General features: G+C 44.8%; 2 protein-coding genes across 6 annotated transcripts; both read left to right on the forward strand.

The window, feature by feature from the left end:
- Positions 1 to 4,995: 4,995 nt before the first annotated feature.
- On the forward strand, positions 4,996 to 118,666 carry XPO6 (exportin 6). 5 transcript variants are annotated; one of them, XM_073362838.2, is made up of 24 exons: positions 4,998 to 6,376; positions 38,376 to 38,466; positions 41,010 to 41,122; positions 45,054 to 45,251; positions 52,811 to 52,970; positions 53,616 to 53,693; positions 59,139 to 59,595; positions 63,418 to 63,544; positions 64,467 to 64,576; positions 75,544 to 75,652; positions 79,692 to 79,781; positions 85,318 to 85,387; positions 87,728 to 87,887; positions 88,663 to 88,755; positions 94,077 to 94,221; positions 94,800 to 94,946; positions 96,457 to 96,646; positions 102,574 to 102,729; positions 104,314 to 104,428; positions 106,324 to 106,495; positions 106,972 to 107,133; positions 110,997 to 111,095; positions 114,249 to 114,479; positions 117,951 to 118,666. In XM_073362838.2, exons 1-24 carry the CDS (start codon positions 6,374 to 6,376, stop codon positions 118,050 to 118,052), a joined length of 3,378 nt encoding a protein of 1,125 aa, XP_073218939.1. In that variant the 5' UTR covers positions 4,998 to 6,373; the 3' UTR covers positions 118,053 to 118,666. The 5 variants fall into 5 exon arrangements, with proteins under 5 accessions (XP_073218941.1, XP_073218940.1, XP_073218939.1 ...); XM_073362837.2 differs by having other exon boundaries at positions 4,999 to 6,376; positions 79,689 to 79,781; XM_073362840.2 differs by lacking the exon at positions 114,249 to 114,479 and having other exon boundaries at positions 4,996 to 6,376; positions 79,689 to 79,781.
- Positions 118,667 to 125,467: 6,801 nt separating this feature from the next.
- On the forward strand, positions 125,468 to 133,561 carry NME4 (NME/NM23 nucleoside diphosphate kinase 4). Its single transcript, XM_073362824.2, has 5 exons — positions 125,468 to 125,828; positions 130,102 to 130,232; positions 131,132 to 131,233; positions 132,396 to 132,508; positions 133,130 to 133,561. Exons 1-5 carry the CDS (start codon positions 125,675 to 125,677, stop codon positions 133,248 to 133,250), a joined length of 621 nt encoding a protein of 206 aa, XP_073218925.1. The 5' UTR covers positions 125,468 to 125,674; the 3' UTR covers positions 133,251 to 133,561.
- Positions 133,562 to 142,147: the final 8,586 nt, after the last annotated feature.

Genomic DNA, 142,147 nt, shown 5'->3' on the forward strand with positions numbered 1-142,147 from the left:
ATGAATGAATAACGAATGCATGACTGTGAAGCAGCAATGACTTTATTGCCTCTGCAAGCGGTGATTAAAGGGAGGAGGGGAGGGTGGTTAGCTTACAGGGAAGTAGAGTGAACCAAGGGGTGGGGGGTTTCATCAAGGAGAAACAAACAGAACTTTCACACCGTAGCCTGGCCAGTCATGAAACTGGTTTTCAAAGCTTCTCTGATGCGTACCGCGCCCTCCTGTGCTCTTCTAACCGCCCTGGTGTCTGGCTGCGCGTAACCAGCAGCTAGGCGATTTGCCTCGGCCTCCCACCCCGCCATAAACGTCTCCCCCTTACTCTCACAGATATTGTGGAGCACACAGCAAGCAGTAATAACAGTGGGAATATTGGTTTCGCTGAGGTCTAAGCGAGTCAGTAAACTGCGCCAGCGCGCCTTTAAACGTCCAAATGCACATTCTACCACCATTCTGCACTTGCTCAGCCTGTAGTTGAACAGCTCCTGACTACTGTCCAGGCTGCCTGTGTACGGCTTCATGAGCCATGGCATTAAGGGGTAGGCTGGGTCCCCAAGGATACATATAGGCATTTCAACATCCCCAACAGTTATTTTCTGGTCTGGGAATAAAGTCCCTTCCTGCAGCTTTTGAAACAGACCAGAGTTCCTGAAGATGCGAGCATCATGCACCTTTCCCGGCCATCCCACGTTGATGTTGGTGAAACGTCCCTTGTGATCCACTAGAGCTTGCAGCACTATCGAAAAGTACCCCTTGCGGTTTATGTACTCGGCGGCTTGGTGCTCCGGTGCCAAGATAGGGATATGGGTTCCGTCTATAGCCCCACCACAGTTAGGGAATCCCATTGCAGCAAAGCCATCCACTATGACCTGCACATTTCCCAGGGTCACTACCCTTGATATCAGCAGATCTTTGATTGCGTGAGCTACTTGCATAACAGCAGCCCCCACAGTAGATTTGCCCACTCCAAATTGATTCCCAACTGACCGGTAGCTGTCTGGCGTTGCAAGCTTCCACAGGGCTATAGCTACTCGCTTCTCAACTGTGAGGGCTGCTCTCATCCTGGTATTCATGCGCTTCAGGGCAGGGGAAAGCAAGTCACAAAGTTCCATGAAAGTGCCCTTACGCATGCGAAAGTTTCGCAGCCACTGGGAATCGTCCCAGACCTGCAACACTATGCGGTCCCACCAGTCTGTGCTTGTTTCCCAAGCCCAGAATCGGCGTTCCACAGCATGAACCTGCCCCATTAGCACCATGATGCATGCATTGTCAGGGCCCATGCTTTCAGAGAAATCTGTGTCCATGTCCTGATCACTCACGGGACCGCGCTGACGTCGCCTCCTCGCCCGGTATTGCGTTGCCATGTTCTGGTGCTGCATATACTGCTGGATAATGCGTGTGGTGGTTGATGTGCTCCTAATTGCCAAAATGAGCTCAGCGGCCTCCATGCTTGCCTTGGTATGGCGTCCGCACAGAAAAAAGGCGCGGAACGATTGTCTGCCGTTGCTCTGACGGAGGGAGGAGCGACTGACGACACGGCTTACAGGGTTGGCTTCAGGGAGCTAAAATCAACAAAGGGTGTGCCTGTACATCAAGGAGTATTTCAGGCAGGACTGCACGAAGGGTTCCAATAAGAAATGGTGCACCTAAGTTATCGTTGTTATTGGAACAAGGAGGTTAGCCTGGCCTCTGATTGATACATGGCTAGATTTACCTCGCTGCACCTTCTCTGTGAGTGACTGCAGTGTGATCTAGACAGGGGAGGAGGCAAATGAGTACAAAACAAATCTGGTCTATTTCTTGTTCTGACCCACTCCATCTATCTTTTACATCTTTGGCTGGCAGCAGACGGTGCAGAAGGACTGCATGCCATCCACATCTCATGGCTGCTTGGCAGAAGATGGTACAGTACGACTGCTAGCCATCTTCATCTCTTGCCTGCCTGGCATAAGATGGTACAATACAACTGCTAGCAATCCTCATCTCTTGCCTGCCTGGCAGAAGATGGTACAGTACGACTGCTAGCAGTCCGTATCGCCTGCCCGCTCACCATAAGACGGTTCAATAGGACTGCAGGACTAAAGAGAATGACCTGGTCAAGTCACTCCAAATTTAGTCCCTGCGCCCATGTCTGCCCAGGCGCTCCCAGCCGACGTGGCCAGGAGCACCTCGGACACGACGAGGACGACTACCAGTCGTATTGCACCGTCTGCTGCCAGAAGGCAATGGGTTGCTGCTACTGTGCAGCAAAGCCGTACCGCGTCTGCCAGCACCCAGGAGACATAGGGTGACGGTTACCTGAGCTGGCTCCATGCTTGCCGTGGTATGGTGTCTGCACAGGTAACTCATGAAAAAAGGCGCGAAACGATTGTCTGCCCTTGCTTTCACGGAGGGAGGGAGGGAACGGGGGCCTGACGACACGTACCCAGAACCACCCGCGACAATGTTTTAGCCCCATCAGAGTGCTCCATTGTGAGTGCTCTGGACAGCACTCTCAGATGCCCGATTGTTTGCCATTGCTCTGACGCTGGGAGGGGCGCTTACAGGGTTGGCTTCAGGGAGCTAAAATCAACAAAGGGGGTGGCTTTACATCAAGGAGTATTTCAGGCAGGACTTCACGGAGGGTTCCAATAAGAAATGGTGCACCTAAGTTATTGTCGTTATTGGAACAAGAAGGTTAGCCTGGCCTCTGATTGATACATGGCTAGATTTACCTCGCTGCACCTTCTCTGTAAGTGACTGCAGTGTGATCTAGAAGAATGAGTCCCCTAGACAGGGGAGGGGGGGAAGCAAATCTGGTCTATTTCTTGTTTTGATCCACTCCATCTATCTTTTACATCTTTGGCTGGCAGCAGACGGTGCAGAAGGACTGCATGCCATCCACATCTCATGGCTGCTTGGCAGAAGATGGTACAAGACTGCTAGCAGTCCGTATCGCCTGCCCGCTCACCATAAGATGGTTCAATAGGACTGACTGCAGGACTAAAGAGAATGACCTGCTCAAGTCACTCCAAATTTAGTCCCTGCGCCCATGTCTGCCCAGGCGCTCCTGATCAACCTCACAGAGGCGACCAGGAGCACCTCAGACATGACGATGACGGCTACCAGTCGTACTGTACCGTCTGCTGCCACAAGGCAAGGGGTTGCTGCTACTGTGTAGCAATGCCGTACCGCGTCTGCCAGCACCCAGGAGACATAGGGTGACGGTTACCTGAGCGGGCTCCATGCTTGCCGTGGTATGGCGTCTGCACAGGTAACTCAGGAAAAAAGGCGCGAAATGATTGTCTGCCCTTGCTTTCATGGGGGGAGGGAGGGAACGGGGGCCTGACGATATGTACCCAGAACCACCCGCGACAATGTTTTAGCCCCATCAGGCATTGGGATATCAACCCAGAATTCCAATGGGCAGCGGAGACTGCGGGAACTGTGGGATAGCTACCCACAGTGCAACGCTCCGGAAGTCGACGCTTGCCTCGGTACTGTGGAAGCGCTCCGCCGAGTTAATGCACTTAATGCACTTAGAGCATTTTCTGTGGGGACACACACACTCGAATATATAAAACCGATTTCTAAAAAACCGACTTCTATAAATTCGACCTAATTTCGTAGTGTAGACATACCCTTAGAGACTAACCAATTTATTTGAGCATAAGCTGTAGCTCACGAAAGCTTATGCTCAAATAAATTGGTTAGTCTCTAAGGTGCCACAAGTACTCCTTTTCTTATTATCTTTGGAGTTCATTATAGTAAATGTAAAAGTTACATATTATTGTGGGCCAGGATGGTCCTATATTGAACAATACGGCAGACAAGAATAATTTTTTAGACAAATATGTGCAAGTTGGATTTCCTGGGAACTAGCTAGGAGGAGGTGAATGGAAATTCCACAGTTCTCCTCACCCGTTATGCAAAAATCCAGCCATTTGAAGCTATGCCCTAAAGAACAGACTGTTGTCTTCTGATTACCTGTTCCTGGAATCTGAAGATCAAAGGCTCAGGTCTGTAAGATGGAAAAACTAACCTGTGCATGGATGTGCTTGTCCTGAACTGAAGGTATTATGAGCTTGTATGAGCCTGGAGGACTGACTCCTACCAGAGACCCTGCTGGAGTTGGAGTGGTCTCTGGTAAACTTATTAGCATGTGTGTAGGTTCTCTTATTATTTTTAATGTTTTCTCTGTAGTGCTTTCACATTAAGAATAAATGTGCTTACTTAGAGAGAGCTGTGTGATCATTTGTAACTGTGGTCAATTATGAAGAGAGCCAGAAAAATGTGGATGCTGGCCTGCTTAGGCCCTCTGGCTTGCTGGGAGTAATTGTGTAGACAGGGAACTGTGCAGCCTGGAAAAAACCTGTTCCGGAGAGAGAGAAACATGGCTCTCCCCCTTAGAGAAGTGACAGCAGAGGAGCCAGGAGTCCAGAGTTGGTTCCCTTGCAAGGCCACAAAGGGGGAATACAGGTGCAGTTGCTCTGAATTGTGACAAGGGGAGCTCCATCAGTCATGCCCTGCAGCAGGAGGGTTTATATCCCTTCTGTTTTGTTAAATCCTCTCATGTTACTGTGGGTGGTCTCATTATCAGTGTAAGTATACAGCCCTTCCTGGAGTCCTGCTAAGCTCTTGGCCTCAGTTATATCTTGTGGCAGTGAGTTCCACTGACTAATTCTGCACAGTGAAATATTTGGGTACAGGTCACTCTAGCCAGCGGTAGCCAGCAGAACAGCCCCTATGGAAGCACCCAACTCGGGGGGGGGAGGGGCTGCCCCTTCACTTGGGGATGGGAAGTGACCACCCCAAGCAAAGGTGAGGTGGCAGCCCCCTTTAGCCCTGCAAAGGAAGGGGGGGAGGGATGGGTGATGGGAAAGGCGGGACTGAGCTCGCGTCACGCGCAGCTCGGGGAACTAGCCTCCCACGCAGCCCGCCCATGCACAGTGCCAGGTAATCGCCTCACTGTCCTTTACCAACATGGCGGTCGAGGCACACCGCCCGCACTCGTGCGCACTGCGTTACGCCCCGACCGGCGGTACCGCTTCCGCCCCTGTCGATTTCGGATTGGTCAGGCCGCCGGCAACCCGGCCAGCCTCGTTGTGAGTCCATAGGTCGCTTCCGGCGGGGAGGGGCGGAGGCTGCCGTGCCCCCAGAGGCGGAGAGGAAGCGAGGAGGAGGAAGGATGCGCCTGGTGCGGGAGCGGCGGTGACTGCGGGGCCAGGGGCAGCGGCAGCGAGGGGGGCTTCGTGCGGGGACAGCAGCGCGCATCGGTCGGGCAGAGAGGCGAGGGCCACCGGCACCGGGATACAGCCCCTAACCCCGGCCAGGGAGGGACACAGGCCTCCCCAACCCCGCTACAGCCCCCCAGCCGCAACTCAAGGGGCCAGGCCTCTCTCGCAGGCTACAAACCCTTCAGCCAGGGAGGGACACGGGCCTTCTCCCCTTACAGCCCACAACCGCCACTGAGGGGAACAGCCCCTCCCCCCGCCAGGGAGGGACACGAGCCTTTCCCTCCCCGGCCCCGGATACAGCCCCCGCCAGGAAGGGACACAGGCTCTCCCCCCAGGATACAGCCCCCCCCCAACCGCCATTGAGGGAGCAGGCCTCCCGCCCCCGATACAGCTCCTCTCCCCTGCCAGGAAGGGACCGAGGCCTTTCCCTCTTCTGATACAGTCTCTACTGCGGGGGGGGTAATAGGCCTCCCCCAATACAGACCTCCCTGCCACTGCGGGGAACAGGCCTCTCCCTCCAGGTTACAGATCTCTCATCCAGGGAGGGACTCTGGCCTTTCCCCCCAGGAGGAGGAACACACTCCCACCTTCTTTATTGCACACCCCCCCCCTTCCTTGACAGGGTCCTTCAACCACAGAAAGGGCTATAAGAACTGTATTCCTTCCCCACACACGCGCACAACCCTAGTAAGGGCACAGGTCTCCTTACATCACTGACTGCCCCCCTCTCTACAGAAAAAAAAACAACCTCAGGGTGGGCCTTGGGACATAGGACTTCCCCCTGCACCAACAAGAATAGGCAGGTCCCTACCCCAAGGCAAGGGCATTGGCCTCTGACTTGTTCTCTCCCAAAGAAAAAAGAAGACCAGGCTTTTAGGTGTCTCCCTCTTTTAATTTAATAATTGCTGTACTCCTGTGGAGGGGAGAACTTTTAATGATTCTGTAACTGGCTCTCTCGGGCTGATGGGTTGCTGAGGCTGTGTGTGGGACAAGAGAGGAAGTGTGGGTCTTAGTGTTATTTTTAGGGAGTACTAGGGGGTAGGTTATTTTTAGTTGAATGGGTGGGGAAGACCTGATAAAACTGCCTCTGACCATGACATGAACTGAGTGAGACAGCCATACCTAAGAACCAAATCACCTGAAACGCCTCCTAAATCACCATGGTAAGTGAGAGCAACATTGGCCAGTGTGAAACACAAATGCAAGGGGTGGGTGTATGGTTTGCCCTGTATGAGTACCCCAAGAGCGAGTGGGGTACTAGGTCCTGGGTGGCTGTGAATGGATTCAGGCAAAATGGAGGATAATGTACCTGTATGGGGATATGCATGTACCTGCCTGCAAGGGAATTAACTGCCACTGGCATGCTTGTGTTTCAAAGGGTGAGTATTGATACAGTCCACTGTCAAAAAGGCTCTTCTTGGGATGGAGAGGTGAAGTGTTTAAAATTGGGCTGTGTTAAAGGTGGAGCATGGATATAGGACACAACCAGAATAGTAGCCTGTAACAAAGAACCTTGTAAGGAGTGAGCACTATAGAAATGCCCCTTTTTTCTGCTTGATCAACTGATTCTAATATCAGTCCATTCTTACTGCAGGATGTCTTGTCGGTATACCAGATAAAATACTCTTTTCCCCGTGTGTGACACATGACTGCTAGGTGTGATGCTCTGTCCCCCTCGTGTGGCACTTAGACCACCTAAAGTATTGGTTCTCAACCTATTTACCATGGTGGGCCGCCTATGCAGCTCTTTCTGTTTTATGCCTGAGAATGTTGCATGGGCTGCAGCAATGTGCTAATTGGGCTGCAAGTTGGCCATGGGTTGAGAACGACTGACTTAGAGATTAATGAGCCTGCTAAGGCCTTAGCTAAAAGCCAAGTGGTTTTAGCTCCCTCAGTAGAAACTCATACACTAAACTTCAGAGGTCCCAGGTTTGATCCTGTCATTATTACATATGCACCTGCTAAAGTATTCAAAAATGCATTCTAAAAATAAACTAAACCATATGGTCTAAATTCGGCAATTGGGATCACACTAATAGATTCTTGTGACCACACAGAGCTTTGGGCTGTGCTGGTCTGAGGTCTATGCATGCAGATCCTGTTGCAGAATCAGCCTCAAGTTGGGATTTTTCTTGTAAGCAATTGCTCACAGATACTTAACGTTTGGCTTTTACTTTCAAAAGGACTGTATAAAAGCAGATTCTTCTTACTCAGCAAATCTAGCGTATATTCAGAATTGTACTGCTTTCTTTAGTGAAAACAATTATTCATTGCTTAGTTGTCAAACGCTATGGAAGAGTGAAATGGGTTCTTTCCTTCCCATACATCATAATGTAACAGAAATATTAACCAAGTTCCAGGTATTAGACTGCCATTGTTCTGCATTTTGCTTTGTCCCTGTGATAATCCTATAGCATTTAATGGCGCTGCAAAGGTATAACATAGTTTGACCTACAGGCCTTCGTTCCTGGTGATGTTGGGCAAAAACCCCCCAAAACCCAGCTTGAGTTTAAGCCTACAGTAAGTTTGTGAGGCTGGCTGTTGGGGGTAAAAATATTCTGTTCAAGTTCTTACATTGTCCTCATCACTGTGTTATTGAAATGGCTTCCAGTAGTGCATTAAATGACATTGCTGGCATCTATCATGGCTAGTTCTTTCGTTCCTCTCTCTGGCAGAAAACTGCATGAGGACTTTTTTTAATGTATGGGGTGCTGTCATTGCGTTGCAAAGACAAGCTCAAAGAAGTATACCTTGAACTTACATGGTAAGTAGTGAGATTTGAGGTAGTTTTTTGATCCTATAGGGGTTCATTCAACTATCGTGGACCAGCTTCCGGGAAAGCTCTGTCTCTTGCACACAAGCTTTATCCTTGCTATAGGAAGTTCCACAGTGCCATAGGTGTGGAGTTCTCAACCACAGTTCTCCTCAAACTTTAGGCAATCTCTTAGACATCCTGAGTCCCATGTCTTTGAGTACCTTGAAGAAAAGACCTGAACTTTTGAATTAGATGTGATATTTTATGAGGAGATGGTGTAGTGAGCCCAGAACAGGTTTGATGTCTTTATTATAGCCTGGTTTTGCTGAGGAGGCTTGCTGCTGCTTCATTCTGCACTTGTTGTAGTTTACTGAGAACTGACTGTTTCATGCCCAAGTAAACTTCAACGCTGTACTCCCTTTGGGAGGTGACAAAGGTGTGTATTACCAAAGAAAGATCCTGATTCACCAGGATGGGAAGTGGTCTTCTAGCTAGCTGTACATGGTAGAACATGTTGCTTGTGGATGTGGCTCTATTAGTGCTTAGCATAAGTGAGGGGTACCGGAGCACTCCTAAACTGCAAACGGACGTGACCAGTTGTGGATGTACATTTTCAGCCAGAGGAGGATGCCCCATGGCTGCAAACATCTCAAAATTGTTTTCCTGTGCCAACCAACATGACCTCAGTTTTGCTTGAGTTTAAGTTCAACCAACTATCCTTCATTCATAAGATGATCTCAGCCAAGCATTGGGATAGTGATGTGATAATAATGGAGTCATATGAATGGATAGATGTCACTTGTGTCTTGTTGACGTTTGAGCCCATGATGTTTCATCAGTTCTCCTGTTGATTCCGTGTAAATGAAGAATAGGACCAGAAAGAGAGTTGATCGTGCAACTTTGGAAGTGAGGGATCTGATGGCAGAGGATTCTACGTCACTGACATTTGTGTGCATCTCTCCAGGAAGAACTCTGATCTTTTCAGTACATTCCCCATGACCCTTGCCTCCTCTCTCAGGTGAAAGCAGTATTTCATGACTTTCTGCCTGACTTCAAGATGTCTACTTGTAAGCTGAGCACATGTAATCTGAGATCAGTAAGGCACCATAAACGTGGAACTCTACAATGTCATTTTTCAGAGTAGAACTGTCACTTAATAGGTGAACAAGTGGACTTGCCATTAAATTAATAGCTAAATACATCTGAAACAAACAAAGATAGTACTGCCCACAGTGGCTACCCAGCCTGGGGAAATCTCTGCTTCAGGAGGTTGGATAAATATCATAGCTGTATTTTTAAGAGGTGGAGTAGTCTTATGATCATTTACTTCTCTTAGCATGCATAACTACAGTTTTTCAGGTTTCATGCTTCAGGGTATAAACTAATCATCCCAGGTGTCAGAAGGGAATTCTCCCCTTCACATGCATGCGGAATTATGCATTTGACTAGATGTATTACAGCTTTGTTTTCCTTTTTTCTGAATCATCAAATATTTGCTGCTGCTGGGGGCAGGATACTTCTTATGAGGGTCATGATAAGGCGTGGTAAAGCCTGTTTATAACTATTAACTTTAAGATTTTCCTTACATTCCTACTTTGTGTATTATTTCATTTATGTAGTACTCACCTTTTGTATCACATCTATTCCCACCCAAAAAAAGGCCTTGAGAAAAGTGGTGGAGAGATGCTGTACCACATAATGGAAACAGACATAAATAAATATATTCCCCTGTTAACATACATCCTAATGAAAACAGGTTACTTAATTGAGGTTTAGTTGGATTGAAATTGAAGGAAATAGGGCCAAGAATGGTCATTCTTAAAGCTATTTTTCTCAAATGTGTTTTAATTTTTTTTTAAATGGGCAGGAATTATGGGAATTTCAAGGTGCAGAACAACTTCCACAGTGTAGTACCCTTCATAGCCAATGGGAGAAACTGAATTCATGCAGTCAGTTCAGAAATACTCTTCAAAGTCTCATAGAGCAAATGCTAACGTAGCTAGACCTAATTCTGTTAATGGCTTTAAAAACTAACGGTACCAATTTAAAGTAATTTTGCTATTTCATCGGTAACTCATCAGAGAGCAATGCTGCTGCATTCTGAACTGCAAGCGATAAAACAGCTCTACCAAGAGCTCTTTTAAACAACTAAAAAATAAAGCTGTTGTGGTAGTGGTGTGAGGTGGTCACAGGACAAACAAATGGGTAGAGCATATCACGTAACTTGAAAATAATTATTGTACCATAAGCTTTCATCCTTGAATGTTAATCCCACATCAGTGACACACAATTGTCCATCAGAACGAATTGATTTCTATCTTCTTTCCAGTTACACCAGCAAAGTCAGTTGATTGCTGAAATAGCAGTCAAAGTCAATTATATTAAAAGTAACTTGGGTCCAGCATGATAGAAACAGTCAGCTGAACCCAAACTAAAACCCGTGCAAGATCATTCATGATCCTGACAAGTGCAGTTTTAACTCAGGTTGGATCCAACCCAGGATCTTAGTGCATTTGTCTTAGAAAATACACTATTTTTTTTAGCATTTATTATGCATGAAACATCATAGTACTAGAACATCTCTTCAACCATCGAATTATGACATTCGACTGACCAAAAATGACAGTTTGGGCTGCTCTACTGGGCACTGCCCTATGATATACCAAAGTGTGATTCCTGGTCCTCTGCTTATGTGGGCAGGAGTGTAGAGGGGGATGTACCTTGGTGTTGTCTGGTAAGTGTATTTTGGTTTGTTTTAAGAACAAAACAGCGAAGGTGGGGGGACTTCCTCCCGGAAAACCTGTTTTCTCTTCCATCATCACCTGCTTTAAATACCTCACTTCAGCCCATCCTTTCAGTCAAAGGACTGGAGGAAGGTTGTCCAAAAATACATTGGTGCCAGTCCTTGTTTGCTTCAAAGTGACGTGAAGCACTCCCTCACTTTGGGCAGGTCTACACTAATGCTGTAAGTTGATCTAAGTTGCATTAGTTCAGGTACATAAGTTACATAACTGAAGTTGATGTAACTTAGGTCAACTTACAGTGGTGTCTACATCGCACTGTGTCGACGGGAGCCGCTCTTCCGCCAACATAGCTTCTGCCTCTCGGAGAGGCATGTCTTCACCAGACCCGCTAAATCGACACCACTGCATCCCTCGCAGCCGTGCTGATTTAGCTGATAGCGTAGCTATGGCATTCATTTTTGGAGCAGAGAACTAAGTTCTGTGCTGCTGCTACTAGACGCCAACAGGACATAGAGAAGTAGGAAGTATACAGTGCAAGCAGCATCAGCATGCAAGTAAACAAAGAATGCCTACATAAAACAGGGGTGCATAGGATAACATACCACAGCTTGTAGAAATCAAAATGGACACTGACTGCTTGAGCCTTTTTCCTAAGCTTTGCAGAGCAGGGATCTGTGTGTGTATTTGTGCATGCTATAAAATAACCTTCCAATTGTTTTTGCAACCATATGTGCTATCACTTCCTCCTTTTAAGTAAAAAACTTACTCTGCAGAAATTGGCTGTGACTTAAGCCCCACGTTTGCCAGGAGATGCTGCCTGATTGCCCCGACAAGTAAATGTTAAGTCCTGGGTATTTTGGTCCCTGTCCAGTCTTGCTGGCCAGCTATACGTTATTTTGTTATATAACTACCGAGGAAACCTGCTGCTGTACTGAGGTAGCCTACAATTGTTGCATAAACAGTGGGCTGCTTTCTGTGTCTTAAAATTTTTCATATTTTAAATCCCTTAGGTCATACATAACCTTAAAAAGAGAGCCTTTTTTTAAACCAGTCTAAGACAATGTGGTCTAGTGGATTGACCAAACAAGTCTAGGAGCTTTAGAGTTCTAGCCCCAGTTCTAAAGCGTTACTTCCTTTTTTGACCTTTGGCAAGTCATTTAACTTTTTGTACCTCCATAGCCCCATTTTAACAGATGAGGGAAATACTCCATGAAGATTGAGACTTAACTAATTAATGGTTGTAAAGTGGTTTGTATATAAAGTTAAATTCCACTTACCTGACTAATTTATACCTGTTCAGTGTTGCAACAAGATTATCTTGTAGACGTGTCCCAGAATGCATCGTTCCATGATGCGACAGAACTGGCTAGCTGGCTATGTCTGATACAATGCAAACTTTGTCAAAATTCTGCCCTGGCATAGGATAAGGCTGTGAGTTTACAGGCACACAAGTTAATTTTGGAAAGTTAGAGGAAAAGAGGATCAGAACTGAGATTGCAATGGAAAATTAGCTTCAACCTTAACTAGCGGGTGGCACATTTATGTAAACTGAGCTTATTCATTGTATCGCTCCATTCCACCGCACAAGCTCACTGTCCTTTCCATCACCATCTATTTTAGAGACTCCCTGCAGCTTCCCCTAATCTTCCTCTGCCAGGGGTTCTGTGCATCCCTTGTTCCGCCTCCTCCTATACCAGGTTCCCCCATTCTTCTCCCATACCAGCTGCTCTGGTGCACTTCTATTCCCCTCTGTGACTCTCTCCCATTCCCCCATCTCCCATAGCAGGGTTTACCCCCATTCTGTCTGTTTTGTAATGTGGTATTTTTTGATTGTTTCATCTGATCAATTCCAGAATTCCAGGGAATATTCTAGGCATTAGTGGCTAGAACCCTATTGATTTGGGGGAAAATTAGTAAACCAAAAGGAGGGAAATGGAGGAAATGTGAAGCCCCTGCCATCTGTTTAGCACCACCACAACCTTAAAGCATCTCTGCATTTGAAATGCCCATCAAGTTAAGTATAAGGTCTTCACAAGCTCTGCCATCATTAAGAAGCTACCATCTCTTCATAATAAAAGCTTTTACTTTTAAAATAAGTTCACTATCTCTATAGTGCCATAGGCATGCTTTGTGAAAATGAAGCAAGGAGTCGAGTTCAATTGGCATGAGAAACATAATGCAAGTAAATGCTCAGTGTATAGAACAAGAAGCATGGTCAAAAAATTAGGAAAAAATACTTCAAACCGAGAGAGTAGTTTTAAAGTACTTTTATAATAATCATGATTAAGGCTAGTCATTTGTCATGTTCAGTTATATAAAACCTTATGGTTTGTTCATGAAAGGTCAGGGAAGAAGAGAACTGTTAATTTTAAGGAAAGCAGTCATGGTTATGTAGTCAAAGTTAAATATTCTTTATTTGGTATTCAACTAATAGTGTAATGTCACTTAAAATCAGTATCCCTGTTAAGCCAGCAGGTATCCTGCAACAGCAGCAGCAACCCCTGCAGATTAGTCCAAATGTGGATTTCTGTTCTCATTGCCTCAAGTACATCCCTGAGATTAGCTTGGCAGTTCTCTCTGTTCTCATAAATTAGTTCAGCTGTTTACCACCTCATCCACAGACCTCCTCTGCCAAAACAAAACTCTCAGAATGTCAGTTATACATCTGTTGTACTGAGAATTTTGCTTCATAACTTTTTTTAATGGTTTGCTGAATTGACCATTCCAACCAATGATGTGTTTTAAGAGTGTGGAGTTAGCAGTCTGGCTGAGAGAGAGACTCAAAAAAAAAAAATGCTCATTCAGGTAATACCATCCAAGAAGCAACTTGATCAGCTGTGCATGCTTTGCTATTTCTTTCTGCAAATTTGAGTTCGATGTTCAAGTGGGTCCTCAAATAAGAGACAGTCTGTTCTCTGAAACACCTGCACTGATGCAAATATCCTTCTCTTAGAATCCTTGAGTAGATGAGCATGTTAAATTTGTTAGGAAAGTGGATTCTACTCACAAGATACCTTTATTTCTCTCTCTTTTCTTTATGAGGTGCTGGGAAAGTGGGATTGTCTTAATTTTATTGCTTAATTTAAATAGGTTTTTATCCAAGTGTCTGATTCTCATTAATTATCCTTAAGGACGGGAAAGGAAGCCTTTTCTTCTCTCACTCCACCAAAAGTCTCTCCTATAGTCTCTTTGAACAGAGCCTCCACAAATTAAAGGTCCCCTTTTCAAGCTGCACAGGCACTTCTTTGTCTAAGAGCTTGTCTACACTACAGAGCTTTTGCTGGTATGCTGATGTAGCCCCTTTGTAGAGATGCAACATACACTGGCAGGCGGAGTTCTTTGGCTGGCCTAGCTAAACCGCCTCTCCAAAAGACATTAGCTTTGCTGACAGAAGCATTCTTCTGTCCGCGTAGTTGCACCTACCCCAGGTGTTATGCCAGCACAGCTAATGTCGGCTAAAGAGGTGATTAGTCAACACTGCTAGCTGACGTAGCTACACTGACAAAACTTTGTAGTATAGACTAACAATTTCTGTCTTTCAAAATTTTCTGAGACCTTTGACTTACGCTCCAATTCTGTGTTTCAACCTCCCCATATTTGTGGCAATATCTACATGTTCGTAGATGCCTGCATCCATTTTGGTGATTTGTTCTACTAGTTCTTCTATGTTTCTAAGATTTTTAATTGTGGCTTGAATTTCATTCTTCATGGATTTTAGTTCAGGAGCAACTTCTTTGTGTCACTTTTGTGGAAAGGGCATGTTTGTCTTTTTCCAATTGATTTTGTGTACTGGCTGATTAGAGAGCCAAATCCAAGTATTGGCAACAGGTGACTTCTGCATCTTATCAGAAAAGTTTTTAAATTTTGGAGGATCTGTCTGACACTTTACGTAGAACTTGTTTTTTTTTTTTCTCCCCTTTTATTTATTTTTGCACCTTCTAAAATAAGAGTTTAACAGTCTAACAAAAGAAGAATGTCCCCTTTTGTTGTAGCAACATCAGAAGACAAGTAAATACTTTCTTCTTGTAGATTGAAGATGGCTTGGACAAAATTCAGCAAGGTTCTCTCTCCTTGAGCAGTCAGGCTCTGACAGGAGTGTTGAGAGCAACTTTTCCAGACCTTCAAAGCAGGTTCCTCAAAATACTGTTTTCCCTTTTCCATTTCTTTGCTTGGGGGGTGGGGGAGAGGGGGTTTTCAGAGTTTTCAGCAGTTCCTGTTGCTAGGGGAAGGAGAATTGAGTTCTTTGCAGCTACTGCTGCTCCATGATGTTTTGGGGTGAGGTAGAAATAACACGATCCAGTGGCTGAAAATTGAAGCTTAGACATATTCAGACTGGAAATAAAGCATACACTTTTAATAGTGAAAGTAATTAACCATTGGAACAATTTATCAAGGGTCGTGGTGGGTTCTTGGTCACTGATTATTTTTAAATCAAGATTGGTTAGAATTATTTTGGGAAAGTTCTATGGGCCTGTGTTTATGCAGGAGGTCAGACAATGGTCGCTTCTCACCTTGGAATCTGAGTCTGAGATGCTCCATAGCAAGGACTCTCCTACTCTTATGACTGGAAGTCCCCAAGTTTCAAGCTCCCCTCTGTGGGCAGCTGCAGGATCAGGAGAGTGAGGTTGATCTCTGTGCTGGGGGAGAAAAAGGAAACTGCCTTGCAGGAGCTTTTCCCCAAGGCTCTGGCATCTGCTTGTTGCTTCTCAGTGGTGGTGATCAAGTGGTGGACTGGAGTGCATCAACTCAGGCTGATCCATACCTAGTCATATATTGGCCACTTTGTTATACTTCCTGTTCCTCTAGTTCAGGGGTTCTCAAACGGGGGTTGAGGTTATTACATGGGGGGTCGCAAGCTGTCAACTCCACACATGGTGGGGCTCAGGCTGACAGCCACAGCCCCTCCAGCCCAGCTCCACCCCCAACCCCCTTTGCCACCAGCATTTAAAATAGTGTTAAATATAAAAAAAAAAAAAAATTAATTTATAAGGAGGGTTGCACTTAGAGGCTTGCTGTGTTAAAGGGGTTGCCCATACAAAAAGTTTGAGAACCCTGTTCTAGTTGAAATGTGGGAGGTCAGCCCTTCACTTGTACATGCATTCCACACATAGTGGGTCCCATCTGCAACTGAAGGAGGATTCAGGTGAATGAGTCCTTCTGTATTTAAAGGGATATTTCCATGGCATTTTTTCTTTGCTTCATCAGTGGACTAGGTACTTACTCTGATTTTGCTGCTCTTGGAACAAATTTTTACAAAAAGAGGAAATAGACGTTTTCCTTGGTAGAGCTCCTTCCATAAGGTGAGGTGGTAGCCATCTTGGGGCTTAATATTAGCCACCAACTCCCTGTATATCATCTCAAGACTCTTACTTGGGGCAGGAGTTAAATTAAACAGCCTTAGCATTCCTTCATCCTTTCTCTGACACCCCTCCTCTGCAAAAACGTGGTACTGTAATAGTATTATTACTTATCTTGAACCAACTTCTTTAGAAATAAATTAAGTGCAGCCAACGTGTTTGTTGCTGTACAAGTCATAGAACTCTCAGTTCCTGCCCAGAGGATCTTATAATCTAAACATTCCAGTCTGTAGTTCTGTGCCAATAGTGCTCTGTGTGTGGCAGCATGACAAGAGCTTCTGCCCAAGGTGGTAGGTTTGACTCTTAACAGGAATGGATGCCAGAGAACTACCTGGAGAATGTGAAATTGGGATTCCCAGATGCAATTAAAGCTCCAGCATTCATTGCCTTTTGCAAGCTGAATTGATCAGATACTGGATTGTGCTTAAATTGGCAGTTCTCTTCAGGGGAATGTGCTGTACTGTTAGTTTCTTCTTCTATTCAATTTCCATTTGTATTAATGACAGGTTTCAGAGGAACAGCCGTGTTAGTCTGTATTCGCAAAAAGAAAAGGAGGACTTGTGGCACCTTAGAGACTAACCAATTTATTTGAGCATGAGCTCACGAAAGCTCATGCTCAAATAAATTGGTTAGTCTCTAAGGTGCCACAAGTCCTCCTTTTCTATTTGTATTAATGGAAAGCTTTATCTAGTAAATAGGTAGGTGTGTATTTTTAGGGCTCTGTAGGCTTGGATTACAATCAAATGCAAATTAGAGTCCTTGTTTGCTTGTTACTGTGAGAATTGTTTGTGTTGTGTGTTCAGCCAACTTATTTTTTGTCTGTGTAGCTCTCAGTTCAGATTTGTGTTTGCAAAATTGTAGGCTCTAAAGTGTTCAGACTCGTGCTCTTGAAAACGCACTAAAGCAGATTGTACAGTTTGGTACAGGTAGGCAAATGTGATACTGTTAACTCTTCTGCCACCCTCAGACTCTGAACAAAAGAGAGATGTAGCTACTACAGTAGAATAGCTCATTAGAGAGAATCTTCTTTAAAAGCAGTTTAAAATGTGATGTCTTTGTGCTGATGAGGAGGTGGAGCAGTGTTCTGTTTTGAATGTTCAGTCAAAAGCTTTACACACACAAAAATGCTCAGCTGCTGATGACTTTAAATACAAAGCTGGGAGAGTTTGTTTGTTGCGATTCCTCACCTAATTCACATTGTGTACTGTCACTCTGCATTGTTCATATAATCTTCTGTGCCAATCGTGGTGGTTCATCGGGAAAACAAAGATTCCAGACTTTACATTAAAAATCCTTTTTCAATGGCCAAAATATTGGCGATCTTCGGATACATGATGATCTTTGGATACTCTGAACCATTCTTCCCCTTTCTGTTGAATATGGTTTCCTGCCTCTGAGAACTTTCACTTATTTATTCACTCAAAATTCCAATGGACTTGATAAGCTAGAAATGGAAACTAGTTGTACACATTTGTTTGGCCTGTTGTGTGATCTTGTTTGTGCATTTTAGATGTGCTTATCTAGGTAAAGGGGAAATGATCTCAAGCTGTGGTGACTGACTTCTATCACAGATTGACTTCCTATATTAACGTTTCATTTTTTTTATGGCACCCAGAAGTGTGCTCTGATGCTTTACAGGACAAATAGACAAGGTTCCTGTCTCCAGGATCTTTCCATTCTTATTTTAGGTCTGACACGATGATTTGGGGTAACAAGTAGTAGGGAGGATGTGCAATGAAGGGCAGAACTGCCAAGTTGTTTGATTTAGGCATATGAACTTCCAGATTTAATTAACAGGATTTTAATTGTTGAGTCACTATTCGCAGGTACTGAGGAAAAAGCAAGTCATCTGTGTAGTATCTCACCATCCATAAACTGGCAACTGGGTTAACCACACTGGGCAGGTATTTGGCTTTGTTCAGTGTCTGCTGAGCTCTAAAGAGCATACATCTATTTTACTTTTTCTTGGGTTAACTAATTTGATCCATGCCGTTCATCTGTGATAGCTAGAAAGAAGCAGTTCCACTTGTTGCAAAGAGCTCCTTATCCCATTTACACACTGAAGAAATGTGTAGTGGTTGGAGCTGGACTGTGGGTTCTAGTATTAACTCTATTTACTTTAACCTTGGGCAGGTCATGCAATCTCTGTGCCTCAGCTTATCTATAAAATGATATAGTACCGGGGTCTTCAATCTCTCATAGTGTAGAATACATCTTAATAGTGTTTGTCTTGGACACTTCCCCTCTCATTTAGGATCACACAACATCCTTGTGGCAGCTATAGCAATTGTTCACATGGGAAAGTAATGTATTTTATAATCCTCTCTTAATGCAGCTGGAATCAAGGAGGAAAGTCAGTATCCTGTAACCAGCCAGCACCCCACAGACCACCAAGGGCCTACAGCAGGGGTCGGCAACCTTTCAGAAGTGGTGTGCCGAGTCTTCATTTATTCACTCTAATTTAAGGTTTCACGTGCCAGTAAAGCATTTTAACGTTTTCGGAAGGTTTCTTTCTATAAGTCTTTAATATATAACTAAACTATTGTTGTATGTAAAGTAAATGTTTAAGAAGCTTCATTTAAAATTAAATTAAAATGCAAAGCTCCCTGGACCAGGGGCCAGGACCCGGGCAGTGTGAGTGCCACTGAAAATCAGCTTGCTTATCGCCTTTGGCACGGGTGCCATTGGTTGCCTACCCCTGGCCTACAGATCACAATCTGAGAATGGCTGATGTAAAACTCATTTCATAGGGGGGGTGGCTTATGCTTAATGTTTGTAAAGGTGCCATATAAAAACTTATTTTGTAAATCCATATGCCACTTAGTGTCATTATTCCAGCTCTTCTAGCTTCATTTGGCAGGTTTCTCGAAGAAAATGTGGACCCTGAATATAGCACTTTAGGTGGGGTCTATGAGCGAACACAGATGTTCTTAAAGAGCAATGCAAGGTTTACTGTGCCAGCGCTGTTCAGATGGAGGAGGAGGAGCAGGCAACTCCCAAAAGGCAGCTGGATTGTATTTACCATTGGCCCTAATGCAATCATCAGTGAAGATAGAATTTGATCCTGAACATTTGAGCCTTTTTTTTTTTTTTTTCAAAACATGGCTTTAGGTTTAATTAACTGTGTTTCCAACTATGTCTGTACAGGAAGGTTTGAAAAACATGACACCCCCCGCCACACACACACACACACACACACACACCCCGCCCCTGGTCAGGGGTAGTTAAGATGCTTTTGAATGGACTGTGAAATCTTTATTTATTTATTACCATTATTATTATTGCCATGTGAAAAATGTTTCTCTGGAGTCTGAACCTTGACTATACCTTGGCCAAGAAATTTGGGCCTTGACAAAAAATAATTGATTACCCTAGATATTTTAAAAGCTGGTCGTGCTGGCTTGAGCACTTATGCGTATCAGAAGATGGTATTTTTTTACTTAATAGTGACAAATTTCTTGCATGTGAGAGAGATTTCCATAGCACAGTCCACTCCAGAAGTGGCCAGTCTGTGGCCACTTTTATTCCTTAGGTGACTGCTAAGAAAATGTGTGTTTATTTTTTTTTAACAGAAAATGAGCTGTGCCCTGGGACTTTTAAATGGAAGTGGTGTTAAATTCCTGGAGCAATTCTAATATGACAGAGCATTCCAAATAGCTGCTGTGTGGCTGCTTAGCAGCTCACATGCTGGCCATCTTGCTATGTCGCAGGTTGGGAGGGAGAAGAGAGTAGCTCTGGTTGCTCCTTCCTCACCTGATGTGTTTAACTTTTGTTGTTGTGAGATACAGGAATAGTTCTTCATAATTTTCTGCAGTGGGTTTTGTCTTAAATAATGGTGTGGAGATAAGTCAGTTTTGCAGATGGGGTGCCATGCTGATGAATTGCTGAAGCTCTGGCTGTTAACATGAATGGAGCAGATCACCAGATTGTGTTTGCAGTCTGCTCATCTATTCAGATATACCGTGCGTGTTAGCTGTTTCTGAACATAAAATGAAGCTTCCTCTAGTTTCGATTCGTTAAACCACAAAGTGCTTGAAGTACAAAAAGGAAATTCAGAATGAAGCCTGAAGAACTCCTTTAATTTGCCAATAGTACATCAGTAATTTAGTACATATAATATAGGGATTATTCTGCTGGTGTATGCACTGTTTCAGACTTGTAACAGGAGACTTGCATTTGAGCATTGTAGATATTTCTCCCACTGTTAAGGAGACCCTTTCAGCATAGTGTCAGCGTCTAGTATTGCATTGTAGACCCATACTGTCTAATGGTATTAGTCATTCCAAAAATGACTAAAAGGTAACATCTAAGTGCCGATTTTAATACTGGTTGTTCCTCTTACAATTCTGCCTCCATGTAGTGCATTTTGACCTTTCTAGAGATGGGGAATTTGGTGCGTAAGAATTTTGCATGCTTGTTACGCTTCATGATCCTACCTTTCATCAATAAATGGTGCAAATTCAGGGGCTATGCTTTAGTTGTATCACAAATTACTGTTTAAAACTGCCATTATCAATAAACTTGCTTCATAATTTGCTCAACTGCATCTAGGGAACTAAAAGTCTGTGAGGGTTTGGCTGGGTTATTAACAAACCTTAACACTAAAGGTCACCTGAGGAAAGTTTATTTAAAAGATGAGATTAAAGTGACCCTTCTAATTTTTTCTGGTTCTAATAGCTTCTTTGGAGTTGTTCATATCCTTGTATTGCCTTCAAGTTCTAAAGGGATCACCTGAAGATTTCCCACCAGTTCTTAATATAAATTGGTTGAGGTGAATAATTTTCATGGTATTTTAATACATTCGATATTTACCTTCAATTGAGTATTCTTAAAAGTGAGCTGCAAAGTGGGTGGTCAGTTGTTGTTGTCTTTTAAATAGCTGTAACATTCAATAAGGAGAAATAATATGGCTGTTAAAATGTATGAGAAATCAGAGCTGTGGCCGTCCTGGTTTCTCCACTAGTGGGTGATGTCTCAAACACCAAAAATGCTATTTTAATAAATAAAATTGATAAATGTTTAAGTTGCATTCATTACATAGTACCCAAAGGCCCAGGCCAACATCAGGGCCCCATTGTGGCTGGTGCTGTCCAAACCCCACAGAAGGCACTCTCTGTGTTGAAGAACTTAATCTAGTTTGTGTGACCATTGGAAAGAAAACTGAAAAGATGGAGAGGGTGATGGGTAAGAAAATGCTTTTACATAGGCTTGGAATAGTTCCATGGTTCTGAATCACTGTTTTAAAAAATCAGCAGTCCCCAGTGGCTTTCTGTGTGGCCATTATCAATTTACTTCTTATGGGCAGTACAGAAATAGATGTTGGGGAGGAATTTGGAGGAGACGGTAGTGCTTCACAAGCTGTTTCACTTCAGTGTTCCATATATAAGGGGGCTGTGTGGAAGAATGCACAAAGGAGAGAAATGAGGCAGCCAGTGGTTCAGGCTGGCACAATTGTATAAAGTCGAATGCATGCGTCCACACTAAACACATTAATTCGGCGGTGTGCGTCCACAGTACTGTGGCATGCGTCGACATTCCGAGTGGTGCACTGTGGGTAGCTATCCCACAGTTCCCGCAGTCCCCACTGTCCTTTGGAATTCTGGGCTGAGCTCCCATGTCTGATGGGGCCAAATGTTTGTCGTGGGTGGTTATGGGCAAATGTCATCAGTCAACCTTTCCTCCCTCTGTGAAAGCAACGGCAGATAATCATTTCATGCCCTTTTCCCTGGATTGCCCGAGCAGATGCCATAGCACAGCAAGCATGGAGCCCGTTCAGCTCATGGCAGCAGTTATGACCATTGTAAACACCTCGCATGTGATTGTGAAGTTTATGCACAACAATCACCTGAAAAACCAGGTGAGGAGGCGACAGCAGCGCGGTGATGAGGACATGAACGCAAATTTCTCTAAAACCACGGTCCCCAGCAATTTGGAGATCATGGTGTTACTGGGGCAGGCTCATGCTGTGGAACGCCGATTCTGGGCCCGGGAAACAAGCACAGTGTGGTGGGACCGCATAGTGTTGCAGGTTTGGGATGATTCCTAGTGGCTCCGAAACTTTCGCATGCGTATGGGCACTTTAATGGAACTTTGACTTGCTTTCCCCTGCCCTGAAGCGCAAGAATACCAAGATGAGAGCAGCCCTCACAGTTCACAAGTAAGTGGCAATAGTCCTGTGGAAGCTTGCAATGCCAGACAGCTACTGGTCAGTCGGTAATCAGTTTGGAGCAGGCAAATCTACTGTGGGGGTTGCTGTGCTGCAAGTAGCCAATGCAATCATTGAGCTGCCTCTATCAAAGGTAGTGACTCTGGGAAATGTGCAGGTCATACTAGATGGCTTTGCTGCAATGGGATTCCCTGACTGTGGAACCACCAGGGCAGCCAGTACATAAACCGCAAAGGGTACTCTTCAATGGTGCTGCAAGCACTGATGGATCACAAGGGACGTTACACCAACATCAACGTGGGATGGCCGGGAAAGGTTCGTGACGCTAGTGTCTTCAGGAACTCTGGTCTGTTTAAACGGCTGCAGGAAGGGATTTGCTTCCCAGTCCAGAAAATAACCATTGGGGATGTTGAAATGCCTATAGTTATCCTTGGGGACCCAGCCTACCCCTTAATATCCTGGCTCATGAAGCCGTACACAGGCACTCTGGACAGTAGTAAGGAGCTATTCAACTATAGGCTGAGCAAGTGCAGAATGGTGGTAGAGTGTGCATTTGGATGTTTAAAGGATCGGTGGCGCAGTTTACTGACTCGCTCAGACCTCAGCGAAACCAATATTCTCATTGTTATTGCTGCTTGCTGTGTCTCCACAATCTCTGTGAGAGTAAGGGGGAGACGTTTATGGCGGGGGGGAGGTTGATGCAAATGGCCTGGCCGCTGAATACGCGCAGCCAGACACCAGGGCGGTTAGAAGAGCACAGCAGGAAGCACTGTGCATCAGAGAAGCTTTGAAAACCAGTTTCATGACTGGCCAGGGTACTGTGTGACACTTCTGTTTGTTTCTCCTTCATGAAAACCCGCCCCCTTGTTGCCTCTAAATTCCCTGTAAGCCACCCGCCCTCCCCCCTTCGATCACGGCTTGCTTGCAAAGGAAGTAAAGTCACTATCGTTTAAAAAATGTGTTCTTTATTAATTGATTATAAAAAGAGGGAGATAACTCACAAGGTAGCCCGGGTGGGGTGTGGGAGGAGGGAAGGAAAAGGCCACTTTAAAATTGTTGAATGACAGCCTTCTGTTCCTTGGGCTGTCCACTGGGGTAGAGTGGTTGGATGCCCGGAGCCTCCCCCCACCCCGCATTCTTGGGTCTCTGGGTGAGGAGGCTATGGAATATGGGGAGGAGGGCGGGCGGGCAGTTAAACAGGGGCTGCAGAGGCAGTCTGTGATCTTGCTGCTGTTCATGAACCTCCACCAGACGCCGGAGCATGTCCGTTTGATCCCGCAATAGCCCTGGCTTTGCATCATGCCTCCTCTGATCTTCCTGCCGCCACCTCTCCTTACGTTCATTGGCCGCTTTCCTGTAGTCTGCTGTTGTGTCCCTCCACACGTTCTGCTGAGCTCTGTCAGTGCCGGACAACTGCATGAGGTCAGAGAACATTTCATTGCGCGTGCGTTTTTTTTTGCCACCTTATCTGAGGTAGCCTTTAGGACGGAGGAGGGAGGCTTGAAACATTTGCAGGTGGAGGAAAAAAAGAGAGTGAAGTATTTAAAAGGTACGTTTTACAGAAAAATGGCTATACTCTTTCATGGTGAACAACACTATTCACATTACATAGCACATGTGATTTTTGGTACAAGGTCACATTTTGCATCTTATATTGAGTGCCTGCGGCTTTGGTGTTAGATTACACACTCAGTGCTGGCAACAGAATTCGGCTTGCAGGCGGCCATGGTAAGCCATAGTCTTTCGGTTTCTGCAACCTTCATAACAGCAGCGCCCTCCTCTCCCATACCAAGCAAAGCACATTGAGTGGGCCATTTAGTGCTGCGGTTTTCCTGTTAATGTGCAGCAGCAGAAACAAACTACCTCCCACCCCCCCCCTCACCCCCATTCTCTGGGATGATCGCTTTACCCCTCACCCCGCCGCGTGGCTGGTATCAGGGAACATTCTTGCTAGCCAAACGCAAACAGCTCAGCACCAATGCCCCCACCCCCACCACGGTGGCTAACTGCGGGGAGGATTTCTTTTCTGCCATAGGCAAACAGCCCAGTAGGAACGGCCACCACCTCTGAATGCCAGCAAACATCAGGACTGTACGCTGCCAAGCTTTGTCATACAATGATACCAGATTATTTGCTACTAGCATGGTGTGGTAAAGTGTCCTACCATGGTAGGACACAATAAGGCTGCTCTCCCCAGAAACCTTCTGCAAAGGCTTTTAGAGTACCTCCAGGAGAGCTTCATGGAAATGTTCCTGGAGGATTTCTGCTCCATCCCCAGACATGTTAACAGCCTTTTCCAGTAGCTGTACTGGCCACGAATTCATCCCAAGTCCTCATGGCTACTTAATCATTAAAAAACGCTTGCTTTTATAACATGTATTATATTTTAAAAGGTCCACTCACCAGAGGTCCCTTCTCCAGCTTGGTTGGGTCGGGAGGGTATTTCAGTCAGGGTGATAAAAAGATCTTGGCTGTCGGGGAAAACGGTGTGCTCTCCTCAAGCTCGTCCTCCCCCTCCTCATCTTCCCCATCCACAAAATCCTCAGCCATGGTGGAGAGTCCACAGAGTCCATCGGAGTCCACGGATGGGGTGGGGTAGCGGTGGCTGCCCCCGCTAGAATTGTATGCAGCTCAGCGTAGAAGCGGCATGTATGGGGCTCTGTCCCAGAGCATCTGTTTGATTCTTTGGTTTTCTGGGACGCTTTTCTGAGCTCCTCTAAGTTTCACGCAGCACTGTGTTGCATCCCTGCTGTAGCCTCTGTCCCTCATGGCCTTGGAGATTTTTTTGAAATGTTTTTGGCATTTCATCTTTTGGAACGTAGTTCTGATAGCACGGATTTCTCTCCCCATACAGCGATCAGGTTTGGTCCATGCTGGAGCTCTTTTTCGATTCTGGGACTGCATGGTCGCCTGTGCTGATGAGCTTGCCTGGCCACACAGGAAATGAGATTCAGAAGTTCCCGGGGCTTTTTCTGTACACCTGGCCAGTGCATCAGAGTTCGGAGTGCTGTCCAAAGCAGTCACAATGGTGCACAGTGGGATAGCTCCTGGAGGCCAATACCTTCGAATTGCGTCCACACTAACCCTAATTCGAAACAGCAATGTCAGTTTCAGTGCTAATCCACTCCTTGGGGAGGAGTACAGAAATCAGTTTTAAGAGCCATTTATGTCAACAAAAATGGCTTCGTTGTGTGGATGGGTGCAGGGTTAATTCGATTTAATGCTGCTAAATCTAACATAAACTTGTAGTGTAGACCAGGTCCAAGGGGGCGGGGGGCAGGAGGGAGGTGACATAAGAATGATGTCCAAGATCCTAGTGGTTGCATTTTTAATACACTGGGTTTAGTCCTCTGACTAGTAGGTGGCTAAAATTTCTCAATGCTTGTTAATTTACAGTATATGGTGCGGCCGTTTACCCAACACTCACTAGCCCAAGGAATAAGTCTAGTTGCCTCTGAAAAATATCTCTGCTGTCATAACCTCTCAACACATGATGGTATTAAACAAGGCTGGAAGAGTCAAAACAAAGGAATGGGTGTTTGGATTCAAAATGTTACTAGAGTAGGGGTAGGGGCAGATTACTTAACGAGAGATTTTGTCCTTTAGCTTCATTTTGAGAGGGAAGATACCATCAGTATTGTGCCACAAAACACTGGATGAACTGTAACATTCAAGGTGTGTGATATGCAGGGTATAAAACCATTCTCAAATGTCAGAGGAAACTGCCCCAGCTCTGTCTGACACACAGCTGAAGTTGTATTTGTGGATGCAGTTAATATTTTGTAAGAACACTTAGCTTTTAGTAGGTTTATCTGTTTTTTTTTCTTACCGGGATATGCATGTTTTCAAATTCATACCTAAGGAAAGCAACAAGAGACACCAGCTTCCTCTTAAAAATGTTTGGCATCAGCTTGTAGGCACCGTATTTAGTGCATAGTTCTTGTCCTGATCAATATTCTATCCTGAGCTGTTAATAGCAAACATTAAAAGGTTAACAGCTTGTGTTAGTATGGGAAATCATTAGAGACAAGCTTTTAAAAATATTCACTTCCTTTTAAAAAGCATTAAATCTTGAGAGCAAAACCTGAATAATTCAGTCATCTCTATAGGAACAATGTTTTTTGGGGTAGAGGAACTGAAAGCCTAATATCTAGGTTTAGTTTCGAATTTGTGAAAATTTAGTTAAGCTTTTTACAATGTGAAATGAAGGAAGAAGGTGATACTGGGGAAACAAAACCCAAAAACATTTAGAATGGAAAAGCCTCCCGGGGAACACTTTAAATTGTTTATAGAGTAATAAGTCGTTTCTAATTTTTTCTCAGCCACCGTAGTTTCTTTACTTGGGGAAATAAAAGGGTACTCTCTATCTTGATTGCATCTGAAACAAACTCATATTTAGGATAAATCTGATTCTTTCAAATTCTAAAGCTTTAGACCTTTTTAAGTGGATTCATGCAATGTTGTTGTAGCCATGTTCATCCCAGGATTTTAGAGAGACAAGGTGGGTGAGGTAATATCTTATATCGGAATAACTTGTATTACTGAGAGAGACAAGCTTTTGAGACTACACCAGGGGTCGGCTACCTTCTGCACACGGCCCATCAGAGTAAGCTGCGAGACATTTTGTTTACGTTGATCATCTGCAGGCACGGCCCCTCCACAGCCCCCTGTGGCCATGGTTCACCTTTCCCAGGCCATGTGCTGAGGGTTGCCAACCCCTGGCCTACACAAAGCTCAGCTTCAGGTCTGGGAAACATACTTAGTGTCTCTGACTAACAGCAACTGGTCCAATGAAAGCTATCATGTCACTCACCTTGTCTGCTTAATTGAATATAGGCAGTTTTTGGTGTTCCACTGGATGGTGGTGTAATTCAAATATGAAGGCTCAAATGTTTGCCTGTATTTCGCATCTTGGCATACTTTACTGAAAATGCTGTAAACAGTTTGATTCATAATTAGTTGTCAGTCCCACACTGTCTGTAGCTTTAACCTATAATAATTCATATTATTACTAAAACAATACACTATATATTGCAGTAAAATACCGAATGTGGCTTTTAAATATTAAAAATGTCAGTGACATTATAAGCTACAATAAATCAGGGTTTACAAAATCTGAGCTGTCAATTTTTGGCAAATCTTAATCCTCTGTTGACCTAGAAAATAACTAGAGGTTGGATATGCAGTTAATTGCTGTCAAGCCTTAAAATAAAATGAAAGAATGATAGCGCTGAAATTAGCCTACATACCTAGTTTACTTGAATGCCTGGAAGCTTTTGCGGATGGATGGTCAGTGTTCTAGACTTCACAACTACTTGGTGCCAAACTATAACTTTTATTTCTTTGAAGTAAAGGAGGGAATTATGCTTTTCTGTAACTATGAATCAGTTGTTTTCTAGTCATATAGGTTGAAGACTTTGGATTAGCAGATAACTAGTCTGCGTAAATATCTACACACCTCTAAAAAAATCCTTATAAAACTATCTATGGTAAACTTCATAAGATAATGAAAAGGGAAGGGAGTAGGAATTAAAGAAATGATTCACATTCTTATCACATTTTAATATGGTGTTTTAAGAGGTGTTCTAAATAGGGCTGTCAAATGATTAAAAAAATTAATCGCGCTGTTAAACAATAGAATACCATTTATTTAAATATTTTGGATGTTTTCTACGTTTTCAAATATATTGAATTCTGTTACAACAAAATACAAACTATACATTCAATTTATTTTTGAGTACAAATATTTGCACTGTAAACAAAATAAATTGTATTTTTCAATTCTACCATTACAAGTAGTGTAGTACAATCTCTCATCATGAAAGCTGAATTTACAAATGTAGAATTATGTGCAAAAAAACCCCTGCATTCAAAAAATAAAACCATGTAAAACTTTAGAGCCTACAAATCCACTCAGTCCTATTTCTTATTCAGCCAATTGCTCAGACAAACAAGTTTGTTTACATTTGCATGATGTTTACATTTGTGATGCTGTTTACATTTGTGATACTGCTGCTCTCTTCTTTTTTACAATATTACCTGAAAGGGAGAACAGGCTTTCTTATGGCACTGTCATACCCAGTGTCGCAAGATATTTACTTGCCAGATGGGCTAAAGATTCATATGTCCCTTCTTGCTTCAACCACCATTCCAGAGGACATGCATCCATGCTGATGATGGGTTCTGCTTGATAACTATCCAAAACAGTGTGAACCAGTGCATGTTCATTTCATCATCTGAGTCAGATGCCACCAGCAGCAGATTGATTTTCTTTTTTGGTGGTTCAGGTTCTGTAGTTTCTGCATCGGAGTGTTGCTCTTTTAAGACATCTGAAAGCATGCTCCACACCTTGTCCCTCTCAGATTTTGGAAGGTACCTCAGGTTCTTAAACCTTAAGTAGAGTGCTGTAGCTATCTTTAGAAATCTCACGTTGGTACCTTCTTTGCATTTTGTCAAATCTTCAGTGAAAGTATTCTTAAAAATGAACAACATGTGCTGAGTCATCATCTGAGACAGCTATAACATGAAATATATGACAGAATGTGCGTAAAGCAAGAGCCGGAGACATAATTCTCCCCGAAGGAGTTCAGTCACAAATTTAATTCACGTATTACTTTTTAAATGAGCATCATCAGCGTGGAAGCATGTTCTCTGGAATGGTGGCCGAAGCATGAAGGGGCATATGAATATTTAGCATATCTGGCACATAAATACCTTGCAATGCCAGATACAAAAGTGCCATGTGAACGTCTGTTCTCACTTTCAGGTGATGAAATAAGAAGCGGGCAGCATTATCTCCCATAAATGTAAACAAACTTGTTTGTCTTAGCGGTTGGCTGGACAAGAAGTAGGACTGAGTGGACTTGTAGGCGCTAAAGTTTTATGTTTGTTTTTGTTTTTGAGAGCAGTTATGTAACACACAAATTCTACATTTGTAAATTGCACTTTCATGATAAAGATTGCACTCCAGTACTTGTATGAGGTGAACTGAAAAATACTACTTTTATAATTTTTAAAGTGCACATATTTGTAATAAAAAATAAAGTGAGCACTGTACACTTTGTATTCTGTGTAATTGAAGTCAATATATTTTAAAATGTAGAAAAACATCTAAAATATTTAATAAATTTCAGTTGGGATTCTATTGATCATTGTGATAAATTGCAATTAATTTTTTTAATCACAATTAAATTTTTTTAGTTAATCGCATGAGTTAACTGCGATTAATCGACAGCCCTAGTTCTAAACACTCTCCTTCTAACTTGTATTGCTCAACACTATTATAGTCTGATTACTACTACCCCACAAAGTAGTCAAGGTGGACCAGCTGTGACGAACCTCTCCATAAGACGTGGATCCTACTAGATTCAAACGTTCTCTGGGATCAGTGTGTGGATGTCATGGTGAGATACAGCAATCTGTTTGACTACCAGTGTCCTTGTTCCTAAACACCTCTTGTCAATTGTCCTTTCAGGGCACCATTGTTAACTGGTCAGCTACAATTTATGAAGCAGGGGAATAGGGGGATGAAACATCTTTTGCAAAAAGTTTGGTGTGCTGAATCTGCCTGCCCACCTTATAAATAATTTGTGTACTCTTATGCTGTGGTGAGGCTGAGGCTGGTCACACCTCTGTTGTAGTATCTGGGAAGTTCCAACCAATGGAACTATCTTGGGTGTTCTGTATGCTTTGCAAACAGGATTGATTGGATGTCGAACTTTTTTCCCCCCGGACTGAGATTGCAGGAGGGAACAAGTGTTCTTCCCTAAAAGTTCTAACCAGTTTCTCAATTAGAGATATCTGATACACTGTGGAAGCGTAAGGCTCTTATCCCCTTTGCAGTTAGTGAAAGTGCGTGAGGAATACTTTGGTTCTTTATTGATGGGGATTTTTAATGCCTCCCCCATGGTAAAGTGAATTGCCAGCTTCTACAGAGAATAACTGGAAATCTTGCCAGTTGCAGCCCAGTCTCAAGTCTTTCTGGGGAAGGTCATCGAGGTGAGAGTTGGAGGCTATCTTCAGGAGCACCTGGTGGTCTCTAGTTGTTTGGGGTTCAAACAACAAGACCAGACAAAAGTATGGCAAGGAAATTAGTTTCAGCAGTTTGTCTCCTCAGGGCAGTGCCCAGATTCCATTACTCAGCCTTGAGAAGGGAGTGTATTCTTTCTTATGTCTTGGTGACCCATGTGTGGAAATCATTGCAGCACACTATGTGGAGCTAACCTTGAAAGATACCCAGAAACATTAGCAAATGCAGAATACTGCTGCCCACTTAAGTAGACCTGACTGGCAAGGGTGAATTACACTTGTACTGTCTACCTACTGACAGCTCACTTCTGGAGAAATTCAGGATGCTGGTTTCTGTCTGCAAAGCCCTTAATGGTCTAGGTTCCAGTTAACCTAGGCCATTTCTGCCATGCCACCTTCCTTTGAGAGAAACTTTGAGCTTTGTGTATCTTTCAAGCTGGGGAGTATAACAGTCACGCTGGGGGGTCCTTGTTTTTTTCTGTCCCAAATGTATCTTAGTCTGAGTAACTTTAGAGCACACTTTGAAGTAAATTTTTGTTGGGACTTTCCATAAAATGCAATTCTGAGGAGCCTTGTTGTCCAGTGTGTGGTACTTGCAGGAAGGGAAGATTTTGAGGGGGATACTGCATTGTTTGTTCCTGGTTTGTCCTGTACTATTTCAAACCTATGAATAGAGTACCCATATCCTATAGCAACTGTCCACATGATGAATACATAGATAGCCATGGATGGGATTGCTAAAACTAGCTTTCTCAAAACAAATGTTAACACTAAATCTGTGTTGTATTCTTCAGGTTTTTTATAATGAAAGCATAGATTGAGATTTAAAGAAGGAAAACAAAAAAAGGTGCAGAGAGTTAAGCTCTTGAATATGTGAACTGACTTTCCAAAACTGCAAAGTGCCCAGTATCCCCCATTAGTCATTGGATAAGCTGCCAAGTCCTCAGTACTTTAAAAAAAAAAAAAAAAAAAAAGTAACTAGGAGCCTAACTTCAAGCATCTGTTTTCTTAAATTGTCCATTGTGCATTAACAATTCTTAAGACGGGAAGAGCTATCAAGAAGCTTGAAAAGCGTAGAATTGATTGTACCAAAACAATGCAAGTCCTGATGCTCCTGGATGAATATTAGCACTTTTGTGGGTGGGTGGATGCAGTGTAATCTTCTTGTGAGAGACCTTCCTTATTCATTTGGGCAGTGGGATAGGAAGAAAAACACTTCTGCTGTGGAGGAAATTGGCTGCTTCATATTGCTGTGGTCAGAGTTTGACAACTCACAATTCATTCTTCCCTATTTGACATCTGAAGCAGGTATTGAGATGTAAAGTTTGCCCTTCAGTAGCAAGGGATGAATTGCAAGAGTGTACACTAAAGTGCTGAATTTGTACATTCAAATCTAATCGGGTAGCACGTAGGAGAGGGAAGAATATAAAACACTCTACAGAGAGAAAGGAATGTGTGGAAATGTCATTGTGGATATATTATGTAATCAACTTTGATTATTTTCAAAAAAAAAAAAAGAAAAGGAGTACTTGTGGCACCTTAGAGACTAACCAATTTATTTGAGCATAAGCTTTCGTGAGCTACAGCTCACTTCATCAGATGCATGCCAGTGAAGTGAGCTGTAGCTCACAAAAGCTTAAGCTCAAATAAATTAGTTTCTAAGGTGCCACAAGTACTCCTTTTCTTTTTGCCGATACAAAATACTAACATGGCTGCTACTCTGAAACCTTTGATTATTGTGGAATTTTTAAAAAATTGAATCCTCAGACTGAGACTTTATGCCAGGGTGGATTTGATTTAATTTAATGGGGGGAGGGATAGCTCAGTGGTTTGAGCATTGGTGTGCTAAACCCAGGGTTGTGAGTTCAATCCTTGAGGGGGCCATTTAGGGATCTGGGGCAAAAATTGGGGATTAGTCCTGCTTTGAGCAGGGGGTTGGACTAGATGACCTCCTGAGGTCCCTTCCAACCCTGATATTCTATGATTCTGTGAAATCATGATTTAAATCACTAGTCAGGAAGACTCAATTTAATCATGGATTTCTACATAAAAGTGCATTCTTGTTGGTTATTATAACCTTAATCCATATTCTTCACAACTCAGATAGATGTAGATTTCATTTTTAGAAGGTACACATTATACATTTTTAAAGTGATTTATTTTGAAAACTTTTCAGACTAGTTTTACAGCTATATCGGAAAATGAATAATTGTTTGGTTATTTCATTTACTGAAGGTAATTGAAGCAGATATTTATGAAGTCATTGGGAGGTGAACTATCTCCAGTTCAACATGTTAATTATTAATATTTGGAGGATTTTCTTGCCATGTTGTAGTAGGAGGAGAACATCACCAGACAGACATTTAATTTGTTTTATTTAACTAAAACAACAACGTTGTATATTCTGGATTTTTTTCTTCAACAGCAAACATACAATATTTTAACAAAACAAGCATATGAATTTTTGAATTTAGTTAAACATTCAAGTTTTTTAAAATCAGGTTTGTTTTTGTTAAAATTGTTTTTAACTAAAATAGTTAAATGAAATATTAAAAAAAACAACAACAACAACCCAACTATGTCAGCCAGGTCAACTTAAAATATTTGCTTCTGCAGCTAACTCATTTGTCTTCACCTTCATTTTCCTGTTTGTTCATAATCTGGAAAAGAAAAAGAAGCTTTCTTGCTTTGTCAGGTCCCAAACAGTTTCTCAATTTGGAATGAATTAGTCCAAAGGAAGAAAATATTCTTTGTACGCTGCAGAAGAAGCTACTGCTGTTAAAAGTGAGATTATCACTTCAACAGTCTCTGAATCCAAGTGCTTAAGTGACTTCCACCAGTTCACTGGTGTGACTTTCTTTAAAACATCATCAGCAAACATATATTTCTTGAATGGTTCACCCTTAGCTCTCTGAAGTTTATTATAGTTGGCATTATGGAGGGATGATTGCTCGATGTCCATGTCGTAGCCAATTCCTCTTCTTCAGCACTTAAGGTTTGACCCTGGTACCGAATATTGAGAATATTTGCAAGAAAATGAGCTGGAGATAGTGCTTGTCCCAAATGAGCTGGAGATAGTGCTTGTCCCACTCTTTTTTTAAATGCTTGTAATTTAACTCTGTCATTGCATATTTCTCTTTAAGATCTCACTCGGTTCCTTCCAAATTTCAACAGCGTCAGAAATAAAACAGCTGTTTCCCTGCAATTTGTTCAAGGCTACAGAAATAGGCTTCAGGGTGCTCAGCATGTGTTCAACCTTTCTCTTAAGCTCCATGTTGAGAACTTCGTCTGTGACAGTGCCATCTATTTTTTGACGATTTTGTTCACAAACTGTCATCAGATTAGGCCAGTTCTTGATCTAGTGCTCAAAACAGTCCACTACTGAGTTCCATCGCACATCTTGTGGGAGAGTTAGCTTGGTTCCTCCCACTTTTTCAGAGCAGCTACTGCAAAGTAGTTGTTACTGAAGTATTTTGCAATTTCAACAACATTAGCCTTTATTTCTGGAACACTGAAGTCTTTGGCTAGGAGGTGCATCAAATGAGCACTGCAACCGTATGTTGTTAGCTTGGGACTCTCTTCTAAATTTCTTCTCATCTTGGATACATTTGCAGCATTGCCTGTCACCAAGCTGCGTACTAGACATTTGATTTTATTTTATCAGTTTGTTATAGCTTTTACTGCTGCTACTTGTAAGTATTCTGCTGTGTGTGCATTTCCTGACGTTATCAGGTGTTTCTGTAAGGAAGACATCCCCTTCTGTTGTCACATAAGCACATACAACAGGATCATTCTGGACCTTGCTGCACCCATCAAGACTCAGATAAACAATTTTACCCTCTAGACCTTTTGCACACTGCTCAGTTTCTTTCATACACTTCATCCAGCAATTTGCCTGTGACGTGTGTGCTCTGTTGGGTGGACTGTATCCTGGTCTTAATGACTGATGAAAAAATTGCCTGGCTTGTTTATGCAACAAACTCTCCTTTCCATATGTTTGAAAACCCACGCTTCATTAACATGGTTCAAGTACCTCTTTTTGTAATCTGCTGGTTCTTATCACAAACTTATCTATGGTTGTTTCTGGATGATGGAGATTTTTTTTTTCTTTTTGCTACAGGTGATAGCCATATATATGTGACATACATGATGTGACAAACACTATCCTTGGCAGATAACTCTGAAACTATAGAAAATGATGGTGAACTTGAAGGTGGATAGTCTTCAGAATCCTGTATGTTGAGGATGGATTCTCCTAAACAAAATAAATCAATGCAGTTATTTAATTATTATTACCATACTGCTCATTTAGTATTACTCATTGCATTCACTGACGCTCAGATCTACTTTAAAGGTGAAATTGTAAAACGATGATCTGCCTATTTCAGCTATTTATTTTTTATCCCAACTGCATCTAAAATGATAGTACCATAGAGTAACAACTATATTTTTTGCTCAAACATGAGAATTCAAGAATGTTCCAGAAGGAAGACAGGCGGTCCTTAGGAAAGAAGTATGAAATAAAAAAGCTTACCAACCTGAAGATCCTGCATGTTCAGATATGTTCCTTTTATCATCTTCAACACAGCTTCCTCCTGAGAGGGAACACTTCTCATGATGTTTCGTTTGGGCAACCTTACATTTCTTTGTTGCACTGTTTGCATTTTGCATGCATGCCTGTCTTACCCACAGGTAGAGGAACTTCATCAAAATATTCCCAAACTGGGTCTCTTTTACGGCCTGTTGCCATTATAGGTTTTCCCTTCTAGTGAGAGAATGATATGGTAGATCTCAAATCAATGAAGGCTACACTCGGAAAGACCTCAAGCCTTCTGGAATACGCTGTTCAAACAGTTTCACTTTTGTTTCTACTGCCTGTCCCTCCCTTCTCACATTTATCTCTAGACAACTTCTCCTTGTCCAGATCTATTCCGCCCCCAACAATCTTCTATTCATTGAACTTTCTGAAACTTTTCACTTTTAGAGAGAGGTAAGGGATTGACTCTGTACATGAATTTGCAGAGGGACAATAGGGTTGAGGTCTGTTATTTCTCACCCCTCTCTCTCTCTCTCTCTTCATTTAAACACTTTTGCTGTTAAGAAGCATGTTATCTCTGGAGACACAAATCCACAGTTTGAGAACTGCAAAACTAAGCATCTCAGATGGTATTTTCTAGACTGAGCACTGAGTCCCATTGGGTAGATGAAAAGATTAACCTAAATCTATACAGAAGCCCCTGGAACCTTATAAGATTGGGGTCCCTATTGGAACTGATTTACAAAGGTTTTCTTAAACATTACATGAATATATTGTCTCATACTATAGAATTCTAATTTATAATCCCTATTCCATGATATCTTTCAGCTATAATGTATCTTAGCTTTAACTATCTTTAGATAGGTTTTTTCCTCAAAAATCATTTTATCAAAAAAAATCCATTTTTTAAAAAATCATTGATTTTTATCCATAGATTCATAGATACTAAGGTCAGAAGGGACCATTATGATCATCTAGTCTGACCTCCTGCACAGCGCAGGCCACAGAATTTCACCCACCCACTCCTGCGAAAAACCTCTCGCCTATGTCTGAGCTATTGAAGTCCTCAAATCGTGGTTTAAAGACTTCAATGAGCAGAGAATCCTCCAGCAAGTGACCCATGCCCTATGCTACAGAGGAAGGTGAAAAACCTCCTGGGCCTCTTCCAATCTGCCCTGGAGGAAAATTCCTTCCTGACCCCAAATATGGCGATCAGCTAAACCCTGAGCATATGGGCAAGATTCGCCAGCCAGATACTACAGAAAATTCTTTCCTGGGTAACTCAGATCCCACCCCAGCTAACATTCCATCACAGGCCATTAGGTGTATTTACCATGAATATTTAATTACCAAAACCATGTTTTCCCATCATACCATCTCCTCCATTAACTTATCAAGATTAATCTTAAAGCCAGATAGATCTTTTGCCCCCACTGCTTCCCTTGGAAGGCTATTCCAAAACTTCGCTCAAACTCCATCCTGCTTTATGCATAAGTATTGCTGCTGTAACCTAGTAAGGGGAGACAGATGGAAAAAGTGGGGTAGCAGTTGGAAGGAACAACTTGAAGATGAAGTTTATTGTGCATGCAACTTTTTTGCAAAGAAGCAAATCTGTATGGATTTAGAAAAACAATAATGGCCTGTGCAGTTGCTTAAAATGGAAAAATGTGATCTACAGCTTGATTGTGTTTAAGTTTTTAAATATCATTGTTCACCATCAGGATGGCTTTCACAATCACAAGTGGCTTTTTCTATGGAGCATACCAATTTTGAATTACATGGAGGAAGGACAACAGGAAAATGTGTATTTTCTGTTTAGCAGCAGAATGCTAAGTCTTATTAGGTATCCATTATCAGTTGCTAGGAGAACAGTTGTATTTTTCTTAATCTCTTTTTAAATGATTGGTTCTCATTGTGTGAATAAATCTAAATCCAACTTAGTATGTGGGTGGGGTAGCTTAAAACTATCCTCTCCAACTTGATTCTGCAGTGGCGCTCTAGGACAACTGGATGCCTTGTGTGGAGCATGTGGAATTGGGCTTTTGCAGTAGAGAAATTCATACTGCTTCTGTAGGTGGTGCAAACTGATCTTCTCCCAGAAGACTACCTGTAACAGTGCTAGTCTGCCTAAGACTTTGTCTACATTACACAGCTTTTAGCGACAGGGCCGTGTCACTAAGAGTCAGGCAATGTAAATGCTGTTTGTCTGCACTTTTGTTGACAAAATACTTCCACCCCCTATGAGCAGGGTTTGTGTTGTCGACAGGAGTGTGCTCCTGCCAACAACGAGCCATTTACACTGCCACTTGCCATGGCAAAACTTTTGTCTTTTGGGGCTGAGGGGCTTTTTTAAGCACCTGAAAGACAAAACTTTTGTCATTCACAATTGGCACTGTAGGCAAAGCCTTGGTTTATGTGTAATTTTTTTGTGCCTGGCATAGGATTGAACAGTAGATGCCTACCTGTGCCACTACCCTTTGTATAGTCCCGAGGAAGGTCTGGGCTTAAGTCTGTGCTCTTATTAGTGAAAGAGCAATGCGTTAGCTGAAAATATTGGAGAAATGATGAATGGCACGTCTCTTCCATAACAACAAAATCTTAGTGATAAAACTAAAGGATATCCATTATAAGAGTTAGACGAGAAGGGCAAGCACAGTGCCTCCATACTGGTTGGGTCAAGTATCGTCCTAACTCTGGCTCAACGCAATCGTTCCATCTCCAGACATTGCAAAAAAAAGGAATTAGTCCCATTCTCTCGAGGTGGCCTCGAGAGAAATAAAGCTCTAGCTACCTTGTAACTGCTCCATATTGAGCCAGTGTCTTTGAAGTCTTCTAAAAGCCAAGCTGCAGCTGATTGGTGCTGGCAAAAAAGGAAAAGAAATTAGGCAACTCATCCTCCCTGAATCAAATTATTAAGCATTTGTATAGCACTCAGTTGTCAAAGCTCTGTACGAACATTAATCCTTTAAATCCCCCTATTTCCCTATGCCAAGTGGAGTACGTCGGTGGCCCTTTTTTTTTTTACATATGAGCAGACTGAAGCAAAGAGGTGGTAAACTGACCATGGCCACGTGTTGAGCCAGGGAATAGAGTTTAGGATTTTTAGCATCTAGTCTTATGTTCAATTTGCAATTCCTTAATACCTCTGAATTTCTGAAGTATGTTAATCTGAAGCTGATGTTCATGTAAGAATTATTCTGATGGATGAACTAACATTTGTAAAGAGAACAAGTATCTGTAATTAGAAGGGAGGGGAACTTGCTTTATAAAGTATTGCTCTCATTAACAAGCTTGACTGAAAAATTGAGACTTTAAAATAACCTCTGAGGCTTTTTACTCATCCTGGACATATTCTCTGTCAGTAGCTGTTGACTCCTTTCTACAGTTTGTGGATTCCATATTAAATTTCACCCTGTAATATGCTGCTCTTTTGTTTGGTTTCTGAGACTGCTCATCCAGCATGCATTATATGGACCCCTTAGCACTTTGTCTTATAAGGAAGTAAACTTTACTTATAATTGAATATAAACCAGAGGCACTTTCTAACCTACTTTTCCTTTAAATGTCATTGTCAGGCTTCAGAAGAGGCCTCCCTGCGCGCTTTGGAGAGTCTAATGACAGAGTTTTTCCACAATTGCACAACCAATGAACGGAAACGTGAGATAGGTAAGTTCAGACAAACTTAAGGAATGGTCCCTTTTACTTCCCTCAACATTTTTTGGGTTAGATATGTAATCTCCAAGCAACAGCAGCAGAAAACTCCATAGTTCGGTTGTCTGCTCAAGGTGGAAATGGTGAGAAGGGAACTTGTTTCCCAGGCTGATGGAAACTTAGCTAGTTGTGAGGGTGGATACCAACTTCTCTGCCTATAAACTGCTGCACTTCATGAAGAGCCTGTGAAGGAGACTGCTGTGTGACAAGTGATAGAGCAAATACATGACACTTTTTCTGTACTATGAGAGGAATGAGAAAGATGTAGGAGAGCAGATCCAAAAGAGGAGGCATACATTACCCACACTGACACATTTGGGGTAGCTACTTGGTAGTGCAGAATGGCAGGTGGAAATATATTTGTGTTCCATACTGGTGGATCTGAGCAGATCCATGCTTATGAAGACCAGTAGAAATAACTTGCATAATATGGCAGCAGGATGGATGAATCAGGCCTGCAATACACTGAAAAATGAGGGGATTACACAGTCTTCTGGTTCCTTTCTGTGAGGACAGGCTATGGATTTATAACCTGGGACTTCAGTAATGTAGCCTGTATTCCCTTCAGGTTCACTATACTTGAAAATATATTCTCAGCATGTAAGCACGCTGTCTTCACCTGAAATTTCACTGTCTGGCCAAAAAGGGTGGTGATGACTCCCCCACCCCCGCACATACCCAGTCATTGGAGGAAAGGAGATCGTTGGCAGACTCTTGGGTTTGATGTACTTGTAGAACACAAACCCATGCAGCTTTTCCCCAAGGCCAAACTTTTACAAAAAGAGAAATTGGATGTGGTCGTCCTAGAAACAGAATCTCTCCGAGCATTTAAGAGAAATTGTAAAAGATGGGGGATTATAATGCTCCACATCAGTGGTATATGCAGCTCTAAGAACAATTAGCATTAAAACAAAGAGAACTTTACTGCAGAATGTCAGTATGAGGGCAATATGTGGTTTACGTGGACACTTTAGTTTTGTGGCAAGCTCAACTGTGAATCTATCCCGGGCTAGCCTGCCACAGACTGTCCGTGTAGGCTGTATGCATTAACAAATTCATCTAGTCCTCTTTGAAATGGGATTAGGTGAAAACTCCTTAAACTGTTAATGCTTGTCAGCAGCGTCCACATGGACAGTCAGTCTGTGGCTGGCAAGTGCAAGATAGATTCATGCCCCAGCTTGCTGCAAACCGTTCCTGTAGACAAACCCTTAAATTCTACCCAGTCCGTTTTCAAGTGAACCAGTATCCCAACTTTTGCAATTTGTTTTTCTTATTTGTTAGAGGCAGAGCTGGTAGCACTGGTTCTCATTACGGTTTGTCTGACACTTCCCAATATAAGGTGCAGTTTTCAGTTGCTCAGAACTTCGCCAAACTTCAGCTATTAAGCTTGAAATTTTGCAAGCTGGGTGTCTGCCTCAGATTTTCTTTTTTGAAAATGTGAGCAAAAAACAGTTCAGCAATATCTGAAAACATGGCAAATACATTGGCTTGGGCATGTTTTTTAAGAAAGTTCATTAGAGATTTTAGCTTGGCAGCTAAATTCAGAAGATTCCTTCTGCATTGATTAGTCAACCCTCGGGCTGAGGAGGACGTTTCCTGCAACTGCTGCTCCTGGGTGCTGTGAGCTGCGAAGGTGCTGGGCACTGGAGTTGAGAGCAGGGAGACACTCGCCTGTAGTCTTAGTGCTCCCCTACTCCTCTCTGCCCCTTCTCCCGACTTCCAGGCAGCATAGTGAAGGAGAAAGCTGTCTGACTACAATGCAGAGGGGACAAGGAGTCTGAGGTGGAGGAAAGGCTGGGAAGAGGGCTTGGGAATATACTGGAACTGGCTGGGCAAGGAAAGGAGACTGGAACAAGGAGTTGGTAGAAGTGGTGCTGGGGCAGGAGGACTTGGACAAGAAGCCAGAAGTGATGGAAAGGAACAGGCTGAAGAACACAGGTAGAAAAATCTGTGCCCCCCCAGAGCACATTCTTCTACAGAACCTGCAACTGAAACCAAGATTCCTGAATCCAAGTGTTGTTGACAGCAAAGGAATTATCTGTAAAGACCCCTGGCAAAGTAGATCCACCCTTTCTAGTGGCTGGTCCACATAGTGTGACAACCTACTGCTGCTATCTCATCTTACTGCTATCCGTGTCTTATCTTAGGTGACAGAGATCTGTGCTGTGGATCTAAAGGTTCCATTAATTTCAAACTAATCTAACCCAAGTCTGTTGTTACATTATGCTTTTGGGAATGTTAAAATCATACACAACAAATTCTGATACTACGCACCTAGTCATTTGGTTGCATTAAAGGTTTTAGGTAACTTTTGTGGCTGTTTTTGAAGTAGCTCAGGTTGTCTGAGCATTATTAAACTGATAGTTGATAAATCAGATTTGAAAAATATGTGAAGTTCCATTCAGTTTTATGGCGCTGTGGAAACAAATATTGTCTTGGGTCTGAAGACAGCTTATGAATATTAATGCACGTGTTTTGTTGATACTTGATTTTCCCAGAGGAGCTTCTGAATAACTTTGCCCAGCAGATAGGCTCCTGGAGATTCTGCCTCTATTTCCTGTCAAGCACAAGAAACGACTACGTAATGATGTACAGTTTGACAGTGTTTGAGGTGAGACATAAGAAAAAAGGGTAAACTTATCCAGAACACCATTATTGCCTAATTAGTGGATTCTTCTGCATTAACTCTTATTTGGTGTGATTTGTGTTTGAAATAGTTCATATTAACTACGTTTTTTAAGATTAAAGTGGGAACCAACTGAAGTGCACATGGCTTGCTTTTATAGTTCTCTTGCAAAGGGAATTTTTTAAAGTGCAGTTTGAGAGGAAATAAAATGGAATATGAATCCTTGCGTACAGATTGAGAAAGTTGCTTATTGCTGACTTCAAATAGTTAGGAATTGTCTAGAATTTAGGACATCATCTTAGATTTTGGTATAATTCACAGAATTATGAATGGATCCTTCACAGAATAGATCCTTCATATCCTTTACAGATCATAAATGCTAACTCGGTTATGTATAGCTAGATACCACAAACTAGTATAAAGGGTACGACAAAATTCCTTTTATTTTATGGGATCTAAGAGATCTGGTTGACAGCTCATTCTGCTTTGCCTATGAATTAATCAAAGATGTAAAATCACTCTGCTGGAAGACCACATCCCACTTTTTACCTAGCTATGAAAGAGAACTAAGTGAAAGTTTAAAAACCCAAACACTGACTTGTGTGTAAATATCTGATAACTGTTCACAGAATACAATCAACTGATATATCAGTAAGCATGTGAAGTGTCTTGTTCTACCATATTATTCTGCATCCTTACTTTTAGGTCCTCTATAAAATAGTGGTGCAAAGAATCTATTTATTGAATTGCAGTGTCATAGTCTTTACATACTTTACATTAGTTCACTTAAAGCAGTTTTGTCTTGCTCATCTGTCACATTCTTAGCTGTGTTGATCATTCGTGCTCTGAGTCTGATCCCAGGAAATGCAACAGGGGATGGTTGACACAGCTCAGAGTAAGGAAAACTGCTCCTCAGTAGGCAAAGGAGTAGCATCCCACCGGCTTCTACTGACATCATTGTGGACAAACCACTTAGGGCAGCCATACCATAAACTTTTACTATGATTAAAAAGAAACTCCCTTACAACTCTTGCTGCAGGTGTACTTTAAGTTTAAGCAGGGGAAAAAGAGTGCTAAGAAAATGAAGCACACTAGGGGTACATTGAAAGTTTTCCCTCAAAACAGCTACCCCAATAAATAAAAAAACTATTCTGGTGATGTCAGATGTGTAGCAATTCCAAATGTTTCCAAAAGGTATAAGGACACAGATAATACATACTAAAGAGATCAAACAAAAAATAATTGAGCAGTGGGGCTGAAAGCTGCATGCTAACTTGCAACTGTCACTTTATGGGATGAACCTTTGCTCCATGGCAACTGTGAGCCTTGTGATGGAGGAGGAAATCTGGAGCTAAGAGGACATGTACAAAAGTTATAGGCCATTGGGATAAAGCAGACTGGGCCATGCCCAAAACGGGGCTTAGTGCTGACCAACTGCCGTCAGTGGCTGGTCTCTCTTAGGTTCTTATACACCTCTCATTACCATAGTATAGTGAGCATTTCACAATATTAAATGTATTTATCCTCACAATTCCACGGTGAAGTAGGGAAGTGCTATTATGCCTTTTTTACAGAGCCAGAGCCTGAGCAACTTGCTTCCTGCATGAAGTCTGTGGTAGAACAGAGGATTGAATCAGAGTCTCCCATGTCCCAGTCCACCACCCTAACCACTGGCACATCCTTCGTCTTAGGAGAAGTAACTAAGACAAAAATAGGGGGACCATACTATTGTCTAAAGAGGAATTTTATGGAGCTACATATTCCAGCAATTTGAATTATTTTCATGGGTTTGGCAACCTAGCTTGATTCCTGCCCCTTTCTGCCTTACTGAAAAATGTAACTCTGAAAAATAATTTTGTCCAGAGCCTAGTAGAACAAATAAATCACTGTCCAGTGCATAAACTCTAAGGAAATAAACTCCAGGTTAGAGATTCAGATCTTTCTATTTAGAACCTGGAATTTCTAAAATTAATTCCAGCTATTGTAGTCCTGTTTGATCAGTTATATGAGAACAGTGAACTTATCAGCAAAAGCAGGACAGTAAACCCAAAACTTATTCTAGGAGGTTTATGGGGTATGATATTTTCTGAAAGAGGTGGAAAAATGAGAAAGTTTTAATGAAATTCTTCCTTCTCTCCCCCCGCCCGTGCCCACTCATCTCTCCTTTCAAATGGAGGCTGCTAGTTGATCTTCTGGGAAAGGGGAACTTGTTACCAGAGACATTGGGCAGGTAGAGGAAGTTACCACTTTAAAATCTCATTTACATGGGAGAAATTTCATGTATACACAGTACACTTCTGGAATTACTCTTAATACGGATTTTTTGTGAGGGTCCTCAGTGTTGTGGGTTTTGTCAGTGCCCTGTATTCTTCCTATAAGCAATTCCTTTGTCACTGTTAACCTGCAGCTCTGGACATTGGCTCCCTACCATAAAATTTTGACCTCTTTAGGAGACTTCATGGTGGCTTCAAGTCTAAATTGCATTGAAGCCTGAATACTGTGAATTGGCTTTGTCATGCCGTGAGTAAAGCTTCCCAGCTTTTATAATGATCCTCCTGACTGTATAAGCTATTTGTCTTTAATTTATGCCTGCCGTGTGCTTGAAACTGGGTAGAGCTATTGCCTCAGAAGCAGGCTTCCTGAATCTATTATCCTCAAACATCTACTTAACAGGCTCAGCTACTAATAGCCACTAATGTTCTAGAGCTTCTAAATGGGGTTTCAGCATTGCAGGAAAAATACTTCACAACTCTGCCTTCTTATGGATTTTTGCCATTAAGTGAGTTAAAACTCCTGTATTTTCCACTGAATGCATCCGATGAGGTGAACTGTAGCGCACGAAAGCTTATGCTCAGATAAATTTGTTCGTCTCTGAGGTGCCACAAGTACTCCTTTTCTTTTTACTAAAGTTAGCACTCTTCCATTAAAGGCCTATTGACTTGGACTTTCTAGATTTAAAAGCTTCAGAAGGCCCACACTTCATCCAAAGCAGAACTTGGTTCTCATTCTGCCTTGAAGGAGCTATGATGATTCTCTATTTACTATGATGTTACCCTTCTTAAAAGAGGAAACCTAGCTGTCCTAGGGTTCAGAGGGCACTGAGACTTTATATGCAAAAATCAGGCCTGCTCCAGCCTGAATTGTTTATACTGAGACTCGCCAACCAGTGACTGTTTTACAGATTCTTAAAAACACTGATTCATTCAAGCCATGCTTGTAGAAAAATGATACTAGAATAATGGAAATTGCCTATATTTTTCAGGATAGAAAATTGTTAGTGTACTGTGATGTGAAGCAGTATATGAAAAGGGAAGAACTCCATAAATTTGACATTTGGTCTTTGAGCTTCTCTTAAAATCAACTTGTCTACCTTTAGAGTTCCCTATGTTCTATTTAACACATAATGCTGCTTACATTCAAAGCACTTTACAAATGTTAAGCAATACATCCTCCAATTTTGTAAGGGATATATCCCGCTAACTCCTACCTCAGTTTCTTTATCTGTAGATGTGCCCAGGGCCACACAGAATCACTTTCAAGGTCCAGATTAAGTTCTTGTGCTCTAGATTCTAATTACTTTGATCATTCTATCACGTCTGTTGCAACACTTACCAATAGTTATCTGGTTTTGGCAGTAAATTAAAGTAGCAATACTTGCAACTGCGTCACTTTACTGATTAAGGGTAGTTTTTCACCCATGCACTAGTTGAGGATAACAAACTTGTTGTAAAACTCTGCAAATGAAATGTATTGAAACACTAAATTTTTCCCAAAGCTACTTGCCTGATAACAGATATCTGCTCCTCCATCTGGCTCTCCAGACATCGTGTCTAACCACTGATTGTAATGTTGCACTAAAACCAGTTCTCTTTGTGCTTTTTAAGATCTGCTAAATCAGGATGTGCCTCTCTTTCAGAACCTGATCAATAAGATGTGGCTTGGGGTCCCATCTCAAGATAAAATGGAGATACGCAGCTGCCTTCCCAAACTCCTACTAGCTCACCACAAAACTCTACCTTATTTTATCAGGAACAAGCTCTGCAAAGTCATTGTGGACATTGGCCGACAAGACTGGCCTATGTTCTACCATGACTTCTTCACAAACATCTTACAGGTAAGGATGTCTTTGGGAAACTGTGATGAAATCAGGAAATCTTTGGTGCCACTTCATGGAACACTTTTGTCTAAATTAAAGGCTACGTTTATTGGGAAGACGGAGTGGTCGAGTAAAACCTTTAAGTATCTTATGAATTTATTCATCATTTTTCTTTTGGAGAAAGCTGAAGAGGAAGTAAAATTGCTTTTCATTTCCACCTCCCTTACTTTGACAAATAGTCAGCCATTAGTCTCCTGCATAAATTCCTAGATTCCAAGACCAGAAGGGACCATCATGACCATCTAGTCTGACATCCTGTATAATGCATGCCATAGAACTTTCCCAAAGTAATTCCTTTTATAAAAACATCCAATCCTGATTTAAAAATTCAGTGATGGAGAATCCACCACAACCTTTGGTAAATTATTTCCAATGGTTAACTATGCTCACCGTGAAAAATGTATGTCTTATTTCCAGTCTGAATTTGTCTAGCTTCAACTTCCAGCCATTGGATCATGTTAGACCTTTCTCTTCTAGATTAAAGAGCCTATTTTTAAATATTTGTTTCCCATGTAGGTACTTATAGACCAGGGGTGGGCAGGCTTTTTGGCCCGAGGGCCACATCAGGGTTGCAAAATGTATGGAGGGCCGGGTAGGGAAGGCTGTGCCTCCCCAAATAGCCTGGCCCCCGCCCCCCATCCGCCCCCTCCCACTTCCCGCCTCCTGACTGCCCCCCTCAGGACCCCCGACCCATCCAAACTGCCCTGCTCCTTGTCCCCTGACCGCCCCCTCCTGGGACCTCTGCCCCAACCACCCCCTGGGACCCCACCCCCTATCCAAGCCCCACTTCTCACTGTCCCTTGACACCGCCCCTCCAGAACCTCAGCCTCATCCAATCTCCCCCTGCTCCCCAACCTCCCCTTTTCCCCCTAACTGCCCCCCGGGACCCCACCTCCTATCCAATCCCCCCTGTTCTCTGTCCCCTGACTGCCCCAATCCCTATCCACACCCCTGCCCCCTGCCAGCCCCTCCCTCCCCCCGGGACTCCCATGCCCTATCCAACCACTCCCTCTCCCCTGACTGCCCCCCGGAACCCCCTGCCCCTTATTCACCCCCACCCCCTTACTATGCTGCTCAGAGCAGCAGGAGCTTGCAGCCCTGCTGCCCAGCCGGAGCCAGCCATGCCACCCACGCTGCCCAGGCCAGAGTGCTGGTGGCATGGCGTGCTGAGGCTGCGGGGGACAACAGGGGATGGGACAGGGGCTAGCCTCCCCAGCTGGGAGCTCGGGCCAGGCAGGACAGTCCTGCGGGCTGGATGTGGCCAGCGGACCGTAGTTTGCCACGTCTGTTATAGACGGTGATTAAGTTACCCCTTAACCTTCTCTTTGTTAAATAAGCTCCTGAGTCTACTCTATCACTATCAGGCAGGTTTTCTAATCCTTTGATCATTCCCATGGCTCTTCTTTTAACCCTCTCCAATTTATCAACATCCTTCTTGAATTGTGGACAGCAGAACTGGACATAATTCCAGAAGCAGTCACATAAGTGCTAAATAGAGGTAAAATAAACTCTCTACACCTACTCGAGATTCCATTGTTTATGCATCCCAGGATCACATTAGCGCTTCGGCCACTGTGTCACATTGGGTCCTCATGTTCCACATAAAACTACAAAAAACTAGAATACAATGTAATTCAGTGCATCCCTCTTGACTTTTGGCAACAACTCCTGTTGCCATATTGATTGTGTTGGGAAAATAAGGAGAGGGATTTGGTAGCGTAGCGTGGCTGATTCTGAGCAACACTAAGGTCCTTTTACATCCACTTTTAGGCCCCTTTCCATTGATAGAATGATGTCAAGGAGCCTTAGTGTAAATGTGAAATTCAGGCCTATATAAGAACATAGTAACGGCCATACTGGGTCAGACCAATGATCCATCTAGCCCGGTGTCCTGTCTTCTGACAGTGGCCAATGTCATGTGTTTCAGAGTGAATGAACAGAACAGGTAATCAAGTGATCCATCCCCTGTTGCCCATTCCCAGCTTCTTGAAAACAGAGGCTAGGGATACTTCAAAGCATGGTTTTGCATCCCTGCCCATCCTGGCTAATAGCGGTGCCTGTACTCAATAAGCTTCAGTTAGTGAAGGAGCTTTAAGAATTATCTTCTGGGTTTGTTTCAGAACCTTTAATCATCTTTGGTGCACTTTAATCTAGATTAATCTTGTAGGTATTCTGAAAATGTTGAGTAACCATTTGTAAATTAACTGTTTAAATGTAGTTTTTTCAAGATTTACTTTGGGTAAGGCTAATAGAACTGAGAGGATAGTGAGAATTTTTATCAGTGCTCTAGAGATTTCTAAATATTTTCATTTGACCGTGTTTGAAACTTGCTTGCATTTTGTGGGGGTTTTCACAAACCGAACTGGTTCACAAAGTAAATTTTAGGACTGTAGCTCATACTAGTTAAAAACTAAATCTAAGCTGATTTTGAGGAAGCAGTCGTTTCATAAAGTCTTGTTCATCCTGTCGGTGAACAGGAACTATGTGAATTAAATGATGATCACAGCTGAAATACAGAATAGTTGGAGCCAGCAATGCACAGGGTGAAATTTGTGAGCAGTTTTGTGTATTTGCAAGTAGCAAACAAATACGTAAATCTGGATGCTTCACAAATATGAGAGGTCTGAATTCAGCTGTTACAGATTGTTCACCTAATAGCTAAAGAAAAGCTTAAATCATTCAGTTTCTACAAGGATCTCCATCTTCTTTATCACTGAATTATAGTTGGCCCTCCAAAACTAATAGAGAAGGTTGCTAGTAGATACACTTATTACTGTAGAATCTAAGCACCTGCTGTAATAGACAGAGTTGCTGCTTTGAACGTGGCTGGTGTTTTAAGACTTTGTCAGCCCATGTGGGAAGGCGGGATAATTGTAATAATGTTATAGTTTAGATTATACCAACACTTCTTTAGTCACAATTCAACAATTTTCAAGCAACTTTATAGTCAGTTTCCCTGGCATGTGTTAAGTCTAAATGTATTATATAACTTAGGGGGTCATTTTTGTTTTTAAATTAACCCTTGTCATATTTAGGAAAAATACAAACCTAAGTATAAACGTACTCTTTCAGTGATTATAATTGAGGCTTGATAAAATACTTTGTCAATAAGTAATAATACTGTAATGGGATTAGTTACACTAGATCATATATGAGATTTCTGAAGTGTTGTGTACACACAAACTTGCACAGGCTTAATTAAGCCAGTGCAAAGCCTCTGTGTGGTCACTCTTAAACGTAGGGTATGTCTACGCTGCCCATGTTACAGTGCAGCCGCAGCAGCGCTGTGACGTGGGCAGTGTAGTCATGCTTTATCGCTGGGGGAGAGCTCTCCCGGTGATGATAAATAACCACCCCGAATGAGGGGTGGTAGCTTTCTTGCCGGGAGCTGGCTCCTGGCGATAAAGCGCTGTCTGTACTGGTGCTTTTCAGCACTAAAACTTTTGTCCCCCGGGGGTGATTTCGCACACCCCTGAACAACTAAAGTTTCAGCGCTGAAAGTAGCAGTGTAGACACAGCCTTAGTCTACACTAGGAACTTATGTTTGTATAACTACGTTGCTCAAAGGTGTGGAAAATCCACACCCCGAGTGACATAGTTGTACTGGCATAAGTTCCTAGCGTAGACACTGTGATGTTGATGGGAAGGCTTCTCCTGTCGACATAGCTTCCACCTCTTGGGAAGGTGAAGTACCTGTGGCAACAGAAGAAGCAGCACTGTAAGTGTAGACAATCCCTTATTTTGATTGAAGAGTAGTTTATTTGGATTATTTTAAAATTTATTAATTGATTTAAGATAAACCAAAATGAGCCTAATTTAAACTGAAGTGTCCACACAGTCGTCCTGTCCACTGATGTGACTAAATTAATTTAAAATCACATTTTTAGTCAAACTGCTCTTCATGTAGACAAGTCCCACTCCAGTTCTTTAAATCAATTCGCACCTCACCCCTAAAAGTCAAGAGCTCACGTGTTACCACAAATGTATTTTACATTACTTGTCACATTGAGAAATACCAACTCTTCATACACGGTTTCAGTTACTGATGGAAGTCATCTGTTTGCACAATAGCCTCTTTGGTGGTGAAAATAAAACTTATATCCTTTCCAGAAACTGACTTGCCATGTCTTGAATAAACAGCGTTAGACAGCTGTGCACAATTAGAGCTTTGATTTTTGTGACTTATGAGCAGGCTTTACCTAGGTTTCAATTACAATGCTCTCTGAACAGGTACTGATTTTTGCAATATATTGTGGGATATCTAAGTGACGAGAGAGCCTATTTTGCATATTTTATTTTGTTTCTCACGTATTCTCTTTTGCTGGGACATGGGGAGTGCTCCCCCATTCTCTCTAGTTTATAGTACAAATCCTTAAAAGAAATATTCAAAGAGAAGTGTATGTGTAGAAAAAAATTATGCTAGACTTTGAAGTACCCAAAAGTGATAAAGTACCTAAAAGGGGTTCTCATCACAATCGTGTTAGGCCACAGCTTTTAGTTGCTTTTTGAACTACTGATAAATTGTTCTATCCACTGTTTCCTCCTCTTTTGATATATTATTTGACCCAATGTTGTCTGCCATTCAAGCCTTAAAATCATATTTGGAATCTGCAGAAGTCTCTAACCTACTTCTTTTTCAGGGAAAGTTTTTTAAGTAGTGGAGAAAAGCAATACATTGTATTAAATGGTACTAAGACCCTTGCAGATGATTTTGCTTAAGGATAGTACAGTTCTTCATAGAAAGCTTGATATATTTGTGAAAGTATTAATTCACGTACTGTTAGGATATTGGGTCTCAGCAGTTGCATGCCACTGGTTTTCAATAAACTTCACTGACATCTGAAACTATTCTAGGAAGAAATTTTAAACCATCTTTGAAGTTGACTAAAGCTGTCCAGGTCCCATTTAAATTTTCTCCTCTAGTTTCTGCTTCTCTGTGCCACACACTTGCTTCAGATAACTAATAATGTAAGATCATGTCTGAAGTATGAAGAAGTAGTATATAACTTACACAAAAATCTTCTTTATCTAGAGCTACACAAATGCACAGAAGTTGTTGGTGCTTAAATCTGAATTCTTGTTAATTGGTATAGCTTCATCAATAGAAGAAGCTTGTCACTTTTGATCTTTTTGTAGGTTATATGAAGAGGGTCTATTCAGACTATACTAAGAACACACAACTGTGAAAAAAGAATTGATACACTATAATAAGTTAACTTTTACATGAGCTAATTATAAAAATGTAGGGCTTGAGAGGCCATCTAGTCCATTCCCCTGCACTGAGGGCAGGACTGGTGGTTTTGCCTAATCTGTTGGTAAAAATCTCCAGTGGTGGGGATTTTGCAACCTCCATTGGTGGCCTGTTCCAGAGCTTAACTACCTGTGTAGTTAGAAAGGTGGGGTTTATTGTTTTTGTTTTTTTATATCTAAGCAAAATCTCCCTTGCTCTAGATTGTCTATTACTACTTGTTCTGTCTTCAGTGGACATGAGAACAATTGATCACAGTCCTCTTTATAACAGCCTGTAACATATTTGAAGACCATTATCAGGTCCCCTTTCAGTCATCTTGTCTCAATACTAAACATACCTGGTTTTTTAACCTTTCTCCTAGGTCAGGTTTTCTAAACCTTTTATCACTTTTGTTGTTGCTCTCTGGACTCTCCCCAGTTTGTCCACGTCTTTTTAAAAATGGTTTGTCCAGAACTCAGGCCTCACTAGCGCTGAGTATAGCAAAACAGCTGCCTCACGTGTCTTAAATACGACACTCCTGTTAACACATCCTAGAATGTTAGCCTTTTTTTTTTTTTTTTTTTGCAACTGCATCACATTGTTGACTCATTCAATTTGGGATCCACTATAACTCTCAGATCCTTTTCAGCTGTACTGTTACCTAGCCTGTTCCCCGTTTTGTAGTTGTGCATTTTATTTTTCCTTCCTAAATGCAGAGTACTGCACTTGTCTTTATTGAATTTCATCCTGTTCATGTCAGACCAATGCTCTAATTTGTCAAGGCTGTTTTGAATTCTAATCTTGTCCTCCAAAATGCTTGCAACCCTTACCAGCTTGCTGTCATCTGTGAACTTTAAGCATACTCTCCACTCCATTATTAAAGTCATTAAAGTCATTAATGAAAATATTGACGAATACTGGACCGAGGACAAACAACTGTGGAGCCCCATTAGGTACGCCCTCCCAGTTTGACAGCGTTCCATTGATAGCTACTCTGAGTACAGTTTTTTTTAACCAGTGTGTATCCACCATATAGTAGTTTCATCCGATCAGTGATGTCATGATACAAGTGTATGAGATGTCAGTCTAACTCACGTGAGTAAAATGGAGTTGCTTTGATATCTTGTGATGCATCATGATCCACTTGGAAGTTGGCTGCAATTAATCTTTACCACCAACACAAACTAGAACATAAAAAACGTGCCAGCCTGACTGTTGCCCTGTTTGACAGGCCATAATCACTACCACGAGGGTGCTTAGTTTCCAAAAATCAAACTCTTCTACAGTTGCCGTTAGGTTCCATCTGCACTGGCTCTTTTTCACATGCTTAAAGTGTTAAATTGTTTTAATACATATCAGGCTAAATTAGTTTATGATCAGGTCTGGCAAGCTAATATGAATGGAGCAAAAACTACATAAAGCAGATTGACTTATGACTCCCAAAGATTACCCTATTATTGTGCTTTTCTTTAGCTATACTTCAAGAGAGAAGTGAATATCTGGTGTCTGATATTCTAGGCTAGAAGTAAAGGTACCTTTAAGTTTTGAAAACAGTTTGAGGTTCAACACATTCCCCAGTCTCTCACCTCCTCAGTTCTTGAATTTATTTAAATTTAATATGTCAAGGTATCTAAACCAGGCTTTAGATACCTTGAAAACATGAAATGTACAGTAGTGTAATGTACTCTCTCTGGACCCACTTTGTTCTCTTCTGCACCCGTTGGGGAAAGGAAACTTCTCACTTAAAGTAAATGTGATTTACAATAGTATTGAAATGAGTATGCCAGGAGAGACTAGAAAATCCTTAATTACTGTTTCTTTTGATGTAATTTTGGCTGCAGTTAACTTATGATCTAAATTTCCACTGGTGTAGCTGCTTGGCTGGTGGCATACGTTCCTAGTATGAGAGAACTACTTCAGGAGCAGCCTGTCATTTAGAGTGGTCTGTGATGCAGTCCTAATGACGAGCGACTTCCACAAAGGGAGAGGAAACTTGTGAACATGTTGGAGCAGGGAACATGTGTGACGGCATGAAAGCTCTATTGAGATCCCAAGGATTCCCATGCTACTAGGATTGGTACATCGTGATGATCATAAACTGGTGTTTCAGGAAAACAACAATCCATAGTTATATTCCCCCAAAGTATATTGCAAAAAATGATTTAGTGATGAGCATGGCCCCAGAAACTTGGGAGTGTCCATAAAGACTGATCTTGTGGGTTTCTGTAACACTTAATCAATGAACAAAATGCTAGTGACATTGTTCATATCTTGTTTGTTCTTCCAGTTGATTCAGTCCCCTGTGACCACTCCTCTTGGGCTGATCATGCTGAAGACTACATCGGAAGAGTTGGCGTGCCCCAGGGAGGATCTTAGCGTGGCACGGAAAGAAGAGTTACGCAAACTGCTCCTGGATCAGGTACAAACGGTACTTGGGCTTCTCACAGGTAAGTATAACTGCACTTGTGGGGTTAGAACAAATATCTGTCCCCTGCCCCTTTCTGCAACAGTGTGTGAATATGTAAAATGCTGGCAGACTTGCAGCTGTGAAGCTGATCATTCAGTGAAACAAGAACCCCACTAGTTATGTAGTGACTGCTTCCTGGTGGCTGAGTTCTTAATTCTGCTGTGTAAATAGCTTTTTGAATAGCTTATGATGAAATCTGATGACTCAAACTAGATTATGCAGCACAGTAGCTGTAATAGCTGTGCTTGGTCGTCATTGTTTATAAAGATGGACTTGGACCAAGCAGATATGCTCCCATGCATGAGAACTTAGTGTTGTCTTTAACTCTTTATAAATTAAGAGCACTACAAGTTTTATTATGAAGTGCTGTACAAGTTCTAATCTCCACAGCCGCCTGTGAGGATACTTAATTTCTTGTGCTGTCGCTGCAGTAAAAAGGAATAAAGATCTAACCTATACATCTGGAAGTGTCTAGCTCAGATGCACTTAGGTTTCCCAGGTCAATTGCATGTACCTTGAGGTGGCTATCCTAAATTAAGGAAGTTTGGGATAAGGATAGTAGCCCTGTATGAAGTGTCTATGAACCTAGCTGGGCTCACAGCAGTCTCTTCCTCTTTCTTGGCAGGTATTTTAGAGAGCATCTGGGACAAACATAGTGTTACTTCTGCCACTCCACCACCATCCCCATCTTCAGGAGAAAATGGTATGGATTACTAAAATTTAATACTTAATTTGTATGTATTGGACATAGATTTTGGTTACCCACATAAACCAAAATCGCTAAGGTACCCACAGTACATAGCACAGATCTATCCCTGTCGTAACATTTCCTTCCCAAATAGCGATCCATAGTCAGACAAATGTTTGACTGGAAAGATATGCCTTGTGCTGTGCTCTGAAAGTCAGCAGATTTAGGTGGACAAGGAAGCCTGCAAAAATAGGGGGACCAACCAATCATGACAGGCCAAATTTGACTGGTGTTGCAAGCCTGTGTGCTAGATAGGAATGCCACTCACTCAAATTCAGCCCAGCCGCTCCTTTGCCATACCAATAGGGAAGGGGCTCTACCATTACACCAGCCAACTCCAGTCAGCGCTGTTCCCACCTGTCGCGTCCTTGCCACATTCAGATTCTCAAAAGTGGGGTGTGTGGCGCCGTCTTAAAAAGTATGGGGGCTTGGGGGCAAGGCCCTTTTGCTGGCTTCCCCTGTCTCCTGCACGTATGGGTCCAGTAGAGGAAGCAATCTTTAGGGCTGGGGACTCTCCACTGAAAATGTGCTACTTCCATTCAAGACTGCTTATGTGGCATCTAAGCTGTCAGTGCCTTTCCTGTTGCGGTGGTGCAAAGGAGGAAAGGCTGTTGAAAAATAGCCAGTTCCTAAACTGTGTCTGACATCAGTGTTGGCTTTCATCTATGAATTGCAGCTGTAAGTGCATGGGAAGCCAGGAAAGACTGCAGTCTTAGCTGATTCATAGATTCCAAGGCCAGAAGGGACCACTGTGATCCAGTCTGACCTTTAACTTCTAATATACAGCTGTGGCTTTCAACATATTGGCTATCAATAACATATTCAAAAGATAATTTAAACACATACTCTCTACCCACTGCCCCCTCTGACTACATACACAGCTGCTTGCACAGCACCATTAGGACAAGTAACTGCCTTTAGAGCTTGGCTATGCATCTGCTTTACAGCTGATTCATATACTTGTCTCTCTTCACTAGCTTTGAAAATGGAGTGTGCACATTGCTTAAATGACTAAGATGATGTGCATGTTATAGATAGTTACGCTTTTGCAATTTGGAGGAAAGGGAACTTGTAGATCCAGGAGATTGAACAGGAGTAAATCCCACCCCATTGTTCTGAGGACCATCAGTTTCCTTGCTGTCTCATGTATCAAATGATCCGAGTTCAACTAGGCTTCTTTCTGCAACAACTAAAGAGCCGTAGCCCTTTCTTCCTCCCTTGTTCTGAGAAACAAGAACAAATATTGTGATGCAATTTCCCATCTAGTTGTATAGAGTTTAATTGAAACAGCTGTTAAATTAAAAACCTCTCCGAAGTTGTCTCTACCCTCCACAGAAAAATTTCACAAACTTGTGCTAGTTAAGGACTTTTAAATCTAAAATGTCAAGTCTCATAGAGAAAAGAGGAAATTCTTCTACCAAAACAGTGACTTATTTCTTCACACTAGTGTTGACATGCAGTTACAGTAAAAGCTTCTAGATCACATAATGCATCCTGTGAATTAATACAGTTCTTCCGCTGTAGTAAAACTGAAGATGTGTGTTGGAACAGATTCCACTTTTCTTCTCACTTGCCATTAAGAACAACTACCCTGATGAACTGGTACAGATCACTTCTCTTTGCTCAATCTGCTCTAGTCCGTTTACTTAGGCTGAGTAACTCCAAAGGTTATCAAACCAATTGAAAGAACCAAAACTTACAGTGCAGCAGCTTTGGGGACTGCACATGTTAGGATATTAGTGTATGTATCTGAAACTCCTCTAGAAGAACAGTGGTACCTAGTTGTCAAGGGAAAAATTCTTTAACCTTGTTGCAGGTTAAGTATTTGAAGAATCTGAGTATTAACAAAATAAAACAGTACAAAATAGCGTATTGCAAGAATGAACTGCATTGTTTGGTCTAGATTGGTTCCCTGTGTGTAGCTTGACACTGATATGGGCATGTCTTCCTTACACTGCTGTTCAACTAGTATATTTTTGTAGTGCAGTATTGATTTACCAAGATTGTCTTTGGAAAAACACTTGATTAATGCTAGTTTGGCATTGCTAGTAGCAAATGACTCAAAAGATTGGAGTGATAAATAACGTGGACAGGGCATTCATACAGAGTAGCATGGATTGCTTGGTAAATCAAGCCCAGTGAAAATGTGTTTTAGTACAGCCAAAGCAAGGCCATGCAGATAAGAACAAAGAAGGCAGACCATGCCTATAGAATGGGGGACTGTATCCTGAATAGCCGTGGTTCTGAAAAGACCTCCATGGGAGTCATAGGATTGAGCAATTCACCATGAGCTTCTGTGCAGTACTGTGGCAAGAAAGGGCTAAGGTGATCCTTGGATGTTTAAACAGGGGAGTAGGAAGGTTTTTTTTACCTGTGTGTGTGATGTTGGTGAGACTGATACTGGAATAGTGTGTCCAGTTCTGGTGTCCATATTTTATAAAGAAGGTTGAAAATTAGAGAGGGTGCAGAAAAGAACCAGAAAAATGATTTGATGGCTGGAGAAAATGCCTCAGTGAGAGACGTAAGGAGTCCAATGTTTATCTTATCAATCAAAAGAAGATTGAGAAGTGATGTGATTAGTGTACAAGTACCTCCATTGGGAGAAAATACCAGGTACTAAAGTGTTAGCGCAGAAAGGTGTAACCAGAACCAGTGGCTGGAAGTTAAAGCCAGATAAAGTCAAACTAGACTCAGATTCCCAGGCTAGAAGGGACCATTGTCATTATCTAGTCTGACCTACTGTATAATGCAGGCCAGAGAATGTCCCAGAATAATTCCTACAGCAGACCTTTTAGAAAAACATCTAATCTTGAATTAGAAATACAGCACAAGTTTTAACTCTACAGGGTATTAACCATTAGAACAAACTACCAAGGGGGAGTGGTGGATTCTGTCTCTTGTCTACAAATAAGGCTGGATGCCTTTCTGGAAGATATGCTTTAGTCAGATGCAAGTTATTGGGCTCAATACAGGGACAACTGGGTGAAGTTCTGTGGCCTGTGCTTCATAGGAGGTCAAGATTGGATAATTTACTGGTCCCTTTTGGCCTGAATCTTTGAATCTCTAAAACTATGAGATCAAGTACTTAAGCTTGTCAGGTCACATGTGATTCCAGTTCATATAATAAAGCATCTGTGTTTTACTAATGAGACATACAGAGCCTTTAACTTTGATTTTCTATTAGCATAGATGGCCCTTGGCACTTTCCTCTTTTTTTATAAGTTTGAATGTAATTAACTATATACTTAGGTATGAAACTTTCAAACAGGCACGATAAGGGCTGGGATCCTGTATTTAAGCTCTATAAATATGTAACAGCTGTATTTACAGCCAGAACTCTTTTTTAGAACTTAAGTCTGCAGTGTTTCCATGTTTTTCTAGGAAAAGCAGAGAGAGAGAGTTAAGAGCCCTTAAATCTGTTTAAGTGGCATTTATGTACTGTAGTAGCTTCACATTTTCCATACTTAGGGTGTGTCTACACAGCTGCTGGTAAAGCGCAGCCCGTTAAAGCGCTGTGTAGTCGCAGCTCCAGTGCTGGGGGAGAGCTCTCCCAGCACTGTAATAAAACCACTTCTGCGAGGGGAATAGCTATCAGCGCTGGGAGCGCGGCACCATCTACACTGCCACTTTACACCACTGAAACTTGCATTGCTCAGGGATGTGTTTTTTCACCCCCCTGAGTGAAGAAAGCTTCAGCGTTATAAGTGGCAGTGTGGACAAGGCCTAACACTCAAGCTAGGAAACTTCTGCAACCTTAGGCCCTCTGGTGGGAAATACTGGGGTCTTTGAATCAGCAGCGTGTTGTTGAATGGTTTAAGTTCTCAGCCGGCCTCTCTTAAAGTGTTGCTTTACTTGAAAGTGACTACGTGAAAACGGTACTACTATAGTCAAATCTGGTTCCTGGATATATTCAGCCATATGTAATGAACAAAGTGAATAACTAAAAAAAACTAAAATGAACTGCCTCAGTTCTACTAACCATGCAGAATTTAACATAGCTAGGGGAGAGTGACTTTGAACCTCTTTCTCCTTGTGCATCAACATAATTGTTCCATAGAATCATAACTTGTTTATTAGTTCTCAGTTGTAGCTGACAGATTCCCTTAAAACCTATGAGGTTGCATAGTTGTGACTGAGAGCATAATTTCATGACAGTGGGTCTGCTTATGTCCCAGAGGACCGAATCTGATTTGCGCAATGTCTTGCTGGTGGTGTTGCACAAGAAGGTAAAACCCTAGTTTGATTTAGATTCTTTGGTGCATTTGCGGGAGGGGAGAAGGAGGCAGGGGAGCTGAACCAGGTCACGCTTCATTTGCAATGTTAACGTAGATGTAAATAGTGTGAGGCTGTGAGAATCTGGAAGTTAAGATCTAAAGGACAGAAGCATCCAGTTACTCAGCCCAACAGCATGCGTCATTCACAGTGCTGAGAAGCACTTGTCAGAATAAACTGGAAAATGTGTGTAAGCAAGTGTAAAGGGCAGTTCTGAAGCTAGTGGTGATAGCAGCCACCTTGCTAAAAAATGGTGTCACTTGTGTTAGGGTAGAAGATCGATCACAGGTTGTAAATCCCATCAAAACTTCATTAAGCACTTTAAAAGTAATCTACTGAAATAAGATGGAAACTGGATTGTAGTCTCTCATGCTACCAATGTCTCCGATTACTTCATTTTTAATAAGAGGCTAAAAAAGGTAAAATGTGAATAAAAATTTGCACTGTGATATGTCAAGTGCTTATGAAGTTCTACATATTTTGAGATACTTGTTAAATATGATCTAGTCCACATTAGAAATGAATACCTTGTAAATATTATTTTTTGTAAGTAAGCATTGTATTACAGACAGAATCCACAAACTTTATTTTACATGCATGGAAAACATAACTTTGCCAATGATTTCATTATGCAAGTAAATTTTATAGCTGGCTCCTAAACCCTAAAATAGGTTTATAATGAAAATGCTACCAGAGCCTTAATTAAAGCAGTGCTTGTGTGTGCCACACCAGTAAAGCTGGCAATGTAACATGCTGCAGTACAGAGCTGAATTCTAGCTTTCATTCAGTTATTTTATATACCTCCTCTCAACTGCAGTGCCGCCTGCTGCGGAGTGTCTTAGCCAGACTGAAAGGTTTGGTCAGTCTGAAACTTTAGAACACAAAGGAGGTAGCTGAGGTGAGACGGGATAGCCTGGTATGCTTTGTAGAATCCTATCGCTATTAATGGCATGTTGCATTGAATGCTTGTCTTTAGATATTTAACTTGTTAGATGCATAAAGAGCAGCAGTTAAATGCAAAAAAAAAAATTGCTTTTGATTTATGGTCAGGATTTAACTCTGCACATCCAGTTCCCCTCTGTTTGGTATGCATACTGTATTTAGGAGTGCATATGCTTTATTTCCTAGGTGGTGACCTGTTAAGTAGCCTGTTGCAGAGTCCCAGTGCGGCCAAATTATTGAATCAGCCAATCCCTATTCTTGATACAGAGAGTGAATATATTTGTTCACTAGCATTGGAGTGCCTGGCCCACCTCTTCAGCTGGATCCCTCTGTCTGCCAGCATCACTCCTTCACTCCTCACCACCATATTCCACTTTGCCCGCTTTGGCTGCGACACCCGAGCCAGGAAGATGTCTTCTGTCAATGGCAGCAGCCAGAACTCTGTCTTGGGTCAAGAGCGTGGTAGGCTTGGGATCCTGGCTATGTCTTGCATCAATGAACTTATGTCAAAGAATTGCGTGCCTATGGAGTTTGAGGAGTATTTGCTGCGGATGTTCCAGCAGACATTCTACCTCCTGCAGAAGATTACCAAGGAGAACAATGCCCACACGGTGAAGAGCCGGCTAGAGGAACTGGATGAAAGGTAAAACAAATCAACCAGCTAAGTAGCTGTGGTAGGATCTTTTGCTTACTAAAAGACTGTCTATACTGACTTGCTGTCATGCATGGTGTGTTTTAATCACCTTTTTTACAGAGCTCTGTGCTGCTGAAGGAGAGCAGGAAGGTAGGTGTGTTCAGGTAAGTTGGTGGCAGGAGGGTTGATTTTGCAAAGTGACTGGTAGTGTAGGTTTGTATTCTTTCCTATCCTCTTCCTCCCCACTCCCCGATTCGTTACTGTTTGACTGCAGGTGTGAGGTGGCACAAGAGCTGAACCTGCCCTTCATTCAGTTGTAGCAGAGCAACAGAAGAGGCACAGTGAGGTAAAGGAATTGAAGTATTCCCTTTTCAGTTGATATCTGCCATCTGTCTGTTTTAAAGTCATGTTTAAAAGGAGTGGGCGGCATGCTCCACGTCACTCCATGGCTTTGAAGAGAATGAAACCTGGCCAGTTTCATACCTTATATTGGGACTTGAGAAGCATATCTGTTTTTAAAAAATAAATAAATAAAGCTTTACAGGATTTTGGAAACTTGAGGTTGCTTGGGGTTTTAATACGCTAATTAACCAGTCTTATGAAAGTAGTCCCAAAATTGAAGGTGCCTTCATGCATTTGTTAATTATAACTTATATCCGTGTAAAGGCTGGATAAGCGGAAGCATCTAGGAGGCTTCTAATTCCTTTTTTCACTTCCAGAGGGATATGAAGAAACTTGTTGCCTAATTCAGTTACGAATATTTGACATCTTTCATGAAGAGATACTTCCACTTGTTTTGACAGGAGGGAAAGTCATGTTGTGTGGTTGAACTTTCCATGGTTTGAAATAGTCATTTGTGTGGCATAGCAGACAATTATGGATGTTAGCTTCTGTTACAGCAGTGCTGTAGGTTTTAATTATGGGAGCTGGGCTGTCTCCTGATGCTAATGTTGGCAGGATACCTTTTCTGATGTTGTAATTACGCAAATGTATCCAGATTCACAATTGTAGCCTGTTGCTGTGGATGCATGGTGATAGAAGTAGATGAGCACGGCACTGCACTACCAAACTTCTACTAAACCTTTGATCTTCTTCCCAGACATGACACCCAAGTTTCAATCAAAAGGTTAATGGGTGTGCACAACAGAGGCACTTTGTAACTTCAACACAGGTGTAAGTCTTGGTTTAGCAAAAACAGGTCAATATATAATACAGATGCAGTGCATCTCTTTCTCTCTCTCTCTCTCTCTCTCTCAAATTGCCTTAGATCTTTTCAGCTGGCTTCTTTAGATATATTTTTGTGTATATATATATATATATATATTTTATAAAAATGTATATATTTTTGGAATTTAAATCTAGAGTAACAGTGAATTCTAATTATCCATTTTCTTGACTATCCCATTAGCTTCGACATTACTTGGCTTCCTAAAATCAGGTGTTGGGTAGGGAATTGAAATCTCTAATTACATGTTCATTTGGGCATATGGATAGAGAACAGGTGTTTTCAGGAAAGTTAAGCCAAGTTAGTAATACTGCAGTGGGAAAGAGTTCTTTCCCTAGCAGTGTAACAGACTTCAGTGCACAGGGATTTTTCTCCACAGGATATGGAAGTTCTTCTAGAGCCCCGTTTAATTTTTACATGTTGAACACAAAATGAGTGCTTTTGATGGTGGTCATGTTTAAAGATCTTGAGGTCCATAAGTGAATCTCCCTTTTTGTTAGTGCTTAATATGATTTGAATCAGGGATGTAACCTAGACATTTTGGCTTAACTTTATAGATTTCTCTAGCTTTTTCATGAGTAAAACATTCTCTGGACAGGTTGTCCTACAATCTCTCCCTCCTGTGGATTAAAGATGCTGCAGGCTGTCAAATGGTTTTCCTTTCTTTGTTTTAAGGTTAGCTTGATTTGCAAGACTTGAAGACTTGGAATTGACTCAAGTCAAGTTGTCTTCTCACTTGCCATTTTTAACTTGGCATGCTGCTAAACAAAGCTGACATTGTTGCAAAATAGTGTGAAACTACATAGCAATACCGTATCTTCCACCTTTAAAACCTTGATTTCCTTAAAAGTTCACTCTTATCTGGAACAGGAGTGACATGGGGTGATGGTTGGTTACTAGTTACTTTATTTATCATGGAGTTAGCGCAGTTTTGAGCCTTCTTGAACTTGTAAACCAGTACAGAAAATGTTAACTTTAACCACATTTTGCAATATCCTATTTGTGTGGCATTTAATTTCAAGTTTCCAGTACCTTTAATGAAATCCGAAGTGTAGTAACTAAGTATAAATGATAATTCTAAGCTGACGACTGGCTTAGTGGCTCCTAGAGGCCTACATCCATATAAAACTTTCAGTAGATCTTGGCTTAAAGAAAGCACTGAGCTCAGGATAACTGTTTCCCACTAGGTCGCTTTGGTTTTGAAGTATTTGGCCAATGACCAGTACATGCTTAGTGAGAGTCCCTCTTGCCAAGGAGACTGGTGCCAAATGAACTATAAATATAGTCTTACTACCTCATGCATTCCAGCAATTGTGTGGGTGCACAGTTTCATAGTGACCGGTCAGGGAATAATGCAACTTGCTGTTCCTGTTCAGTAATGACTCTCTAGTTTGGAGCTAGCTTTGTTCAACTAAAAGGAACAATTTTTTCTCACAGTGAGGTATGCCAAACAGATACAGTGTTTCCCATCAGCGCAGCTGTAATAAGGGGCTGTCGTTCCTGAATGTCTTAAAATTTTGCCACTAAAATTATTTTGGTGTCTTCAGCTGTGTGATGTTTCTTTTTTTAAAAATTTCTTGAAATACTTTTTGATATTTAAGAACTCTAAACTGTCACATGGGTGGGAGAGATCAACTTTTAAGCAGTGCAGTTATGTAACTACCTCAATGGGATTCTTGGTATTAGAATGTTCCACAAAGCATCCTGTGCAGTGATGGCATACAGATAGTTGTTTTCTTGCAGTCAATACGTAATTAAAATGATATCCTAAACTCTGGTAAAGCTCCATATTGCACAGTGCATGTTCACTCCACAGTAACAGCCCACACTGCAGTGGCCTTTATAATTGTTTTTTTAGCAATGCTTTCTTGAAGCCTTAACTACTTACACTGCCATGGGAGTGTGTCTAAATTTTGGTGGTAGGTTCCATTGTGGGCCCTTCACTTCATATACTGTAGCATCAGAAAGACACAGTGTTAATTGTGGAACTGACTAATCCTAGATCTGGGGAAAAAACTGACAAGGAGTGTTTAAATCTTCCTAAAAGAGATGCTCTAGTTCAATCACAAGCTCTTGGACTGGATGCAGGAATTACTAGGTTATATTCGCCCAGTCCCTGGTGTACTTTCTATTTATCTCTGTGACATGGGTGTTGCGTTGGTGTGTTTTTAATACCAGAAAATCAATTCCCAATGTCTGCGTGTATCCCATTCAACAGTATCTCCTGAGTGTTACATTCTGTTGACTAATCCCATCCATATCCATTCAGCTACGATGGGTCTTGCTGCTAGATATATGTAGCACTAAGGGGATTGCTTATCTGAAGGCCTTATTTAATTCATATTGTTTTATCTGAACACTAAAGTTGCTTTTGACTAGACTGTCTTTTCTGCTGTGTTTCAGGTGTTAATGGAATGAAGGGTTGCCCATCCTGTAGGTAATTGTTGCAGGGCTTTATATTTTAATTGTACTACTGGCTATTAAATGTAGTTGGTTTTTTTTAATGAAAAGGTTTTGAGTGAATTTTTCACTATTTCAATGAAATTATTTTCCCCCCATGGCTTCCTTCATGTTTCATCAGTTGTTTTCTCTCCTTTTTCCTTTAGCTACATTGAGAAGTTTACAGATTTTCTGCGTCTCTTTGTGAGCGTCCACCTAAGGAGGATCGAATCATACTCTCAGTTCCCAGTGGTTGAATTTTTGGCTCTCTTGTTCAAATACACCTTTCATCAGGTACAGCACTGACACTGCTTTTATCTTATTCCATCCTTCTTTGTATGTCCTAACCATGCAGGATACGAGTAAAGGATAGCTTATTTCCCAATAGGTCTGATAGCTTAAAGGCAGCCCACTAAAACTTCAGTTTCATGTCTTTTTAGCAATTGAACATGTTATCCTGCAGATTTCTACTGGCTTAACACTTTGGGACTTCTTGGAAGCCTTCATTTACTTTCTAATAGCATAACATGCAGGAAATCTTGCTCCTGGCCCCAAATAGTTGAAAAACGGTCAGATCTAGTTATCTTACAAGAATGACTTGGCTGGCTTTTATCTTTGCTGCTGGTTTAATTGGGTTTGAAGAAACTTTTTTGAAAAGTCTCTGTATAACCCCCATACATCTTTGCTGGGGGCTGGCTTTTTTGTCACTTCTGAAACTGTTGCTTTTACAGCTTCTCTGAGGCTTCATGTGGGATGATTTTTATCTCTTTTTTTTTTTTTCCCCCCGACATACCATGACCTAGAGTGAGCGTCACCTTAAACCTGCTACAAGATTAACTGCTTTCACACCATTCAATTAAAGTTACAACCTTATTTGCACTTATAATTATTCATATGTTTTGACTGGGGCAGGAACTGTGACAGGAAAGATACTTGCATAGTTCAAAGCTACAGGGGGAGTTGGTCAGAAGTGGGACGAGAGCCTGGGAGGTCTTGGCTCCCAGTCCTAAGCTCAGACCTCACTCCCCTTTTTACAATTCAGACAAGCAGGGTTTTTACAAGTGACACGGAAAATTCCTCACTAAAGCAAATCTGCATCACTTAATGGAAGTGTCCTTCTATTCTTGAAAGTACACACTAACTCAAATTCTGGCTACACATGGCCTATATTTTACTGCAGTTCACGATGTTTAACATGGGGTTTTGTGTATTTCAGCCTACCCATGAAGGTTACTTTTCTTGCTTAGACATTTGGACGCTCTTTTTGGACTATCTTACTAGTAAAATTAAAAGTCGTCTAGCAGACAAAGAAGCAGTACTCAACAGGTAAGCAATGCCAGCAGCTGTTAACACAAAAGAGCTTCAGAGATACTGCATAAAAATAGCTTTGTCTGTGTGGAGCTCACGCTTGCCTGCTGTTTTATGCCTGAGTCATCACAGTAAGCGTGAGTCTGTCTTGCATTTCCTAATTATTTTATCTGCAGAGACCATCGTAACAAAATGTAGTTGGGGGTGAGAGGTTTTACATGTTTGTGCAGTTCAAGACCTGACACTAAAGTAAAGAGGCAAGAACTGATACTTTGGAGAATAAAACTGTACCCTAGCCTGGCAACATTGCATTATAGAATACTGGGTTGTCTGAATTGTATGTGTTGATACGTGGATGACATCTTGCTGTGTTGGTTAGGTATCTAACAATGACATGTTAGACATAATTCCTGACTTTTGTTGGGACTTTAATATTCATCAGTTTGACTACTAAGAATGCAATATGAATTCTGAAGTTTAGAAATATTGCACACCGGTATCATTTTGCAGTATCGCACTTGAGGAGAAACATTAATTTTTGCACAAAAATAATAAAGCTGTTTAATCAAGCTGCATTTTGTATATAAACTGTATTTTTGCTTTATATAATATGACTATAGGGAAGAAAGATGGTCCGCTGGTTAGGGTACTGACTAGGACTTGGAGAGCTTTGGGGCCAAGTCCCTGATGTACCACAGACTCCCTATGTGACCCTGAGCAAGTCACTTTGTCCCTCTGTGCCTTAGTTTCCGCATCAGTAAAATGGGGATAATAGCACTTCCTGCCTCATGGGGTGTTGAGGGTAAATATTCTGAAGATTGAGGTGTTTGGATATTACGGCAGTGAAGACAATTAAAAGATAGATTAAAAACAACTCACACTGGATGCAGCACATGACTGAACATAAGAACGGCCATACTGGGTCAGACCAATGGTCCGTCTAGCCCAGTATCCTGTCTTCCGATAGTGGCTAATGCTGGGTGCTTCAGAGGGAAGGAACAGAACAGGTGATCGTCAAGTGATCCATCCCTTGTCGCCCATTCCCAGCTTCTGGCAAACAAAGGCTTCAGCGCATGGTTTTGCATCCTTGCTGATCTTGTGTTATGAGAAGGAGTAAATAATGCTTCCTTATTTAATTTCTCCACACCAGTCATGATTTTATAGACCGCTATCATATTTCCCCCATCATTTGTCTCTCTTGCAAGATGAAAAGTCCCAGTTTTATTAATCTCTCATCATAGGAAAGCTGTTCCATACCCCTAATCATTTTTGTTGCCCTTTTCTGTACCTTTTCCGACTCCAATATACCTTTTTTTGAGACGGGGTAACCAGATCTGCACACCGTATTCAAGATGTGGGCGTGCCATGGATTTATATAGAGGCAATGTGATATTTTCGGTCTATTACCTATCTCTTTCCTAATGATTCCCAACATTCTGTTCACTTCTTTGACGGCTGCTGCACATGGAGTGGATGTTTTCAGAAAATTATCCACAATGACTCCAAGATCTTTCATGAGTGGTCACAGCTAATTTAGACCCAGTGTATAGTTGGGATTATGTTTTCCAGTGTGCATTACTTTGCATTTATCAACATTGAATTTCATCTGCCGTTTTGTTGCCCAGTCACTTACAGCTTTAAGTGCCATGCTCTTCAAAGGTGATCCTAACTCAAAGCCTTTATGTGGTCAAAATGTTCAGGCAATGGAACTTCGAACATCTGACCCTGTGGGGCACTGTTTCTCAGTTGTATTTTCATTCAAGGGAAAGTTGGGTGGAAGTACAGAAAACACTGAATTTCCATTGTCTAAAATGCTTTGTGGTGAGAATGTTACCACCACTGTATTTTGTTGCTGCTGAAGTATGAGGCAGTGAACATCATTCACTATCAAACAGTTGACAGATGTTTGGTGTCCAAATTATTTCTTTTAGTGGGATTCTTGACTTAATATATTTAAGTGAGCCTATAATAAAGTGGCTATTAAAAACATGATTTTGAAGACTGTTTTTAGATCAGGCTAAAATAAGGTTAAAAATACATGGTATGTTTGTTGAATGACTTAATATACATATGCATAACCGTAGAAACCAGAAAAAAACAAAATTTTGTTGATGACGATCTGTGATTATAACATTTTCTGACAAAAAGTCAAAAAGAAGCTCAGTCATATGCCTAGCTGTAACCCATATACTAGACCAAGAATATAGCTAAAGAATGTTACCATTAATGAATCAGCAAGTTTTATGGTTTATGGATTTTAAAAACAAAGTTACCTGGTGAATGTTTCTCTATTAAGAGAAATGCCTTAATAGCACCATGGGTGTAAGGGAATTGAACCTATAACACAATGCATCAGGTAAGATAAAGTTAGCAGTTTGTTGTCTTTGTCTGCTTATGCTTAAAGCGGAGAGTTCAGCCCCTGTTTCATAGATCCCTTTGCTCTCGCTATCTTGGCAGCTCTGAGCAAATATCTCCGCTCGTGTCTTAAAACTGCTTAGCATGGGGACGAGGGAGACCTGTATTCAAAGTAGGCAGATTTAAAACTCTCCACTACATGTTATGGTCTGTGCTAACTACAAGAAGAACCTTCCTTTCTTCAAGTGATTGTTCATGTCCATTCCAATTAGGTGTGCGCGCGCCGCGTGCATGGATGTTGGAAACTTTGTTCCTTAGCAGCTCCCTTCGGGATGGCAGGGGAGCCCCCTAGAGTGGCGCCCTCATGGCAGTGTATATATTACCCTGCCAGCCCGACCCCCCTTCAGTTCCTTCTTACTGTCTGTGGCGGTGCTGGAATGTTTCTCTCTCTCACTTGCGGGTTATCCCTTAGCTTTTCGTAGATAGTTATCAGTTAGCTAGAAATCCATTGTTTCAGGTGTCTGGAAGCTAGTTCCAGCACCAACCTTGGGCTGCAGGGCATGCCGCAAGCCCAGGGTTTCAAAGCTTGCGCCACATGCCGCAAGTCTATGCCCAACAGCGACCCCCACAACTCCTGTCTCCGGTGTCTCGGAGAGTCTCATCAGGCAGAGCACTGCAAGATCTGCAAGGCCTTTAAGCCGCACACCAAGAAAGGAGGAGACTTTCGCCTTAAGCAGTTGCTCATGGAGTCCGTGTTACAACCACCAGCCTCTGACGCACTGGCTTCCTCGGTACGAGGTGCCCCGGTGTCCGTGTGTGAACTGGCACCGCAAATCATCGGCACCGAGACGGGATGACCAACTTCAGCATTGATCCACTTCTCTGGCACTGACTAAGCGGCACAAGCAAGGGGAAAGAGGGCGCTCTCCCCATAGAGCTACTAAGCCTCTCAAAGATACTCCCGGCATGCAAAGACACATTGCGGACCCGAGCCAAGAACTGGCACCGTCGACTCTGGTGCCACAAGCCCCATTGAGTCTGGTACCCTGTGGATTCCGTGCCGACATCGGGCTGGAGGAGATCCTCGAACACCCCTCCCCACCTGACACTTTTGAGGTAGCAAAAGACCTCACTGAGTTGTCGGCGCCAAGCCCCCTCCCATGCAGGGAGAAGCCTTCGGCACCACCTAGAAGCGTGCCGTCCAGAGGGAAGTTGGCAGTGGTGCGCCACTTGAGGTTACCTTCTCGGCGCTGCTCATGGCACTGCTCCCGGTTGAGTTTGGTGTCCTATTATTCCCTGGCACCTACAACCAAGCATAAGGTTACGGCATTGGAGCGAACCAGCCAGTGGCGACTGCACGCCGGTCCCCGACACCATTGGTCACCCTGCACCGGAGTACAGCACCGATGGCACAGAGTGTGAGACACCGATCCCGAGATTCCCGGTACCGTTTGCGGTCCCGGTCAGCCAGGCACTGCTCCCCGGCACCCTGCGACCACTCAACATTCAGCACTGCCATGGTCCTCTCAGTCAGCATCCTCTGGATCCGAGGCCAATTCCGTTCTCTCTAGCTATAGTAGACATAGAGCAATAGCTAGCAGAGAATCCCAACCAGCCTGGCAGCCACAATGGCCCCCTCCAGGTCAGTGGCCCTTCTGGACCCCATGGGCCTACCACCAGCAACAGTGCATCTCCTCCAGAGCCTCTAGGTCTGGACAATCTGTGACGCCATTCCAGGTCACCACACAGGCACCAATCAAGGACAAGGGAGGCCACTTTCTCTGGGCCACCCCTGGACCCACAAGAGCAGCCAGTGCCCCCAGGCCCAATACCCGAGGCAGCGCCAAGCTCTGCAACACCTGGAGAGGTGTCAGCCCTCCAGGGCCCTGAAGTGACCCAGGTCTATGGGGACATGCAGAAAGGTCTAGATGAGGACAACCAACAGCACCTCACGTCAGTCTCAGGACCGTCACCAGTAGACCACAGGGTTCACCAAGAGCTGCTCAGCAACATCGCCCTCAATATGGGCATTCAGGCGGAAGAAACAGTCGAGCAGGAGGATCCAGTGGTGGACATCCTGGCTCCCGATGGTCCCTCCAGTGTCGCGCTCCCTCTCATAAAGACTGTACAGTCGAATTGCCACACTGTATGGCAGACCCTGGCCTTCATCACGCTGACAGCCAGGGGGGGTAGAAAGAAAATACTTTGCCCCTTCCAAGGGCTACAAGTTCCTGTTCTGCCATCCGACTCCCTGTTCCCGAGTCATTTCAGCAGTCAACGAAAGGGAACGACATGGCCAACAAGCCTCTGCCTCAAAGGCCAAGGAAGCTAAGCGTTTGGACCTCTTTGGTAGAAAGGTCTGCTCCTCCGGGGGCCTCTAGCTACGTATAGCCAACCAGCAGGTTATCCTTAATAGACACAACTTCAACTCTTGGAGGGCAAAAAGAAAAGGAGTACTAGGGGCACCTTAGAGACTAACCAATTTATTTGAGCATAAGCTTTCGTGAGCTACAGCTCACTTCATCGGATGAGCTCACGAAAGCTTATGCTCAAATAAATTGGTTAGTCTCTAAGGTGCCACTTGTACTCCTTTTCTTTTTGCGAATACAGACTAATATGGCTGCTACTCTGAAACCTGTCTTGGAGGGCAGTGTCCAAGTTTAAGGATCGCCTGCCCCAGGACTCTCACTCTGAGTTTGCAACTTTAATGGAGGAAGGGAAGGCTATGGCTAAGACTTCCTTACAAGCCTCCCTCGATTCAGCAGACTCTAGAGCCAGAACCATTGCCTTGGGGATAGTCATGCGATGCACAGCGTGGCTCCAGGCATTGGGCCTCCCTCCAGAGGTCCAAAATAACCTCCAAGACCACCTTTTTGAGGGTTCGGGCCTTTTTTCGGAGCAGACTGACTTCAGGCTGCATGGCCTTAAGGATTCTAGGGCCACCCTGAAGTCACTAGGAATGCATGTGCCGGCAACCCAGAGAAATGCCCTTCAGGCCTCTGCTGCGGAGGCTGAGGCAATATCAACCCGGACCCAGGCAGGAGCCGTATCGCAGGCGGGGCAGAAATAACAGGCACAGACAGAACAACACACCTAACCAGGACCAGAATAAGCCCCAACCCAGAAACAAGCAAGGGTTTTGAAGGCACGCCTGAGGACAGTGTACCAACCCAGTTCCCAGATCCATCCCCATGGTTTTAAACTGATTATCCCACTTCTACCACGCGTGGTCCCATATAACATCGGACCAATGGGTCTTAACACACAGTACAGGTGGGATACTCTCTCCAGTTTTCCTCCTCCCCTGCCTCCCACCCAACTTCCCTGTCCCTCTTTAGGGACCCCTCTCACGAGCAACTCCTTCTTCAGGAGGTTTGTTCGCTCCTCAAGATAGGTGCTGAGGAGGAGGTTCCGCAGGAGCTAAGGGGAAAAGAGTTTTACTCCCGTTACTTTCTAATCCCCAAGGCAAAGGGGGGTCTTCGACCCATTTTAGACCTTCGCGGACACAACAAATTTACGGTCAAGCTCCAGTTCCGCATGGTCTCCCTGAGCACTGTTATTTCCTCTTTGGATCCGGGGGATTGGTACGCTGCCCTTGACATGAAGGACGCATACTTTCATATCGCTATTCATCCAGCACACCGACGCTTCCTCTGGTTTGTCATAAACCAACATCGCTACCAGTTCACAGTTCTCCTGTTCGACACACAGCCCCCCGAGTCATCACGAAATGCATGTCGGTGGTGGCAGCCTTCCTGCAGAAAAGGCAGGTTCGAGTGTACCCGTACCCTGACGACTGGCTTCTCACAGGTCATTCCAGGGATGAGGTCCAGCCCCACGTGACGATGGTCATGGACACATTTCGCAGACTGGGGCTCCTCCTCAATGTGCCCAAATCTTCTCTCATACCCACCCAAAGGTTAGAGTTTATAGGGGTAGTCCTGGACTCGGTACAGGCAAAAGCGAGCCTTCCAGGGCCCAGATGCCAAGCCATAGAGCAGATTGTAAATTCAGTGCTTCGGTATCCCACTACCATAGTCAGGTGTTGCCTATAGCTAATAGGACATATGGCAGCATGCACATATGTGGTCAAGCATGACCAACTGTCACTCAGACCCTTGCAAGCGTGGCTCGCACTGTCTTACCATCCGTACAGAGACCCCCTGGACCTTGTGGTGACTATCCTGGCACAAGTGCTACAATCCTTGCGCTGGTGGCTGGATCAACCAGTGGTCTGTGCAGGGGTACCCTTCGCCAAGCCCCAACCTTCTCTGAAGTTCGTAACAGACGCATCAGATCTGGGCTGGGGCGCACACACAGAGGACCTGAGGACACCAGGCTTGTGGTCGAGGGTCGAGATACCTCTCCATATCAACCTGAAGGAGCTCAGGTTAGTCTAGCCTGCCAAACCTTTCACGCCACATTACAAGGTCACAGCATGACAGTCCTGACAGACAACACCACTGCCATGTTCTATATAAACAAACAAGACGGAGCCCGCTCCTCATCTCTTTGCCGCGAGGCTCTTCTTTTCTGGGACTTCTGTATAGCCCGATCCATTCAGCTCGAAGTATCCTACCTTCCAGGAGTGCAGAACGAGCTTGCGGATTGCCTCAGCAGGTCTTACCACATGCACGAGTCGGACATCAGACAGTCAGTCTCCCAGAAGTGGGGTTAATACCATGGGGCGGGGTATGCCTTCCCTCCTATCCTGCTTGTCCACCGGGTCCTCCTCAAAATTCGCAGAGACAGGGCGACGGTAATCAGTCTTGGCCCCAACAGCATTGGTATACAACCCTATTAGAGCTGTCCGTAGACACCCCGATTGCCCTGCCCCTCCACGGAGATATGATCACGCAGGACCATGGGCGCCTCCTTCACCCGAACCTGCAATCTCTGCATCTCATGGCGTGAAAGCTCTGCTGCTAAATTCCATGGAGAGCCAGTGCTCTGTCGGTGAGACAGGTTCTCCTCGGCAGTAGGAAACCTTCCACTAGGGCTACCTACCTCGCGAAATGGAAAAGGTTTTCCTGTTGGTATGAACCCAAGCATCTTCAGCCACTCCAGGCTACCATCCCAGTTATTCATTCTAGAATATCTCCTATACCTTAAGCATCCGGGTCTATCCCCTTCCTCCATCAGAGTACACCTGGCAGCCATTTCAGCTTTCCAACCAGGGGAGTCTGGGTGCTCGGTATTTTTTAATCCCATGGTGGGGCGATTCCTCAAAGGTCTGGAGAGGTTGTTCCCGTATTTCTTGCCCACCTATCCCAACCTGGAAACTAAACTTTGTCCTCTCCAAACTCATGAGCCCACCATTTGAGCCCCTGGTCACTTGCTCCCTCCTCTACCTTTCTTGGAAGGTGGTGTTCCTGATGGCCATTAATGTTCCATTACATTGGCAAGGAGGGTGTCCGAGCTGAGAGCCCTCACCACTGAACCGCCTTACACAGTGTTTCATGGGGACAATGTGCAGCTTAGACCACATCCTAAATTTCTCCCCAAGGTGGTCTCCCAATTCCACATGGGTCAGGACATTTGCTTACTGGTGTCCTTTCCAAAACCCCACAAGAGTCCGAGACACCACAGCCTACACACACTGGATATCCAGAGGGCCCTGGTGTTCTACATAGAGCGAACAAAACCTTTCTGCAAGTCGACCCAATTGTTCATTGCCATAGCTGACAAAATAAAGGGTCTTCCTGTCTCTGTGCAGTGCATATCGTCCTGGATCGCAGACTGCATTTGCATGTGCTATGAGTTGGCCAAGGTCCCAGCCTCAGCAATTACAGCCCATTCAACCAGAGCACAAGCATTTTCGACAGCCTTTCTGGCTCAGGTCCCTATCCATGAGATTTCTAAAGCAGCCACCTGGTCTTCAGTGCACATGTTTACAGCCCACTATGCTGTTAACCAACAGGCCAGAGATGATGCGGCAGTCGGCAGAGCTGTTCTTCAGTCAATCGTTCCATGACTACTACCCTCCTCCAATGGTAAGCTTGGAAGTCACCTAATTGGAATGGACGTGAACAATCACTCGAAGAAGAAGAAAAGACAGTTACCTACATTTTTGTGACTGTTGTTCTTCGAGATGTGGTGTTCATGTCCATTATAATACTCACCCCCCCCTTCCTCTCCGTCGGAGTCAACGGCAAGAAGGAACTGAAGCGGGGTCAGGCCGGCAGGGTAATATATACACCGCCATGAGGGTGCCACTCTAGGGACTCCCCTGCCGTCCCGATCGGAGCTGCTAAGGGAAAAAGTTTCCGACATCCATGCATGCGATGCATGCACACCTAATTGGAATGGATGTGAATAACACATCTCGAAGAACAACCGTTACAAAAAGATAGGTAACAGTCTTTTCCCAGTGAGCATGCTAAATATAAATAACTGATGTGTTGCCAAAAAAGACATTCTGACATTCAGACAGGAACAAGTGCAAAGCTAGCTAACCCAACCAGCCCGTGTCTGTTCAGCCCTGGGAGTTGCTTTATTGGATTTTTCAGATGCGTTCAGATGTGAGAGCTTGCTAGTCCAGTCTCAATAAACTGTTCACCAAGCTGCACACAATTATGCCGAATTTTCACTCTTCTCCCTCTTTTCCCACAGTGATCATGGGCACATGCCTTGCCTAGTTATATCTATTCATTTTTTGTGATATAGGAAAAAATCAGAACAATATTAGCTTTTTTTGTTGGAGATAGAGTATCTTTCTTTGATGATCAGAAATGCTATGAGCTGCCTAAACTTGTATTGCTCTTTCTGCAAAGGCGCCTGTTTTTAGCTAAAGCTTCTATGGCTCTATCAAATAGGCAGACTGTTGTAGAAGTGTTTGTGTCTTAATTTGATGATGTAGGTGTGGTTACACCACAGGAACAGCATGTGAAACTTCCTGTTCCCTGTGGTTTATGAATTTTACATTTTATCCAGTAGCATAACATACAAATTACCAAATCCAACTTTACATCATTTTTTTCAGTAACACGCGAGTAGTATAGTAATCCTTCAGTGAAAACATCTGGCTGCTCCGTTAGGGGCACAGTTGGCTGGACTGTCCCTTACATTGCACTATGCTCTGATTCTTCTTGTTACTAGTATAGAGAAATTCCTAGCTTTCCAGCCTGCTCTTTCATGGAGAAAGACATGACCTGAGACATTCTTCAAAGCAGTTGTTTTCTAAAAGGATGGTAGGAAACGTTGGGTCTCCAGAGCAACTTGACAGTCCTGTGTCACTGCTGGTGGCTGCTGGCTGTGTTCAAGCCCGGGGCTGTTCTGTGTTGATTTTGCAATTTGGCATTACTCATGGTTGATTGTGTGGGGAAAAAACTCTTTTGACTTTTGTATGCTACATTGCAAATACCTTGAGAGTAAATCAAATCTGTTGCTGGCAGTAGTGCTATAGTAGGGGTGAAAGAATTATCATGACTTTCTTCTTGGACAATAACTGGTCAACTTCAAAACAGCAAAACAAGTCCAACATCAGTGGGAGCTACAAGGCACTAAGCACTTAAGAAAATCAGGCCACTTATTTAGATGCCTAAAGATAGGCACTTACGGGTTTGAAAATCTTAGCCTAAACCATGTGAAGGCACTGGAAGACATAAGTACTCTGGGGTTGACCTTCTAGTTTAAACCGTTACTACCTGGCCCACAATCCTTCTAAATATCTGAACGTTTGCTGTATAGCTAAGACTTGAGGATTGGTTTTCTCACCCCACCCGTTTATACAAGTTGTTCTCTCCCTTGGACAAAGGTTAATCAGAATAATGTAGTCAGAGCAAGTGGTGTTGCAGTTTTGAAGTTTATTTAATTGGTTGCCTATCTGTATTATAGGATTTTGATAACTGTGGTTGGCATCTCTGCTTGGCTTTTTAGTAACAAGAAGCAGAACTTGATCATTGGTTATAACCCATCTCTGCAGGTCTATGTTGGATATTAGACCTACGCTGGATATTCGATATTTCACTAGGAGGGTGGTGAAGCACTGGAATGGGCTACGTAGGGAGGTGGTAGAATCTCCATTGTTAGAGGTTTTTAAGACCCGGCTTGACAAAACCTTGCCTGGGATGATTTAGTTGGTGTTGGTCCTGCTTTGAGCAGGGGGTTGGACTAGATAACCTCCTGAGGTCTCTTCCAGCGCTAATCTTCTATGATTTAAAAGCACTGTCCACTCCTTGAAAGAGGCACAGTTAAATGGCTACTAGCAAGCAGGAGCCACACAATTAGTAGCAAGTCCTTTCAAAAGGAGACCATTCATTTAAAGCCTGTCCTGTCGTGCTTCGCTGTCTTACAGATCTTCTTTCTCTTCAGCTCCCTCTATTGCTGTTAGTTTCCTGTCTAGCTTTCAAAGTTGAGTGGGTTATTGGTTCTTAGTGCAGTTTCTCTGCATCATCCTATGGCACATATTTCCGTTTAGAAAACCTGTTTACAATTTAACACTGCTGTGGCTGACTGGTTTCTCCCCAGCAAACAAGTCTGTAAGGCAGCATTGTAGGTCCTGAGATGCAAAAGTTTACCCTAAGCTGATACAGGACCTGCCACTGCTCCTCACTGGAAGGGGGTGAGGGTTCGCAAGAGTATTCTCCTAGAATTCCCATTCCTCAGTCTTGTGCTTTTTCTTGTGGCAGGTACGAAGACGCTTTGGTTCTACTGCTCACAGAGGTTTTGAATCGAATACAATTCAGGTACAACCAGGCACAATTGGAGGAACTGGATGACGAGACTCTAGATGACGATGTAAGAAACTGAGACTTGGTAGGAAAACTGCATGCTTAGATGCTAAACTGCTGGGTTGTATTGAGTACCTCTGAAACTTCCTTCCAGGATCTACGTGTGGCACCTTACAGACTAACCAATTTATTTGAGCATAAGCTTTTGTGAGCTACAGCTCACTTCATCGGATGCATACTGTGGAAAATACAGAAGATGTTTTTATACACACAAAATCATGAAAAAATGGGTGTTAATCACTACAAAAGGTTTTCTCTCCCCCCACCCCACTCTCCTGCTGGTAATAACTTATGTAAAGTGATCACTCTCCTTACAATGTGTATGATAATCAAGGTGGGACATTTCCAGCACAAATCCAGGGTTTAACAAGAACGTCTGAGGAAGGGGGAGGTTAGGAAAACAAGGGGAAATAGGTTACCTTGCATAATGACTTAGCCACTCCCAGTCTCTATTCAAGCCTAAGTTAATTGTATCCAATTTGCAAATGAATTCCAATTCAGCAGTCTCTTGCTGGAGTCTGGATTTGAAGTTTTTCTGTTGTAATATCGCAACTTTCATGTCTGTAATCGCGTGACCAGGGAGATTGAAGTGTTCTCCGACTGGTTTATGAACGTTATAATTCTTGACATCTGATTTGTGTCCATTTATTCTTTCACGTAGAGACTGTCCAGTTTGACCAATGTACATGGCAGAGGGGCATTGCTGGCACATGATGGCATATATCACATTGGTGGATGTGCAGGTGAACGAGCCTCTGATAGTGTGGCTGATGTTATTAGGCCCTGTGATGGTGTCCCCTGAATAGATATGTGGGCACAGTTGGCAACGGGCTTTGTTGCAAGAATAGGTTCCTGGGTTAGTGGTTCTGTTGTGTGGTATGTGGTTGCTGGTGAGTATTCGCTTCAGGTTGGGGGGCTCTCTGTAGGCAAGGACTGGCCTATCTCCCAAGATCTGTGAGAGAGTTGGGTCATCCTTCAGGATAGGTTGTAGGTCCCTGATAATGCGTTGGAGGGGTTTTAGTTGGGGGCTGAAGGTGACGGCTAGTGGCGTTCTGTTATTTTCTTTGTTAGGCCTGTCCTGTAGTAGGTGACTTTTTTAAAAATCTTGTAGGGTTTTTTTAGCCCAACTCATGATTTTTCAAGTGCTTGGGGTTTGCAATCCTGCATCTTAATCAGTCACTGTTCCTCAGACATTCTTGTTAAACCCTGGATTTGTGCTGGAAATGTCCCACCTTGATTATCATACACATTGTAAGGAGAGTGATCACTTTAGATAAGCTATTACCAACAGGAGAGTGGGGTGGGGGGAGAGAAAACCTTTTGTAGTGATTAACACCCGTTTTTTCATGATTTGTGTGTATAAAAACATCTTCTGTATTTTCCACAGTATGCATCCGATGAAGTGAGCTGTAGCTCACATAAGCTTATGCTCAAATAAATTGGTTAGTCTCTAAGGTGCCACAAGTACTCCTTTTCTTTTTGTGAATACAGACTAACACGGCTGTTACTCTGAAACCTTCCAGGATCTGGTCACTTTTTCAACATACAGGCTAGACCACTATTTCACCCTAGTAATTTTCACCTCTTGCTGACATCTCGTGTATCTTAACAAGAAAAGGAGTACTTGCGGCACCTTAGAGACTAACCAATTTATTTGAGCATAAGCTTTCGTGAGCTACAGCTCCGATGAACTGAGTTGTAACTCACGAAAGCTTATGCTCAAATAAATTGGTTAGTCTCTAAGGTGCCACAAGTACTCCTTTTCTTTTTGGGAATACAGACTAACATGGCTGCTACTCTGAAACCTGTATCAACAGTTTCAGTGCTGCTAGGATAATACATGTGTCTAAGCAACTTGTCAGCATCCCAACCATTCCAAATCAAGAGCATTAAGGGATCAGCAGCGCTATGATTCCCCACTTATCCTCTCTGAACCTAGATTTTACGTGCAGAAGTATGTTCAGTTCTAGGCAGCTGTTATGTGCATGAAGCAACAGTGCTGTGTGGGTTTTGAGGTTGAAAGAAGCATGAAATGTTTTCACTAATGGACTTTGTGTTGCTGTCCTGCCTGACTGTTTTTAGTCTACAGTGGAGGCAGAGAATTTCCATTATAGTGCAGCAGATAAAAGGAAACAGAAAAAAATCAGCTTTAATTTAAGAGCCATTTGAACTCTACTCTTTCCATTTGCATATGAAAAGGAGTACTTGTGGCACCTTAGAGACTAAGCTGTAGCTCACGAAAGCTTATGCTCAAATAAATTGGTTAGTCTCTAAGGTGCCACAAGTACTCCTTTTCTTTTTGCGAATACAGACTAACACGGCTGTTACTCTGAAACCTGTCATTTGCATATGGTTTTTCTTCTCTGAAGTGACGTGGTAGCTGTAGTGAGTCTAGATGATGATTTAGAGTGATGAGTAAGCTGGTCCTTAATGATATGGCTGGGTTGGGTAAAGAGGCTGTGTCATAAATATAAAGGGAAGGGTAAACCCCTTTAAAATCCTTCCTGGCCAGAGGAAAACTCCTCTCGCCTGTAAAGGGTTAAGAAGCTAAAGGTAACCTCGCTGGCACCTGACCAAAATGACCAATGAGGAGACAAGATACTTTCAAAAGCTGGAAGGAGGGAGAGAAACAAAGGGTCTCTGTCTATCTATATGCTGCTTTTGCTGGGGATAGACCAGGAATGGAGTCTTAGAACTTTTAGTAAGTAATCTAGCTAGGTATGTGTTAGATTATGATTTCTTTAAATGGCTGAGAAAATAATTGTGCTGAATAGAATAACTATTTCTGTCTGTGTATCTTTTTTGTAACTTAAGGTTTTGCCTAGAGGGATTCTCTATGTTTTGAATCTAATTACCCTCTAAGGTATCTACCATCCTGATTTTACAGAGGGGATTTCTTTATTTCTATTTACTCCTATTTCTATTAAAAGTCATCTTGTAAGAAAACTGAATGCTTTTTCATTGTTCTCAGATCCAAGGGTTTGGGTCTGTGGTCACCTATGCAAATTGGTGAGGCTTTTTATCCAACATTTCCCAGGAAAGGGGGGGGTGCAAGTGTTGGGAGGATTGTTCATTGTTCTTAAGATCCAAGGGTCTGGGTCTGTAGTCACCTAGGCAAATTGGTGAGGCATTTTACCAAACCTTGTCCAGGAAGTGGGGTGCAAGGTTTTGGGAAGTATTTGGGGGGAAAGACATTTCCAAACAGCTCTTCCCCAGTAACCAGTATTTGTTTGGTGGTGGTAGCGGCCAATCCAAGGACAAAGGGTGGAATATTTTGTACCTTGGGGAAGTTTTGACCTAAACTGGTAAAGATAAGCTTAGGAGGTTTTCATGCAGGTCCCCACATCTGTACCCTAGCGTTCAGAGTTGGGGAGGAACCTTGACAGGCTGTGAAAAGTAAAACAAATTGTGGGCTTGTCGCAGAGGGAAACCAGGCTGTTAGAGTACAGTCAGTCTATTTTGCTATAGAGAAACTGATCTTATGTATACTTCTGCAATAACCATTGTTTGTAGGAGTTGGGTTTAGTTCCTCTGTGTTTTTAAAATACACCCTTTTTTAGACCAAGGCAGAAATTGGTTCTTTGATTTGGGATACTGTTGTCATATTACGCATGCAGACACTTAGTCGTTATTTGATATTGGATCTTTTTATCAAGGGAGGGCATGTTTAAATGGAAGACAATGTTTGAAAATGTGCTCTAGAAAAACACTGATGCGTTCCAGGATAAGAGCATACAGACTAATAAAGGACACCCCAATTACTAGAAGGCCAGAAAGTGATATGACCTGGATGCACAATTACTTAGCATAGTTAACAGCATTTGTCAATGAAAACTTGCAAATCTTAACTCCAGCTCAGATTGCTGACAAAGTAGGAAACTTCTATAAACTGTATTGTTTCAATTCTCAGATGTTCAGACAGAAGCAAACCCTGGTAGGTACAAGTTAATCATTTCTCAAGTACTTACGGCCTACCAGCTTGTTAAATATAGGTCAGCTGTTTCCACTTGGAGGGAAATAAGAGGTGTTCTTTCTCCACACAGCAGCAGACTGAGTGGCAGCGGTACTTACGCCAGAGCCTAGAAGTAGTGGCAAAAGTCATGGAGCTCCTGCCGACTCATGCCTTCTCTACACTAGTAAGTAGTCATTCTGCTGAGAAGCCAAGATGAAGCAGCTTTACACCATATGACATGATCTCCGCTCTCAAGATTTTGTTGTACAAACACTGGTAGGTTGCTGTGCAATGCTTACGGAGAAGAGGCACAGGGATGTGCTTTTGGATTCAAAACTTGGTAAAATCCAGGCCATAAATTTAAAAGGGGAAAGCTTCAGATTTTCTTCTGGGCTTTGAGAAGTTTTCTACCATATCTTGAAGAGCATGCCAGAGCACACTTTTGTGCCTCACTCACTGAATGTACAGGGGCATTTGAAATTTGGATCAGTCCAGAGGTGAAAACTGGGACAGAGCTGCACACTTTGCTGTGACCTTCAGCATATTCATCCTGGCCTTTCCATAAGGTGGAGGTGCTGCACATAAGGCAAATGGTGAGATGATGTTCCCAGGAGGGTGGAATGTTAACTTAGAATACATGGCAGTACATAGATGAAGATCATAGGAGATGGGGCTCTGCAAACCACAGGGAGGCAGAAGCAAGAAGTACTGAAAATTAGGGTTGTCAATCGCAGTTTACTCACGATTAATCTTTTCAAGTTAATCATGTGAGTTATCGCGCTGTTAAACTATAGAATACCAGTTGAAATTTATTAAATATTTTGGGATGTTTTTCTACATTTTCAAATATACTTATTTCTAATACAACACAGAATACAATGTGCACAGTGCTCACTTTATATTATTTTTATTACAAATATTTGCACTGTAAAAATGGTAAAAGAAATAGTTTTTTAATTCACCTCATACAAGTACTGTAGTGCAATCTCTTTATCATGAAAGTGCAACTTACAAATGTAGAGTTTTTTGTTACATAACTGCTCTCTCTCAAAAAAAAGTAAAACTTTAGAGCCTACAGGTCCACTCAGTCCTCCTACTTGTTCAGCCAATCACTAAGACAGACAAGTTTGTTTACATTTACAGAGTTGCTGCTGTTTGCTTCTTATATACAATGTCACTTGAAAGTGAGAACAGGCATTTGCATGGCACTTTCGTAGCTGGCATTGCAAGGTATTTATGTGCCAGATATGCTAAACATTCATATGCCCCTTCATGCTTAGGCCACCATTCCAGAGGACATGCTTCCATGCTGATGACGCTTGTTAAAAAAATACGTTAATTAAATTTGTGACTGAACTCCTTGGGGGAGAACTGTATGTCCCTTGCTATTTTACCTGCCTTCTGCCATATATTACATGTTATAGCAGTCTCGAATGATGACCCAGCACATGTTGTTCATTTTAAAAACACTTTCACTGAAGATTTGACAAAATGCAAAGAAGGTGCCAAAGTGAGATTTCTAAAGATAGCTAGAGCACTTGACCCAAGGTTGAAGAATCTGAAGTGCCTTCCAAAATCTGAGAGGGATGAGGTGTGGAGCATGCTTTCAGAAATCTTAAAAGAACAACACTCCGATGCGAAAACTACAGAACCCAAATCACCAAAAAAGAAAATCAACCTTCTGCCGGTGGTATTGGACTCAGATAATGAAAATGAACATACGTTGGTCTGCACTGCTTTGGATTGTTATCGAGTAGAATCTGTCATCAGCATGGACGCATGTTTCCTGGAAAGGTGGCTGAAGCATGAAGGGACGTATGACTCTTTAGCACATCTAGCATTTAAATATCTTGTGATGCTGGCTAAAACAGTGCCATGCAAACTACTGTTCTCACTTTCAGGTGACATGGTAAACAACAGGCAGGCAGCATTCTCTCCTGCGAATTGTAACCAAGTTTGTTTGTCTGAGGGGTTGGCTGAAGTAGGACCGAGTGGACTTGTAGGCTCTAAAGTTTTACATTGTTTTATTTTTCAATGCAGTTATTTTTTGTACATAAGTTTACATTTGTACGTTCAACTTTCATGATCGAGATTGCACTACAATGCTTGTATGAAGTGAATTGAGAAATACTATTTTGTGTTTAGTGCAAATATTTGTAATCAAAAATATAAAGTGAGCACTGTACACTTTGTATTCTGTTATAATTGAAATCAAGAATGTTTTGAAAATGTAGAAAATATCCAAAAATATTTAAATAAATGGTATTCCATTATTGTTTAACAATGTGATTAATCGTGATTAATTCTTTTAATCACTTGACAGCCCTACTGAAAATTTGTCTTCTCCGTCTGTGACAATGTCACTATCTTGGTCTTTATTAAGATGGCAGTGCTGTGAAATAGCCTTTTCTTGTAGCTGTGTGGGAGAAAATCAGTTAGAGTGGTTCTCAAGCTGCTAATCTTGGAGAATGAAACTATTGGGTTCAGAAGTGTAACAATTAGTATTGTTCAGTGCTCTTTCTGGATGGGAAGAAAAGGTGTCTGAACTCACTAGGATCACCTGAGAATGTGTCATTACTCTACTGTGCTATGTCATGGAGCTGACTACACATCTGAAGGCATGGAACACATTCCGTGCAACGCAGAAAACTTGTGTTTGGGAGAAGAGCCTGAAGCTCACTTGCTTTGTCTTATCGTTGCACATACTGGTATTTCATCTAAAGGGACATTGTCAAGTACCAAAAGCATGTTTGTGAAAATCTTTTCTAAGACTAGTGCTAAAAAGTCATGGAAAGATTTCTGTTTAATTCCAATGAAAAATTGTTTGTATGAATAGAAATGTTCCCCTGCAGTGTTTGCAGCACATTGTTAATACATGAGTCAGCTAGTGAACCTTAATACAAACAAAAGTGAAAGGGCTTTGTTTCCTTTCACTGTAAGCGCAGGGTGAAATGCAGAAAGCAAACAGCATTTGGTGAGGAACACATGGTTTTAAAAAACCTTTCTCTGTGTTGTTAATATTGGACTTTTAAAAAAAGTTCTAACCGTGTGGCTGTGTTCCTTCATAGGAACTCCTGTTTCAGTATCAAGTATCTTTCCTTAGAGCCCTGCTCAGTTCATTCTAGGACATTAGATAACACCAAGAAACACTTAATGAGTCTCATACGCATGTTACAGTAGTCTGTGAAATGCTCTTGTAACATGTGACCAGCCTTTAGACCACAAATCAGTAAGTGAAATTGATTCTAGAACAATGGTTCCCAAACTGGGGTTCGCGAAATGTTACAGGGGGTTCTTGGGAAAAAGTTCCCTAAGGGTGGACAGAGTTGTCCCTAGGGAGCATGGGACCAGCAGCCCAGAGCCCCTGGACTTCAAGAGCTAAGCAGATCAAAGCAAGCATATCTATCACACTGAGGAGAATTAAACTTCAAGGCTCCTTATAAGAAATGGAAAAGGAGGTGGATATTTTTTGCTGTTTTTAAAATTAAATAGGCAGCTAGTATTGTTTTTAAAATTATTATGAAAAACAAGTTTAAGCTTTGTAGTAACGTGTGTTGTGTGCCTGGACGGCTCAAGACCTGAATGCGTATGTAGGAGGAACTCTTTGAGTTGGCTTCTTAAATACCTTCATGCTGTTTCACATCTGATACTCCGTGATGAAACACAGGAGCCTTGTCTTATAACAGGCTTATTCAAAGGTGATACAAGCTATGAAAGTGAGATCTTGGAACAGTGTTGCCGTTTTCATAATGTAATAAAAATACTATAATGATGAATAATAATTAATAATAAATAGTGTGTAATAAGCATGATATAAAAATAAATTTTATATTTCCAAGATCACTGCTTTTATAATTTATACTCCGGTAAAGGAGAAAATCCCTGGAAATATTCATTTTTAGGAGGGGGTTCAAGAGGTTTGACATATTAGTGAAAGGGGTTCACAGGTTGTTAAAGTTTGGGAACCACTGCTTTAGAATAAACTGAGTGACTGTACATCGTGTCTCTAATCTGTTGGACGTTCTACATGTGGTGTCTGGCACTGGGGAGTGAATGACCACACTTCAGCAGAGGGGATATCTAGGTTTGTGTAGAGAAGAGAAGTGCCAATAAAGTCCCAAGAGTTAAGCTGCTAAAACTATTATAATATTATATTATTATTATTATATATTAGCATAAGCCATGCATAAGGCTAAGATTTAGTCATGGGTATTTTTGGTAAAAGTCGTGGACAGGTCAAGGGCAGTAAACAAAAATTCATGGCCTGTGACCTGTCCATGACTTGTACTATATACCCCCTGGCTAAATCTTGGGCGCTCTGGAGGTGGGGTGCTGGGGGTGTTCTAGAGGGAGGGTACCAGGGATGCTTTGGAGGAGGAGCAGGGGGCGGACCAGGGAACTGCTGATGCTCTGGGGCAGAGGGTGGCCTGGGACCATCGCTGAGGGTAGGGCTGGGGGGGGGACGACAATAGCCTGAGACTGCCCCAGCAATGGCCAATGTGGCTGGCTTGGGTAGCCCTGGGGTCAGTTGCACTGGTGGCTGCAGAAGTCAGAGGTCCCAGAAATCACTGAATCCGTGACAGACTTGCAGCCTTAGCCATGTGTACTTTTGACTGCATTCAAAGCAGGAGAAAGTTCTTGTTCGTAAACCTCTGTCCTTGCTTGTAGGAATCGGAGGAGAATTATTCCAGGTTAAAAGGAATGGAAAAGGGCCTCTCCCCCCCCCCCCCCCCCCCCGCTTCCCGGATATATCTGTTAGAAAAGCTAGATCTTGAGTTCCAACTGAATACACTAGGGTTGACTTAGCCACTAGAAATGTGAATACCCTACAGTATGCACTTCTAGAGTAACATGGTCTGTTGGGGAACCAGCCAAGATATTTCCTACACTCTGTTTTGTGTGTAGCATCTCCCTTCACGTTGGCAAGTTAGTGTTCCTAGTAATTGGTAATGCAGCTTGCCAGTGACTTTTGTGTTATGGGGGAGTTCAATGCTCTGAATACCTGGCCTCGGAGATAGCCTCTTACACAGGATGTTCATTCCCTTGGTTCCTTTCTTTGTGGGTATCCATCCACTTGTGTTATAGTTAGCAGCTTGTTAGCAGAGTGGCTGCAACATTCCCCCATATGCTGCATCAAGGAAGGACTGAAAACGCTTGGACTCCACCTTTTTTTCCCTCTCTCTCCAGTGGAAGATATTGGGGGTGGCATTTTTAACTGTTTTAAAGAGGACAAGCTGATGTAGATGGTGCAATGCAAGCTTTCCACATCCATCCCTGCATGTGCACCTCAATCCTGATCTGCAACCCCACCTTCTTTTCACCCAGGGTCCCGTGCAGGGCTGCATGTGCATTTCAGTAATGACTAGCAACATGGTGTACTGCACCACCACTGCTCTTCTCAGGTAGCCAGTCATGTCAGCATTGACTACCAGTGTTGATGTGGAAAGGACAGCTGTTACTTGAGGAATTTCTCTAACACAGGGACCTTTCTGGTTTTGATGCTAGCTGTCTAGAATAGAAAAGCGTAGGGCATCAAATCCTCCAGAACCTACAATCCTTCCCTTCTTCCAAATTCCTTTTGTAAGATTAATTATGGGGAGAAGGAGGAGAAAATTGGAAGTAATTGTCCTCTGGCCCAAATTAATTGAATGGAGAAGCATTAAGTGTCTCTGCTTTAACATTAAAATCACACCTTTGTGTTGTGTCCCTTTTTTTCCCAGTTCCCAGTTCTGCAGGATAACTTGGAAGTATACCTGGGACTACAGCAGTTTGTGGTCACTTCAGGGACAGGTAATAGCACTCTCCAGTGTTACATTTCTGAGTTCTTTATACACTTACTTAGCTGTAAAAATGTTGTATTCATGCATTAAGCTCTTGCTTGCTGTCAAACTGTCCATTACTACTTCAGCATCAATATTCTAGAGGTTAACCCTAAAATTCTTCACACCTGGATGCTTACACACACTGCATAAGGGCTCAGCATTCAGAAATATGAGTTTGGTGTTTGTTCTCTGAGGAATCTGCTTTCTGGTTAGAAATATGGTTTATATTGATATGTTTTCTCATTGATTCTGGTACTTGAAACAGGAAGACTGGTGGGGAGCACAGAGATGTAGCATGGTTGATATAGGTAAATGACTGTCAGCTTTTCCACTGGAAACTCCATTCAGAAAGGGCTCGTTTTAATTTGGTTTGGGCTTAAACTCAGAATCAAGCTCTCAGAATGTGGAAGCATTTTTGTTTAGGATTAAATGAAAATTAGTTGAGAATACTTGAATGAGAAGATCAAGGAGACAGTGGCATTTATGCTAGTTTGTGACTCTCTGCTAACTGCCATTCCAAGAGCCTGTGTGTCTTGGTGGGAAGAAGGAATAAAACTATTCCCAACCTACCAAAAGAGTTTAATCCCGAAGAGAGAAACAGGACCCTCTTTCAGGCTGTTGGCTCGCCTTGTGGGCTAGCTGTTTGACAGCTGAGGAAAGGGTGGGTGGGGATATTAACTGGTTGAGAGATTTAATTGGGGGGTGTACAATTTATACTAGCTAGACACATGTTTTTAACCCTTTAGAATGTATCACTTCATTAAGCCTTCTGACATGGCTGTTAGAAAAATCTGCTGTATGCTAAATATCACAAGACGTTCATGTTATCCACATCATCACTTAGAGAAGTTAAACACAAACCACCTAATATATTAAAATACGCGCATGTTAAATGCACTAAATCACTGCAGTGTATGCTGATGGCAAGCTTCATTACTTCTAAGCTGTTTAACTGTTACAATTCTGGCCCTGGCTCCCAAGTATTTTTTTTCTGGTACTCTGGCTGCCTCAGTGGGTCAGTAGAGTACAGTGATTTATTGCACAGACAAGGCTCCAGAAGCTTACCATGCCAGATATTAACAATTTGTGGATTATGTTCTGCACCCAGGTTTATGGCCTCTTCCGACTTAGAACTGTCACTACACATGTTCATGGAAGGCTTATAGACAAGGGTGTATAACAGAAGTTGGTTCAGGAACTGGCTTTTCATCTAAGAGGGGCATGGATCAGAGCAGACAGCTTAGACTCAAGTACAGCTTCAGGATCATACTATAAGGTGCCTGTTTTAGCAGTTTCACATCTTGCAATCTTGATGGAAATAGCTCCTACATTTCAACATCAGTGCTGAGACTAAATTGGCATGAGTGAAAAAATATGTTGTTTTAATGTTCAATTGTTGTCTGAACAATTGAAAGGAAAGCAAGGAAAATTCTTCAGCTGTCCTCATTGTCCTTAGGCCTGTGCATTATAATATGTATTTTCCAGCAGAGTGTCCCATGCTAGGTGACACTGTACTACTGGGAAAATAGAAATAAACATCTACATTATCCATATCGTGTTATAGCCTAGTCTATGAAAACAAAATTCCAGGATTCAGTATGTTGCATGTATCTGGGTGCTGTGACTGTAGATAGTTAGCCACACATTGTGTTTGCCTCTGAATTTAATTCACCCAGGTTACAAATGTGGTTTTGTTGTTGTTTTTCGAGGAATTTTTGTACTCTGTTGCTATACAGACAAACAGCAGAGGGAGCCAAACTAGCAACCTTATTCCCAGAGCTGGGATCTTCATTTTTTTTAATGTCAAACAGTAACCAAAAAAAGACTTCTGTTAGCTACACTTTCATCCAAACAAAGAAAAATGGCTGGGGAACTTTATTTTCAGTCGTCTTTAAAGAGAATTACAATGATGGGCAGTGAGAACTTAAATCTATCTGCAAAAACTATATTTGACAGCGTCCATTTAAACTTATTTTATTCATTCTTTCCATCATTTGTATGGTGCTCAGAGCTGAACTGTGACCCATGGGATAGTTAATTTAAAGAGACTGCTTGTAATTAAGTTAGCACAAAGTCTGCATTTCCTGTAGTTACATAATTGGGTTTCTTATCTGAAAGAGCTGTATTTATTACAGATATAGGTTACATGTGCTTTGTGCTTTAATTTTATAATATTTGAGGGGGAGAGAGAGGGAGGGAGACACTCCAAACTGCCTGAATGTTAATCAGTGGTTAACAGCAAACCGAAGAGCGTTTACACTTGAATCTTGCCTTGCTTTATGGCTAACGGACCACAATGTCATTTCAGGTCAGAGGCTGAATATCACTGCAGAGAATGACTGCCGACGCTTGCACTGCTCCCTACGAGACCTTAGCTCCCTGCTGCAGGCTGTTGGCCGTTTAGCCGAGTACTTTATTGGGGATGTTTTTGCTGCCCGGTTCAACGATGCCCTTACAGTAGTGGAGAGGTAGGCAAAAGGTTACTGCATCAGGGAATAGTGCTGCCATCCCTCCACCAGTGCAGAGGAACTGTTTACGACTTTTAAGGCCTGCCACCCCCACAATGAATAGCAAAAAACACAAACTACCTTCTGCAACAGAGTAACTGGAATGCCAGTCTACCAAATGCCAGAGGTATTGCTTCACCAGTGCTAAATTTCTCAAATATACTCCTGTAATCCTTTAAATACATATTTTAGAGATGAACATCTAAGTAATCAATTATTGCTTAATTCTGAACAATTATTGGGGAAGTCGAGTCCACTCTTATGATGTAACTGCAGCTATTCTGATCTAATGGAACTGAGGATATAATTTAATTACTTCAGGTATTCATCACCCAAAACAAAATCTCCGTTGGATGTCTGTCTGTCTGATAAAGTACATGTAAGAGCTGGAAATCAGATTTCCATTTGACTCTTCTCAACTCCCAAATAAGCATATGTTTAAACACAGCTTATACATAGTCCTGTGCTTACATTCAGAAATACTGTACCTATTCCCTTGCATCACAAGCAGACTTGGTCTAAATGGCCCTGTTGTGCTAGACAATCTAGAGTGAGAGTGTGTGTGTGTGTGTGTGTGTGTGTGTGTGTGTGTGTGAGAGAGAGAGAGCATTTAGTCAGTGTGCAGTCTAGCTGAGTGCCATGTTATGATAAAGTATATCCTGGTTGTTCTTTATGTACACGCATATCTGTATTTTACAATTCCTACACACTCCTTGATTTGCTTCTTCATTGGCAGGCTGGTCAAGGTAACACTGTACGGGTCTCAGATTAAACTGTACAACATTGAAACTGCTGTGCCATCTGTATTGAAACCTGACCTTATTGACGTGTGAGTATGAGACTTTTACTGCAAAACCAAAATTATACCGTAGGCTTCCAAAGGGTTTTCCTGCTATTGGTGTTCACAGGACCAAAAATCATGAGTGGAAGTGTCTGAATTTAGGTCCCTTATTTCTTTTCCCTAGTGGGGAAGCATTGGAATCCCAAGGACTTGTCAGTATTTTTCTCCACTTACTTTCCATGCCAGGTGATACACATTTATCCTCCAGTGTCTCCTAGCTGACCATGAAGAAGCTTTATGGTCACAGTCCCCAGATCAAGGCTAACCAGCTGCTCTTCGTACTCAGACCACTGTTTCCGCCAATTCATGTTCGTAGCCCAGCTGCCTAGTTTCATTCATATGAGATTTAAATTAAAAAAAAGATCAGTTAGGGTCAGAGATGAAAAACAGCTCCCATGTTGGCTCTAAATGCAAGCAGTGATAACAGCCCATAACACACCTTGTACTGACCACAAGGAAGCTCAGTTCTCTTGAAGTGTTAGGGTAATTAAAGTAATCATGTAAAAATGGTAGCATCTTACATGCCTGCTCTGGGTATGTAGTCTGAACTTATGTAGCAAATGTTTTGTTACTTCTGTTAGTGCCTGTACTACTATGGGAAAGTGAGCCAGGTTCTATTCTGGCCCAGGCATCAGCAGAACTGGTAACCAAGTTAAAATTCCAGAGCTAAATGCTGCCCTCTGCTAAATTCTGCAATCCCACTTCAGATAATGCACTTGCATGGGTGTTACTAAGGATGGGAATTTAGTCCTCAATCTTTATTACTGTTTGGTACATGAGCCAGAACACAGATTAATTCTCAGATTTCAGGATGAGTATGTGCCTTTGTAATCTATAAAACCCATTTCTATCAAGTTATAAAATGAGGAAATTTGATCCACAAGTTAAAACTTGAAGAGACTCCACATTTAAAATAGAATACCACTTTAATGGTCTTCATCTCTCCATTCTGCTCTGTTGAACATGCCTTTTTCTACCAGCTGACCTTGTGAGCAGGGTTTAAACATGTCCTTTTGAAAAGTTTCTTTTGATTTGTGATTGCATGCTGGTAATTTGGTTTTATCACATAGTCCCCTGAGTCTCTCTGCTATTAATCCAAACTTAGTGTTGCTTACATTAGGTTCAAACCAAGCTTAACTTTTCCATGTTAAATAGCTCTATTGTCCCTTTCTCATAACAGCCCTGCCAGTCTGGAATTCTTCTGGATTTGTTGGCCTGTTTTCATCTACTTGCTATCAATAATTCCAATCCTCCTGTCAGTCAAAGCAGAAATCCATATTGCTCTAGTCTGACATCAATTTAAGCCATGCTTACTTCAGTCTGTTACTGAAGTTAAGGGGAGATAAGATTGAGGTCTATAAAATCATGACTGGTGTAGAGAAAGTAGATAAGGAAATGTTATTTACTACTTCTCATAACACAAGAACTAGGGGTCACTAAATGAAATTAATAGGCAGCAGATTTAAAACAAACAAAAGGAAGTGTTTCTTCACACAATGCGCAGTCAGCCTGTGGAACTCCTTGCCAGAGGATGTTGTGAAGGCCAAGACCATAACAGGGTTCAAAAAAGAACTAGATAAATTCATGGAGGATAGGTCCATCAATGGCTGTTAGCCAGGATAGGCAGGGATAGTGTCCCTAGCCTCTGTTTGCCAGAAGCTGGGAATGAGCGACAGGTGATGGATCACCTGATGATTACCTGTTCGGTTCATTCCCTCTGGGGCACCTGACATTGGCTACTATCGGAAGACAGGATACTGGGCTAGATGGACCTTTGGCCTGACCCAGTATGGCTGTTCTTATGTTCATAGAATATCAGGGTTGGAAGGGACCCCAGAAGGTCATCTAGTCCAACCCCCTGCTCAAAGCAGGACCAACCCCAACTAAATCATCCCAGCCAGGGCTTTGTCAAGCCTGACCTTAAAAACCTCTAAGGAGGGAGATTCCACCACCTCCCTAGGTAACCCCATTCCAGTGCTTCACCATCCTGCTAGTGAAAAATTTTTCCCCAATATCCAACCTAAACCTTCCCCACTACAACATGTTCTTAAGTTGTGTAACTTTCACCTCCATCTTCTTTCCCTCAGCACTATCCGTGAGGATCATTCTGGTCTGTTGCTTTTGACATGGCATTGAGCCTGAAACAGAGCACTTGAAACACCAATCCAGCAGTTTATTTTAATTTAACCTCTTGCTAACTTTCCTGTACTCCTGACAGATGCACAGTGGAGCTATAATAGCACAAGGGTGCAGTTATGCCACCTATCTCAACGCACTTGGTGGGTGCAGGTACTAGGGCAAATGCCAGTGCCGTCCTCAGGCATACGCAGCTGCGTAGGGCACCATGAAATTTGGGGCACCAAATTGCCTGAAATTGCGTGGTGTCCTAGGCAGCTGCGTGCTGCATATGCAGCAACACAAGCCCTATCCCCTGGCTGCCCCCTCCCCCCCCAACCCCATGGGCTGCGCCCACTGCAAGGGGCAGGGCTGTCCCTAGGGGAGTGTGGGGCTCCGGACAACTCCCTCCGCCACACCTCTTACCCTCCCCCCCGCTCTATCCCGGCCCACCCCCATTCTACCTCTTCCTCCAGTGACCCCTTAGCAACCTGGCCCCAGCCCGCTCCACTCCGCCAGCTCCCAGCTGCGGCGCTCCACTTCTCGCTGCCAGTGAGTGCAGGGAGGTTGGAGAAAGGACGTCCCCCGCACTCGCCGGCAGCGGGAAGCGGAGCGACGTGGCCCCAGCCCTCTCCACTTCCCTTGCCCCAGCCCCAGCCCCAGCCGTGTCGCTGTGGGGGTGGTTAGGAAAAGGTCCCCCGCCCCACCGACTCACCAGTGGTGGGAAGCGGAGCCCTGCGGCTGGGAGTTGGCAAAGTAGAGCTGGCTGGGGCCAGGCTGCTCCACTTCCTGCCGCTGACAGTGAGTGCGGGGGTGGGATCCCTTCCCCGAGCGACACAGCTGGGGCCTGGGCAAGGGAAGTGGAGCGGGCTGCTCCCGGTCCCCCACTAATCCTCCTGGCTACTATGGGCCTGTGGAGCCCCCCAAAGTGCGCCCCCACAGCTCCTGCCTCCCAGACCCGGGGCCGTAGGGCACCCAAATGGCTAGGGATGGCCCTGGCAAAGGCAACATTTTAAAGTAACTGAACTTATTTACTGTTGATTGAACTCCCAATTCATGTGATAATCCCTGGCAAAAATAGTCTAGAGTTAAGCTGTAGACACTGAGGGAGGTGCGCAGTTTAAAACAACAAGAAACAAACATTATCTTGGCAATACAAAATTAAGATAAGCCTAAAGTCAGCAAGATGTAAACTTCTTTCTCTGCTCACCTTCCCCCTGTGAACACCCAACAGTGGGATGGAGGTTTTGATAAAGCCATTCAGTTTGCTGCCACAGGCAGCAGAGATCTTACAAATCTGCTCCATGTGCTTTATTTGCACATTGTGCCAGCTACATAGAGGGAATGCTGGAGTGTGGGGCTATGGTTTAATGCATAAAATATCTGCCCATGTGAAGCCCACCGCCAGAAGTCCTTGGCATGTAAGCGCTCTAATTTTTGGTCCAACCCTCCATCTTCATAGTTTTACAAACAAGGTCTTAAGTCTTGCTGTATGACAACTTTCACGTTTGAAATCCTGTAAACTCCTGGGGAATGAATCTAACCAGGTGTCTTTCAGTGAAAGGTGCAGCACTTTGTTTGACTGCATCTGGCTCGGAAGAAAAGCTTACTGTAGTTATTTAAAGACTCCCTTCTGTTTAAAAGATGTGGAAGTGTGCAGACTTGACTTCCGTATTCTGGTTGATAGACCAGTTAAGTTACTGGTCAGTGTTTGATGTTGTGATATCTGCAACCTTGAGGCTCAGAGTATTGCTTAGTTTTCAGTTCTATGGGCAGAGTTAAGGTGGATTGAAAAACTTCAAGTATACTTTCAATCCAAGTATTTGGAGTATTCAGCTCCAAACTTTCAAGTGACTTAAGTACAGCCTTTGCGTTGAATTTTCAGGCTTTGTAATGTTTGGGGGGGGGGGGTGTTTGTGTGGACTAGAACATTCTCAAGGGAGTCCCCTGTAAGTAACTGATAGGTGTTTAGTCTTAAAATTTACCTTAAAGTTCCCAGGCTGGGAATTTCCTTAGGTGTCTAAAATATATATTGAATTGTTCAGTGATGGGAGTCCTGCAGTCTCCAACCTGTGTGGGGCCAGCCCCCAAACTGTCCCGGGAGCAGGGTTCCCTTTCTACCACCAGTCAAGTGGATAGGTACATAGGGATAGGACACGTAAAATGAAACTAGCTGGTTTGGGGAGTAGTCCCTAGACTGCTAGAGGGGTACCCACTCTTCACATGGGCAAGAGCCGGTCTAGTGTCCCTCCCCATTCTCCCATCTTGACTGCGTGCTGCTTCTGCCCCTCCATCCCTGTTGTGGCTGTTACCATTGAAGCTATGCGGAGTTAAGAACTCTACAGAATTCATCATGTCACCATAAATTGCTTTTATTTCCTCCCACATGCACACCTAATAAAAACCGTTACAAACGAGACAGATATCTGGCCTTATCAGGTGCTTAAATATGGCCATGAGTGTGGTTTCAATCAGATTGAATCAAGCTTAGAGGTGGAGGGATAGCTCAGTGGATTGAGCATTGGCCTGCTAAACCCAGGGTTGTGAGTTCAATCCTTGAAGGGGCCATTTAGGGATCTGAGGTAATAATTGGGGATTGGTCCTGCTTTGAGGACCAGGTGACCTCCTGAGGTCCCTTCCAGCCCCGATATTCTATGAAGCACATACCAAAGAGTTTTAAGGGGGAGGGATAGCTCAGTGGTTTGAGCATTGGCCTGCTAAACCCAGGGTTGTGAGTTCAATCCTTGAGGGGGCCATTTAGGGATCTGGGGCAAAAATTGGGGATTGGTCCTGCTTTGAGCAGGGGGTTGGACTAGATGACCTCCTGAGGTCCCTTCCAACCCTGATATTCTATGATTCTATGAAGCTTGGCCAACTGTTGTGCCAAAGGAAGTTCTGGAAATGTTCCAGAAGTGCAGCCATCCTATTTTTCTCTCTCTCAAAAAAGTCAGGTCCAGTTTGCCTTAAAGTTTCCAGAAATTCTAATGCACATGTTAAACTTCAGACATGGACAGTTCTGGATGTCTTATAATGGGAAAAGCTATTGTCCACCTTAACTCCGGGGAAAAGAGTGCCTCTCCGTAATACATCATCAGAGCTACTTTACTGTATTCGAGACTTCTGCCATCCTGTTGTGGTTCTTCTGGAATGCCCTTTATCACATCTTTGTTATAACTGTCTCTCCCTCCTTCCAGCCATGCTCAGTCGCTGGCAGCATTGCAGGCTTACTCTCATTGGCTAGCCCAGTTCTACAGTGAAGTTCATCGGCAGAATCCAGAGCAGATCATCTCTCTAGTCTCCACCGCCCTGGAAGCAATTATTCCACTCATCAGCTCCAAGGTACCTTCATCAAAAAAGGCGAATACTTCTCTGAGAAACAAGAGGATAAAACCTGAAATTAACATCCAGCCTTCCATGCAGATGCTACTCTTGTCTCTATGCATTTAGCAGGTTGGCCCTCAGGACAAGTGAATCTGCAGATGAGAGGTTCTGTTTGTTTGCCTATGCAATGCATTTGTCTGCTTTCCAAGAACATGGTGAAAAACTTGGTGAGGTGTGAAGGTAGTGTCACTGAGACAAAAGCTGCCTTAAATAGCATCCTAGAAATAAATGACAGAGCTGCAAGAGCAGCCTCTTAAATAAAGATGGATTAATAAAGGTCTAATTATATTGTGGCTCCTTTAATCTGGGAGTTGAGAAATCTTCACACTCGGTGGTAAGGGGTTGACCTGTGTTCTGATTAAAGGCCACTGAATACTGACTTGTGCTTGAAGGCTAGTTTGTGTGAATATTCTGTCTGTCCGATTCAGTGTGCTCTTGAATACCAGTGCTGTGTCCCAGAAAGTCCACTGTCTCTTCTTGATGCTGTGTGGGACTGAGTTACTGCAGAGCCTAAGAGAACATGCTTTCTTTTTCAGGTGCAAGAGAAGTTGCTGTTGTCTGCATGCCATTTGCTGGTCTCGTTAGCTACCACAGTGCGGCCAGTGTTCTTGATTAGAATCCCAGCAGTACAGAAAGTTTTCAACAGGATCACAGATACCTCAGCTCAGCGGCTTCCTGATAAGGTGCTGTTTGACTCTAACACAAATGCAGAATGTCAGTTTAATTCGGTGCCCTGAGGAAACAATATCACAGCTTTTACCACCATGGTACATCAATTTCAGGGAAAGAGACGTTACTCCTGGATTCTATAAACATTACATGCAGCAATCTGAGTGTCTTGGATACGTCCGTGGCCTTTAATGTTTAGAGTAGAAGTACTAAAAATGAGGAAAAACATAAAATTCACAAATCTCATTAAACAACAACTTAACTTCCCATAACTTGTACCTGATGTCCTGGCTGTTTTATGATGGCAAGAGCTCTGAATTATCTACACTTGATAGTTTTGTTTCTGAACCTCTGCATTCTAGGGCTGACTGTGACTCATGGGGAGGAATATTTCCATTCAGTTTCCTTAGTCTGCATTCCCAGTTTAAATGCTGATTTGTATTAAGTAGTACTTAAAGGCCCTGGCAAAGATCAGGATCTCCTTGTGTTGAGGACTGTACAAACCTATTGTCCCAAAGAACTTGCAATATAAATAACAAGACAGACCATAGGAAGGAGCAAGGAAGTGTTATCCTTGGGCTTGTGTACACAGTGCTGTGGACTGTAGAGGGGCCAATTGCAGAGCTCACCGAAGTGTTGCAATCTAACTGCCCTGTTTGGACACTAGTGGTACAAACTAAAAGGTGCCCAGTTTGTATTAACGTATGTCCCCTTTCAAACAGGACTCTGTTAATGTAAGCTAGATAGCTTTTAGGATACATCTACGCTGCAGTAAAAGACCTGTGGCGCAGCTACAGCTGGCCTGGGTCAGGTGACTCTGGCTGTGGGGCTATAAAATAGCGAAGGGGAGGAGGATCTCAGAGCCTGGATTCCAGCCTGAGCCCAAACATCTACATTGCTATTTTTGTCCCTGCAGCAGGAGCCCACTGAAACACTCTGTGCTGCGTTTTTTTTATTGCAGTATAGACATACCCTTGGTTCATGCCAGCAGTGTCCACACAGGGCAGTTAGATCACAGCACTTTGGTGGGCTCTGTAATTCACATCACTGTAGTCCACGCTGCTGGGCAGTGTAGACAAAGCCCTCATTATTCAGATGCAGAACTGAAGCACAAAGATTGAGTGAATTGCTCAAGGTTACCCATCCGATGAAGAGGGATGTAGCCCATGAAAGCTTATGCTCAAATAAATTTGTTAGTCTCTAAGGTGCCACAAGTCCTCCTGTTCTTTTTGCAGATACAGACTAACACAGCTGCTACTCTGAAACCAGAGTCTGGGAACTGAATCCAGATCTGAGGCTGGGTCTAGTGCCTTAATCACAATACTCGCCTTCCCCTTCTAGTTTGTAGAGCTGCAAGATTTCAGCTGCATGTTGAGTTTAATGTCTCTTTTATTAAACTTGATTTTCAGGGCTTATGCTAGAATCGCACTTCCATATAAAGTGAGAGAGGTCTCCCTTAAATGAGGCAATAGCAGGTTCCTTAAAGCTGCATTGTTTCAAGGCTTAATGTTTCGTTGATTCCAGGCCCAGGTGCTGGTGTGCAGAGCGCTCTCAAATGTGTTGTTGCTGCCATGGCCAAATCTCCCAGAGAATGAGCAGCAGTGGGCAGTTCGCTCAACCAACCATGCCAGTCTGATTTCTGCCCTCACAAGGGAATACCGCCATCTGAAATCCAGTGCCATCCTGCCACAGAGGAAAGTGCGGTTGGAGGACAGTAAGTGCTCTGTTTCCTGAAATGAGCCATCCACCAGGGCAGCTGCTGATAGGGAATCATTAAGCAGAGTTGTTTCAATAACTGCACTAGCTGGAAAGCCTGTACTCAGAGACTTATTTGGGGGGCTGAGGTGTGAACAGTTAGATCAAATGACTATTTATGCGACTGTGCTTCCCACCTTTTCAGTGAGTGTTTTAAAGGGAACTTTTGCTCCAGTGAGTTGTCAGTACACTTCTTTGCTCTGAGAGCAGGATCAAGTTGTTGTTGGGACGGGTTGGATCACAGAAACCCCCTTGGGGCTGCCAAATTATATGCCAAGACTACTTCTGCCCCTGCTTTCCCTGCCAGCTTGGGACTCTACCCTGAGTTGTTGAGGCAGACACGCCAGTCTGCTCCAACACAGACCCAGGGTCTGAACCACGTGCCCCAAACCTGCAGACTCAACTGAAAGCAGCTTAAGAAGTGTTCCTGTCTTTAACACTCAGATGCCTAACTCCCAATGGGGTCCAAACCCCAAATAAATCAGTTTTACCCTGTATAAAGCTTATACAGGGTAAACTTATAAATTGTTTGCCCTCTATAACGCTGATAGAGATGCACAGCTGTTTTCTCCCCCCCCCCCCAATAAAGCTGACAGAGATATGCACAGCTGTTCTCCTTCCCCCCTCCCCCTGGGTATTAATACATACTCTGGGTTAATTAATAAGTAAAAAGTGATTTTATTAAAAACAGAAAGTAGGATTTCAGTGGTTCCAAGTAGTAACAGACAGAACGAAGTGAATTACCAAGCAAAATAAAATAGAATACGCAAGTCTATGTCTAAGAAGACTGAATACAGATAAAAACCTCACCCAGGAAGCTTCCTTTTACAGACTATTCTCCCTCTAGTCTGGGTCCAGCAATCACTCACACCCCCTGTAGTTACTGTCCCTTGTTTCAGGTATCCTTGGGGGTGGAGAGGCTCTCTTTAGCCAGCTGAAGACAAAATGGAGGGGTCTTCCACGGGCTTAAATAGACTTTCCCTTGTGGGTAGAGACCCCCCTCCTCTCTCCTATGCTAAGTCCAGCTCCAAGATGGAGTTTTGGAGTTACATGGGCAAGTCACATGTTCATGCATGACACAGTTTTTACAGGCAGCAGCCATTGCTTACATGCTACCTTGAACGTCCTTAGGTAGACTTTTTATGTGGATTGGAGCCTTCCAAGATCCATTGTGCGTTAAGTGCTTCTTGATTGGGCATTTAACTTGCAAATTCCTTTCTGAAGAAGTTGACCAAATGCCTTACTAAGTTTGTTTTTAAATAACCAAGAATACAGCCAATATTCATAACTTCGAATATGATAATGACACATGCATATGAATAGGATGAATAGATTCAGTAGATCATAACCTTTACAGAGATGTTACATGGCGTATGTAGCATAAAACACATTCCAGTTATGTCATATATACATTCATAAACATATTTCCATAAAGCCTTATGGGGGCACCGTCACAGTCATTTTTAACCTTCTAGGCAAGAAAGATTACATTATAAAATACTCTAGCTCGCTAATGCAATAGTTTGGGGGGCTACCATTAGGCTGTCATTCTGGAAATCTGGGTTGGAGGTAATGTTCCCAAAGATTTCAGCTGTGAGAAAATAGTAAGGATTTTGTCAAGACTGAGATATAGAGAACCCTTGTTGGGGTCGGGGGGTTGAAATTTCATGTTCTCTGCTAGCTAAAAGGGTTCCTATGCATGTTGTGGGGCTTTAGTTTTGAGGATCATTCTACTAAATACTATTTGGAATCCTACATTATCACTTACAGCTACAGTATGGACACAAGGTGTTCTTCGTCGAATGATTGCTCATTTGTATTCCACAATAGGTGTGCGTACTTGCCACGTGCACCAATGCTGGAAGTTTTTCCCCTAGCAGTGCCCATGGGGGGAATGCCCCAGCGACCCCTGGAGTGGCACCTCCATGGCGTGGTATAAGGGGAGCGGCACGCTCCCCCTACCCTCAGTTCCTTCTTGCCGCCAGCGAAGGTGCGTCGGAACTGCTCTGCTCAAGCTTAATGCTGTAGCTCATCCCCAGAACTGCTTGCTCGTTCAGTCTTAATACCTGTAGTTAGTTAGCTGTTTAGTTAATTCAGTTAGAGCGCTCAGGCTGGGGCATGTCCCGGGTTTTAAGTCGTGCGACACTTGTAGGCGATCTGTGCCAAGGAATGACCTGCACGCGGACTGTCTCCGCAGTTCGGGAGAAGCCCATATCCGCGATCATTGCAAAATTTGCAAGTCGTTTAAGCCTCGGACCAAGAGAAAAAGGGACATTAGGCTCCAGGCTATTCTGATGGAGTCGGCGCTGACCCCAACTTCAGTGTGCTGCTCCGAGTCGGCACCGCGGTGTCAGTGTGCGGCGACCCGCCGGCGCTATTGACCAGTTGGCACCTCTCCCCATCTACGGGGAATGCCCAGAAGGCTAGAAATACACCGCTTTTGCAGCAGCACTGAAGTAAACCTGGAACAGAGGCTAGACCCATGTCCGGCAGTCCTCTATCCCCACCGGCCTCTAGACCTCCAACTCAAGTTGAACGGAGTAGCCCGGCCTATTCAGAGCAGGCCTCCCCAGATGTCTAGATGCCCTCCACACCGGAAGCCCTGCAGGTGGCCTGGGACGTTATGTCCATGCCGGTACCAGGAGCACCGCCAATGTTGGCTCCACACTTCAGAGGCAAGCCACCGCTGGGATCTCCGAAGTCGCCCCCGTCTCAGTCGAGAGAATGTTCCAAACTCCGTTCACTGTCTAGTGACCATTCAGGGCAAAATCCAAGTGCATTGCCCTTGACTCCCACTACACTGTCTTGTTGGGTTCCATCCGACCGAGATGCTTGGCACCGCTCCACCTCAAGGAGCGAATACCGATGGGACCAAGGCAGACGTCACCAAAGGACAGGTTTGAGACTCTGAAGGGGCTCATCGACACAGTCACAGTCCTGGTGACAACAGCCAGAGCATGCCTCTAGCTCTTGGGTCACATGTTGGCGTGCATGTACGTGGTCCGGCACGCCAGACTCAGGATGCGGCCCCTCCAGTTCTGGTTGGTCTCCCAAGCCAGGGACAGGATGGACAAAGTCCTCACCATACCCGACTCGGTGATTGCCTCCCTACGTTGGTGGTCTGCCCCAAGCAACATGCTCCAAGGGGTCCCGTCGCTGGAACTGGTGTCCAATGCATCGGACCTGCGTTGGGGGGCCCACATGGGGAACATTCAGACCCAAGGTCTGTGGTCAGCTCAGGATTTGACCCTACACATAAATGTCAAGGAGCTCAGGGCGGTACGGCTGGCGTGCATGGCCTTCCGCTCGCACCTGGAGGGCAGGGTGGCCAGAGTCCTCACAGACAACACGGCCTTGATGTTCCATATCAACAGGCAAGACGGGGCCCAATCCTCTGCTGCGAAGCCCACAGGCTGTGGGATTTCTGTATAGCCCACATCATCTGCCTAAAGGCTTTCCATCTACCGGGCGCCCGGAATGCGCGGGTGGATCGCTTGAGCAGAGATGTCTCCTCTCAGCACGAGTGGTCTCTCCACCCAGAGGTGGCTCACAGGCTTTTCCAAGTGTGGGGTACTCCCTCGGTGGACCTGTTCGCAACTCAACAGAACAGGCGCTGTCCCCGGTTCTGCTCCAGTGGTTCTGATGCCTTTCTCCTGTCCTGGTCAGGCCAGTTTCTTTGTGCCTTTCCCCCGTTCCCACTGATCAGCAAGGTCCTGGAAAAAAATAAAGACGGACAAGGCCCGGATCCTTCTGATTGCCCCGGCATGGCCCAGGCAACATTGGTACAGGACCCTCACGGACCTGGCCGTTACTCCACCATGGTCGTTGCCATTTCGCCCAGACCTGCTCTCCCAGGACCAGGGCCGCCGCCTCCATTCCAACCTAGCAGCTCTCCACCTCATGGTGTGGCTGCTCAATGGTTAGGTACAGAGGAAAGGACATGCTCAGAAGGGGCTCAATCCATGCCCCTCCATGCGCTGCTCCTGCTTGGCAAAGTGGTCCCAGTTGTCCGGATGGGCAAATGAGCGGGGCGTTTCCCCGGTGGCTGCCCCGATCCAGCTTATCCTGGACTACCTTCTCCACCTTAGAGCCCAGGGCCTGGTGCCCTTGTCAGTCAAGGTGCACCTGGCAGCCATATCGGCCTTCCATCCGCCAGTGCAGGGTCGTACGGTATTCTCCCATGCTACTGTGACTGGCCGCTTCCTCAAGGGGTTGAACCGTCTCTTCCCTGTATGCTTTGCCCCCGGTCCCACAGTGGGACCTAAACCTGGTCCCACCTCTCATGGAAGGTGGCCTTCCTGGTCGCAATCACGTTGGCCAGGTGGGTCTCGGAGCTCCGAGCCCTCATACACCATTTTCCATAAGGACAAGGTCCAGCTCCTCCTGCACCCTGCATTCCTCCCGAAGGTGGTCTCCACCTATCACATGGGTCAGGACATATTTCTACTGGTCCTCTGCCCCAAGCCCCTCATGTCCAGTGAGGAGCGCCGTTTCAACACGCTCGATGTGTAGTGGGCTCTGGCTTTCCACCTCGAGTGGACCAAGCTGTTCAGAAAGTCCTCACAACTGTTCATCACCTCGGCTGAGCGCATGAGGGGTCGGTCAATCTCCACTCAGCAGCTCTCCAACCAGATCACTTCGTGCATCCGTACCTGTTATGATCTGGCAGGTATCCCCCGCCACCAGTTATGAAGGTGCACTCGACTCAAGTGCAAACCTTGTCGGCTGTCTTCTTGGCCCACGTCCCCATCCAAGGCTGCCACGTGGTCTTCGGTTCACATGTTCACCTCGCACTGTGCGATCATCTCCCAAACCAGAGATGAGGCCGGGTTTGGCAGGGCTGTACACCGTCCTGAGAATTTGTGAACTCCTACCCACCTCCAACAGATATAGCTTGGAATCACCTATTGTGGAATACACATGAGCGATCACTCGAAGAAGAAAAGACAGTTACCTTTTCTGTAACTGGTGTTATTCGAGATGTGTTGCTCATGTCTATTCCACATCCCGCCCTCCTTCCCCTCTGTCGGAGGTGTCTGGCAAGAAGGAACTGAGGGTTGGGGGAGCGCGCAGCTCCCCTTATACTGTGCCATGGAGGGGCCACTCCAGGGATTGCTGAGGCGCTCCCCCTTACGGGTATTGCTAGGGGAAAAACTTCTGGCACTGGTGCACGTGGCGAGCACGCACACCTATTGTGGAATAGACATGAGCAACACATCTCGAAGAACACCAGTTACGGAAAAGGTAACTGTCTTTTCAAAGCTGGCAAATTCTGGAGAGCAGTGGTCTGCTTTATATACGGTACAAGTGTGTGGGGGCTGGGCTGTCTCAATCCTAAAAGGACAGTTGCTACTAATCAGAAACCTGCTGTGCAGCTTGAATTGGTCCAGTGTTTTCTCTCCTCCATTGGTATTTACACAGTGCTGGCTTGCAATGTCTTCACTGCTGTTGCCATTGTCATGAGTACTAAATTGACCCAGTGTATCCCATTGTTCCAGCATGCTTGTTCTTTGTTTTCTTCTTGTTTGGTGTTACTTTAACTAGCTGTATGTTTAAATGAGACCACTAATCTGCCTTCTCTGTGATCCCATAGTCTGCCTCTTAGTAGAAGCAGTAACCATTTGGACAAGCAAGGTACTTGAACACATGGCTAGCACTAAGCATGTGAGTTGTTGTCTTCAGTGAGCCTGTTTGCTTAAAACTAGGCACACTCTCTGAAGGTCTTTTTGCATTGGGAACTTGAGCTGGTGTATAGTCATCTTGTCTGTGGAAAGGCTTCTAGGTTTTGACTATTGTAGATGTGGGTGTGTGATTTCTGCCACCTGGTTAGTTTTCTTAATATCCCTGGAAAATCTCTCATAAGTCTTTCTTCATCTTGATTTGCAGCCAAAGTGATCATCCACCAGACACTTAGTGTCTTAGAAGACATTGTGGAGAGTATCTCTGGAGAGTCTACCAAGTCTCGGCAGATCTGTTATCAGTCACTGCAGGAATCCGTGCAGGTCTCACTAGCCCTCTTCCCAGCTTTCATTCATCAGTCAGGTATAACAATAGGACAAGCTTTAATGCTGTGAGTAGCTCTTATGAGCTACTGATAAATGCCCAAGGCCCATTCTGATAAAATTAGCCTTGGCACATACATGATATGCATAGATTTGTTTGCCCAAGTGGAATGTGAATCAGTACCATGGGCAGCTGTTTAATTAGGAACTTTCAGGTTAAGCTGCATCTTGGATCAGGAAAGGGTCAGAGGACATTTGATAGGGCAATGGTCTTAAATTGCTTAAACAACTGGTATTCCAGCTGACGAGGACATAGTCATGAAAGCTTGTAACATACTGAATCCTCAAAATTCCCTATACCTGCTCCTCGGGAATGGTCCCTTGCACCACACACTATGGAACAAACCAGGCTAAGGGTTTAAAAACAAAAAATGTTTTTTTTGCATGTAATGTTATCTGGCATTTACCATTTCTTCAGAATGGTGAAGAGGTGTGGAGGTGTAGCCCCGTTCAGACCAAGGCAGACAGTTCTTGAGACTGCTTGTGAAGCAAAGAATCCTGGGTCAGAGCCAGGCCCCAAAGGTCCTTGCTAACCAGTCTTATCCTGAGCAAGACCCCAGTTAATCTTGAGAAGCAGGCTTTGTATCACACTCTGGCAGCTGGAAGCTAAAGCCCCTAGAATACCCAGCACCTCACCTTAAAAGAGGCACCAGGGCAGCCAAGTGAGACCCTCATGGGTCATATCTAGTACCCCAAAGAGAGCTGGCAGCTTCTGCAGTGGAGCAGGAATACAAAACTGTTTCCCTTGGCTGTGTAGAGAAGTAAAGAGTTGGGGGGTAGGGGGAAGAGTAAGAGACAGGATAGAGGACAACTTTAAATGCAAACAAAATCCAGTAGGGTGAGCTGGGGTCCCAACTCCGTGATTAACCATTCTGGTGAATAGCTAGCAGACAAGGGAACAGTGAAATTACCTTTGTGAACAGTCTCATGCAGTTGCAATATTTATCCATGGTTGGACGTGCACAGTGAAAGAATTGAACAGATACAGCTTAAACATGGTTACCCAATCAAGTGTGTGAGACAGGGCTAGCACAAGACTTTGACTCTGCAGTGATGATCAGTTAAGCACACAACCATGTGCTGGGAATTACCTCTGAATTCAGCCAAGTGTCTTTAATAATTACAAAAATCAAACCAGTCAGTTTCCTTTTTCTCCTCCTCCCTTCCCCCGCCTCTTAAAGGTGCGTAGCTTTTGAATTTCATGTTACTTCCTGTTGATCCTGTATAAGCAGTGAACTGACAGAGCGTGGCCCAAGAGTAACCTCAGTACCTTCCATGTTGGCTCAGACTAATTAAGTGGGCTCTCTACTGTTAGCACTGTATCATGCTGGCTGGATGTATAAAAGGCCACTCCAGTTTGCCTCTTCCACCAGGTGTCAGGTTATAAACCTTTGGCACCAGCCCTTAGTCTCACTTACAATGGCAGCCCTGCTGGTAATCCCAGCATGAATAAGTAAAGGGGAATCCAGCACAGGAGGAGCAGATCATCAACAAAACAAACATTTGCAGTGCTTTACAGCTGTCTCGTTAATACCTTCCCTTGCCTTTTTTCTTTCTATTATAGATGTGACAGATGAGATGCTGAGCTTCTTCCTCACCCTCTTCCAAGGACTGAGGGTACAGATGGGAGTACCTTTCACTGAGCAGATCATACAGACCTTCCTAAACATGTTCACCAGGTATCTGTCACCCCAGTTGCCTAACTGATGAAAAGTTATTTCTGGACCCTGTGTGAGGAAGCTCTTTACCTTGAGAACTTCTGCTGTATGAGCAGCTTGCTGATTGGCCACTTCTCTAAAGTGTCCATTAATATTTTCACCCCCTCAAAGTGTCTGGATTTTTTTCCCTGTCCCAGGACGGAATCCATTGGGGGAAGGAGGCAAAAATGCTTCTGAAAAACTCCAGATGACTTGGAGGGAGGAGGCAGGTTACAACACTGGGGGTTGGTCCTGGGGCTGGTTTTGTTCAACATCTTCATTAATGATGTGGATGATGGGATGGGTTGCATGCTCAGCAAGTTTGCGGATGACACTAAGCTGGAGGGAGAGGTAGATATGCTGGAGGGTAGGGATAGGGTCCGGAGTGACCTAGACAAATTGGGAGGACTGGGCCAAAAGAAATCTGCACTTAGGACGGAAGACTCACATGCACTGCTACAGGTTGGGGACTGACTGGCTAAGCGGCAGTTCTGCAGAAAAGGACCTGGGGATTACAGTGGACAAGAAGCTGGATATGAGTCAACAGTATGCCCTTGTTGCCAAGAAGGTTAACGGCCTATTGGGCTGCATTAATAGGAGCATTGCCAGAAGATCGACGGAAGTGATTATTCCCCTATATTCAGCACTGGTGAGGCCATATCTGGAGTATTGCATCCAGTTTTGGGCCCCCCACTACAGAAAGGATGTGGACAAATTGGAGAGAGTCCAGCAGAGGGCAATGAAAATTATTAGGGAGCTGGGGTACATGACTTATGAGGAATGGCTGAGGGAACTGGGGTTATTTAGTCTGCCGAAGAGAAGAGTGAAGGGGGATTTGATAGCAGCCTTCAACTACCTGAAGGGCGGTTCCAAAGAGGATGGAGCTGGGCTGTTCTCCATGGTGGCAGATGACAGAACAAGGAGTTATGGTCTCAAGTTGCAGTGTGGGAGGTCTAGGTTGGATATTAGGATAAACTAGGAGGGTGGTGAAGCACTGGAATGGGTTACCTAAGGAGGTGGTGGAATCTCCATCCATAAAGGTTTATAAGGCCTGGCTTGACAAAGCCCTGGCTGGGATGATTTAGTTAGGGTTGGTCCTGCTTTGAGCAGAGAGTTGGACTAGAGGTCTCTTCCAACCCTAATCTTCTGCGATGCTATGACACAAGAAGCTATCCTCTGCCAGTGAACACAAATCACATTCCCAAGCTCCTCTCATAAATAGGTGGGAACAGATCTTGTATGAACAAAAGGGGGTGTTTTGCTTCTCAGAATCTGAAACAACATTCAGGAATTGATCTCTGCCTCCAGCATAGGCCTAGACTGGGAGCTTCTACGTCTGTGAAGGAAAGAACCTCTCCAGGCTGCTGCACCTTGCATGTGACCATGAATTCGCATCGGTGCCTTGATCAAGAAAGGATAGCCTTTCCAGCTGCAGGATATGTGCTGCTGCCGTTTATAGTGGCCTAGCTGGATGGAGGAATTGACTGCCCACCAGTCATTAACCTGGGGCCTGCACACGAATGCTGTGAGACATGTTAAGGAAATGGCAAAGCTATTGTAATACCTTATGGTTTCATCTAAGACAAAAGAAATATTGCAGAACTGACTTCATGACCTTGTTCTTTGTTGCTCTTTAAGGTCTGGATCAGGAGAATATTGAGTGTGCCCTAATCATCCTAAATCTATGGAAGCCGGGGTGGTTTTGTGTCACTTCGTCAGAGCCAGCTCCCTTCTGAGATTGGCTGCAATCAGTCTATAGCAACACCTCAAACTAAATTAATGGTGTTTGTCTGCTGCCGTTGCCTTCAAATGTTTTAATTTGACTAAACATCTCCCTCAGACTTCTGACAGTGTCAATGACTTTCTTTGTGTCCTAGAGAGCAGTTAGCAGAGAGCATCCTCCACGAGGGCAGCACTGGCTGTCGTGTGGTTGAGAAGTTTCTGAAGATTCTGCAAGTGGTAGTACAAGAACCAGGCCAAGTGTTCAAGCCTTTCTTACCCAGCATCATCTCGCTGTGCATGGAACAGGTCTACCCCATCATTGCAGAGGTAGGACAACTCCCATACAGCAGGTGGAGTTAGTGTCCAGTTAAAATCCTGAGCTGGAGAATCAATTTTGTTTTTCTTCATGCTGTTGCAATCTGAGCCACTAGATGGGGTGAGCTGGGTCAGAATTACTGTTAAATCTGGAGCCTGATGGGGGCTGAGGTCATTGCATGGTAGCTGTGAAGATAAATTTTCAGATATGTTCAAGGCAAGGCTTCAGGACTCACTACATGTACAGTGGGTTTTTTGCATAGCCCAGATGAGCATTGGGTCTCATGCTTACCCTAGAGGAAAATAAGCTTTAAGTTCTTGGTCATCATCTCAGCCATGTCCTTGCTATAATGTAGCACCTCTGGTCTGAAATACTGTTCTGGATGACCACCTGCATATTTTGGGGAAGAGCTGTTGCGTAGTGGGATCCACTGAAGTAGCTGCTTTCCACCAAAGCAGTCTGTTCTAAGATTCTGTTTCTCCCCCAGCGCTCATCTCCTGATGTGAAAGCAGAGTTATTTGAGCTGCTTTTCCGGGTCCTCCATCACAATTGGCGGTATTTCTTCAAGTCTAGCGTTCTGGCAAGTGTCCAGAGAGGGATAGCAGAAGAACAGATGGAGAATGAAGCACAGTTCAGTGCCATTATGCAGGTAACTCAACAACTCTCACAACTTGAGAACTTAGGATTTCCTGATGGAAGTTTTGTGTTGTAGTGACCAGACAATTAGAAACTCTCAGGGTTGACTTAAACTAGATTTAACGTGTTGAGTTCTTGTTGTACAGCTATGGAAATGTTAGCTCACACGTGGGATGTATGGTTGTGTAGACAAGATGCAGAATATCTTACCCTTTAGAACATAAAGGGATAATAGGCATCTCAAAGGGTCACTTTCTCGATGTGGATTTGTGCTCTACAATGATGCAGCACACCCCACATCCAGAACTAAAGCATCATTGTTCCCTTTACTGCCACACGTCTCTTGAAGTGCAATAGGGCAATCTGGTAGTGATGAAAGCTTGTATGGTACTAAGGTGTCTCTTCTGGGTTTACATTGACTTGTTACTATAAGATGTTCCACTGTATCTGGGTCCACCACATCTAGGAAAGAACAGTTACTGGATATTCTGTAGCAGTGGTGAGCAACTTGGGGCCCGTGGGCTGCATGCGGCCCATCAGGGTAATCTGATTGCGGAACGCAAGACCTTTTGTTTAAGTTGACTGTCCACAGGCACAGTCTCCCGCAGCTCCCAGTGGCCGTGGTTTGCTGTTCCTGGAAAATGGAAGCGGCCGGCTGCAGGGATGTGCTGGCCACCGCTTCCTGCAGCTTCCATTAGCCGGGAACGGCGAACTGCAGCCACTGGGAGCTGTGGGGGGGCCGTCCATGCAGACAGTCAGCGTCCGCAAAATGGCTCATGGCCCGCAATCAGATTACCCCGATGGGCCGCATGCGGCCGGCAGGTTGACCACCACTGTTCTATAGGCTCTGGTCCTATGAATAGAGAAGGGAAATGAAATATAATAGCCCACAGGTAAAGCCTATAGGATTCTTTCCAGCCTGGGCAGCCAGAGTCCTAAAAAGTATAAAACTTCCTTGTTTCAGGTTTTACTCTGGCATTTATCAAAACTGCTCGAGCCTGTGGGTACTTACTACTTTAAGAGCAGGATTAGCTCTCCAAAGGGTTTAACGCAGCTTGCAGCAAAATTCAAAGCATCATCCCAATCAATCACCCAGTCGGGCTGCCTGATGCAATGCTCTGTACCTTCAGCCTACTTCAGAGTAAACAGAGCCTTGCGCCATGCCCTGGGAGCTCTCAATATCTGGCAGGTCCGCACAGGGCAGAGAGTTCCAGAGGGCAGGGCCATCCACTGGGAGGTCAGATCAGAGGCCTGGCCACACAACTGCCTGCAAATGAGCACTCACAGGAGCGGTCCTCTCTGTAGTATTACAGGTGGAGACATTTCTCTCTCATTCAGAGAGTTAAACTCTGTATTGAACTTTCTCTGCGTCCTTCCCCTTTCTGGTATCTTACGTATGTGGATAATTAGTACATGGCAAGCAGGGGTTTAAATCTTCAGTGCAGTAGCCTGCAGCATGCTAACTGGCCATGTGGACTCTGCTGCGGCACATGGACAGTTCCATAGTACGCTGTGCCCTGCTGCTGTTGACCAGGTCCACACGGCCAGCCAGTGCACAACAGGCTGTAGATTTACAGCCCAGCTTGTCAAGCACTAACTCTCCAAACAGAGAAGCCCTTAATTTCCACTGAGATCTACTAGGGCTCATGGCACATCTCTGCGTTACTACCCAGGCTATGCAGGGCTGCCTGAGCATGTTTGTTCTTGCCCCTTCTCTGACAGTGTAACTGAACTGAACCTTTCAGCTGCACCTTTCTAAAGTGCCTTTACTCAGTAATTGAATATTAGCTGCCTTTTGGCCAGCGATTTCGGGCGACTTGGTTTTACTAGTTGGCTCCTGTTAGTTAATGTTCTGCAAATGTTCTCTATGGTAAGAACAGCCTGTGTTATCCAGCGGAGTGCCAGCCGTATCAGGTCAGAGTCCAGGACTGCAGCTGGATTTTGAAAAATGCTGGGTCGTTTTTGACCATTAACACTGAGTTGCATGGCTATCAAGGGTAATCTAGTTTCCTGTTACGTGATGGAAGCTGTGGTACCCTATGGGAGGCATCAGGTAGAACTTTTCTACATCCCATTCCTTGTACAATATTAAAGCAGCTTAGTATGTGAGACTGTCATGCTCCTGAAGCCTCAAGTCTTGGCCTCTATCTGCAACAAGATACTAGTCCAGTCCAATCCAGCAAATTTTGTTCCTAGACCCCTTGTGGCTTGTCTTTCAGCTACCTGCAGTTCCAGTTCCTTTTCTTTTATTACTCACAGTAGGAATGTGTTATATCTGCCTATTGTCCTGGCCTCTGGGCTTATCCAAATGTTTAAAACAAAACCTGAACATGTGTACTCTCCCTCTTCCCTCCCCACCCCCACAAAGAGCTGACCAGATGAAAACACCTCATAATCGAGACCAGTGGTTCTCAAACTGTGTGTCAGGACCCCAAAGTCGGTCGCTACTCCATTTTAATGGGGTTGCCAGGGCTGGTTTAGACTTGCTGGGGCACAGGGCCAGAGCCAAACTCTGAAGGCTTCAGCCCTGGGTGGCGGAGCTCAGGTTACAGGCCCCCTGTCTGGGGCTGAAGCCCTTGGGCTTCAACTTTGGCCTCCCTGCCCAAGGCACTGGGATTTGGGCTTTGACCTCCCTACCCAGGGTAGCGGGGCTTGGGCTTTGGCTCAGACTGCAGTTCCCCCTCTGGGGTTCATGATGTAATTTTTATTGTCAGAAGGGGGTTGCAGTGCAATGAAGTTGGAGAACCCTTGGACTAGATCAGATCCTCCCATACAGCCAACAAACTTGGGTTCTAGCTGACTACCAAAGGGAGACAATTTCATCACCAGCCATTCCTCCAGTGAGAGAACACTGGCTTGAGCTCTCAAGAGTCTCAATCAAAGGATTGTTCAGAGTGTCTCAGATGTGCTTAGACTTCAGTTCAAATTCGGTCATTTTTTCTGGTCTGGTATCTGCATGGTTTGTTAAGCAATCACCTCTGCTCTGAGAGTTGACTGGAGTTAGGAGTGTCATGAGAGGCTCTTGTAACTCCTAGGGGGTTTGTCCCTGGGACATGGGCTCTTCGCTACTCTGAATGGGTTTTGCACTTGATAGGGCTCTGCCTGTATCCTTGGTGTCTGGATTATTAGATACAGGGGTGTCTCCCTGAGCTCCTTGAGAATATTTCCTGATGAAAGCTGAGAATCGGTCCTGTTTGGCAGGAACATTACTTGGAGGGTGAGGAAGGGAAATGGTTCCCTTTCTGGACTGCCAAAGCTGAAAGCTCAGCTTCCCACATTGCCGTACACTAGGTTGGCTGTGTGTGTGAGGTCAGGTTCACAATGAAGGCAAACAGCTGGGGCCGGAGGGGTTGACCAAGACAAGTGTAAATGGATGTGGCTCAGATTAACAGCTGGAAGGGTGTGAGTGAGGTCCTAAAAAAGAGGCAGGTCTTTCAAACAGCCTTCAGATTCTGCGTTGGGGAGAAGTGGTGGTTGAGCTTTTAGGGGCTGAAGCGCTAACTCTGCCGTCTGGGCTGACTTCTCCAGGTGTCTGTTTCAAAGGAGACCAGTCACTTGCCCTCCCAGCCTGGGCACTAGGTAGCAGTTCCCTGCAGGAGAGCGCGAGCAGGATTAGGCAGTATGTCTAGTATGGGAATGGGAGTTGAACCTGAAAAGCTCAGACAACACAAGCCTCTGGGCTGACAGAGGGCCCTGCCAAGTGGTATGTACTCTGATGCTAGGAGATCCAGTCGGGCACCAAATACTCCAATATATAGATCTACCTTTGGCCAGCACTTGATGTCATATACTCCAGTTCTGTCTGGCAAACCTGCATGCTGGTCTTTAAGCATATTGTTACTCATTCCATCTGCTAAGATCTGTCTTTTTCCATAGGCATTTGGCCAGTCCTTCCTGCAGCCTGACATACACCTATTTAAACAGAATCTCTTCTACCTGGAGACACTGAATACCAAGCAGAAGCTATACCACAAGGTGAGTGCCAGTTGGTCAACTCCTATGTGTGCTGTGTGCAGCAGCTAGAGGGCACTGTGCTGGGACCTGCTATATACCAAGTCCTGAGCCACTGCTCAGCTGAGCAGTGTGACAGTATTATGGTCTGGTATCTTGTGAACCTGGATTGCTAGAAGTTACTGCTTGATGGTACTGGAAAGCTGCAACTCCAAGCTCTAGGTGGTATACAGCACCCCCAGGAGAGGTTTTGGAGTAAAGGCTGTGGGCAGGGGGTGCAGCAGACCTTGACTCCTCATCTTCCTCCAGAGGTAGTTCTGCGAGGGGCACAGTACAGATTAAATCAACATTCCCCTCAGTCTGTTGCACTGGTGTCTGGTACAGAAGTGATGCCACCTCTGCACTGGTCACAGCAAAAACCTCATGGGCTCTTCATTGACAGTAGGGAGGAGGATGGAAGGAGTCACCCCAAAATGCGGGGGGAGGAAAGGATTCACTGGGACAAATCTTCCCCCTTCCTTGAGCAGAAGGAGCACAGAATAGGTGAGCCCCCACCATCACTTAATCGCTCCATGTTATGGAGAGAGGAGAAGAGACCAAGTCCAGGATAGGAGCTGCCTTGTGGAGGCAGAGGAAGGAAATTTGCAATCTATCCCAACAGCCAGGAAGGACTGGACTGGAATGAATGGAAGGACCAAAAGCTATTGTACTTAGGGGTTTGAGCATGGCAAAGGATGACTTTGGGTGCCGGGGTTTGGACTAGGTCTGTCAAGCAATTAAACAAATTAATCCGATTAATTGCGATTAACCGTGTAATTAAACAACAATAGAATACCATTTATTTTAAAAATTGTGGATGTTTTCTACATTTTGAAATATATTGATTTCAATTACAACACAGAATATAAAGTGTACAGTGCTCACTTTATATTTATTTATTATAAGTATTTGCACTGTTAAAAGAAATAGTATTTTTCAATTCACTTACTAATACAAGTACTGTAGTACAATTTCACTATCATGAAAGTTGAACTTACATATATAGAATTATGTACAAAAAAATCTGCATTCAAAAATAAAACAGTGTAAAACTTCAGAGCCTGCAAGTCCCCTCAGTGCTACTTCTTGTTCAGCCAATTGCTCAGACAAATAAGTTTGTTTACATTTGCAGGAGATAATGCTGCCTGCTTGTTGTTTACAATGTCACCTGAAAGTGAGAACAGTCATTTGCATGGCACTGTTTTAGCCAGCATCACAAGATATTTAAATGCTAGATGTGCTAAAGAGTCATATATCCCTTCATGCTTCAGCCACCTTTCCAGGAAACATGCGTCCATGCTGATGACAGATTCTACTCGATAACAATCCAAAGCAGTGCAGACCAACGTATGTTCACTTTCATTATCTGAGTCCGATACCACCGGCAGAAGGTTGATTTTCTTTTTTGGTGGTTTGGGTTCTGTAGTTTTTGCATCAGAGTGTTGCTCTTTTAAGACTTCTGAAAGCATGCTCCACACCTCATCCCTCTCAGATTTTGGAAGGCACTTCAGATTCTTCAACCTTGGGTCAAGTGCTCTAGCTATCTTTAGAAATCTCACTTTGGCACCTTCTTTGCATTTTGTCAAATCTTCAGTGAAAGTGTTCTTAAAATGAACAACATGTGCTGGGTCATCATTCGAGACTGCTATAACATGAAATATATGGCAGAATGCGGGTAAAATAGCAAAGGACATACAGTTCTCCCCCAAGGAGTTCAGACACAAATTTAATTACAGTATTTTTTTAACAAGCGTCATCAGCATGGAATGCTGGAATGGTGGCTGAAGCATGAAGGGGCATATGAATGTTTAGCATATCTGGCACATAAATACCTTGCAATGCCAGCTACAAAAGTGCCATGTGAACGTCTGTTCTCACTGTCAGGCGATGTAAATAAGAAGCGGGCAACATTATATCCTGTAAATGTAAATAAACTTGTTTGTCTTAGTGATTGGCTGACCAAGAAGTAGGACTGAGTGCACTTGTAGGCTCTGAAGTTTTTTACATTGTTTTGTTTGAGTGCAGTTATGTAACAAAAATATCTACATTTGTAAGTTGCACTTTCACTACAGAGATTGCACTACAGTACTTGTATGAGGTGAATTGAAAAATACTATCTTATCTTTTTTGCAGTGCAAATATTTGTAATGAAATGAAAGTGCATATTTTTAATTACAACACAGAATGCAATATATATGGAAATGTAGAAAAACATCCAAAATATTTAATACATTTCAATTGGAATTCTATTGTTTAAGTGCGGTTAAAACTGCTATTAATCGCAATTCATTTTTTGAGTTAATCACGTGAGTTAACTGTGATTGACAGCCCTAGTATGGACTCATCAGTGGAGGAAGGCTAATGATCTCTGTGTGAAGCATTTGACCCTCACCTTGGCAGGCTGCAAGGTATTTGACCTTTAAAATCAAGTCATTGTGATTTGTCGTGTTGAGTTCCCCCCACTTCAGTTCTGGCATATTGGCCATTGTCTTGAAGGACTGGAGGTAGAATCTGGGGCTTAGCCCTCCTGGCTACCAGATGAAAGCAGAGATCCCAGGTTAGGACCAGCTACCACAGAGGAACTCTGTCCTTGACCTGTGTCAGTAGCGATGCCACAGCAGGCTGTTGTGGCTGGTGCAGTAACTAATCTTCAAGACTTGTTGGAACCTCTGGCATTGGGTGGGAGTCATACGGGCTGGAGTGAGAAAGGGACTTATTGATCTCCTGCTCAAGGAGTGGATGTTTAAACTGCCTTTGTTCTTCTGAGTCCATAACCACTGAGCTGAATGGGGCCAAATTCACCCCCTGCCTTACACCAGGGATTAATTTGGCTCACTGTTCCAGTCCCTGCAGACTCAGCACTGCTACACTGGGGTGTGTTCTGCACGGTCAAAAGGAGCTAGCAGCTTCTGTTCCTAAGTGAAAGCTGAAATCCTAGAGAAACCATTGAGGCCTCCAGCAAAGTGGTGGTCAGATGCAGCTGTGCTTACTGCCTTGGTCTGGCCTTCGCTGTTAAGAACTGCTTCTCCCCTTAGTGGGCACACTGACATGGCACTATGTACTGGCTCAGTCTGACCCTGCCCAGGGGGCTTGGCAGCTTGGGAGGATATGACTGAGTGTGCTTCTCTCGCCCTGCAGAAGATCTTCCGGACAACTATGCTGTTTCAGTTTGTGAATGTGCTGCTTCAGGTGCTGGTCCACAAATCGCATGACCTGTTGCAGGAAGAAATTGGCATTGCCATCTACAACATGGCCTCAGTGGACTTTGATAGCTTCTACTCGGCCTTTCTCACAGAGTTCTTAGCCAGTTGTGACGGCGTGGACTCCAATCAGAAAAATGTACTGGGAAGGAATTTCAAAATGGACAGGGTAAGGGGAGCAACGCTGCAGAGGGGTTACCTCTGAGCCAGGTACTAGCATGCATCACAGCAGAGTTATATCATGACACATTCACTACCAGCTGGAGACCTGACCCCTGCGAATTCCCCACCAAACAAAAGGGATTTCTCAGAATCGTCACTAAAGACGTGTGGCATTCCTATTGTCCTCTGTGCCTGCAACTGGAATTTCCTAGGGCTGCTAGCAAATCCAGCTGCTGTCTTGTCTCTGATTGTCTACCCAGCTGTGAATGAATTGACATATTGGGGGAATAAACTTCACCTGTGGCACTTACTCACAGGGCCAGGACTTACTTACACTTGTTCTGGAACAAGGTCACCTTGCCCAACCAAGAGCTACCCTAGCAATTTACCTGCAGCTCAAGAGCTGTAGCAAAGATGTATAAAATAGTGTAGCTGCAATCTCATCCATCTCCTGCAGGCCTTTTGGATAGAGCTGGAGTAAGTGGGGGGCTCTAATCTCCCCAATGTGCACATCCTTATGAATAGGGCTGTCAAACAATTAAAAAAATGAATCTCGATTAATCACACGATTAAACAATAATGGAATACCATTTATTTAAATATTTGTGGGTGTTTTCTACATTTTCAAAGATATTGTTTTCAAGTACAACACAGAATACAAAGTGTACAGTGCTCGCTTTATATTTTTGATTACAATTATTTGCACAAAAAACAGAATAAATAGTATTTTTCAATTCACCTAATACAAATACTGTAGTGCAATCTCTTTATTATGAAAGTTGAACTTACAAATGTAGAATTATGTACAAAAAAACTACATTCAAAAATAAAACAATCTAAAATTTTAGTCTGCAAGTCCACTCAGTCCTACTTCTTGTTCAGCTAATTTCTCAGACAAACAAGTTTGTTTACAGCAGGAGATAATGCTATCCACTTCTTGTTTACAATGTCATCTGAAAGTGAAGAACAGGCGTTTTCATGGCACTGTTGTAGTCGGTGTTGCAAGATACTTACGTGCTAGATGTGTTAAAGATTCATATGTCCCTTCGTGCTTTGACCACCATTCCAGAGGACATGTATCCATGCTGATGATGGATTCTGCTCGATAACAGTACAAAGCAGTGCGGACTGATGCATGTACATTTTCATTATCTGAGTCAGATATCACTGACAGAAGGTAGATTTTCTTTTTTGGTGGTTCGGGTTCTGTAGTTTCCGCATCTTTTGCTCTTTTAAGACTTCTGAAAGCCTCCTCCACACTTCATCCTTTCAGATTCTTAAACTTTGGGTCCAGTGCTGTAGCTATCTTTAGAAATCTCACACTGGTACCTTCTTTGCATTTTGTCAGATCTGCAGTGAAAGTGTTCTTAAAATGAACATCATGTGCTAGGTCATTGTCAGAGACTTCTGTAACAGGAAATATATGGCAGAATGCAGGTAAAACAGAGCCGGGGACATACAGTTCTCCCCCAAAGAGTTGAGTCACAAATTTAATAAACGCTTTTTTAACGAGCATCATCAGCATGGAAGCATGTCCTCTGAAATGGTGGCTGAACCATGAAGGGGCATACGAATCTTTAGCGCATGTAAATACCTTGCAATGCCAGCTACAAAAGTGCCATTAAAATGCCTGTTCTCACTTTCTGGTGACATAAATAAGAAGAGGGCAGTTATCTCCTGTAAATGTAAACAAACTTGTTTGTCTTAGCAATTGGCTGAACAAGAAGTAGGACTGAGTGCACTTGCAGGCTCTAAAGTTTTAAAGTAAAAGTTCTAAAGTAAAAGTTCCAACCTTTTCACTTCCAGAGTTGCTACATTTCCCTGGGCCACTTCCCCCCAGCTCCCCCACTTCTCTCTCTCAATGCCTTCTTCACCTTTACCTTAGGGCTCCCTTTCCAGTGGCTTGAGGGTGTCTTCATTACCGAGCCCTTCAGCTGCACTTGCTCTCCTCTGCCTGACTGGAGTGAGCCCTTTTATAGTATCAGAGGGACCTTAATTAGAGTCTGGTGTTCACATTAGCTTAACAGCCTCACCTGACTCTTTGCAGGCTAATTGGAGTCATGTGCCCACCCTAGCCTGGAACAGCCCCTGCTCTGGTCAGTCAGGGAACAGAAACTGCTTATCCAGTGGCCAGTATATCTGCCTTCTGCTACTCTGCTGTACCCAACTTGCCTGGGTCTATCACGTAATATATATATATATATATATATCTCTGCCTACTGTATTTTCCACTGCATGCATCTGATGAAGTGGGCTTTAGCCCACAAAAGCTTATCCTCAAATAAATTTGTTAGTCTCTAAGGTGCCACAAGTACTCCTCGTTCTTTTTGCTGATACAGACTCACATGGCTACCACTCTGAAAACTGTTTCTTTTGTTTATCATATTTATAATAAAAATATACACTGATTTCAATTACAACACAGGATACAATATACATGAAAATGTAGAAAACATCCAAAATATTTAATAAATTTCAATTGGTAATCTATGGTTTACCAGTGCAATTAATCGTGATTAATTTTTTAAATCGTAATCAGTTTTTTTGAGTTAATTGCATGAGTTAACTGCAATTGACAGCCCTACTTATGAAGTATACCTGGCAATGATTACAGACCAACTTCCAAGCTCCTGGGAGCGCACATGGCCTTTGGGTGCTCCTGATCTAGAAGGGGATTTGTATGGAGGGAGGCAGGAAACCTGGAAGAAATAAGATTGGCCCTACTGGGTCAGATCAAAGGTTCATGTAGCCCAGTATCCTGTCTACTGACAGTGGCCAGTACCAGGTGCCCCAGAAGGAATGAACAGAACAGGTTAACATCAAGTGATCCATCCCCTGTCACTCATTCCCAACTTCTGGCTAACAGAGGCTAGGGACACCATCCCTGCCCATCCTGGCTAATAGCCTTGATTTCCTTGTTGGCTTCTAATATAGCCAAATGCAGTTGGAAAATAGGAGTTTTTGCTTCCATGTGTCCTGTCACACTAGGAAACTTGGGAATTGCCCTGTGTGGCTCCACTGCAAAGAAGCACCCAGGTTGCTGTTCTAGCAGATGGCTCCTCCCCTGGCCAGATGATACCAGCTCATGTTCTGCGTGCCTAGGCACACTAAGAAATCAGTCCTGTAAATAAAACCCAGGATTTTCAAGCTTCTCTTGCAGGCAACCCCATTCTCAATAACTAGCCATTAGATTGAAGCACTATTCCAGGCAGAGAAGTGGCTTCTCTTAATATGAGATTTCAATAAGAGCATATTTACATCAAGGATTTGCCCTGGGATCAAGCTGTGGGGGGAACTGCCATAAGGTATTCTTCTGGCATCTATGGGAGAACTGGATTACAGGTGAAATAAATAGGGGCTTTTGTCTTTGCTCATTGATTTACTAGGACAATGCCAAATACTGCTCTCTGTGGTAAAACAGGTACTTGCAGGCCCTACTCCATTGTCACTGTAACTGTGTTGCTTGATCTTTCTCCAGGACCTGCCATCTTTTACCCAGAACGTGCACAGACTGGTGAATGACCTGCGTTACTACAGGCTCTGCAATGACAGTTTGCCACCTGGAACTGTGAAGCTATAGTTTCTGCACTGGACTCATATTGATCACTGTAAAGAATGGATTTGTACTTCTTTTGTCACCACTTCCTCTCCTCCCTGCTCTCGTCAGTACTCGAGGATGATGCAGTGTCTTGTGCATGGGCACATGTTCTTGGATTCACGCACCACCATGCTTCCTTACCCAACCCAGAAGCCTCCCCACTGAGTCAGCAGCACTGCCCGCAAAAATGCGTCTTAACGCCAACCGTAGGGCATTCCCATCATATGAAAAGTCATCTTGCTGGGTTCTTGTTTTACTAATGTAGCACTTTGTTGCGTCCAGAGATTTCAGTGAATCGTCTTGACAAATCTTGTGTGTGTCAATCATGAGGCAGAAACGCCAAAGACTACTTCAGACATTCGCACCTTCGCATCATTCCACCTTCCCGCCCCTGCCCTGCTCTTGGAGGAGAATTGTGATGTCGGGACTGGTTCGGCACTTGTGTCACTCCCTTTTGTTTTAAACTGCCTTGAAGCCTCCCTGCTATTTTCAGGGATTTAGAAACTTGAGGGTTTTTTAATGTTTCCTCATCATTCCATTGTGATACTAAAACAACATGCTTAATGGAAATAAAGTGCTTACTTTGTTGTTTTAAATAGCTTCTTAGCTCCATCAAGTTGCTTTACTAGTTGGAAAAGCATTTCTTACCATGGGAAGTATGAGGGGGAGAGGCACTGGGTTCTTGCCCTCCTGCCCATCCCAAAATGGGAAGACATCTTCAAAGGTGCATGATGCTGCAGCATGGGTTACCTGGATTCAAGGTTAATAGACCAAGGGGTTTTTATCTTGGAGGTTGAGCGGCGGGTAAAAAGTTCAACAGTCTCCATTCTGACTGGGCCAAAGTTTATGATGGCCCCAGTAGCACATTTGTGCCATGGTTAGGCAACTGGGACATGGTCTTTGCTTTTATGGTCTCTAATTTCTGTGACGGTCCTGTCTGAAGTATTACTTCATCATCTGATCCCCACTAGGGTGGTGAGGCCGTCCAGAGCCAGGGTTGAATGATTTGCATACCCTTGATGTTCATGGATTCACGTGCCACCACTGAGGAAGCAGTGCTGCTTGTTGGAAGAGAGCAGTTGTTCTGGTGCATCCTGAAATCTCAAGCTAATTTCCTTTAGGTGGTGCATACCTGAAGGAGTTTCCACCTAGAAAGATGTGCAGGTTGATCTTGCACTGTAGTGTTGGCAAAGGAGACTCTTAACAAGGAGCCTTGCAGTAGCATTGCCAGTGTGCACGGTGTTCCTAAACCAGGCATTTTTGGGGAGCAGGAATATTCTCATATCCAGGTAGGGGGGAGAGAGCGCTCAGTCCTATTTTGGTTCTAAGAGCTCCACTTCCATCTTGTGTTTCTGAAAACAGTCCCCTCACTTGTACAAGAAGGTAGCTGGCTGGGTGCTCAGGGCCTTGGCAATGCCTGTGTGTGCACTGAAGTTCATCCAGTGGGGGTTGACTTCTGCCATGGACACAGCACAGCCATTTCTGTGCACTGCTTCCCAGGCTGGCACCCGTTTTGCGTGTCTTTGCACAATACTTAGAAGTCATAGTCAAAATATTGACTTGGGATGAAAGTGCATGTTTTCCCCTGTCTGAACAATTAAGCAAGGGCAGGACTCTGGAAGGAATCCAGGCCTGGATGATAGAGTGACTGGAGTTCATACTAAAGCTACCAAGCTTTATTCACCCATAAAAAGAATCAAAAAGTCCACAAAGGCAATTGTTTGCACTTTGTAGGTCACCTGTAAGGTGGCTAGTCTCACCAACCAAAGAAGGTGTTCATCTGTGGTTCATAAGATCCCTATATCTGTGACTGACATTATCTGAAATTGCTAAACTCTAGCATTTGTCTGTCATCCATCTTTGTCACGCAAGGCCTATGCCAGCATATCTGAGGTCACTATAAGTTCAGGCAGAGTTGGTCTTCCATGATAAAAGCTTTGGTATCTGGTGGTAATTGAAGAGACTGGTCCTTTTATTATGTTGGCTGTCCCTTCCTTACAATAGTAAGCAGATTTTCCAGACCGTTTCCTAGTATGCTTCCACGTCCTGACTGGCAAGCAGATGACCATGCATGTTAATCAAGTGTATCTGCTGTCCCTTCCCGTCATTGCTGTGGGGCATGGGAGCAACCCAGTGGCTTAACCTCCAACCCTGCTGGCAGAGAGATGCCAGCGCAGAGTGGGAAGGTTAACGTTACAATTTGTAGGTGAGAGACAATCCACAGTGAATTAAGCTTTATTGTGAAGGGGGGATGTTTACACTAACCACTGGAGATCACTGTGAATGGACTCTACTTCAGGGAGTGGGGTGACACTCAGGCTACAGGGACTGGGTGAGAGGGTACCGGGAACATAGGGCCATGTGCGTTCCCTTTGTGATGTCAGGGGTGACACTCAGGCTACAGGGACTGGGTGAGGGGGTACTGGGAACACAGGGCCATGTGTGTTTCCCTTTGTGATGTGTCAGCACCAGGGTAGAGTCCTTGATACTTGGCTTCTTTAAAAGAAAACAACTTTCATGGTGCCACTGTTCTGGGAGCAATGACCTGCTGCATTGCAACAAGCTGTGACATTTGCCCCTTGGAACGCAAGGGGACCGTAGATCAATGACCAGGTAGCTCTTTGGAGAGTGTCTGCGCTGGCTTCACTCAGATGAAAAGGTTTAAGGGACCAGCATAGAGAAGCTGAGCACAGTGAGAACAGGCCAGGAATATGACTACTGATGGACTATCAAATGGCCTTGCTTTGGAGCTGTGTGTGGACTGGAAAGGGGAAGGAGGCACCTTCTCTTCCATTAATGAGAGCTGCTCCAGAGCAGAATTCCCACACTGTTGCTTTAAAATTTAGTAGCTCTTTTCCAGCTGTTTTGGGAGAAAATGGACCGGTCTTCATGGATGAAGCTCTCCTTGTTATCTGGCTTGAAGGCAGGGCTACTTCAGAGCACATCCAGCAGCCCCTTTGCATGTCTGTGGTTGTATTGACAAATGCAAGTGGGATTATCTGTGGATAAAAGGCTTGGTGTATTTGGCCTTTCAGTCTCTCCTAATGAGATTAATTCCTCTGTAACAGAGCTGCCTCTTCCTTCTGCCATTAAACCAAACTCCCTTGTACACACGCTGATACCCTGCTGTTGTATATCGGGATCATCTGGAAAGAGGTGGGAGATGGAGAAAAGCCCTTCATCTTTGTTGCCCATTTGAATCAAAAACTCCTGTCAATTTCCCAGTGGCTGCTTGTTCACATCCACTAGTGCTCCTTTGTGGGCAATCTGAGCAGAGAAGTTATGGGTCAACGGGACCCTGAGAGGGAACTCCCATTTCATTTATGGGTTGATGCATCCACCAGCAGTGTGATGTCAGGAAGTTTGTGACTACCTTTGCTGACTCCGCATCACGTCTGCAGTGCTTAGTCTGTTTGTTTGTACATCACCCTTCTTTTCCACTTGCAGTAGCCTTGACTATTTCAGCATATGGCTTCCACTTTCGGGAAGTGGGAAGCAAGATCTCGATGGAGTCTATCCCTGGTCTGTCCCTTTCTCAGCTGTTTATGCTTCCAGCATGCAGGGGACAGAGTTGCAGATATCTCAGGCCTCCTGTCTCCACTGCCTCTGCTTTCTTCTTGCCTTCTAGGAAGGAGACAATGAAGGAGACAGAAGGAAGAGGCAGGTCTGGGATCAAAAGGGAAAGTGGTGGTGACTGCCTCTTCTCTGGTCATTTGCCTCATCTATGGTCAGAATGTAATGGGTAGGCTGATGATAGCTGAGACACTGTTCTTCCAGAGCTGTGCTGGCTTTGCAGGGATTGTATCAGTTTGCTGTCAGGACAGTGAGAGACTGGCCAGAAGGTGCCCAAGGAGCAGGTCTTGAGTGAGAGGGGGTATTTATACACAACCACTGTCTTTAATCCACTGTTGCACTTGGAGAGGGATTGGGCATCAGCTGCATTTCCCTGTCCACAAAGAATAGCCCTGCTCCTGGGTATGTGACCAGTCCTTCACCTGCTTGGTCATTGCCTCTAGACCCTAAGAGCTTTGGAGCATTTTTCCTCAGTTGTTGGTCACCACCAGCGAAGTATGAGGTCTTCCTCTAAAGCCCTTTCCCTTTTTCTCTCTCATTACCCCCAGCTCTTGTCTTTGGTATTTCGCCAGCACCGTCCAGAGCAGATAGCCAGACTCCTCTCTCGATTTCCACTAGAGTGCACTGGGGCTGTTACAGATGGGGGAGGATGTTGGTTGGCCCAGCCTTGCTCAGGTGCAAGTGCTATCCGCTAGCTATCCTCTCTGGAGGGCTGTCTTACTGCTGAAGACCAACCTGTGCAGCAGGGAGATTTTGAAAACAAGGTCGGATTTATGGGAAGAGTCAAATCAAGGGCACACGGGTTTGCTGTGTGCAGTGAGTGATCAGGAAGATTAGGCTGTGTGCTCGCTTCTTAGGAGGGGACAGAGAAGTATTTTTGAAGGCTGTGGCAGTTTGACTTGTAGGGGCAGTTTGGCTCTTAATGCCACTGGGACCTGAAGAGGGGGCATTGTCTTGAGTTCTGATGTAATAGGAAACGTCTGAATAACAAGATTCACAGCTGTAGAGCACATGCTGCACACTCGCTCATCAATAACACGTGATGGATACTGTATGACTTGTATGAACAGTACAGCAGCAAAGAATGGTCTTGTGGATCTGTCCCAGGAGTGCGAGCCCAGAGATCTGGGTTTGTGACCTTGAGCCAAAGCACCTAACTCTTCTGCATCTCAATTACCCCATCTGGGCAAGTCTGTTGTAGGGCTTAATTCATTGTTTGTAAAGGATCTTGGAGATCCAGTGAGCACTATATGAGCGCAACGTAGTATTAATTAGTGCATGCATACAAATGTGACAGGAGCATTCTGGGAACTAGTTCAAATTACCTCCCTTTTAAAGAAAACACTTAATGACTACAATTTTCCATTAGCTTGGAACTGGTTAAATAGAAATGTTTGAGTCAAACAGTTGTCCTAAGAAGTTGTCTCAGGAATCTTGTGTGTGGGAAATAAAATTCATCCAGTTATCAAATTAATTACAGGAAATTAATCCCAGCTCTTTTGTGGTTTGCTGTCCCTAGAGCCCCTTGCTGAGCTTGTGATGGTCACCATTAAAACAGCAAAATTTCCCAGCTGTCACCATGCTCTCTTAGCTGAGTTACTGCAGTAGTTCCCTATGATTTACTGTGAGCAGTAACAGCTCTGTGACCGCTACCACTGTCAGGAGTGATTGGTCTTTTAATGGTGACCAGAGATTTATAAAAGCAAACCATCTTCTGTACAAAAGATCCACGAGACGCTTTTGTGGTGACTGCACCTCTGGTACCATGCACTAGCCGCCATCTCCTGCCTGTTGGTGCACAGGGAAGTGGATTGGGTGGCAGGAGGACCTAACTTCTGTTCCCAGCTGTGCCTTGACTTTGTGCAACCCTTGGCACGTTGTTTCAGTTTCTGTGCCTCTGTTTGTAACAGGGAGATGATGCAAAGTGCTAAGTGTCCTCCATTCTCTGTTCAGATTCGCCTGCTTAGATTAAACTCTGAATAAGATATTTGAAACATTCTTTGGAGCATCAGTTTTGAAATGCTTCTCTTCCCCCCCCCCCTTTCATATTCTAATGCAAACTTCTGGTTTTGTTGCCTCTCTCCTCATGAGTGAGAATTCCCAGGAGTGTGAGCCTGTCCCTAACATTATTACAGGGTGAGAGCAGTTTTCCAGATTCCTGCTCAACTAAATGTCTATTAATTAGGAAAGGCCTCCAACTCGGCTTCTACCTAGCTTGGGTCTTTCTTTTGTTTCCCGGGATGAAGGAATCATGCAGATATCTGTATTTCCAGCCGCTTGCATGGGAAGTTGCACAGGATGTCTTCTCACATCTTTGAATCCCCACACACTTTGGCATAGTTGGGACTCTGTAGGGGGAGGCTGGCAGAGAAACACCAGGTCAGGCCTAAGATGCAGCAGTAATCCTGTGTTCTGGTCTATTCTCAGGCTTTGCTCATTGCTGTAGTATGAGTGCCTTCCAAGAGCGAGTTCAGTAACGTGACTAACAACTATCACGTGTGTGTGTGAGAATGGGGTGCATGGGCACTGCCAGGAGAGAGGAGCTCGTACTGCAGCTGCCTAAAATTTAAAATCTCTTTCCAAACGTGCACAACAATGGTTAGATCCAGGCCAAGAGTCAAAGTAACCCAATTCAGCCTGTATGTGGCAATGCAAATTCTGACCCAAAGGGGGGCCAGATAATGGAAGATACCTTCCCCGAGTCACGTGCGAAGGCTGCTCCAGGTGCCAGAGGAAGCTGCTGAGGTGAAGGCTCTCCCATCACCAGTGGCAGGACTGTGGCGCAGGACAGGTGTGCCTGAAGTGGTAAGTAAGTAGGGACAGCAGGAGTCACGGAGAACAATCCAGCAGAGCCACTTGTGCTTTGAGGGGGTGGGGCATGTGGCTGCATTTCCTTGTCCCCAGGAGCAGATGTACAGCTGCCATTGTAACGGCTCCAGGGAGGCCAGAGGGGCCACACTCCCCCAGGTGTGACTGGGGGTTGTGCAGGCAAAGAATTTAGTCAAGGCCACAGCCTTTCCAGGCACCATGGCAGATGGTCCCCACCTCTCCTCCGAATAACTTACCAGCCGTCCCTCCCCGCAGTGTCTCATCCAGGTGCTGTGTTGTATCAACTCCTTCTGTACAGTCCCTCCTGGAAACACTCCTTGGGCCTGGCTGCTCTCTGCTGCTGGAGCTATGTGCACAGGCAGCCATGAGCCACCTCCTGCTCCAGCCCTACTTTGGCTTGGAAAGTGGGGGGAGGTCATAGCTTCCCGCCCAGGGGAGAGCCTAGTGCTGATGTTGGCCTGGGGTGGATGAGCCATGAACTGCACCGGGTCTCTCAGGGCATTGGTTGAGGAGTTGCCCTCCCTTCCCAAGGGGGTTTGTAAGGGCTGAAGATTTCAGGGCTCCTGTCTCATTTCTCTAACCTTGGGGCAAACTCCCCAGACTGGATTTGCTGGGCTTCCACCTGAGTTTTCTAAGGGGGAGCCTAAACCCTTCCTGGAGATTCTTGTGCTGTACCTAGCAGCTTGGCCTCTGGCTGCAGGGGTCAGCGGGAGGACAGACCCGTGACAGCTGCTGGGAAGAGGGAGGTGACCAGGCTGAGCAGGAGCCCAGGGGAGGGAGGCCCCCGGGGCTGAATGCCTGGAGCGGGGCAGGCTCTGCTCTGGCCTTGCAGCACTCCAAGGGCAGGAGCTGAGCGCTGTGTCCCCTGGGGTGGCTGGTACCCTCCATGCAATGGGCGGGGGAGCGGCTTTGGGCTCCCGGAGGCCGGTGCAGGGTGCACGTGGGAGGGAGGGACAGAGCAGCCGGCCCTGGGGCCGGTGCAGCCGCCTGTGGGGCTCGCGTCCGCTTTAAGGGGTGGGACGGAAACCTGACACTTCCCTTGTTCCTCACCGGGACTGGGGTGGTGCTGCGGGGGGGGCCTTCCCTGGCCCCCAACAAGCCCGGACTATAAACTCCAGCCTGAGAAGGCAGAGCCCAGCGGCCGGGCTGTGCCCTGCTGTCCCGGTCCGCTGGGAGGGGGAGCGGGCAGCCCGGGTCCGAGCATGGGCTTCTTCCAGCGCTGCGTGGCCAGGAGCCTCCTGCAGGGCCAGCGGAGTCTGTGCGGCTCCACGCCGGGCCCGGAGCGCCTCAAGCCGGAGGCTGCGGCGCCAGCAGCCCGCTCCCTGGGGCCTGGCTCCAGGCGCCCCTACAGCGCTGGTGAGTCCGAGCTGTGCGGAGCTAGGGACCGATCCCCCCCCCAGCGGCGCCGGGGGCTCTCCCGGACCCCTCATCCCCCCTCCCCCGCCCCAGTCTGCAGCTCCCATCTCCTCCCCCCCGCCGGGTGTTTCTCCGCTCACAAATCGCACTCCCAGCGCCGAGCAGCATCAAAGCCCGGCGGAGGCCGGGTGGACTAGCTGCCCCGAGCCCGGCCGTGCGGGGGGACTTGCCCTCTGCACCCGGCGGGCCGTGAGGACTGTGCGGGCAGGTCTGTAAACTGACAACAAAGCCGCCCGCTGCTCTGATCGCTGCCGGCCGGGGGAGGGGGACCCCCTCCTAGCCTTTGTCTCGTAAGCGCAATATCTCCACGTGCCTGGGGAACACCACCCCCACCTTCCAGTTTGTTTGTTTTGGTTTCCAGTCCCCCCGTGGATGTGCTTCCTCTGCTGCTTCCCAGCTGGGTCATCAGCTGGCTGGCTCTGTGATCTCACTGCCTGCAATTGCTCCCTCCCCGCGAGCCCCTTGCCCAGAGCTGCAAGCCTCCAGGCATCTGCTGGCCAGGGGGAGGGGGCTGGCTAAAGCTCCAGGGACTGAGGCTGCCAGATCCTGCTGCTGCTTTGCACCGGGACGACCCTTTTCCACCACCAGTTCTCTGGGCCCCCCCGCCTTGGTTATAAATAGGGCTGGAATGAAATCGTCTAGAATGAAAAATGCACACGCCACCCTGGTGAGATTCTTCTCCCACGCTGTTTTATTGTGGGTTTAAACTGTAACCTGGAACAAAGAAGGCAGGGCTGTTTACTTCTACGTTGTTGCTCGGAATGGCGCTGCGGGGTGGGAGGGCTTCGATGCTGAGCGCTGGTCCCTTTGTCACTGCGAGAAAGCTGCTGGGTCTCCCTCTGGTGCCTGGGCCAAGAACGCTCAGTCCAGCCAGCCTGATCCCCCTTTGCTGGTGCCCCAGCAGCATGATCCCCCCTTGCCCTGGTCTGAGCAGGAGACCAGAATGTTTTCCAAACTTCTGGGAGGAAAGAGGAAGTACAGTATTTAAGACAGTGGAGCTCCGATACAATCAGCCCTTCCCAAGTTGTCTTGAAGGAGGTGGTGCTGGCCAAAAGGGGAAAGCTACCCCATCCTTGGACTCCCCTCTGCGTTTGGCACGTGTCCAGCAGTGCCTGCTCTAGAAAATTCACGTCCTTTTTCTTTCAGCTGCTCTAGCGCTAGGAACAGCGTAAGGGCTCAGGTAGACTGGGTCCAGCATCTTCAGCAGTATCACAACCCCAAGCACAGCCTGGGCTGGCGGCACCTGCACCATTGCTAGGGATGCGTCTGACATGGGGCTGAGGGGCAGCCATGGGTGACAGGCTCAGTGGGGCCGACATCCCACTCATCTTTTCCCCGTATTCTCCCCTCCTGCTGCAAAGGCCCCTGCTTGAGAGAAGTGAGAACTTTAGTTCCTTCCAGTTAAGCTGGGATTTAAAGCTTTGGGGTCTTTCAGAAATCCCCCATAACTTAGCAAAAGAGGGATAGATTCAAGCTGGCCAGGTATTTCATTTGGAAAGTGGGTTCTCCCCTGCAGTCCGTCTGTCTGGTCTTAGTAAAATCCACTGCCTTGGGGCCGAGCATAGGCCAGGCCTGGATTACTGAAAGCAGGCTGCATTAGGCTGGAACCTCTGCTTACAGTCACCAGTGGGCTGCTAGCCTGGCTCCAAGCAGTTTCAGTCCAACACCCAGCGATGGCTGCAGCTCGGCAAACAATTGGGCATCAAATAATGCGAAGTGCAAGGCCCGAAGTCCAGGTGTAGCTCTTGACATAGGCCTTGCTGCACCGTAGAACTGACCATACGTTAGCCCTGATTACTGGGACTCATTTGTCCTGCCTGTGTGGATGGGATCCAGCTGAGATCCAGAGACTAAGGCCAGAAGGGACCATCTAGTCTGACCCAGCCCTGTGGCACTGGAGTCCCTGAGGACTGTCCACACCATGAATCTGACCGGGTTTAAGCCTGCACTCAAGTTTAGTTCTGCCTGTGTGGGTTATAGCCACATGTGGGGCAAACAAATGGGGCTGAAGGGCAGATATATCCCAGTGTCCTGGTTCCCCATTCCATGGTCAAAGCACAGAACCATGCTGCTGCCTCCATCAATTCTCCCTCTACTTTCCAGTGGAGATGAGAGGAGCCTCCAGCTTGGTCTGCCTTTACAAGTGATATCGACTGAGCTATGACGGTCAGAGCGTGAATAAACCATGTAGCTATGCTGACCTACCCCCTGTGTAGATGCAGCTGTGTTGAGGGCAGAGTGTGTCCGTTGCCAGAGCTAACTTTGTCTGGGGAGGCGGTGTTCCTACACCCATGGAAAAACCCCTTCCAGGGGGGCAGGCTACATCTGCACAATGGGGTTGTGCTGGCAGAGCTACACTGCTATGTCCATGTGGGGTTTTCCTGTCCTGTCCTGGACCATTGTTTAGTGTTGCCAGTTCAGAGGAGTTGCCCCGGGGTGGCTGACCTGATCCTTTGTTGGCATACAGCCTGTAAAGTGTGTTGGGACCCCACAACTTAATGCAAATCACGTACATTTTGTGTAGCCCCTCGCAGGTGGCTGGAGAGAACACCCAGCCGAGTTCAAGCCCACTCAAAAGGCTCCTGAGTCCTGTCTCCCGCTGCTAAGACCAGGGGCTGCTCATCCTTCAGCACCTGGGAAGAGATTGCGGGCTGGAGCGAGATCTAAAGAGTTGTGTCCCTTCCCCATGGGGCTGGCTAAGCCCAGGCCTGACCTTTGGGAGTCTGCTTAATACTAAGGGGCTGAGGTTGGAAACAGATGAGTCCCCTGAGGCCTCCAGCTTGGTTCGTTCCAGTTAGCAGATAGCTGAGCCTCAGCTGTCTGAAAGGGGAGAGGTGGGATCCCTTTTGCTTGCTAGATGGGGGGGGGAATCCTGCAGGAAGGTGTATTCTCATATTCTGGGGAATGGCTAGTGCGGCCTGTGTGCTCCCTGCTGTACAATACACACAACTCCATCCAGGCCCTGTCCCAAGCACTCAGACCCATGGGCCAGGAGGTCTCAAGCAGCTGGGGTGGAAATCACTAATATGCTCCTCTCCTCCCTGACACTGTAGGACTCAGGGAAGAGAGGGAGGGTGCTGGCTTGGTGAGCTGGGATGGCCAGGTCACCCCATGCAGCAGCGGCAGCAGGGAGTGAAAAGCCCCCTATGAGACAGGAGTGGGAGAAGGAAATAATTGGGCTGCCCAGACTGGTGGGGTAGGGGCAAGGCAATGGACCAGGATGGCAGAGCTGAAAGTGAAGAATTAATACTGGAGGGTGGGGGCGGGCTATGGGCAGGCAGTGATCTGGGTGGGAAGGAGACTGGGGTGGTGTCTGCAGCTGTGTGTTGGAGGCTGGCACTGTGGCTCCTGCTTGCTAGCTCTTCCCACAGATGCTGCAGGCTGCGATGCTCCATGCTTCCCCGCCTGGCTCGGGAGCACTTTGCACAGTGGATTGTTTCTCCCAGCTCCCTGCGGCCTTGACACAGCTCCAGCCCCAAGCCCAGCCCACTGCTAGTTCAGCCAAAGCAGCTAAGAGCAGCCATCCTCTGCAGCAGCATCCCAGTGGGGCAGGGGCTGAGCTGAGCAGGGAGTGGGGGAGCGCAGAAACCATTCCTCAGGCTGAAGACCCTGCAAACTCCTGGTAGGCCCAGGGGCTTCCTGTACATGTCTCCTCTCCCCACCTGGCTCTTGCCTGGGGAGCTCCAATTGTAATGCATTATGGGTCTGTCCTATTAGATCCAGAAATCTTCTCTCCTGCCTGGTCTATGCTCCCCACCCAGCAGAGAGTCACCAGCAAAGAGGAACTGAGCACCAGCTGCCTCCACCCCCGACCCCCACCCGTGTCCCCTGGCTGAGCCAGGCCCTTCCAGCTAGTCCAGTGGCTGCAGGATACAAGGCATCGCAGCCCTCAGTAGTTCCGGCTGGCTTTTCCCTGTGAGAAAAACCTACCCACCCTGCAGTTCCCAGCTGGGGCCAGGCAGCAAAACCTAGGCAGTGCTGGGATTGTTGGGAATCCTCCCCGAACTTCTGGCTCCTCCTGCCGGCACCACGGGTCTGAGCAGCAAAACCAGCTGCAGTGTGAAATCAATAATTCCTGCTCCCTGCTCAGGTTGGGTCCTTGCAGGGCTCCCTGTGCAGCTCCTGGGAGAAGGATGGTGCCCAGTCTCGCTGTGTTTGTGGACGGGTGACCTGGGCTGTAACCTGCCCTTCTCCCTTTCTTGGTGCCCATCAGGGATCCCTGGGATCCAGGAGCGGACGTTGGTGGCGGTGAAGCCTGACGGAGTGCAGAGGAGGCTGGTCGGTGACGTGATCAAGCGCTTTGAGAGGCGTGGATTCAAGCTAGTTGGCATGAAGCTGCTCCAGGTACCTGCTTGCCACATCCCAGAGGACAGCCTGGTTCTCTGTTCTGGGGTCAGGTGACTGGAGACCTGGACAGACCAGCTAGATGGCGGGGAATGTTAAAACATGGCCTGGGCTTGTGTGTTGATGGAAGTGAGGCACTATCAACGCTGGCCTGAGCCAGGCCATGCTGGCAGGAGCTGTCTAACCTTCCCCAAGAGTCACAGCTCGAACCTGGCCCTCAGCACCCCCTGTTGGTCCAGTCTGGAGTGTAAGTGTGTCTCCTGACGCATCCTGCAGCTCTGGCCCTCCCTTCCCTGACGGCTCTGGCCCTCTACACTCTACTATTGAAGGCTTGAGCCTCACCCCCACATCCCCCGCAACATCTCCCACTGCATCGTCGGGCCTCCATTATTGCAATCCTGCAATCCCCAACTCTGTCATTGCCCCTAAATCCTGGCTCGTTGCCCGCTGCTATTCCAGTTCCAGGCTTTCTGAGCCAGAGCCAATTGCCACTAGTGTGCTGTTTCTGTGCTTAGACTGAGTCCTCCAGGCTCATCTCCTTGGTGATTTAAACCAGACTCTGCTGGGGTGGGAGTCCAGTCCAGTAACCCTTTGTCCACTGACCACTAGGTCCCCACTACACCCCCTCACAAATGGAGGTCGGGGCAATGTAAATGGGGAGACACCCCCTTGGTTGATGCCATGAGCCAAGGAAGAACTGAATTTGTTTGTCCTCTGGCTCCTGCCTCTGCAGCTCTCCCAGAAATCTGGGTAGAGTCACTCCCTGCACAGGGAAGGTGCAGAGGAAATGCTGAATGAACTCTCTCTTCTAGCCATAGGGAGGGGGCATTGATTTCCCATTGGATCCTATCTTGGGCGCAGGGCTTGCTTCTCACTTTGGGGTCCCCCCTTTCTTCCAGGCCAATGAGGGGATCCTGGCAGAACATTACCATGAGCTGCGGAGGAAGCCCTTCTACCCAGCACTGATCCATTACATGACTTCAGGCCCAGTGGTTGCCATGGTAAGGCTGTGTGTGTGTGTGCGTGTGTGTTTAGGGGCAAAGGGTGTGGGGGAAGGGTGGGGTGGTTTAAAGGTGATGGGTGGGGGTGGGGATGGGAATGGGAATGTAGATTTAGGACATTAACTTTAGTTTCATCGTTGATTTCTCTCAAGGAAAGGGAATCTTCCAACACATTCTGTCCTGGAATCCATATTCTCTGGGGCTTTGGTTTCTAAAGTCACTTTGTTCAACACCAGATCCAGTGCTTAATTTGTGCTGAGCCCCGGCACCTCTGGGCCTGGCAGTTCAGAGCCCTGGCACCTCTGGGCTTGCTGTGTCAGTTATGAATGTAAAACAATTGCTTGAGCCCCAGCATCTCTTTCATTACAAATTAAGCACTGCCCAGGTCCAAGTGGAGAAGGCTCCCCACCCGGTGCAATACAGGGGACCATATATTGGGTGGAACTGGGCCCTTCCCTTGCTGTGCTGGGAACCAGCACCTGCCCTGCGTGAGTGCGGGAATCGGAAAGTGAGGGTGACCAGCCTCGTGTGCCCTCCCCAGCCGAGTGACACTTTAGTGCAAACATCATGAAACCCCCTTGCTCCAGTGACCTGCGGAGGGGCTTACGATCACGGTGGGGGGAGAAGATGATGAGCCTGTGCTGACATCAGTCCCAGGTGCAGCCCCTCCCCCTGGCCCAGGCCTTGGTGCTTTGACACTCGCTCAGCCCTTTTGGTTTTGGTCTCCGTTCGTTTTTTCCTCCCCGCACATCACTCTGTCTCTGTCCTCTGCTTTACTCCCCTCCCCCACAGAATCAGCGCTCACAGGGCCAATGCTGCCAGTGTAGGCCCAGGACTCTGCGCTGTGGCTCAGCTTGGCGTGACCCTCCCCTGCCTTGTGCCTGGCTGGCTGCCCCACTCTGCTTCTTTCACACTGAACAGGAGGAGTCTGATGGGACTGAGGAGCTCAACATGATCCCAGGCACCCCCAGCCTTCCCCAGTATCCCCCCACCACACTTCTGCAGGACCCAGTCAGCCTGCATAATGGCCCTGAGATCAGTCCTGAAGGGGAGACCCAGTTTGGCCACTGGAGCAGAGTTCTGTCTCCCCAGGGTGGTTGTGCAATGGGAGTTTCTGTGCAGCTTGCCCTGTCTCAGCTCACAGAGCCTGTGTGTATTGCAGGTGTGGGAAGGTTACAATGTGGTTAGGACTTCCAGGGCCATGGTAGGAGATACCGACTCCGCTGAAGCCAAGCCTGGGACGATCCGGGGAGATTTCAGCATCCATGTCAGCAGGTACAAATCGCACCGAGCCAGCCAGCCAACTAGCTCCACCGTGCTGGGCAGTGTCATAGAATCAATCAAGAATCAATCACAGAATATCAGGGTTGGAAGGGACCTCAGGAGGTCATCTAGTCCAACCCCCTGCTCAAAGCAGGACCAATCCCCAATTATTGCTTCAGATCCCTAAATGGCCCCCTCAAGGATTGAACTCACAATTTAGCAAGCCAATGCTCAAACCACTGAGCTATCCCTCCCCCCATGTGCCATGCTTGGCAATCCCACAGACCTGAACCTCCTTGGCAGCACCCTGGCATCTGAGACAGTCTGTGACTTGAGCCTCCTGTAGACCCATCCATGGACAGCATTACTGTAGAGGGCTGGTTGCCCCATCCCAGTGGCACGGGGTGAGGGGAGAGTACTCACAGGGGGGTAGCTAATGAAACTGTGGGGAGATGCTGGGGGGGACTGACGTAACACTTAAGTGATCAAGGCTATGACATGGGCATATTGCCCATCTGTGGTGGCTAGAGGCAAGGGGAAGGGTCTTGGCTGCAGGACCATGTCCGCAAGGGCATCCAGGTTCTGCCCTTGAGGCTGCCTGTCTGCCTTATCACGTGTTTCTCTTGGCCGCAGGAACGTCGTTCATGCCAGTGACTCTGTGGAGACGGCCCAGAGGGAGATCAGTTTGTGGTTTCACAGCAGCGAGTTGGTGGACTGGGACTGCTGTGACTACAGTAACACTTACCAGCTCTGAAGGCCTCTTCTGGCCGCGTTGCCTGGCCCAGGATCTACTACCTCTGACAGCGCTGCCTTATTGTAGCTCCTTGGGGCCCAGCGAGTATGCCACAGATCCTGACGCTGCAGAGTGGAGGCCACGCTTCCTTTATGTCGACTTTACTAGAGGGGGCCGCACTTCCCTTCTCAGACGTGGCAGACTCACCCCTCTTCTCACCGTAGTGCCAATAAGCCCTTGGAGAACTGATGTACATGAAGGAAGAACGATGGGGTTAAGTCCTTGAAGGATTCACATTAAAACTTAATATGTTACAAATGTGACTCTTGTTTCCCTTCCTCTTCTCTTTTCTTGCCCTTCTTGGGGGGTGAGGATGGGAGTGTCTTGTGGGGCCAGCAACCACCTCTGTTGTAATATGCCATGTAAATGGAGTAGCCATGGGGCAATCCAGTCCAAACCCCTGATTTTTCCCAGATCCATTACTGTGGAACAATCTGGTGTAGCTGGGTGGATGGCACTGTGCCCCATATCTATCAGTATATCAGCAGTTGATTTGAGCTTGGCAATGCGCCCTAGTGGTTGGACAGAGAGGCTAAGCAGGAGAGTTGATAGGGCTGAGCCTGGTGGGATTCTGCAGGTGGGCTGTGGATGAGGAGAAGCAGCTGCCTGTCCTGATGCTCTGGGAATCTGTCTGGCGGCGAGCAGAATCTTTGGGGGGACAGCTCCATCAACGGGATTCAACAGGGTCCACCATCCTCCTCCAGAGCTATGAGACCACCCGTCTGTGCATCTGTGCCACAGCCAAATGGATATTGGCGACCGTTAGATGCTGCTGGTGGTAGTTTGTCACAACCTTCTCAGTGACCTAGTCTAGCAAGGAAAGATTTACAGTCAGGCGGTAACTAAAGAGATAGTTTGGGGTCTGTGGATCTTCTCATTCCAAGTGTTGGCTGGACTAACACATCCTCTAGGCCCCCTGGGCAGTTGCTCTTCTTGAGTAATACATTGACCACACCAGTGCAGAATGGGCCCAGGTGTATTTCATTTGACTTCACGATCCACAAGGGGCACAGACATCCCATAGTACTTCCAGGGCCTCTACCACTCTGACTCAGGAAATGCTAACGGGGGTGGCATGGTGTTTGTCCTGTTGTGGATTCTGCTGCTTGGGCGCTCAGAGACCTTTGCTGATTTTTTCCCCCCAAATTCAGTATGATAGCAAATTTTTGCGTTGGGTGATGCTGAGCTTGGAGGTGTAGCAGTGTGGCCTGGTGGTTTTACTGTTGGTATGGTTTGGCTGCTCAGGATTTTTCCGTGGCTGTGGTCGAATAATAATAAGCTGTCTTGTCTTCTCATGAACTGTTGGTAGGCTTTTATGAACTCCTTGTGTCATAGGGGATCTGATGCTGATGGAGATTTCGGCCATCCACGTATAGGCTGGAGACCCCTTTGTCTTGCCCACCGTACCCTATGTTCACATTTACTATGGGCTACACACCCACATTTTGAAGAGTGCAGCAGCCACCCACTCCATAGTAAGTGAAGATTCGATCATCCACTTGTCCCGCTATCCCACTGTGACTACAAAGACTACAGTATCTCATAGCGCAGGAGCTCGAAAGCTACCAGCAGCCTGGGACTTTCCTGCTGGAGAAGCCCCCTCTCCTCCTGAATCATGCTGCCATGACTGAGATGATCAGGGGAGCTCTTGATGTAACCTACTTGCTGATATTGTTTAAATTGATTATAGTGTCCAGAGGCTCCAGCTGAAATCAAAGCCCCTTTGTGCTGGGCACTGCCCAGACCCATAGCATGGGACAGTTCCTGTCACTGAGTGCTCACAATCTAAAGTTTACAACACAGAGGCAGCAGCTGGCAAAGTGCTTTCTGTGTCGTTCCCTTTTCCTTCAGACAGAAAGGAGTCATCCCCCAACCAACGTCCAGAACAACCTAAACCCCGTAACCCTCCAGGCCTGTTGAGTGGGCAGTGCAGCAGAACTGAGTCTGTCCAGGTGGGATGGGAGTTCTGATCCATGCTGCTGATTAGCACGAAGTGTAGCTGGGGCGGGAAAGGGAAAATGCTGCTGATTTCAGGGGTTGTGGTTTGTAACGCCTCTTATAAATCTGTGACACAGGCACTGCCTAGAAGGGCCTTCTTTGGGGTGGAGGGTTTTGATGCAAATAAATAAAATATCTTACCTGTAGTATGCAGTCCTGACACCCTCCTACATCCACCATCCCATGATGGGCTGAAGAGCCCACCTTCTTTTCCCCTCCTCCTTGCATGGCCTGGAAACCCCATTGTACCTCCCGCTTTCACTCTCCCTCGAGTGACTGTGAATTCCCGCCACACGTGCTCCACAGACCTCCTCCATGCCACAAATACTGGCCACAGACCCATGAGACAGCAGGGTAGAAGTCCTTCTTCCTTGTGCCTGAGACCGCAGCCAGCATCTGTCACTGCCAGAGTGCAGGCCCACTCAGGTCAATCAACAAGTCATGTGATATAGACTGAAGAGGTTGGATGCACCCAGTGTGTCTCTTATTCCTCTATCCAGTCCCTCTGGGTCCTGTGTATTGCTCGAGCAATCAGTTGTGATCTGCCTGCTTGCAATTACATTCTGTTTCCCAGTAGAGGCTGGCAGGGGGGGTGCATGATCTACAGCTAAATACCATACTAATGGAGATCATACACCCAGCAGAACAGAGGGATGGCTTTCTCTGGGGATCAGTGAGGGGCTCCAGCCCACAGGTGGAGAGAGGGAAGGTGTTGGGTGCAGAGGCAGGTCTGGTGCTAGAACTGCAAATTTCCTGTCTTCAACCATTTAGGCTTTTACTTGAACTAGAGGGTCTCAACTGTAACTTTCTCACCTGGGGATTGAGCTGCATTTGCCTTCCGCACCCCAATCCTATAAAACAATGCAAATCCTTTGGAATCTGATTGCAGCATTCCTTGCCATTTGCTGCGACTCAGACTTCAGTAGCATCAGCAAATCCTCTTTTCAAAACCCATCCACCGCCTTTTGAAATTCTAAGTATTCTCCAGCCTCTGAATATCCCTTATTCACCGTGACAGCATTACGTTCTCAGAACTGCAGCAGTTAGTTAAGCATTACCTCCTGTGACATTACTCAGGCTACAGTCTGGACTGATGGACAGCTGTGTCACCTCAATTCTCCAATCTGGGGTGCTTTTTACACTGCTACGCTGTGGGAGCCACCACTCCTGGCCTGCTCACAGATAACCTCCAGCATTCAAAACCATTCCCAGCTGAATTATAAGAGCTCTTCTGGCCAGCCACTCCTGAATTATATTGCAGAGCAACATCAGCAAACTCCCGGTCCCAGACTTGTCCCCAGAAACATGCATTTTGTACTGCCTAGCTCTCTCCTTCTGGACAATACAAACTCATAGAAAGTCCATCATTTTATTATCAGATAATGATATGCACAAACCCTCTCGGATAGGTCATCTCAAGTGGAGGTTCCCCCACACTTCAATCCAAACACATTGGTTTAGATAAGACAATAAAACAAAGTTTATTAACTATCGATAGATAGATTTTAAGTGATTACAAGTAATGAGATAAAAAAGTCAGAATTGGTTACAAAGAAATTAAAAAATAAAATGCAAACTAATATCTAACTTAGAAAGCTAAATGAATTAAAAGCAAAGGTTTTTCTCACCACCTGCTTTTTGCAGTTGTCATAACCATACAGCTAAGGGTAGCCTAGAATTCCTCCTTACCTGTAAGGGGTTAAGAAGCTCAAATAACCTGGTTGGCACCTGACCAAAAGGACCAATGGGGAAAGAAGATACTTTCAAATCTTGGTGGTGTGGAAGGCTCTGTTTTGTGTGTTCTCTTGGGAAGTAGAGAAACATCAGGTCAGAAAACTCCTTCTCCTATAAACCATCCTAAAAGTTTCTCATATTACAAAAATTGTAAGTAAAAGCCAGGCAAGGCGTGTTAGATTATCTTTTGTTTTGCTTGTGAATTTTTCCTTTGCTGGAGGGAGGTTTATTCCTGTTTTTTTGTAACTTTGAAACTAAGCCTAGAGGAAGTTCTGCTGTGTTTCTGAATCTTTTGTTACCCTGTAAAGTTATTTTCCATCCTGATTTTACAGAAGTGATTTTTACCATTTTTTAAATAAAAACCTTCTTTTAAGAACCTGACTGATTTCTCTATTGTCCTAAGACCCAAGGGTTTGGGTCTGTGATCACTTTGTAACCAATTGGTTAGGATATTATTCTCAAGCCTCCCCAGGAAAGGGGGTTTAAGGGCTTGGGGGGATATTTTGGGGGAATAGAAACTCCAAGTGGTCCTTTCCCTGATTCTTTGTTAAATCACTTGGTGGAGGCAGCATATCCTCCAAGGGTAAAGAATTTGTGCTTTGGGGAAGTTTTAAACTAAGCTGGTAGAAATAAGCTTAGGGGGTTTTTCATGCAGGTCCCCACATCTGTACCCTAGAGTTCAGAGTGGGGAGGGAACTCTGACAGTAGTCTTTACTAGAGGGAAGCCTCCCAGCTAGGACCCCTCCCCCAGTTGTGTTCTTTCAGGTGCTGTTGATGTTGTGAGCAGAAAGAAAGGGAGGAGAAATGTAATTTGTGTTGTGTGTTCTCTATTCTTATATCTTTCTCTTCTCTTTGAGGATCCTCTCTAACTGGGCTTCAGGTGACAGGAGGTCTGGGGAATGGAAACCCCCAGCTGTTTCTTTGCCAAAATGTACATTTCTCACCCACACCCTTCTTCCTGACAAATAATAGCTGTTTGACTATGTGATCGTCTGTGATAGTCTATTTGATTATGTTGACACCTGGCTGAGGTGGTGGCTAGCCTTTTTTCTCTGGGGAAATGGTTGGAAGCTGTTTTTCTAAATTTGGAACATATTCAGCAATGTTATACAGTAGAATCTTAAAACTTTACGGACAGTGTTGACACACATTTTATCAGACAATAATGTTCAGCAGATTGGGTTTTCAAATTATACCTCTTAAGGTATACTTTATGCAAAATTTATCATAGTCTTGGAAAAAAGGTGAAAATAAGAGTATAGACTGTCACACCTACCATGCCTGAATCCACACTAACTATCCTCTAGCAAATTACTTTTCCAGGGGTTCTCCCTCCAGCCCTTGCCACAGCTTCTAAGCTTTCCCCAATACTATACAGTAAACTCACTGCTCTGTAGTTTCTTGGTTTGACTCTTGCCTTTGGAGTTATCTGTCTGCTGTCCAGTCCCTCCAAGACCTCTCTAATGCACTTTAACTTAGTGTCTGTTGCTGTGAAGGTTCGCCCATTTCCCCTCTTGGCTCCTGTACAGCTCATGTGGGCATGCAACCCAGAACTGTTGCTTTAAGAACAGCTAAACTTTGTATAACCCATCCTATTATCAGTACCCTGCCTGGCTCCCCTCTGAGAATCTGATCCCTGATTTTGTTATATTTCTTCCCATCTCCTCAGAAAAGACAAAAGCAAAGTAACTGTTTAACGATGTTCGTTCTTTATTCCCCCACACATGGTATCCACTTTCATTTTTAATTGGCTTAATGGTTCCTTTTATCCTTTGAAGAAAGATCCTTTTGGGCTTATTTGTGTGTGTTCTGTAGTTTGCTTTTCATTATTTCTTTTTCCACTCTAATTTTCATCCCTTCTTCTCTTATGCCTGGTCTACACTATGAGTTTGTTGGATTTAGCAGCATTAAATCGAAGTAACCCTGCACCCGTCCACACAATGAAGCCATTTTTCTCAACTTAATGGGCTCTTAGAATCGATTTCTGTACTCCTCCCCAATGAGGGGAGTATAAAAATATTGCTCGGGCATGCAGGAGTGAAATCAGGAAGGCCAAATCACACCTGGAGTTGCAGCTAGCAAGAGATGTTAAGAGTAACAAGAAGGGTTTCTTCAGGTATGTTAGCAACAAGAAGAAAGTCAAGGAAAGTGTGGGGCCCTTACTGAATGAGGGAGGCAACCTAGTGACAGAGGATGTGGAAAAAGCTAATGTACTTAATGCTTTTTTTGCCTCTGTCTTCACGAACAAGGTCAGCTCCCAGACTACTGCACTGGGCAGCACAGCATGGGGAGGAGGTGACCAGCCCTCTCTGGAGAAAGAAGTGGTTCGGGACTATTTAGAAAAGCTGGACAAGCACAAGTCCATGGGGCCGGATGCACTGCATTCGAGAGTGCTAAAGGAGTTGGCGGATGTGATTGCAGAGCCATTGGACATTATCTTTCAAAACTCATTCGATCGGGGGAGGTCCCGGATGACTGGAAAAAGGCTAATGTAGTGCCCATCTTTAAAAAAGGGAAGAAGGAGGATCCAGGGAACTACAGGCCAGTCAGCCTCACCTCAGTCCCTGGAAAAATCATGGAGCAGGTCCTCAAGGAATCAATTCTGAAGCACTTAGAGGAGAGGAAAGTGATCAGGAACAGTCAGCATGGATTCACCAAGGGCAAGTCATGCCTGACTAATCTAATTGCCTTCTATGATGAGATAACTGGCTCTGTGGATGAGGGAAAGGAGTGGACGTGTTGTTCCTTGACTTTAGCAAAGCTTTTGACACGGGCTCCCACAGTATTCTTGCCAGCAAGTTAAAGAAGTATGGGCTGGATGAATGGACTATAAGGTGGACAGAAAGCTGGCTAGATTGTTGGCTCAACGGGTAGTGATCAATGGCTCCATGTCTAGTTGGCAGCTGGTATCAAGTGGAGTGCCCCAGGGGTCTGTCCTCGAGCCGGTTTTGTTCAATATCTTCATTAATGATCTGGAGGATGGTGTGGATTGCACCCTCAGCAAGTTTGCAGATGACACTAAACTGGGAGGAGAGGTAGATACGCTGGAGGGTAGGGACAGGATACAGAGGGCCCTAGACAAATTAGAGGATTGGGCCAAAAAAAATCTGATGAGGTTCAACAAGGACAAGTGCAGAGTCCTGCACTTAGGACAGAAGAATCCCATGCACCGCTACAGACTAAGGACCGAATGGCTAGCCAGCGGTTCTGCAGAAAAGGACCTAGGGGTTACAGTGGACGAGAAGCTGGATATGAGTCAACAGTTGTTGTTGCCAAGAAGGCCAATAGCATTTTGGGATGTATAAGTAGGGGCATTGCCAGCAGATCGAGGGACATGATCGTTCCCCTCTATTTGACATTGGTGAGGCCTCATCTGGAGTACTGTGTCCAGTTTTGGGCCCCACACGACAAGAAGGATGTGGAAAAACTGGAAAACATCCAGCGGAGGGTAACAAAAATGATTAAGGGACTGGAACACATGACTTATGAGGAGAGGCTGAGGGAACTGGGATTGTTTAGTCTGTGGAAAAGAAGAATGAGGGGGGATTTGATAGCAGCCTGCAACTACCTGAAAGGGGGTTCCAAAGAAGATGGATCTAGACTGTTCTCAGTGGTAGCAGAACGAGGAGTAATGGTCCCAAGTTGCAGTGGGGGAGGTTTAGGTTGAATATTAGGAAAAACTTTTTCACCAGAAGGGTGGTGAAACACTGGAATGCATTACCTAGGGAGGTGGTGGAATCTCTTTCCATAGAAGTTTTTAAGCTCAGGCTTGAGAAAGCCCTGGCTGGGATGATTTAGTTGGGGATTGGTCCTGCTTTGAGCAGGGGGTTGGACTAGATGACCTCCTGAGGTCCCTTCCAAGCCTGATATTCTATGATTCTATGAAAACATTTCAAAAAATCTCCGAGGCCATGAGGGACACAGGCTACAGCAGGGACGCAACACGGTGCCGCGTGAAACTTATAGGAGCTCAGACAAGCATCCCAGAAAACCAAAGAATCAAACGGATGCTCCGGGACAGAGCCCCAGACATGCTGCTTCTACGCTGAGCTGCATGCAATTCTAGCGGGGGCCGCCACCACTACCCCACCCCTGCCCGTGGACTCCAATGAGGGGTACTCTCTGCCCTGCCTGAGGATTCTGTGGCTGGGGAAGATGAGGAGGGGGAGAACGAGCTTGAGGAGAGCACACAGCACACCGTTCTCCCCGACAGCCAGGATCTTTTTATCACCCTGAAATACCTTCCCAACCCAACCAAGCCAGAGAAGGGAGTGAGTACACTCTGGTGAGTGTACCTTTTTAAATATAATACATGTTATAAAAGCAAGCGTTTTTTAATGATTAAGTAGCCATGAGGACTTGGGATGCATTTGTGGCCAGTGCAGCTACTGGAAAGGCTGTTAACATGTCTGGGGATGGAGCGGAAATCCTCCAGGGACATCTCCATGAAGCTCTCCTGGAGGTACTCTAAAAGCCTTTGCAGAAGGTTTCTGGGAAGAGCAGCCTTATTCCATCCTCCATGGTAGGACATTTTACCATGCCATGCTAGTAGCAAGTAATCTGGTATCATTGCATGAGAAAGCCTGGCAGCGTACGGTCCCGGTGTTTTTTGGCATTCAAGCAACATCCGTTCTTTATCTCTCTGTGTTATCCTGAGGAGAGTGATATCATTCATGGTAACCTGGTTGAAATAGGGGAATTTAATTAAGGGGACATTCAGAGGTGGCCATTCCTACTGGGCTGTTTGCCTGCGGCTGAAAAGATATCTTCCCTGCAGTTAGCCACGCGGTGGGGGGTGGGGGTGGGGCATTGGCGCTGAGCTGTTCACGTTTGGCTAGCAGGGATCTTTCCTGATACCAGCCACGCGTGGGGTGAGGGGTAAAGCGATCATCCCAGAGAATTGGATGCGGGCAGGGAGTTAGTTTGGTTTCTTCTGCTGCACGTTAACAGGAAAACTGCAGCACTAAATGGCCAACTCAACGTGCTTTGATTGGTATGGGAGAGGGGGGTGCTGCTGTTATGAAGGTTGCAGAAGCCAAAAGACTATGGCTTACCATGGCTGCCTGCATGCCAAATTCTGTTGCCTGGCGCTGCGTATGTGATCTCTAACACCAAAGCTGCATGCA

The sequence above is a fragment of the Lepidochelys kempii genome, chromosome 10 (assembly GCF_965140285.1).
Source record: "Lepidochelys kempii isolate rLepKem1 chromosome 10, rLepKem1.hap1, whole genome shotgun sequence".
Taxonomy (NCBI): domain Eukaryota; kingdom Metazoa; phylum Chordata; order Testudines; family Cheloniidae; genus Lepidochelys; species Lepidochelys kempii.

Bases quoted from the DNA above. Each gene is read 5' to 3' on its own strand.
- XPO6 (XM_073362837.2), top strand. The intron at 96,647-102,573 runs GTAAGTGCTCTG...CTTGATTTGCAG, and splicing joins GAAAGTGCGGTTGGAGGACA to CCAAAGTGATCATCCACCAG. The intron at 104,429-106,323 runs GTATCTGTCACC...TTTGTGTCCTAG, and splicing joins TTCCTAAACATGTTCACCAG to AGAGCAGTTAGCAGAGAGCA.
- NME4 (XM_073362824.2), top strand. From the start codon at position 125,675: ATGGGCTTCTTCCAGCGCTGCGTGGCCAGGAGCCTCCTGCAGGGCCAG. The intron at 130,233-131,131 runs GTACCTGCTTGC...CCTTTCTTCCAG, and splicing joins TTGGCATGAAGCTGCTCCAG to GCCAATGAGGGGATCCTGGC. The intron at 132,509-133,129 runs GTACAAATCGCA...TCTTGGCCGCAG, and splicing joins TTCAGCATCCATGTCAGCAG to GAACGTCGTTCATGCCAGTG.